This window comes from Elephas maximus, chromosome 1, assembly GCF_024166365.1.
Source record: "Elephas maximus indicus isolate mEleMax1 chromosome 1, mEleMax1 primary haplotype, whole genome shotgun sequence".
NCBI lineage: Eukaryota > Metazoa > Chordata > Mammalia > Proboscidea > Elephantidae > Elephas > Elephas maximus.
The window spans coordinates 104,169,102-104,313,280 of record NC_064819.1 but is presented as its reverse complement, the minus strand read 5'-3'; the positions used below and the strand labels follow the sequence as shown (position 1 = coordinate 104,313,280).

The 144,179-nt window shown below is 42.0% G+C and overlaps 1 pseudogene; it reads right to left on the bottom strand.

The window, feature by feature from the left end:
- Positions 1-37,653: 37,653 nt before the first annotated feature.
- Positions 37,654-133,581, bottom strand: LOC126069105 (sterile alpha motif domain-containing protein 9-like; annotated as a pseudogene).
- Between the last annotated feature and the right edge of the window lie 10,598 nt (positions 133,582-144,179).

The following is a 144,179-nucleotide window of genomic DNA, read 5'->3' as shown; positions in this document are numbered from 1 at the left end:
CTATCTTCCTTATCAAAATGAATGCTCCCTGTCAGAAGAGGATATGTCTTCCCCCTCAGACTGGGACCCCTGAGGACAAAGCTGTGTCTCCCCTGGGGGGCTCTCTGCCAAGGAGGGACTCACCCTTGTCCCTCTCTGCCACTCCCTTGAGCACTCGGACCTGGGCTCTGACTCACTAGCACTCCAACTCCATGACTGACCAACTAGTTAACCTAAACAAAGGGTTCTAAGCATGGCTCCTGCTTGGGAGCTCCTAAAGCCAGTTCCTCAGGACTTAAATTTATTTCATAAATATCTACTGAGTACCTACTATGTGTTGGGCAGGATGTTGGGTATGTGAGGGATTCTGCAGTGAGACCAGACAAACATGGCCCCTGTGGAGCGCAAAGTCTAGCTGAGAGGACAGACTTTGAACACATACTAATTACAAGCATGCTCAGGGTTATGAAAGGGGGATTACAGGTCCCACATGAGTTGGAATCAACTTGACGGCAATGAGTTAGGTTTGGATTTTGGTGGGTCTGTGACAAAGAGGCCTAAACACTTGGTTGGGATGGGGATAGTTTGGTTGCTCTCTCCCATTTTATCTCTAACAATACTGGCCAAGGTTCTCCATGGAAACTGAACTACTCTGTTGACTCATTTAAAACGGGAGCCATTGAGCTCTAGGCCTGACACTCTCCCCCAAGGACACAATTTCCTCCCAATCCCAGGTTGCTGTTCATAGGGACATGCTCATCAAACAGTATGGCTGTAACCTACTTCACAGACCAAAGGCCCAGGCCTCTCCCACTTCCCCAGAAAATGCCTGATATCCCTTTCCCATTTGCTTCCTGCACCACTACTCTGGAATTCTGGGATTTTCTTCCAAAGAAGTCCTTGAGATTGTTCTCTTTTATTTCCCCAGTACCCTCTTGTAATGGATTGAATTATGTCCCCCCCTCCAAAATACGTATATCAACTTGGTTAGGCCATGGTTGTCCTCCATTTTGTGGTTGTAATTTTATGTTGAGAGGATTAGGGTGGAATTGTAACACCACCCTTACTTAGATCACCTCCTTGATCCAAGGTAAGGGGAGTTTCCCTGGAGTGTGCCCTATACCACCTTTTATCTCTCAAGAGATAAAAGGAAAGGGAAGCAAGCAGAGAGATGGGGACCTCATACCACCAAGAAAGCAGCAGAGTGTGTCCTTTGGACACAGGGTCCCTGTGCCTGAGAAGCTCCTTGACCAGGGGAAGATTGAGGACAAGGACATTCCTCCAGAGTGGACAGAGAGAGAAAGCCTTTCCCTGGAGCCGATGCCCTGAATTTGGACTTGCAACCTACTAGACTGTGAGAAAATAAATCTCTCTTTGTTAAAGTCATCTACTTGTGGTATCTCTGTTATGGCAGCACTAGGTGACTAGGACCCCTCTCCACATTGATCATCTGCCCTTGGAAGAGCAAAAGTCCTTAGCCACAAGGAACTTGCAGGGTGCACATTCACTCTGAGGAAGTTATCAGGGAGTAGATGGGTCTTAGATTCTCTCTTTTGCTTGCTGTATTCAGGCTTTGGAGAGTCTCTATCTCACTGCCTAGTTCCAGCCCTTCTTCACTCCCCTGTCTAAGCCAGAGCCTTCTCTCCTGCTCCCCTGATTCCTGAAGAACTAAATTCACTTCAGATTCTGGTCTCTATGTCTTGTCTTCAGGTTATGTCAGACCACGCTCATTACACCTTGAATAGGGAATGCTCACCTACTGCCCACATCCAGAAAAGTCCTTAAAATAACACCTCCTTCCCAGGCACCATCTTACTCCAACTCTTTATGTAATGCTCTTGACAGCCTCCCTTTCTGGATCAAATCAATTTTCCTTATGTTTCCTAAAGTCTTTTAATAGATTTTACAGAAACTAAGCTCCCTGACCATTAGCAGATGACAAACACAAATGGGGAGATTAATGCAGGGACTATTTGCAAAAACATGGGCAGGGTTAAGGAAAACCCATAAGGAAACCTACAGTATCCTGGTGCTGGCAACATCAGGAAGCTGTTACCTGCCTTGGGCCTACTGGGATGAGAGGACAGAGTGGCTACCAGAACTCCAGATAGTAGCTGTATGGAAAGGACCACTAGACAGGAGGTGTAGCCTTTGGTAGACCTAAGCCACTAACTCGCGTGATCTGGGAAGGGATCCTAGGTAATAAATATCCTCCTGTTCTCTAGTCTCCTGCTGTAACTTCCCACCAGCCAAACCGAATTGAAGCCAGAAGCAAGGTAGCCCATTGATGCAGTCCCTATGGGTCAGCATCTCCAGGGCAGAGTGGGGTGGAGAAGGGCAGAGGGTAGACTTGGGATCACAAAGAAAAAGCTCCAGCACAGATTTCTCTCTCTCCATACTTTCTCGGCTTCTGGACCGTTGGGTTGTGGGGTGCTGCCTCTGAGCAGCTCCATAGCATGCATTCTTTTTGTGCACTGACTATGGTAGCGCTATCCCTATCTGCCAAGCTCTGTGGTAGACTTTGGTGCATAAAGATAACATACCAATCCTGCTCTCCTGGAATATACAGCTATTTTCTTCCCATCATAGGGCTCCAGCTGTAGGATTTGCTCAATGAGGGGTAGAAGGGAAAATTAACTTATGGACTAAAACCTGCTAATCACAACCCTCAAACCCAGATCGGCACTTTGTTACATGGTTTTTCATATGCTACTTCATTTACTCTTCCTGGTGAACTCACAATCACCATTCCATCATCCTGCCAAGGAGGACACGGGCTCAGAGCAGTTACACGATTTGCTCATTGCACAGCCCGTAAGCAGCAGAATCTCCAACACCAAAGAAGCCTGTCTTCTCTGAGTTGCTTCAGCCCTGCCATTTGCCATTCCCAGAGCCTGCCTCATTCTACCTTCCACTGTGTGATCTGTGTTCATGCTTTGCCTTGCAACCTCTCAGCAGACTGTATGACTGACTTCTCTTCATGTGCCTCACCAAGGCCAGAGCACAGCACAGAGCCTGTGTCAGTACATGCGTACTGAGAGAAGGTTTCAGCAGCTAGATCCCAAATACCCAACCCCTGCCAGCCCTTCTGAGACCACACAGTGAAAACCAGGGTTGAGCTTGCCATGTGTTATGGATTGAATTGTGTCCCCCAAAAATGCGTCTCAACTTGGCTAGGCCATGATTCCCAGTACTGTGTGATTTTCCTCAGTTTTGTGATCTGATGGGATTATCCTATGCATTATAAATCCAAACCTCTATGATGTAAATAAAGCAGGTTAGAGGCAGTTATGTTAATGAGGCAGGACTCAGTAGGCTGTATCTCGAGTCAATCTCTTTTAAGATATAAAAGAGAGAAGCAAGTACAGGGGAGAGGGACCTCATGTTACCAAGAAAGAAGCACCAAGAGTGGAGCGCATCCTTTGGACCTGGGGTCCCTGCACTGAGAAGCTCCTAGACCAGAGGGAGATTGATGACAAGGGCCTTTCCCCAGAATCGACAGAGAGAGAAAGACTTCCCCAGGAGGTGACACCCTGAATTTTAGACTTCTAGACTCCCAGATTGTGAGAAAATGAATTTTTCTTTGTTAAAGCCATCTACTTGTGGTATTTCTGTTATGGCAGCACTAGATAACTAAGGCAGAGCCCTGGTTGTACAGTGGTTAAGAGCTCAGGCTGCTAACCAAAAGGTCAGCAGTTTGAATCCACCAGCTCCTCCTTGGAAACCTGAGGGAACAGTTCTACTCTATCCTATAGGGTCGCTATGAGTTGGAATCGACTCAATGGCAATGGGTTCAATTTCGTTTTTGTTAGATCGCTAACACCATGGGAAGCCAAGAAACAAAGATCAGAATTCCCTGGTTCTTGTGGGCAATAAAACTTGGCAACAATCATATTACTAGCTACTGTGGTGGTGTAGTGGTTAAGTGCTACAGCTGCTAACCATAGAAGTTGGCAGTTCAAATCTACCAGAAGCTCCTTGGAAACTCTATGAGGCAGTTCTACTCTGTCCTAAAGGGTCGCTATGAGTCGGAATCAACTCGACGGCAGTGAGTTTGGTTTGGATGGGCAGGCTATGGGCTTGGTGGTTCACAAAATCTGGAGATCTTTGCATTTTCATTTTACAGATAAGGAAAGGAACTTCCAGAAGATTAAGCAAGTAGCCTGAGGCCAGGCATCTAGCAGGTGGCTGACCCAAGATTTGAACACCCAACCATCTGTTTCCCAAGCCTTGGATCTTCCCATGCTACATGACTGCCCCCTAGTGGTAGTAGGACTCTTCTATTAAGGTGAGGAAGAATTTCCAAGTGAACCACTGTAATATTCCCTTCATTTTGTTCTCCAACCACCCACCATGCCTACTCCAACTCACTTCATGGTTCCAATACCCAATGGAGCACAGTAGGCTGAGTTTTGGTGTAGGAAACACACACACACACACACACACACACACACACACACACACACGCAAAGCTTCTTGGGGGAAATACCAAGAAGGAATTTTGCAGAATCCCAGGAAATGAAGGCTTTGTCCCTTCCATCTTCTCTCTTTCCTTCTACCAGATTTGCAGGTATTCTGCATGCACACAAGCGCTCACACCTGTGCACCAGAGAGCAGACCCTGGGGCTGCACACCCTACTGACTCTTTGAAGGCACTATTGTTCTCTCCCCTTGTGGGTAAATAAACACAAAATATTCCAGCTAAAAACAAGTCCATTTCACATTTCATTTTACTTGAGAAAATGGAAATATGCTGAGGAGATGCTTTGAGGTCAAGTTCCCCTGGAATTTTTTGCACAGTCTCAGCGACCCTAACCAACCAACCAACTCTTGATGCCCCCATCAATTAGTCCTCAGTCACTCATTTTTCTTTCCACACCTGGCCCAGAGCCCATGAGCACAAGTCTACGTATGGCTACACCCATCTCTGTTACCCCCACGCCACAATCAACAGGGTACATTACACAAATGGAAGTGACTTGCTAAATCCTGGTACTTTGGCCCGGCCTCCAGGCACCCATTTCTAACCACATCCTCAAGCCTCCAGAGGGGTGCAGTGGTAAGAGAAGCGAAGCCATCCATTTATATTGTGCCGAGATTCAATTTTTCCGAGGTTTCCACACAATCATCTTTTATGAGCTATAGTAAAACCACATGTTTATATAGTTCTCTCCCTAAGCCCCAAACATTTTAGCAACATTATTTTATGTAACACCTGGGGCTTGAGAAACAGGGCCCCAACAGCCCATACATCGCTTATGTAAACAGTTTAGAATTTTCCAGATGTATCCATTTCCCTTCAAGTTAGCAAAAAGCTTATTTGGAAGATATTGTCTCTCCTCCTGCCTGCCACCCCGAATCCCTTCCCTTCCACCTGCAGGTAATATTTGCTTCTAAAAAGAATCTCTGCCTTTGCAGTAACATGGAAGCGATTTTTCCTGATTTGTTTTACAATTCCTGATGAGTATCTTTATCTACATCTCTGTTACACAGCAGCAGGGTACTGTCTAAAATTAAATCACAAAGTCACTGCTTTTCTCCGTCTTCATGCTCAGATCCAGGATCCATCTTTAACTCTTTCAACTCCTTCATCGCCTATATTTGTTCAGTTGCCAGGTCTCTATCTATATGTCATGGATGGAATTTTGTCCCCCACAAATATCTGTCAGCTTGGCTAGGTCATGATTCCCAGTATTGTATGACTGTCTACCATTTGGTCATCTGATGGGATTTTCCTATGGTTGCAAATCCTAATCTCTACCTGTGGTTAACGAGGCAAGATTGAATTATGTTAAGGAGGATTAGGGTGGGATGTAACACCCTTGCTCAGGTCACATCCCTGATCTAATATAAGGGGAGTTTCCCTGGGGTGCAGCCTGTACCACCTTTTATCTTACAAGGGATAAAACGAGAGGGAAAGGCAGGGGAACTCATATAGCCACGAAAGCAATGCCAGGAGCAGAGCACGTCCTTTGGACCCAGGGTTTCTACACAGAGAAACTCCTAGTCCAGGGGAAGATTGATGACAAGGGCCTTCCTCCAGAGCCCACAGAGAGAGAAAGCCTTCCCCTGGAGCCGATGCTCTGAATTTGGACTTCTAGCGTACTTGACTGCGAGACAATAAATTTCCATTTGTTGATGCCATCCACTTGTGGTATTTCTGTTACAGCAGCACTAGGTAACTAAGACTATATTCTTTGTATAAAGCAGTTTTGGCATCTGTTTTCATTCCCTGTCACTGCCCCCCTACTCAGACTTGCAAATTCACGGTTGGGCTGTTTCATCCGGCTCCCAACAGGTCTCCCATTTTATCCACCTGCTTCATACATCTATTTCGAATACTCTCCACTGAAACGCTCGCTCGTGGCTTCCCACTGTCTATAGTGGGGATCATCAAAACACAGACAGGGGGCCAAATACAGCCTGCAGCCCAGTTCTGTAAATAAAGTTTTATCGGAACACAGACAGGTCCATTCATTTACATATTGTCTGCGGCTGCTTTTTCAGTACAACTGCAGAGTTCAAAGTCCAAAATATTTACCCTCTGGTCCTTAAGAGACAAAGTTTGCCAACCCCTGGTCTGTGGGACAGTCTGTGCCCCTTAGCCTGGCATGAGGATGCCACATGACCTGGTCTTCACCAGCCTTCCCTTCTTATCTCCGTATACTCCTCTTTAGCCCTACCCAGCGCCCATCATAAATGCACGGCCCGCTAACCAGCCTATTTCATGCCTCTCTACCACTACTCATGCCTTTCTCTCTGCCTGGAAGTTTCTTCCTTACTCCCAAGCTCCAGCAAATACCTAATCAGTCACTCAAAATTCAGCTCAAGGAAGGGCTCTTCCATGATGCCATTTCCGCACCACAACACCCGCCCTTCTGTATTTCCTTCCGCACTGAACTTAATGCTTCTATTTTATGCCTCCACTTAACCCCTACAGATATTTCTCACAACTTCTGCATGCACGTGTATTTCTCTCTCTTCACATTATAAGCCCCTGGATGGCAAATGTTATCTTAGTCATTTTTGTATTTTCTCAGCCTGTTTAGAAAAAAAAAAAAAAAAAAATTGCTGTCGACTTGATTCTGACTTATGGAGACCCCATATGTTACAAAGCAGAACTGCTCCATAGGGTTTTCTTGGCTGTAATCTTTATGGAAGCAGTTTGCCAGGCCTTTCTTCCATGGAGCTGCCGAGTGGGTTCAAACTGCCAACCTTTAGGTTAGCAGCTGGTTGTAAACTGAATACAGTAGATACTCAACATACAATGAATGAAAAACCAACCCCTAACTTCCCTCCTTCTTCTTTCTTCTCCTCTCACACGTACTCTGTCCAGCCTCATGGGCCCTAACACACCAGAGGCCTCCCTTGCCCACCTTTATCTCTCTCATGTCTGAACTCCAGCACCCTAGGTTGGTGTGGCTCTCGGTGACCCTCACATTCTGTCCACATCTCCTGCCTGACCAGTGTGTACAGGTGCCATAACTGAGGAGGCCTACATCAGAACTGAGGCTCACCAACTCTTCAGACAAGAATTGGACTAGACTCTAAGACATAAAGTGATACTGGTGAGGAGTGAGCTTCTTGGCTCACAACACACGAGACTATGTGGGCAGCTCCTGTCTGGAGGACAGATGAGAAGGCAGAGGCGGACAGAAGCTGGCTGAGTGGACGTCGGGAATACAAGGTGGAAGAAGGAGTGTGCTGTCTCATTAGGGGGAGAGCAACTAGGACTACACAGCAAGGTGTATATAAATTTTTGTGTGAGAGACGGACTTGATTTGTAAACTTTCACTTAAAACACAATAAAAAAAAAATTGAGGCTCAGTCATTTTCTAGGTGAGTGACCCTTAGGCAAACCAGTGCCTGTACTCAGCTTTCCTCATCTGTAAAATGGAGGTGATAAAACATACTTCACTGGGCTGATATGATGATGAGATAATATATATAAACACCTAGCAGCAATCCCTATGGCCAGTGAAAACCTTGTCTGATATAGTGCTGGAAGATGAGCCCCTTAGGTTGTAAGGGACTCAAACATAGCAACCATTGTGAGGATGGCACAGGACCAGGCAGAGTCTCATTCTAGTGTACATAGGGTCGCTACGAGTTGAAACTGACTCAACGGCATCTAACAACAACAATTTAAAAAAAAAAAAAATAGATGCACGTATATTCATTCATTTCAACAAATATTTATTGATCATCTAAAATGTGTTAGGCAGTGAACATGAGAGACAAAAATAAATCCTTGCCCTCATTGGGCTTACTCTCTTGTGGAGGAGACAGGCAATAAACAAAACAAATATAGTATGTCAGAAGGTGATAGTTAAAAACCAAACCCATTGCCATGGAGTTGATTCTGACTCATAGCAACCCTGTAAAACAGAGAACTGTCCCATACGGTTTCCAAGGAGCAGCCGTGGATTTCACCTGCCAACCTTTTGATTAGCAGCCAATCTCTTAACCACTGCACCACCAAGGCTCAGATATGATAAAGCAAGGGGAAAGTGGATGGAGATTGCAATTTGAATTAGATGGTAATTTATTTAAAAAGGCTTTCACTCTGAATCTGAAAGGGCCTTTCTAATAGCCCTTAGGAGTCCTCCCTCCATTTAAGGCTTTACAATGTTAGCTAGGATGAGTAAGCATTTAATAAAAATACTAGTTGAATGAATGAAGGAAAGAGTGAGGGAAGGAAGGAAGATGCCCTTTATCATTCCTTCAATAAATACTTTCCGAGCACCTTTAATACCAGCCAGAGAGAACCACATTCAAAGTCATCCTTGAGTAGGATTAATTTGGCAGTAGTAGTCACGTGAGGAGCCCTGGTGGTGCAGAGGTTAAGCGTCCAGCTGCTAACCAAAAAGTTGGCAGTTTGAGTCCACCAGCTGCTCCCTGGAAACCCTATGGGGCAGTTCAACTCTGTCCTGTAGGATCACTGTGAATAGGAATCGACTTGACAGCAATGAGTTTTTGGTTTTAGTCTTCTGAAGTCCCTGGTAGTACAATTGGTTAATGCACATAGGTACTTAACTAAAGGTTGGCAGTTCGAATCCACCCAGAGATGCCTCTTCCCTAGTAGCACTTATCCTAGAGAAAAGCATGAGGCCACAGTATCCATGCCACATTTCTGTGCATCATACGGTTTACAGCTCAGTGAGGACTGCTCAGTATTGTAATCATTCCCATTTTACAGAGGTGGAGAGAGGTTCAGAGAGATTAAATAATTCAACTAAATTCACATGGCTAGTAAGTGGCAAAGCCAATATTGAATAGAGCCCCGTTTTTTTCAGAAGACCTGGCTAAGGGAAAAGATTTACATCCACGAACCCTCCCCTCTCCTCAAGGCCTGGGTTTATTGCTCTCGCTCTCTGCGCTTACAGAAGTCTGTGAATCGAACTTGGCTTTCCTTGAACAGACAGGTTTAAGTAAGTAATAAATTTTATATTGCAGACTATTAGTCTATTATGGTGATTTCATCAGCCTGTGAAATAACTATATAGTGTAAGTTTCATAGCTTCCTCTCCAAACCAAACCCACAAGCATCCCATGGATGCTGGGTGACCTAGGGCTCAGCACCCCCAGAATATAGAAGGGGCAGTCCCAGGGGACAACTCCGTGAGAGAATTTGTTGCTAGGTACCACAGGACATGGCTCCTGCCTTCAGAAATCCAACTGAGGCAAAGGCAAAGGCAAAGGCAAAGTGGGGAGAGTTGCCTACAATGACTGCAGTTCCCAACCCCAGGCTTTCTACTCTTTCCCACATGCCAGACTCTCAGCCCCCTCCTCCTCCAGGACTGTGACCTTCCCTCCACCTGTGGGAGCAGAGCATCTCAGACTTCTTGACAAACTCACAAGAACCTCCTAGCAGGTCTCTCTGCTTTGCTCCTTGCCTCCCTCAGTCACACCCTGCTACCATGTAAGTCAGAACATGTAGCTTTTCTGCTCAGGAAAAGCCAATGGCTTCTTGTTGCAGACTGAGTTCTCTGTACGCAGGCTATGCAAGGTATGGTGTGAAGATGTTTTTTAGGGAGTGCCTTTAGGGGCAACGTTGCTGGGGAAAGGAGGAGGCAAGATTGGGTGGAGGGAAAAGTTGAGCTGCAATGCAGACTCAACCAATGACAGCCGCAAGGACTTTGGGCAATTCCCTTCAGGGTTGTCCCAGGTTTCTGTGTCACGCCGCAACCACTCTGCTTCTACTATCACAGGAGAGGAGACAAAAGGAGCGTCCCTCTTTAGATTTCCTTCCTTCTCATTACCTCAGGGATGTGTCATATTGACAGGACAGCATGGCTGTTGCTCATTAATTCTCAGATTTCATGTCTCCATGTCAATTAAATGTTTCCATATTCCTATCCAACAGCTTGAGGAACAATATTAGTTCAAGGTATTAAGAGGGAAGTAATTAAATATTTGTCCTGGTGTAATTGTATATAAATTACATGACAGTTGAGCTGGTGATATAATTAGTACATCTTAATTGTTTTTTTTTTTTTAATTGGAGGTCCTTTTTTACAATCAATGTTTAATTTACTAGCAATTGTTTTTGCTTAACAGGCAGCCCTGGTGACACAGTGGTTAAAGCGCTCAGCTGCTAACCAAGAGAGGTTGGTGGTTTGAACCCACCAGCCACTCCACAGGAGAAAGATTTACAGTCTTGGAAACCTTATGGGGCGGTTCTACTCTGTCCTACAGGGTTCTTATGAATTGGAATTAACTTGACAACAGTAAGTTATGAGTTGGATCCTCTTCTACATGGGTAACTCATTACATGTATGTAACACACTTAGTCCCAACAACAACCCTATAATTCGGGGCTGTTTTTATTACCCCTTATTTTACAGAAGAGGAAACTGAAGCATACAGTAACTTGTCCAAGCCTCTATAGGTGGTAAGTAGAGAAAAAGGAATTTGGCTCCAGAGCCTACTCTATCAAGGTAAAGTCTACAGGCCCTCACCATAATTTCTTGGTTATTCTAGCTGAGAGGGTCTATGTATCCCACTCCTCCAGACAGTCAAACCCTCCTATTTCATAGTCATTATTTATCTCTCCCTGGCAAGGAGTCCTTTGTACAGTTGAATTCTTGTCTTGACCTTTTCTGATTAGCTGCCAACACCAGTAACGTCTTGGCCCACCAGCTCCTACACCCTCTATCAGTCAAGATGGGTTAGATTATGCTGTGGTAACAAACAGTACCCAAATCTAAACGGCTTATAACAACAGAGCTTTATTTCGCATTCTTGCTCCATGTCCAGTGTGGGCATTTGTGGGAATTGTAAACAAATGTTTTGCCCTGTTTTCTGTCCATTTGTGGCTTTGCTCCATGTTGTATTCACTCTAGGGCTCAGACTGACAGAACAGCCCTACACTATCAGTCTCGTGATAAAGGGAAAAGAGAGATGGCAAATTGAGAGCTGGTTCTTAAAACTTCTGTTGGGAAGTAACACATTAGATTCTCACTCCAATTTCACCGCTAAGCTAAAGCAAGTCACATGGTGGCCCCAGAGTTTAGTAGACCAGTTACTGTCTAGTTGACTCCAAATCATAGTGACCCCATGTGTGTAGAGTAGAACTGTGCTCCAAAGGGTTTTCAGTGGCTGATTTTTCAGAATTAGATTGCCAGGACTTTCTTCCAAGGTATCTCAGTGTAGACTTGAAACCACCAACTTTCAGTTAGCACATTAACCGTGTGCATCACTCAGGGACTCCCCAAAGTTCAGTAGAGTGGGAATATTTTTCCTTCTGCAGGAAAGGGCACCTAAAGCACATAACCAAACCTATTAACGGGAGTGAGAAGGGATCATAATTCTTCCACTGGGAGGGCAGCAAATATATGGAGCAATAATAGAACTTACCACACACCCCTTCACTGTGCATCCTTGCTTTTGGCCTTGAGCTAAGTCCTTGTCATCCTGCCACTGGACTCGCGCAGCACTTCTCCTAGGCATGAAATTCCTTCTTTCTTATTATAATGCTGTCTGGAAGGGTTTGGGGGGTAGCCCAGCATGAGCACCTTAGGTCCAGAAAACAGGGCAAAATGTTTCCTTACAATTCCCAGAGTGTGTCCCTACATGACACCTCAATGTCCTTCTCCCCTGCCCCCAAACTCCTGGCTCCATTTTGCCAGAGCCCTGTGTAATCAAGGCTGGGGAAATTCTGTCATTCCTTTCTTCATCTTGTGGGGGTCACAGTGGTCCTTCGAGCCCCCCTCCCTTGGGAGCAGGTTTAAGGCTGCCAGAGTTTTTAGAGGGGAGCACCTGTCAGATCAATAAACCTCTCTCTTGATGATAAGGATGATCTTTCACAGCATAATAAGCTCGATCCACAATAATGGATACCTCAACCTCATCCCCCTTCCTGCCAACCAGGGTAAGGATGGGAAGGAATGAAGCATAACAAGGATAAAGGGGTCAGCAACCCTGCCACATGTCTCTCAGTCACTCCCCTCAAACCTAATCCCAGTTACCAATCACCATGTTCCTCCTATACTCTTAGCTTCTCTCTTCCGTCCAATATATCTTCATTCTCATTCCCTTTGATCCTCATTTTGACCCCCTTATCCTCCGCCTTAGACCCTCAATGCTCCCCTTTCCATTCCCCACATCTACCCCTCAAAACATCTGTCCCCTTTCCTCACTGCCTGCTCCATCACTATCTTTACTGGGAATGATTCCAGGAGGCCAAATGGCAGGGGGTAGAAGGCCTCAGTTCTTGCCGCAGTTCAGTCACTAACCTGCAGCATGATGTTGAGAAAGTCCAGGGCAATTGTTGAGTCCATCTTGCCCACTGCTATATCCCAGCGCCCAGCCCAGCATACGGTAGGTACTCAGTCATTGTTTCTTGAATAAATGAATATCTGAATGAATGGATGAGTGGAGTTTCCTTTAAAATGCTCTCCAAGGACCCTTCGGCTCTGAGGTGCCATGACGCTATGTGATTTTATAAAATTCCTACTTCCAGACTGTCTTTTGGGACAGACATGGCAGAGATACCAATTCAAATAGCACTAAACGTGCAAGTGATTTTATACCTAATTGACAAACTAAATGTAGATAAATCACTAGGACCAGATGGCACTCACCCCAGAGTAGTGAAGGAACTCAAGGGTGAAATTGGGGAATTGTTGGCCAAAACGTGTAAGTGTTCATTACAAAGGGACGCAGTGCCAGAGAGCTGAGAGAAGGCGGTGGTGCCTCCACAAAGGACTCTAGAAACTACTGAACAGTGAGACTGGCTGTGAAATTGGGCAAGTTAGTTGAATACATAATAGAAAGTAACATCACTGGCAAATGCAACATGCCAGGGAGGAAGGTTACGTGGTTGCATAAGGGAAAATAATTCCTGGCTAAATCTTCTATAATTATGACTGGAGACATATATAGATAGTGGCAAAGAGAAGCCAGTAGAGGAAGGCAGTGAATCTAGGCTCTTAGAATTATATGCTAAAAACCTATTAAAAAAAAATAGAAAATGCGAAACAAACAGAATCACCTAAGATCAGCTGTTTTAGGAGAAATTCCAACTTAAGATAGAAAACTCTGTAAGGCTAATAATAATTTATAATCGCAAAACTTGTTTCAACTTTTAAAAGATACTTATTTTTTAAAAATTTGATCCTTACAACAATCTTGTTAGAAATATTTTTCTTAATTGTCATTTGAAGAAATGACACAGAGAAAGTGACTTGCCAAGTCACATGGTCATTAACCAACCAGATGCTGTCCAGTTGACCCTGACTCTTGGCAACCCCGACTCATGGTAACCCCATGTATATCAGAGCAGAACTTTGCTCCATAGGCTTTTTAATGGGTATGATCTTTTTGAAGTAGATCTTTCTTCCAAGACACCTCTGGGTGGGCTCAAATCACTAACCTTTCAGTTAGTAGCCAAGTTCTTAACTGTTTGTGCCACGGCGGAATTCCTAGTCAACAGGCTGTTGTTGCTAGGTGCCGTCGAGTCACTTCCAGCTCATAGCAACCCTACGTACAACAGAATGAAACACTGCCCAGTCCTGTGCCATCCTTATGATCTTTGTTATACTTGAGCCCATTGTTGCAGCCACTGTGTCAATCCATCTCATTGAGAGTCTTCCTCTTCTTTGCTGATCCCGTACTTTACCAAACATTGTGTCCTTCTCCAGGGATTGGTCCCTCCTAATAACATATCCAAAGTATGTAAGATGAAGTCTCACCATCCTCGCTTCTAAGGAGCATTCTGGCTGTATTTCTTCCAAAACAGATTTGTTCATTCTTTTGGCAGTCCATGGTGTATTCAACATTCTTCACCAACACCATAATTCAAAGCATCCATTCTTCTTTGGTCTTCCTTATTCATTGTCCAGCTTTCACATGCATATGAGGCAAATGAAAATACCATGGCTTGGGTTAAGCACACCTTAGATCTTAAAGTGACATCTTTGCTTTTTTAACATTTTAAAGAGATCTTTTGTAGCAGATTTGTCCATTGCAATGTGTCATTTGTCATTTGATTTCTTGACTGCTGCTTCCAGGGGTGTTGATTGTGGATCCAAGTAAAATGAAATCCTTGACAACAGCAATCTTTTCTCCATTTATCATGATGTTGCTTATTGGTCCAGTTGTGAAGATTTTTGTATTCTTTATGTTGAAGTGTAATCCCTACTGAAAGCTGTAGTCTTTGACCTTCATCAGTAAGTGCTTCAAGTCCTCTTCACTTTCAGCAAGGAAGGTTGTATCATCTGCATAACCAATAGGTAGTCAGTAGGTAAAAGGTCTTAAAAGCAGAATGCTGTTTTCCTAACTACCAATACTTGTTATCTTTTAAAGGGGACATTTAAGGGCTTGATACCCAGAGACGATGTTATTAAACACTTTTTTATCAAAGGAAGAGGATGTATCAGTTATTCACTGTCACGAAAATGCTGTGTAACCAACAGCCTTAAAAACACAGTGGCATACAACAATAAGCTTTTATTGCTTACGTAATAGGGTCAACTGGAGATTCGTTGGTTTGCTCACATGTCTGAGGGTCAGCTGGAGGTCAACTGATCTAGGCTAGACTCAACTGATTCAGCTCTTCTTTGCTCCATGTGTCTGGTATCCTCCTCCTAAAACCAGCAGGCTAGCCTGGGCATGTTCTTCAGGTGATAGCAGAGACCCAAGAACACATGCAGAAATGCACAAGGCTTCTTGAGGCCTAGACTTAGAGCTGGCACACCATCACTTCTGCCTCATCGCATTGGACAAAACATGTCACGTGGTTAACCCCAGAGTCAATGGGTAGGGCAGGTTATCCTGCCCATGGAGGGAGGTCACTGCAAAGTTACAATGGCAAAGGATGAAGAGTCAGGGCCAGTACCCCAATCAACCACAGAGAATAATCCCAGTATCATCTCTGAGTGTGTAAGTGGCTGTAAGCTATTGGTGGCAGTTAAATGCTAAGCAGATGGGTGTGTTCTACAGGCTGTGCCCCTGAGCGATGGATTGAAAAGGGACAGAAAACCTGTCTGTTAGGATTAGGTTCGGCTGAAAGTAATAGAACAACCTTAAGTGGTTAAAAAAAGGCAGAGTTTTATTGCTCTTTCACATAAGTATGGAGGTGAGCATCCTAGGGTTGGTACGGTGACTCTGGTTCATGAAGCTTTTAGGCTCCTTCCTGTCTCTGGCCCATCATCCCTAGTGTGTGGAATGCTGATACAAAAATGTCCATATTTCCACAAACTTGCTTGCTAGTTGAAATAACCAAAGTAGCAAGAAAATACCTTTGTCTCACTGTTACCCTCAAATCTTACATGAGAGCATCTAGTGTGGTTACCTAATTTGAATCCAGAATCCTAGCTTTCTAGCTTTTACCCTAAAGGAAAATACTAGAAACTAAGAATGACTACTGAGGGCAGCTAACTATATGCACTGTACTTTGTAAAGAAGGAAGGGGCATTCCAAGAGAAGGAAACAGTATTTGCAAGGAACGGAGTTATAAAAGAGTATCATAAATTTGAAGAATCATGGCCCCTTGGAAAGACTGCAATGTGCCATGGGCTCAGGTAACTGCTGCTTTTTCTGACCCTTCTCCTCTCGTCACCTCCCTCATTGGAAACCTTGCATTAGGCCTTTTCCATTGAGAAGTTGGCAAGGGGGGTGAATTTCTTGTGGTCAGCTATTACTCATGCCCTGTGGGGCCAGGGAGAGAGACGATAGGACTAGGGGAATAAAGAACAAGGTGTTGTATTTGTAGTATCTCACCATGATCTTCCTTAACCTTCCCACGTGGGGCTCTCTGTACCTCAGAGAGGAACAAATAAACAAGGCAGCACATACATTATTAAATGTAATTACATTGTTACTTACAGGTTCAATTAAATACCCTGGACATTTTTATAACGTAATTTGAGGTGTGATGCGTGCAGCAACAGCATTAAACTTTAATCATGGTTCTCTCCCTTCGAAATGCAGTAATGACCCTATTAATTAGTAATGAAATGATTAAATAGGAATAGAAGGCATCAGATCATGATTCCTTTCACCCTGCCCTCTCCCTAGGTTTAAATGTGGCCTTTTGACCCTCCTTCCCAAAGAAAACACGTCCTAGGATGTGGGTGTGTGTATAAGACAGGGATGTTGAATTTGCTGCAGCCTCTTCCCTCCCCAGGGCTTGGAGCAGAAAAGGGATACAGTGAGCATTGTGTAATCTGGGGTATACAGTGTGCAACCTTAGGATGTTTATTTCCCACTTTGGATTATTGATAATTGCCCCTTCTTGGTACAGTCGAGTGAGATGAGTTATACAGCTCTCAACATCGCTAGGGTTATTCTGAAACTGGCTCAGTCCTGACCATTCCCTTCTACTCACTTCATGGTCCAGCCTCTCAACTCCCTCCCAGAATCTGAACGGGTGTTTGGTGATTGCATTCACCACCCATTCCCTGTGGCATCTGAGTCCCACACACTGTGCTTCTATGCTATACAATCATCCATCCATTCTCCCCTGGAATTCTGTTCAGCCCAGGGGCCCCCACTGTGTATCAGGAAACATGGGAAGCACTAAGGAGATAAAGGCAAATATCACCGCCCCTGAAAAACCCTGTCAAATTCAGTCACAAATTGTTTCAGTAATGGATTGATAATTACTACAATGGAACAGGGTCTATGTGTGTTCAGAGAGGGGCACCTGGCTCAGTCTATGGTGGGATTGTTACAGAGGGCTTCCTAGAGAAGGTGATACCCAAGCTGAGGCTTTTGGGATAAGTGAAGTTGACCAAATAAAGGGGCAGAGGAAGGTAGGTCTTCCAAGCCTAGAATGTATCATGAGCAAGAGAGTAGGTGTGTGAAACAGCCCTTTGTTGTCCCTCTATATCTTTAATCCAGTATAATACCCCATATGATAGGGTACACTGATGGTTCAGTAGTAGAATTCTCACCTTCTATGTGGGAGGCCTGAGTTCAATTCCCAGCCAATGCACGTCATGGGCAGCCACCACCCATCTGTCAGTGGAGGTTTGCATGTTGCTATGACGCTGAACAGGTTTCACTGGAGCTTCCAGACTAAGACAGCCTAGGTAGAAAGGTCTGGTAATCTGCTTTTGAAAAATCAACCAATAAAAGTCCTATGGATCACAATGGTTTGATCCACAACCAATAATGGGGATGGCTCAGAACTAGGCAGTGGTTTGTTTCATTGTGTGTGGGGCCCCATGAGATAAGCACTGACCCAACAGCAGCTAACAACAACCCCATTCACTGCCATATCCCATAAAGCTCACCTGCAAAGCTCCAACCTTTATTCATGGAAACCATCCTAGATTCTACACACCTGGCCCCCACCACAGTCCCTGACTCTTGGATCCAGGCTTTATGTAGCATCCCATTCTGGCCTCTGTGGATTTGGTGCCTATATCAGGTCAGGAAATTGTGGTTCCCTTCAATGACTCCCACAGAGTTCTGTGCTCCAGCTTTCCCTGCCCTGGGCTTCCCTGAGTGGTGCACCTTCTCCAGCCCCTCTCCGCTTGGGCTCCATCTTTAGCTTAGGCCCACCAGCTAGCTTAGCCTGCTTTGTCCAATTTGCAAAAGCAATTAGGACCACACCACAGTATATCTAGAGTCCTGGGCGGTGCAAATGGTTAATACACTCAGCTACTAACCAAGGGGCTGAAGGTTCAAGTCCACCCAAAGGTGCCTGGGAAGAAATGCCTGGCAATCTACTTCTAAAAAAATCAGCGATTGAAAACCCTATGCACAGTTCTACTCTAAAACACATGAGGTTGCCTTGAATTGGAACCAAGTGGACAATGGTACAGCATTCCACATATGCATTATGTTCTATCCACCCACCCCCACCCACTACCCACTATGAACCTCTAGTTTGACACATCTCTGGCATATGCTTCCTTTTTATTCCTTCAAGAATAATCAGACTTACAAGAGTGGTTTGCTTTTAGTGAAGATACAAGTTCATTTGCTTTAACTGAGAGATGCAAAAATAATAACAGTTTAAACAATACAGAAGGATTCCCTGTGGTGTCAATGGTTAAGCCCTCAACTACTAGCCAAAATGTTGGTGGTTCAAATCCACCCCGATGTGCCTGGGAAGACAGGTCTGGCCATCTGCTTCTGAAAGGTCACAGCTTTGAAAACCCTATGGAGCACGGTAGTGCTGTGCATGCATGGGGTCGCCATGAGTTGGAATTGAGTAGAAGGAAACTAACAACAAAGAAATGTATTTTTCTCTCACAGAGAAATCTTTGTAAGGGGTCTAGTACTACAAGGTGGCTCCATAATCATTAGGGACCCAGACTCCTTTCATCTTGTTGCTCTGCCAGCTCCTACCCTCCGAGGGAATGCAGGCCCTCTTTATAAAGACATGACTTGTAATTTGCACATATCACTTCTGTTCACCTACCCATGGCCAGCATTTAGTCACATGACTAGATGCACAGGAGGCTGAGGAATATATTCTGGTGGACATATGTACCCAACTATGTACACATTTTATATAAACAGGGAAGAATGAGTTTTGGGAGACTAGTAGCCGCCTTTGCCATAATCTTCATACATCTGCAACTGTGGGGCACCCAGGGCTGATCAGGATGCCAGGAGGCCTGATAATCTGCCTGTAGCTTCTTAGCCTCCTTTCCTCACTGCAGTTATTAGTTCATTCAAAATGTATTGAGCAGCTACTAAGTGGTAAGCTCTGGGGCCTGGTAAATGACTAAGACACAGTCCTTCCCCTGAAGTTATTCATTGTTGATAAGGTAAATAAGCTTTGAACAAACTAATTGCAATACTAGTTTGAAAATGAGAAGCTTCATAAGCAGGGTGCAGGCAAAGGGCTTAGGAACTCCAAGCGTGGAGAGTCTCTTTCTGGGAGGACATGGTGTAGGAGTGAGGTTTAAGCTGGGCTGTGGAGGTCAACTATGACTTGGAAACTCATAGACTGAGTTGGGCACCACTTTTTCGCTTTTAGCAAGGCTGCAAGGAGCGGCGGTCTCACCTGCAGTTGGAAAACCAGGAACGGCAGGGACAGAAAAGGGAGGCAGCCCCAACAGGCCCTGGTACCTGGGCAAAACTGTCTTATTTTTTTGGCGGTAAAATATACATAACAAAACATTTGCCATTTTAACCGATTTTAAGTATACAATTCAGAGTGATGTGAATTACATTCATCGCGTTGTGCAACCATCACCACTATTTCCAAAAGCTTTCGTCACCTGAAGCAGAAACTCAATGACGCTTAAGCAAGAGCTCCCCATTCCGCCGTCCGCTTAGCCCCTGGTAACCAGTAATCTACTTTGTCCTCTATGCATTTGTCTGTTCTAGGTATTTCATATCCACTTCGTGGGGGTGGTACTTCCAAATCGGTGTTTAATTTTAACCTCTTGCTGCAACCTTGTTGAAGATGGATTTGTTCTCCACTGAGCCCAGCACCAGCTTATAAGGACTGTCCTTATGGGGTGAGGGGTAGCCCCTGCAGAGCTGACACTCAGGTACATTTTCCTTGGTGGCAATGGGGCTCAGACAACCCTGGGTTAAAATTTCAGTTCTGCTACTGATGAGCTTTGAGGCCTTAGGCAAGGCTAACATTTCTCACTCTCAGATTTCTCATTATAATATTAATTTAGTGAGCACCTACTATATGCCAAACAATAATCCATTCCAGGATCCTAAGGGTATTATACACCCTATATAGTTAACCCTCACTTTATTGATGAAGAAACAGGCTCAGAAAGGTTAAGGGACTTACCAAGTCACCCAGCAGATAAAGGGTAGGATTAGGAATCACACTGACAACTGTTTGATACAGGGCTTTGAACCAGTTTGAACCAGTTCAGTCACGGCCGAGGAAGCAAAATTAGAGCAGACCCAAATTTTTAAAATTTCAGTGAACCGGAGTGATAACCAGAATGGGAAAATTTTGAGCCCAAGCCCTGGAATGGGAGACTCAGAGGAGGCATAGTGAGCCCTTTTAGGAGCCTGAAGCAGAAGATTGGATTACTGGCAGGACCGTGGAGAGCAACACACAGTGAAAGCAGCATGGTCACCGAAACTAAAAATTCGGATCTGTTCCGGTTTTGCTTCCTGGCCATGACTGAACCAGGAAGAACCAGTTCCAAGCCCTGGCTTGGTGACAAAATCCATTCTCCCTACATCTCTGTTTCCAGATAGATTCAAGAGGGGGACCTGAGAATCCAACACTGTGAACCTCTCTGTGGATGGTTCTCCTGGGTGTTTCTCTGAACAGGTTTCTCTCTTCACCTGCTCCCTCTCCTTTGCTGGTGTCTCTGGCTCCCTCAGCCTCCATTCCTCTCTCTTCTGTGGTTTCTGCCTCCTCAGCTCTCCTCCTCGCAAAAATCTTCATTTCTTTGCTCCTCATCCAGCCAGTTTACTTAACTCCCTCACCACCTCCCAATTTCTCTTGTATCCTCTTCCTCCACCCTCCAGCCTCTCTCCCACCCTCTCCTGCCCTCCCCCCCTGCTGGGCCATGCTCTTCAGACATCTCATTACAGAAATTGTTGACCTGAATTCCTTATTCCAATGCATCTATAATTATGCTCCACAGGAAACCCTGGGGATTCAAAACACACTCTTAATCTATTCCACATGAATCAAAAACAACTTCCAAGAAAGCAGTCTAATAGCCACAATTAGCATTAGTGAGACACTGCTCGGTCATCCACAGGAGATGTGCCCAGACCTGCCCATCTCCCGGACATCAGTGCTCAGAGACATCAAAGGTCCCCTCCAAAGTCAGCAAGGCTTTAGGGTTCAATTTCATTTTCCTAGGTCATTAATAGAATGAGAAGGTAGCTGATCAATTTTGTGAAAAGGATTCCCCTGACCTCTTCTCTCTGGGCTGGAGAACCATGTTCAGGCCTTGAACACTCAGTCTGTCTCTCACCAGGTGCAGAGGTCATTGCTGCATATCACACTGGCCATGCATGTTTGTGTATGTTTGTATTTGCTGCATTGTGGCAACGGCAAGGTCAGAGACACCCCATGCCCATTTCTCTGCATCCACATTCTCCCTATTGGTCTCAAGAAATCCTCCTCTCGCCCCCTTGCACAGACTATAGGATGCCCACCACAGGGCTTCCCTTCATGGACACTGGGAGCCATTAGTATTGCAGGACAGCCTCACCAGCACAGTGAGTGACCCAGCTGTTGCTGGGTTCTGAGAAGGCTGGGATGTTAGCACCCTCTGCCTGCCACCTCCTGTGCAAAGGATTCTTTCCAGGTTCCACCTGGAGAAAGGTTTTGCTCAGCAACCTTTTGGGCAGGTCTCCTCAACCTGGGGTCCTATACTAGTTGAATATCATTTTTCCGAACTCCATCTGTCCTGCCAATGAGAACAGTTCAGGCGTAGTTTATAATAGTGGTTCTCAGCTTGAGCGTGCACCAGCATCACCTTTAAACCAAACCAAACCAAACCCAGTGCCATCGAGTCGACTCCGACTCATAACGACCCTATAGGACAGAGTAGAACTGCCCCATAGAGTTTCCAAGGAGCGCCTGGCAGATTCGAACTGCTGACCCTTTGGTTAGCAGCCGTAGCACTTAACCACTACACCACCAGGGTTTCTGCGTCACCTTTAGCACACGTTAAAACAAGTTTTGATTCAGTAGGTCTAAGATGGGGCCCAAGAATTTGCATTTCTAACTCGTTCCCTGGTAGTCATGGTGGTGTTGCTGCTGGACACGTCAGTCTTGCTATTTAAAGTGTGGTTTACCGATCGGCAACATGGCTATCACCTGGAAACACTTCACAAACACAGAATCTCAGGCCTCACCCCAACCTACTGGATTCAGAATCAGCATTTTAACAAGGTCCCCAGGTAATTCGGATGTACAGTAGAGCTGACAGGCACTGACTGGTTTACAGGAGGGCTCTTGAGGCTCCAGATAAGCACAGAGTTGGCAGCAGGTGGAGAGAGACCACTATCTCCATCCTACCAGGGACACAACAGAAAACCAGTATCTTCAGAACAGCTTCTTCATTGCTCTGTTCAGCTTCCACCCCTCCCTTCTCACACACACTCACTCACCACAGCCACCACCACGGGTCAGTAATAATCTGACTACGTGTCTCTGCCAAAGGTCCCACTCAAGCACAGAGGTTTCTCCAGGGAAATTCCTTATGGCAGCAGACTCTGCCCACTGATGTTAGGTTTCATTTTGGCATTTCTGTTCCCCCTTGCGTACACACCTGCCATGACTGCCCCAGTCCCATAGTTGCTTGTCAGTTCCTCCTTGGAGGATGGAGAACAGCAAGAATAAAGACAGGAAGTCAGGAAAACTGATAGCTATTTTGATTAGGAAACAAATGATGTTTACAGAATCAAAATTCAACTTGCTACAAAAAAAAGGAATTAACCACTGAATTTAATATTTTTCCTTTCTTGGAGTTTTTCCGATCCCAGGGTGGGTATTTTATATCAAGTTCACATGCTGCAGCTCACGGTGCACAGAAAGCCACCTTCTTCCTAAAAATCGTATGTGTTTCACCATCTCCTGGCTGCCTAGGCTTGCCGTCTGTGGCCCTGAAACTTTTTCATTCCACACTCATTCCTCCCATTAAAAGGGACCTGCCCCACTCCGTCACCTCACTCTGGGTCTAGAGGGGACCCTGAAGACCAGGTACAGGTTACCCGATAAGCAAGGTACGCACTGGCTTACCTGTGCATACTCACTAATCTTTAGTACACAAAGACGTGGCGAAAACCATGTGAAATTCGGCACTACGGATTAGTAAGTAAACACAATTAAGCCAGTTGTACCTTGTTTACTGGTTAATCCACCCCGGCCTGCAGCTAAACCCATAAAGCGATTCAGGTAAAGAGGTTTATAAAGGGTGCCCGTCCACATCTGTGGCTCATTCCTTGACGGGGTGAGAAAGGGCAGGGGGCGCTGTGAAAATCAGCCCTAGGAAGCCACCTTTTAAACTCTCCCTTTTTCTTTCCTTCCCAGAAACAATGCCCTATTTGTGGGTAGAGGATGGTTGTTTAGGGAGGCTGCTGGAAAAACTTGGAACCCAAAGGAGAAAATAGGGAATATTGGGATAACCATTAACCTTATCAAGTTAACAGAAGCAATTTCTTGGAAGAGAACTTGTGAAGATCCCATTTAGCACTATGCCAACTTCCCTGAAGACGCAAGTCCTGGGGATGTGTATTACAAACACACTCTCGGGCCCTCACCCCAGACCATAAGGGTCATAATTTCCAGGTAAGAGCCCTGATAACCCAGGGATTGACAAGCACTGGGGTTGGTTCATAACAACAGGGAAACTGGGCGAACAGAGATAATGATTACATACTCGGCCTGGAAAGAGGTTTCCCAAGCAAGGACATTGCGAGAATGAAAAGCCACTTCTTTTGCAGGCGCCTGTGAAGCCTGGCGTTAAACCCCACCCTCTTCCTTTTAGCTGCTATTGGTAGTGTGCAGACTGAAAAAAAAGAAAATGAGTGGAGGTGACGGGAACTATCTGGGAAGTAGGGAGTCAATTAGAAACCAGACGAGCAACTGCCCACCCAGACTGCTCTGAGGCAGGAGGTGGGGCTGAGTCTGTTCCGCCTATAAAAGCCATAGAGGCCCCTGGCATTCAGGCTTTAGAGGTAGGGGAGGCTTCGGAGGTGGGGCTCCAGAGGTGGGTGGGGCTTCGGAGGTGGGTGGGGCTTTGGAGGTGGGTGGGGCTTCGGAGGTGGGTGGGGCTTTGGAGGTGAGTGGGGCTTCGGAGGTGAGTGGGGCTTTGGAGGTGGGTGGGGCATCCCAAACACCACCCACTTTGCTCATGTGATACGCATTGAAGAAGCTGTCTTCTTGTGGGTCAAGCTGAAACTGCAGAAGGCATCAGAGCGATGACAGCCTGACACTGAAGACTGCAGTGGGAATGTTGTGAATAAGACTTAATGTGGATCTGAAAAGACAAGGACTGCTCTAGAGTTCAGACCTATCTTAGCTGTTGGGCTTGCCCAGGCTTTCTGGAGATCGGCTTTTTCTACTTCTCCCCATCAAATGCTCAGGACTCTTTGCTACATAGCTTATAGCCTAGCATGCATCTTGTAGAAACAAGGCATGCTGACAGATTGAAGGCCTGAGAAGTGTTTTATCTGTTCTTTTTTTTTTAAATAGCAAAAACATATATCCTTTATTTCAAGCAATTTGTGATTAAAAAAAAAAAAAGTGGTGCAGTTTAAATGTTTTGTTAGTGTTGCTTGTAACAAAATTTGCTATGTATCTTTTACCACTTCAGTCACTGTTTGGATTGTCCTGTGAATCTATGTTTTCTGTTGACGTCCTTGAATGCTGTAGAATCCTGGCAGGGGTCAAGAGTGAGCAATGAAGAACTTCTCCCCTCTCCTCCATATGATTCACTGCCACTCTTTCCCAGTGGATGGAGCCCTTTGGCCTTCATTTGCCGTCAGAGTGAACTTGGTGAACAGGAAGGCAGCAGTTGAGGTCCTCTTGTTCTAACCTCAGAGCTTAGCACTTCCTGGGAGCCCTGCTTGGAAGTGCAGTCTTGGGCAAGCCACCCTCTCTGCTGTGCCTCCCTTTTTTCTCTGAGGTATACCTAAGGCTCCCCTCTCTGTGGACATGTTTCATAGCTGACTATGGAGCTACTTACCTTCCTCTTTCTCCAGAGTCCTCAGAGCACACTTTCTTCCTGTGCTAGGCTGACAGACAAGATGATCTCAAGGGCATCTGGGATCAGTCTCAGAGCTTTGGTTGGAGCTGTGAATCCCAGCAGGGGAGTCTGGTTTAGGTATAAGTAAACCTGCCAGGGCAGGAACCAAAGTGCCAGTTCCTGCTAAACTCTCTACAGCTGTGGACTTTTTCCTACTTCGAAGAGTTATACAGATGGGGGCCTGAATTTGAACTTATGGACCTGAGGGAATAACTTGCTGTTTTCCACTCCCGGAAACCAAAAATGCAAGCAGGGCCTGGCAGACAGTGACTTCTCTTTACCTTCTCACCCACAGGGTGAGAGACTGAAGACATCCCTCCTCTTGTTAGTTGAAGTCCCTTGCTTCTGAGCAAACCTATGACCTGGCTTCTGTCACCAGATCTTGAAGATGGCCGCCCTCTTGCTTACTTCTCTCTTCATCCTTTAAGCTTTCTAATGCCCTCCTCTGGGAATAAGCTACTGCAGAGTTTCTCTGCAAAAATGGGAGCAGGTGTGCTATTGGAAAACCCAAGACAGAGACGTGAACCTGAATCTGGCAGTCTTCTAAAACGAGCCTGTAGACCTGCATGTCCCTCTCCTTTAGCTGAAGAGAAGAAATAACATGGGCTGAAATGGGACAGCAGATGATAGGAATGTCATCAGTCCTTGAAGATGAAGTCTTTCTCTTACGGGTTGTGCCATTCGAATTCCCATTTTGGAATCCATCCCTGAGGGAGGGCCCAGGTAGGATTTGGGATGACTGGAGTTTCTTTGAGTCATTAGTAGCTAAACCACTCCTGGAAGCTCCTTGCTGGCCTAGGTCTGAGATACTGTCACTCATCTACTTCACATGAGGGTGAGGGAATAGCCTGGAGGCCCATACTACACTGTGACGACTGCAACACCTCCAGTATTATTATACAGGAGGAGACTGGCCTGTGTTAATCATGTGTTGCATCATACTCTGTCGAGATGAGCATTTCTTGGTCAAAAGCTGTAAGTGGCTGCTCTCTCTGGCAGCTCCAAGGGAAGGGTTTCTGAGTGTAGGCCCAGTACAGTATGGTGGCAGAGAAATCCAGGTGCATTAGAGGCCAGACAGCATGGCTAGTCTGGAAGGGTACAGTACCAAGCCAAACAGAAGCAGGATGAACAAGGCTCTGGAGAAGCAAATGAAGTCCAAGTACACACAAGGGGAACTCTAGGAGTTGGCAGGCAACTGGCAGCTTACTGTGGCTAGCCTGAGAAACGGGAATCAGAGGTCTGCAGGTGGCCCAACTGCTAAACTGGGGAACTGAGTGGGGAGTGCTGACCTTAACTGAAAAGCAGGCAGGGTCAGTCAGTGTGGAGAATGTCCAGCTGAGCTAGTTCTGGGCTAATTTGATGAGAGCTTAATCCAAATTCCTAAGGCAACCCCTCTGAAGACCATTTTAAGTGCTTCTGGTGATGTTACTTGTATTCAAGTTGGAGGTGGGAGTGCAGAGTTCTGGATTCAGGACTAGCCAAGCCGATCCATCTTGCAGTAGAGCCACTGGTAACCAGGGCATTACTTCTGGTCCTTCATGTGGGAATCCTTTCATAGCAGTCAAGTGTGTAATAGTGGTTGAGGCTATGGGCTTGAGCTCCCTGGGTTCCAGTTCTAGCTCTGTCACTAACTAGCTTTGTGAATTTGAGCAAGTTACTGGTCCTGGGAACTGGCTTCACCTGAAATTTTGTAAAGATTAGCTAAGACTGGATGTAGAGTAGTGCCCATCACATAGTATATGCTCAGTAAATGTTAGCTGATGGCTGGTAGAGAACTCCCACCGGGGACCAAGTTCATGGGGCTCTGTCATGGATGTTTGTCCTACTGGGCACCTGCACTTTTTCTACAGTATGGACCTCCTGCTGTTCATTGGTCATTGTATGTCACTTAAACTTCTTATACCTCCCTGAAGCCTGGCAGGTTCTCTAAACCCAGCACGGCATCTCATGTCTGTTTCACTCTCTCACCTGCCCGTGCAGACTCTGCACCTGGATTGTATGTCTCTGTTCTGGTCCTGAGCAATTACTTTGAATGGCGTATCTTAAGGCATGGATGAAATGAATTGCTCAGGGTCCAAAGTAGGCGATAACAGATTTTGCAAGGTCTGACCTGGGCCAAGAATTTGGAAGGGTTCATGTAAAACTGTCTTGGCTGCCTTAATGGAAGGCTCAAACTGGGAGAGTGAATAGAATTTTGTGGGTCAACGAATTCTTGGCCTTGCAGTTGTGTAGCTACAGCTGTAACTTAAGGACTGTAAAGATACCCTGGAACTCATACAGACATTCAGCTTTAGCATTCAGTTTGGCAGCAAGTCCCTGCGTGTAGCTGGGGGCGGACATGTAGCAAAGACTTAGATCCAGGTCCAGCATGTGCCTGAGACCTTAGATGGCTGAGTCCAAAAGGGCCCAGGAGCTACATGGCTTGGGCTGCCACTCTGAACAAACTTTATCTGGTAACACTGGGCTCTATGCCACAGAAGTCTGAAGTTCACATAATCAGGAGTTATAACTCTGAAGGGGCCTTAGCCTGCTAAGCTGGTAGCCAGACAAGCAACTGTACTGAGTATAGAAGCAAACCTAGGTGATGAGGGCCAACTCATGGCTGTCACTTGTTGCTGACAGTGGGCTAGTAAAGCCATTTGCTTGTCTGGGCTTTTTGCATCCTGCTTTATTTGCATCAGGAGAACTTCTCCTGCCCAAGTAGGGAGGTGGATGGGTCCATAACTAGGCAGAGTCTAGATCCTAGATTCCCTACACGAAGCTCCTCATGACAAAGGTTGACTACCAGGCTTTCCTTAACTGACCCTCAATGGCCAAGAAATGTGTGAGCCATACTGCCTAAAGGCTGAGGCCACAAACTTCAGGACCAGACATAGTTTTAGCCAGGGTTCTGTCACTTATTTCTGGTATCTTGAGTTTCCTGTTAAAATGGATAGAATAAAAGCTATCTGAGTTGTGAGGCTTCAGTGGTAATGATAGGGAGCTCGGACATACTGCCAGTCCTGTAACTCATCAGCTACTAGTTGAAAGCCCTCCCCTCCCCCTGCTGAAGTTACCTGGTCTCAATTCCAGGTGTGGTATTTAAGGGAGGCTTCTATCCTCTACGTAGCCCTATCCCTTGAGCTTAAGCTACCTTCAAGCCTTACCTGGGCAACATCTGCCTCTTCCAGGTTGGTTTCTGGTGTTCACTATTCAGTACTGAGCTACATAGCCTTTGATTGGGTAATCAGGCTTATTCTGAAGCCAGTGGTTAGTGTGTGGCAGTGCGAAGGGCAATTCGTGGTAGCTGGGTCCTCTCCAATCTGAGGCCTTCTGGCAAGAAGAGTAGAAGCCACTTCTTGAGCCACTCTTATGCCCTGGGAGAGAAGACCCTCTTTAGGGCATCTGTCTGTAGGGGCTCCAGTCCCTCAGTCTGACTCTACTTCTCATAGCCTATGGGGTCCTCCAGAGACAGACTTGATTCCTGTTCTCCTTCCCTCTCCATTCTGTCAGGCTCCCTCCATGGACCTGGAGTAGGTTTTGGACTGGCACATAGCATGTCTGGCCTGATGTCCTTTTTCAAATATGGCAGCAAGTGGAATCCCAAGCTCTTGAGGTAATTGGACATAGTATAGGGATTTGCATAAGAGTCTCAGACTAATTAAGAGGTAGTCCAGAGGGGAGAAGTGGCCTCTTCTATCACCCTTTTTCTTTGGAGAAGTCCTGCAGGAAATGTGAGGACAGACCCTACTCTGATCCCTTGGACTCTTGTTTCAGAATCACTGACTATTGTCAATCTCTGGTTCCGTATACCCCTCAGGGATTTCCCAGAATGACCTTCCTTAGTGGCAGCTCTGCAGAGCAAGGCAGGGCGGAGAGGAATGATGTTTGCTCATTACAACCACTTTCAAAGAGATCTTCTTTGTCCAATATGAAAAAGAGAGTTGAAGTTTCTGATCATCACAAGTACAAGTACAGTTCTTTGTGTTGCTAGAGTAATCTCTCAGATGCCTACTCAATGGTTATCTAGCATTTTAATAGAAAGTAAGGGTATAAATCTTCAGTAATTAGAAAAGAAAACCCTTCAAAACCCTATAACACTGAATTATCCCTCTGGCTCACAATTTACAAGGGCTTTAAATCCACTGGAAATTGTGTGCTACCTGGCCTGGTCACTTACATAGGATAGACTTGAACCCTCCGGGGACACAACATAATTTCCTTAGATCAGTCCATTAGTACCTTGCCATAGGTGCACTTTTGTTCTGATTCATGCGTTTTTAGAACAAACTTTGGCTGACTCCTATTCTAAATGATCTATTTGAGCTTGCTGTTCAAACAGTTTACTGCAAAGGGGCATTTATTGGAAAGGATTCCACCTATATAGGCAAGATTCCCCAGCCTGCCCAATTCATAAAATTCCCTTGAGTGTCAATTGTTTAATGAATGGGTATGGGAGAGGAAGGGACTTGAAGAGCTCACTGTTCTACAATGTGCTTGTGTTTAACTCTTGAACAGCCACATAGGCTTTTAAGCTTCCTCTCAAACCTCCCCTCAATGAGATCTCTAGACCTCCATTTGATACCTGATGGCCCTTTCTCTTCCCTCCCCTGGCCAGGAATGCCTCATACTATTAGTTAGGCAAGGCTCACAAATCAGCCAGTTAACAGACTGACAAGGAGCCAAATGAGGAATTCTCTCCCTTTGCCTGTCTAGTGGCTTTCTCAAAGACGGACATACTGTGGTGCTACACGTTCCTCCTAACTGGAAGAATTTAAGTTGAAGTCTTCAGACTAAAGCAAAAGTTTCCAAAGATGATATGAGTGCTTTCCTTTCTTCCTAATGGAAAACTCAGCTATGCGGACATGTGAAAGACTAAACAGACCAGGTGCCAAACCCCTCCTCATTGAACTTTCATCAGTAAAGAGAGGATCTTATGATCCTATGGACGATCCTACAGAAGAGTTATCCTGTCGAGGGGTTCATATATCTCAGCTTCTATTTTAATAGTTTTTTAAACTAGGGGACAATTTTAATTGGAGCAGAAGATGATGGAGAGCTTGCTCTATGTTCCTCAGTATCAGGTACAGTTCTCCTGGACCTTAATCTTCCTTTTATAGATTCCATTGACACTCTTATACTTGCCTTCAGAGAAGAGAAATCTGTTGATATTCAGGAGTAAACCGTAGTTGTTAGTCCTTAGTTCATGGCAGACTTGATTTATGCAGGGTTTCCATTTGGTTTATTCCCTTTTTCTTCAATTTCCTCACCATAGACAAATACTTCACTAGGTTTGTCTATTCTCCTATAAAATGTAATGTTGGATGCATGTTTAATTATGTAAGTGGAATTATGCTAGAGATCGTATTTGTTTAGTTTTGCACATCTCCCTACTTATATGTTCCTTTTGTGACAGATACCTAGGTTGTTTGATTCCTGACTACCACGGGTAATGCTATCACAAACTTGAATGGAGAGACTTACTTTCTCAGACAATCCTTACAGTATCCTCATGGAGGAATCCTAATTTTTACTTTTTCTCCTAGAGTCAGCTCCATTCCAGACTTCAGCCTCTTGAGCATCACGGTCACCTGAGGGCCTCATGTGCACATACCCACAAAGGTGGGCTCCACCTACCCTTGTCTACCTACCCTTGTCCATTGCTAGGGCCCAGCATCAGGCACTAAAGTAATACAAGATTGAGCATGAGAATTTCATGATTACCTCTGAGAAAACTACCTTGGGTTGTCCCCCAAACCAGAGTTTGGAATTCCTGTTCTCTGTGCTGTATGCTTTCATTCTCAGCTGGAAAAATTAGCTTGCTCCATTCCAGCAATCTCTTCCTCTGGTTTAATTGGCTACCCACGCCTTTTACATAAACACTTAGAAATGAAGATACAGACGATCTAATTAAGAAAAGAGGCAAATGTGCATGCCACCTGGCAGAAGTACAGCAAACCCACCTGCTGGGGTAATTGCATAAGTGGGCAGATGATTGGCATTTACACATGACTGGAGCCCTGTAGGCATGCTTGGGAGCTATGCCTGCACCCCCTCATTGAAGGGCAAGATGTGAATAAAACCCACCCTGATTCGTTGAAGGGGTGGGAGACATTAGGTGCTGGAGACTCAGCTATTCGCTTTTTTGTTTATTTGTTTTAAGAAGGGGTGGTGGTGGTAAAGCTTGGAAGCACAGCGGGGAGAGAATGAAAGTCTTCATCTTGCCTGTGTAACCTTAGGCCTTGGTTGCTAAGCTCAAAAACGAAGGTCAGATTTATTGGAGTTGCCCAGGTCCAACTTCTATACAAGTAAGTAGATGCCACCTGCAGTTTGGGGTGAATGACAAGGAAAGTAGCCATACAATCACACGTGGGATTAAAGGGACAAGTATGAATTGTCCTAGTCAAGAGGAGTGACCTCTCCAAAGGAATGGTATCAGTCACTGGTAGAAGAGCAAGACAAAGAAATAAGTAGGAGAGTAGATCAGATCAGAAACAAAGGAGCTGGACAGATCAGAATGTAGTTGAAAGATTAGGATAAACTCTTCAACAGAGGCTGTGACAACCCAAAGGCATCAGAAGCACCCCACCCCAACCCCCACCATGGTACTAGCTATACAGTGGGAAAAAAAAAAAATTTTTTTTTAATGGGTTAATTGATTCTACAAAAATCAGAAGTGTAGAAAATAAACCACTGGAAAACCTCTAGATCCATGAAATTAATATTTTATTAGAAATGCTTTGATATGAGGCCAAGACCTACCATTTTCTTTTCAGAGAATCCTGGGGATCTTCTCTATGCCTACTGTCATGGATTGAATTGTGTCCCCCCAGAAATGTGTGTCAACTTGGCTAGGCCATGATTACCAGTATTGTGTGGTTGTCCACCATTTTGTGATCTGATGTGATTATCCTATATGTTATAAATCCTAACCTCTATGATATTAATGAGGCAGAATTAGAAGCAGTTGTATTAATAAGATTGGACTCAATCTAAAGGATTAGATTGTTTCTTGAGTCAGTCTTTTTTGAGCTATAAAAGGGAGAATCAAGCAGAGAGGAGAGGGACCTCATTACCACCAAGCAACGAGAGTCAAGAGCAGAGCATGTCTTTTGGACCTGGAGTCCCTGCGCTGAGAAGCTCCTAGACCAGGGGAAGATTGATGACAAGGACCTTCCCATAGAGCCAACAGAGAGAGAAAGGCTTCCCCTGAAGCTGGAACCCTGAATTCAAACTTCTAGCCTCCTAAACTGTAAGAAAATAAATTTGTGTTTGGTAAAGCCATCTGCTTGAGGTATTTCTGTTACACCAGTACTGGATAACTAAGACACTTATTCTACCAGCCCTGCAGCTGCTAAGAAGTTGGGTTGGGCAGGGAATGACCCAAGTTCCCATCCACCTCTTCACTTATGTTTGAATACTCTGCCCTTTCTGGGATAGGCTTCCTCTGTGCTTGCTGATTTGAACCCTTCCTTATGTTTTAGGCTCTGTCCAGCATTTTCCATCTTTCTATATCCTACCATTTATCTGATCACTTTCCTATTTAACCTTTGTCTTGCCTCTTCTACTAGTGACTGATACTTTTCTTTTGAAGAGAACATTCCTCTTGACTAGGACTATTCATACCACCTACCAGTTGTCAAGTTGACTTTGACTCATGGTGGCCCCATGTGTGTCACAGTAGAACTGTGATCCTTAGGGTTTTCTTTTTTCATTTTTATTGTTTTAAAAATATAAAGAACACACTTGCCAATTCAACACTTTTCATGTGTACAACTCAATAAAACCAATTACCTCAATCGTGTACAACCATCACCAATATCCATTGCTGAATTTTCTATTCCCATAAACAAAAACTCCATGCTACCTAAATAATGAATCCCCTTCTCCTGTCTCTCCTGCCCCTGATAAACACTATTAAACTCTAATCTCTATACCTTTGCCTGTTCTAGTACCTGTTCTAGGTACTTCATATCAGTGAAATCATAAGTTATCCTTTGGCGATTAACCAATTTCACTCAGCATAGTGTTCTTCAGGTTCATCTATCTTGTGGCATGTATCAGGACTTCATTTCTCTTTATGGCAAAGTAGTATTTCATTCTACATACCACATTTTGTTCAAAGGATTTTCAGTGGCTGATTTTTTGGAAGTAAATCACCAGACCTTTCTTCTGAGGCACCTCTAGGTAGATTTGAACCTCCAACCTTTCAGTTAGTAACACAGCATGCTAACAATTTGCATCACCCAAGGACAATTCATCCTTGTTGCTTTGATATGTGACTGCTACACAGATGAGATGGAAGACCTGTTAGTTCCCTAAGCACTGTGCTTCCGCTCAACTACTACCCCCCTCTAAAGAAAGTGAATAGCAGAGTCTCCACTGTCTCCTCTGTCCCCAAAGAGTTGAGTCTTTACATTTTAGCCTCTGCCCAGCATTTCCTATCTCCCTTTATCTGACCATTTCTCTTCTGTTGATTAGCTTGTCCTTTGTTCATCAGATCCACTATTCTTTCAAACTTAGTGATTCTAAGATTAAAAAGGTGACCTCAAAACTAGATAGAATTAGCAGTAACATTAATCGAAGATGGGTTATGAGACTATGGGGAATAGATAACCTTGAAACTAGCTGTAATGGGTACATTTTGTTAGGATGGCTATCCTTCCAATGAGATCCCTCAAACTGGATATACTCTGGACTTGGCCTTTGGTATATGTGTCCTTGAAGTGGCTCAAGCTGCAAAATGCCCAACCCTCTTCTGAGAACCCTTCTAGAAACTTCTTGAGTTCTAACTCCTGAGGGTATGCTCAGTGTTCTACCAAAAGAGGCACACATGCATGTCTAATGGGTTCTCACCAGCCACCAGCCTCAAGATAATTAAGTGGTAACTTAACAGATCTATATTAAGATGCTCTATGAATAAAAGTCTTAGGACTGTTGAAGCTTTAATTTTCATACGAAATTAACTTTGAGGTGAAGGGTTGAATATTGCTGTAGTGTATTCAATCAAAGGCATGAATGTTGGGTAACTGGGTTATTCATACCTACTCATGCCTACTTTTGAGGTTCTGCACAGAATTATGTACAGGGAAAGCTCTTATGTGATTAAACAGAACATTCATCAGCCGCTTGGTCATACAAGATTCCAAAATGTTTATGGTTGTCTATGAAATTCTGAAGTATAGGGTTCTAATGGAATTAGCATGTGGGCTGGTGTTCAGAGGATTGAAGAACATTCTATGTTGAAATGAAGATGCACTGAGTGTTTAGCACTTACGGGTTAGTGGCTTCATCAGAAAATGTCATAAAATGAACTTGATTGAATAATCCATTATTGTCTACATGCGTATATTAATGTCTATCTCCTAATTCTTAAGCCCTAAAGCATCTAATTAGATAGTCTTAGTCTATCTTTTCTACTTGCACACTGCCACCAACCCCATCTCTTCCTCAAGATATACCTTTTGAGATCTGGTGGGGGAAGACACTTGTCAAATGCCCATTTCCTGGGAAGAAGTTGGAATCCTTCCCTCCCATTCCACTCATGTTAAGTTTCAGAAATGTGTCCTAATGGAGATGGAGCTTTGAGGAAAGGGTCTCAGTTTTGCAAAAAGAGGAGATGGGGGTGCTATTCAGTGGTCAGTAGCCAAGTAACGAAGAACATGGGAGAAGCCAGAGAGAAATGAAGAGACCCAGAACTCCCTTTAAGTCGAGGGCGTGCTGGAATTAACTCTAACTTGTCTGTGTTCTAATCCTTGAGGTGTTACAGGTGATCGATTTACGATAATGTCCTCTTACAACGCTTTCCTTTATACTCAGACGAGGTGATCTCCCATGTGACAGGTGCCTAAGTAGGCAGATGTTGGTTGACTGAAAAGAATTCGAGGTGTATATTAAGTGATTTCTCAACCAATGACTCCATACTTCACATGGCTGTAAACACATCTAACAAAGTATAGCTTGGCTGAAAGGGGCTAGTAGCCCATCTGGTTAGGTATGAATCCTGTCTTAGCCTGGATTCCTTTGAAAATGGAGCCTTACACAAGGACTAAAATACAGGTAGTTTGTGTACGGGGATGTGGCCCTGAGAAACAGGGAGAAGGAGACAGAGAAGGAGGAAAGATTGTGCTATTAATGTCCCTGATGTGGATAATGGGTTTAATTCTTCTGAGACCTACGGAGATGCCTTAAAAATGCATCCAAGAACTCAGAAGAAGCTAGTCTACAGGACTGGCAGTCTACACGAACCATTGCCTCTTCTACCCTGAGACCAGAAGAACCAGGTGGTACCCAGCTACCACTAATGATGACTGCTCTGATTGGGGCCAAAATAGATAGATCTTGATAGAATAGGAGAAAAACACAGAACAGAACTAAAATTCTTAAGTCTAGACTTGCTGGACTGGTTGAGACCAGAGGACTCCCCAAGACTATCACCCTGAGATACTCTTTAAACATTGAACCAAAGCTATCCCCTGAGGTCACATCATTTTTCAGCTAAATAACAGACTGGCTTATAAAATAAAGAATATCATCCATTAGTACTGCGCACCTTTAAGAAAAAGCCATCTATATGAGACCAAATGGTCAACAATTACTCTAAAGCAAAAATGGAAGGGTAAAGAAACAGGAAGACTAGATTACTGGAAACAGAACTTCTAGAAGAGAATTAATGAGAATGTTGACACATTTTGAAAAATGTAACCAACGTCACTGAACAATTTGTGTAGTAGTTGTTAAATGGGACCCTAATTTGCTGTGTAAACTTTCACTAAAGACAATAAAATACAAAAAATAAAATAGCTTCCGGGAATTGTTTACCTAAAGAATGAAGAGCCAGGAACTTTTTATCTGTCAGTTTCCGCACACTTCTGTAAAGCTAAGTAAGCTCCTACCTGCAACCATGGCACTGGGGTAGCCTGGAGCAGAAAGTGAAGAATGGAGGGTCACTCCAGATAAAGCACTGTCAGCTTGAAGTGAGTTGATGCCTCATGGAACTACCTATCCCAGCCATGGCCACGGGAAGCCAGGCTGAACATATTGAATTGGGGCACCAGATGTCAGCTACAGATTCTAAGAAGGCTTGTTTGACAAGATATGTGAGATATTGAGTGGCCAGAGAACGTGGCTTAGGGATGTGCTCGTTTACGTGAAAGCAACCGAGGGTGTGTTGTATGTTTTATTTTTGAAATGGGTTAACTATAGTATTTAACTGAAATTTTTTTTAAGTAGAAGTTAGAATGAATGATGCTGTCTTCAAGCCATATTCTTTATTGCTAACAAGCATTTTTTTTTTATGTTGGCTAAAAAAAAAAAAAAAAAATTTTTTTTTTTAATATTATGTTTGTACAGCATTGACCTTCACAAAGTTTTCAAGTCTCAAACAGCACTGTGCTAAATTTAAAGCAACTTGAAGTATATTGTTTTTTGTAACTTTTGTTATCTTTAATAAATTGTAAGCAGAGAACAGGATCCCTAGAGGAATAATTTTTCTCAAATAATCCCCAACACAGTAGTTCCCCAAACGGAGACTCTGGCGCCTCCCCTAGCAGGAAAATAACATCTCCTTAATCAGGATTGATTTATCATCTAATCTACCTCTGTTATGAAATGGAGATAGCCGACTTCCCTGGTAACAGGGCTAAGAAAGGAGATTAATCTCGTTTAGGGAGCAAGGGTGTTTGAGAGCTGCCTGAGCCTGAAAGCAGAATGCTGGGACTTCCACAGGCCCACACTGACAGTGGTGTATTCTGTAACCGGGACAGTCTCTGTTTCTGCTAGCTCCGTAACTGGCAGGGGTTTAAACCCATATTTTTGGATGAATAAAACACTATAATCTGTCCTCCAAATCAAAATGACTCTGCTTTGAAATTCCAGCTAGCTGTTGGGAAGTTCAGTTAGTTTATCCTTTGTAAAGGGGTCCGCTGATTCCAGTCCAGGCTCCCTGTCCTGTGGGACCTACGTCAAAACCAGGTGCAAAGCCCTATACTCTGGAAAATTCTCAGCCATTATTGCCGTAAATATGGTTTCTTCTTGATATTCTCATTACATATATGTTATACCTCTTTTTTTTAGACTGAATTGAAACAGATTTTATTGATCTGACCCTTGGATACCAATTGGAAATTTGTAACTGTTAGTCTGAGAATGCGTATTTAAGGACATTAATTGACTCCGGAAATTCTGGTGGCACAGTGGTTAAGAACTATGGCTGCTAGCCAAAAGGTTGGCAGTTCGAATCCCCAGGTGCTCTTTGGAAACCCTATGGGGCAGTCCTACTCCATTCTATACGGTTGCTATGAGTTGGAATCAGTTCAGTGGCAGTAGGTTTGGGTTTAATTGACTCTGCTTTGTGCTATGCTCTGTGTATAGGCATGTTCTGTGCCCTAAAAAGGTTTATAATTCAGTTGAGGAGACAAAAGCAGAATCTAATAATGACATCATAATGACTAAGGTTATGTCAGCAATGTAATCAAAATGCCAGGGGAATATAGAGAATAAAATCAGATATGAATAAACATACTTGAACTAATATATCTTAAATTACTTCTGTGTCATATGCCACTGGGCCTTCAATGGAAAATCCCAGGTAGGACACTATGTTCCTACCACTCTCCGTAGACCTGAATGAACAGATGTCACTGTTATTTTTTTCCTCTCTGTTTCATCCTCTATAGAGATTACCTTGCCTTCAGTCTGAGCAATTAGATGACTCAGGAAGTCTTTCACTTTTTTTTTCTACACATCTCCACTCTGCCATAGGGAATTTGTATTTGTACTTTACTGAATTACCACTTTATCTCAGCCTTGTGAACAACTGTTGAGACCCTTGCTCTTGCCTAGACAGAAGAGTGTGCTAGCCTGCTTGGACTGGCACATGTGCCTGCACTGTCCCCCAGAGGATCTATTTAAGGATGAAACATACTTTTCCATTAGTTTGGAATCCTGATCTAGCTCTTGATTTTCTGGCCAGAACAAGAGACAGCCAAGAAATAAGGGTCTGGGTATTGATAAGTTGGTCCCAGTAATTGTAAGATTTCTCAGCTGTTTTCTCAGCAAATGGTTGAATGGACTTGAAAATGGGTTTTAGACAACTGAGAACATTTACCATAATGAAATTCTATTTCTCCTTTGTCAGTCTTTTATTTGGATTTTGCTGAAATACGAAGGTGTATTTGTTCACTATATTTTCCATTATATTTGCAGCATCTTTGTGGTTTGGATTAAGACATTCCAGGAGTCTAGAAAACCTATCTATTCTCAAAGTTTCTAGACTTTTCACACAGTTCTCCTCTTGGCAACCCTATAGGACAGAGTAGAACTGCCCCATAGTGTTTCCAAGGAGCAGCTGGTGGATTTGAACTGCTGCTAATCTTTATGGTTAGCAACCGAGTTCTTAACCACTGCGCCACCAGGGCTCCTCCTCTTGGAGTAACTCTTTGCTTAATAATCTAAATCCAAATGGCAGAAAAGTTCCATGTATTTCCTGAAACAATGGCAGACTTGTAGCTTAGCATGACTTCCACCATTTCTCCTTGGGTATTCCCTGATTTCAAAAGAACCGTATAATCAACAAAGAAGCCGAAGCGCTTTTTCAAAGCTGACTGTAAATTTTGTAGGTAGGATCTGAAATTCTTAAGAGCCAAATGATGTTCATTTCCTGGATCCACAGCAATATTCCCCATTCCTGATAAAAATTATACCTTTTTTTTTTTTTTTTTTAAGGCTAATCCATCTTCTTTGTGGAAAAAGGGAGTGAACTGAAGAATCTGAGAGTGTAAAGACTGACTTCTATTTCACCCAAGAAATCAGCTGCATTGTACATCTCATATTTTCTTTGGGACTCTGTAGTAACCAGGCTTGTTTCGTAGTCTTTATTATCAGCTTGCTGTTGAGACTTTTTGAAAGCTCTTGAGGCATTTAGAGCTTCCGTGAAATGTGTTAGATCACTAACAGTAATGTCCCTATAGGTTTTATTTTCATTTTATTTTACTTTTGTTGACTTGACCAAGTGTATATAAGGTATAGAAATTTTTAGTTGCTGTCCATTTGGCCTAATTTGCCCAATCCAGAGCTGTGTTAAAGTTCTTCTCTTTAATGTAGAAATATCTTGCAAATAAATGCATTTTGTGGGAATCAAGTATGTCCTGAATTCAACACATTTTCAATTTCTTTGTTCTGGAAAGCTTTGATTAATGGGGAAAACAAAGTGTCTGTTTCAGCACCGTACTTCCTGCACTGCCTGCTAAGCAGAAGTGTTTGCACATCATGGAGAAATTTGACTTTCCATCTCAGAAATACAGAATATATTTTCATTTAATAGCTTCAGTGCAATTTGACTTTTATCCAAGTAGTAGCTTTTTTCCAGTTCTTTTAGACAAAAAAATGGCAATCAGAGGATGAGTGATGCACACAGGTGAGTATCTCTTATATTCCACAACTTCTGTTTCTATTAGAAGTATAGAACAGCTTCCCATCTTGTGTTCTAGGCTCTCAGGCTTCCAGGGTGACCTGGTATATACTAGTTCCCAAAATTATCTCACACTGTCACACTGTAATTGTAGAATCAGTAACATAAGAGTTGAGTATTACCAGGAAATGAGTGAAATGTGCTTCTTTGCTGTCAACATCTAGGCTTTTTAGGATAATCGTGATTATATTTTTGGTATACATTTCATCAAAATTTCATGACCATGAAGGAATAAAAGTGTTCAGTTCTTGTGCTGCTTTTTTTTTTTTTAATTTTTATTAAGCTTCAAGTGAACATTTACCATTCCAATCAGTCCGTCACATGTAGGTTTACATACATCATCCCCCCTCCAGTCAAGAGTTGCCAACACACTCTCCCGTGTCCACCTGATTTAATTAGCTCACTCTTCATCAGCATCTCTCTCCCCCCGACTGACCAGTCCTTTTCACGCCTGATGATTTGTCTTCAGGGATGGTTCCTGTCCTGTGCCATCAGAAGTTCTGGGGAGCATTGTCTCTGGGAAAGTGCTCAGTTCTTGTGCTGCTTTTTAATTTTTTCAGTTTGGCCCCAAAAGCGTTGTTCCTCATGAGAAAGTTGGTATTCAGTGCAATGTTGTTGTTGTTAGGTGCCGTTGAGTCGATTTTGACTCATAGAGATTCAGCGTATAACAGAACAAAACTCCGCCCAGTCCTGTGCCATCCTCACAATCATTGCTATGTTTGAGCCCATTGTTGCAGACACTATGTTAGTCCATCTTGTTGAAGGTCTTCCTCTTTTTCACTGACCCTTTATTTTACCAAGCATGATGTCCTTCTCCAGGGACTGGTCCCTCCTGATAACATGTCCAAAGTACGTGAAATGAAGTCTCGCTATCCTTGCTTCTAAGGAGCCTTCTGGCTATACTTCTTCCAAGACAGATTCGTTAATTCTTCTGGCAGTTCACGGCATATTCAATATTCTTCACCAACACCATAATTCAAATACATCAATTAATTCTTCTTTGGTCTTCCTTATTCATTTTCCAGGTTTTGCATGCTTATGAGGCTAATGAAAATACAATGGCTTGGGTCAGGCACACCTTAGCTCTCGAGGTGACTTTTTCTGCTTTTTAACACTTTAAAGAGATCTTTTGCAGCAGATTTGCCCAATGCAATACATTGTTTGACTTCTTGACTGCTGTTTCCATAGGCATTGATTATTGATCCAAAGTGAAAAGAAATCCTTGACAACTTCAATCTTTTCTCCGTTTATCATGATGTTGCTTATTGATCCAGTTGTGAGGATTTTTGTTTTCTTTATGTTGAGGTGTAATCCATACTGAAGGCCGTGGTCTTTGACCTTCGTCAGTAAGTGCTTCAAGTCTTTGTCACTTTCAGCAAGTAATGTTGTGTCATCTGCATATCGCAGGTCGTTAATGAGTCTTCCTCCAATTCTGATGCCACATTGTTCTTCATATAGTCCAGCTTCTCAAATTATATGCACGACATACAAATTGAATAAGTATGGTGAGAGGATACAACCCTGACACACCATTTCTGATTTTAAACCATACTATATTCTTGTTCTGTTTGAATGACTGCCTCTTGGTCTATGTACAGGCTCTGCATGAGCACAATTAAGTGTTCTGGAATTCCCATCCTTCACAAAGTTATCCTTAACTTAATATGATGCACACAGCTGAGTGCTTTGCATAGTCAATGAAACACAGGTAAGCATCTTTCTGGTATTCTCTGCTGTCAGCCAAGATCCATCTGACATTAGTAATGATATCCCTCATTCTACATCCTCTTTTGAAATGGCTTGAATTTCTGGTAGTTCCCTGTCAAGGTATTGCTGCAACCATTCTTGATTTTTCTTCAGCATAATTTTTACTCGGATTTGGTATTAATCATGTTTTTCTTATTAGGTGCCATTGAGTCAGTGCCAACTCATATCGACCCTATGTACAACAGAACGAAACATTGTCTGGTCCCTCACCATCCTCAAAATCGTTGCTGTATTTGAGCCAACTATTGCAGCAACTGTGTCAATCCATGTCATTGAGGGCCTTCTTCTTTTTCACTGACCCTTTACCAAGCATGACGTTCTTCTCCAGGGACTGGTCCCTCCTGATAACATGTCCAAAGTACGTAAGACAAAGTCTCCCTATCCTAGCGTCTGAGGAGCATTCTGACTATACTTCTTCCAAGACAGATATTAATGATATTGTTCTATACTTTCCACATTTCATTGGATCACCTTTCTGTGGAATGGACATGAGTATGCTCTCTTCCAGTCAGTTGGCCAGGTAGCTGTCTTCCAAATTTTTTGGCATAGAGCACTTCCAGTGTTGCACCTGTTTGTTGAAACATCTCAGTTGGTATTGAGTCAATTCCTGGAAACTTGTTTTTTACCAATGCCTTCAGTGCAATATCGTCTGCTAGTTTTGCACTTTTAGATAATTACCAATTTTTTTTTTTTTTTTTTTTTTTTGTATCACAAACCCTTCTCTACTAAACTAAATGGATGGAATTCTGTAGAATGTTGATGTTTTCCTCTTCTTCAAAGTCATCCACAAGGAGAAATATAAGAATGAAATCCTGATGGCTGATTGCCTTATAGGTGATAAAATTGGTGACTTGTTTTCTAATTTCTGCAAAACCATTTTCTTTTCTTTTTTTTTATGTAACACATCTGAAGTTTTTCTTTAGGTCCTGGATAATGATAAAAATTGATGATTTTTGCAAACATTAGTTTAGAAGACTCTGCCTAGCACTGTACCATCTCTTTTAAGGTTTTCGTATCTGTTATTTTTGACAAATACTGAAGAATAGTATTTAGAAGGAAAATAGGAATTCCTTCAGGATACTTTGCCACCTGGATGAAAGTGTTCTTTTGATTTCCTAAGTTCTAGAAATTTAGATTCATTACGTCTGTGTCTCTACCCTTGTTTTCAAAAGATTTCCGGTGCAGTCAAGACAGCCTCTCCTTTTTCTCTAGGATAACAGCAGATCCACAGAAGGGCAAATCTTTGATGGCTGTATCACTGATTTTAGTTTAAGGATAATACTATTTGTTCTAAATTTAAAGTCGAAATGGTATGGTTTGTTAATTCATATGCCCTTGTCAACGTTGTTTGTAGTAGATCTTTGTATAGCTGAGAAACCTGAGTGTTGGCACAGGTATGCAAAATATTTATCATTCCTTTGAGATTTTTGTACAAAGTACAGAAAGTATCAATGAATGGATCTATTGGACTTTCCACTGAAGAGAGTAATAGAAACACCACCCAAAATTTCCCTCTTGTGATTTTATTTCACCTGTGAGAAATCAGTTTCATGACTTCAGAAACTCTCTCTGCCGTAAAAGTGGTTCTAGAGGTCACATGTCTCATTTTTCAGATCCGATCTGCCGTTGCAGCAGATGCATCTGGGCTACAGGTAAAGATTCAGAGTAGATATTATCCCTCTAATGGTAGTTGTCTTTTCTTCATCCTTTGAAAGAGTGAAGGTTGGCAAGTGATTTTGAAAAGTGAAGTTTTGCTACTTGACTTTCTTTGCAAGATTCAGGGTCAAATTCAACACAGCAAACCATTTAATTTCCTTTAGAAAATCTTAAATACTTTGTTTCATTTGGATGACGTTTGTTACAAGAATGTACCAGTCATAGTATGGATTATCCAGTGAGTCTCGTTTTCCCATGAGAAGTTTAACCAGCTTTAGCCCTTCATTCTCATTTGCCTTAACTCCCCATTCTTATTCTGGCTCCCTTTTAGATGCTGCCAGTGACTTTAAATTTAGTACAGATGCTTTGAAATCTATAGCCTGTTGTTTGACATTGGCTAGGATATCCTTGAAGCTATCCCTTTCTCTCACAGAGAATGATCTTTGTTTTGTCTCTGTGTTTCACTATTACAATTTTGCATCTTACTGTAGAAATACTTTTCTTTACGTACAGATTATCTTGGAATAGCACCTACTTCAACGACAAATCTGTCAGATGGTGTATTGTTCTCCAGTAGGATTTTCACAAACCTGGCTCCCAAATACACTTCTTATATGTTGCCCATGGCTTTATGAGCAAATTTATCCTAGATGGATTCAGGTGGACTTTTCCAAAAAGCATCTTCAGACCAATTCTGATCTTTTCCAAGGAGGTAAGGCATGGTAATACAGACTCCAGTGTCTTTGATGGATCTGCTGTCTGATCTATTCATTTGATTCTTCCATAACAACTCCCAGGTCTTGATCTAGTAGAACATTGAGTAGGACAATTTTTTTTTTTTCCTCAAAATGACCTATGGAAGGCCTGTTGTAGGTGGCTGACAATGCCCACCCCTTCCATGGCAGGTGAGTACTGAGTCCTCTGGATTTATGGAGTTCCTGGGGGCCTCTTGGGGTACATAAGCCAAGGAGCTACTGAGCACTGAGGTGTAGGGGGATGACTTGTGGCTAAAGGGTGGGGCTTAACCATGCTGTAGCACCTTGAAGGAATTGAGGAAGAAGACTAATATTTCGATCATCCAGTTCAGTCAAAACCAAAAAGAAGACTTTAGCCATGAGTCCAAGATCAGTTACTGGGTGTCAGAACAGAAGAAACCAGGATGCTAAGTGATGTGTAGAAGATGGACTCTGAAGAGAGACCTTACTTTGAGTTCCAGATGGCTCTGAAGCTTTGGAAGCTAGCTGACTGACTCGAAATTTTATATCTTTTATTTCTTGAATGATAGTACTTAAAAAGGGAGCCTTAGCCCACTGACACTTGTGAATTTGACCTATTGCTCTTACTAGAATAGTAAACAAGATGACAGACCATTGATACTTTGGTGTGGCTAGTCTACTCATGCACTTTTCACTTATGATTTTGTAATCTGCCTACTAATCTACTTTTATTTTAAAACATGATGTCAGAAACTATCCCCGTATGTAAATTTCATTTTACTGTAAAGGAAGTGCTGCTATCAAAGAGATAAAGGGTTAGATAGTGGCATGGCAAAGATTGGTTAGCACTCTCCAATGTAGGTTTTCAAATTTGCCTCCTATCATATCTCCTCTGAAGGTTCAAAAAAGGAAGTTCTTAAAAATTAAGATCTTAGACCAGAATACCTACCAAAACCTTGGATACATGATATTTTTTAACTTCCATATTTTTGCTTAGGAAAGAAAATTTCAAATTTGCCAATTTCTATACACTGAAACTATGGTGGCAGTGTCTGCAAAACTTCTTAGGATTAATCTAAGATCATACGTAAGGACAGATATAATACAGTGGGCATATATGCTCAAGGGTAATGACAAACCCACAAGTATCAATGGCAGTCTCACGGGGCAATGTCCAAGCTCTTTGACAAGAGCTAGTTTGGGTAGAATAAAGTTGAGGTAATCTTATGCTTAATGGAAGCCATATGAGGGTCATCTGTGCATAGCGTTCAACTGGCCCTTTTAAGCCTCATTGGTGACATAAACGACCAAATTGCTTTTCAGAGGCTGTGGTAGCCATAAACAGACAATCCTCTGATCAACTTAGAAATCTCTCCTAAATGGAGGGGGTGGGGTTGGAAAAATAGGCAAAACCATGATGAAGTATGCATACAATAATAGTAGATTGACCCTACTGAACAAACCATGGTGTTTATTAGACGCACTTGCCTAAAACACAGAATAAAACTCTCCAGTGCTGGTGGGGAGGTGTGTGTGTGTAGTGAGGAGTGAAGGAAGGATGGTGAAAGGAAACAAATGAAACAGTTGATTCCACTGGAAGTAGGATTACTGAACCAGTTTTTTTGAAAAATTTTGTGGTGTAGTTAAATTTTATAGGACAGTAAAATCAAGGAATTTAGTTTTAGGAGTTGGACTACATTTAGGCTGGCTGACAGTGCCGTCACCTAAACTGAATGACGCTAATAAATGGCCCTGAGAATACAGGGTGTAAAATGTTCCCTTCTTGCACAGGTCTGAGATTTTCTCAGGAAAACCATTGCTTGCTATGTATGTATTCCTTTGCCAGCAAAACCATCAATGAATAACTTCCAGCTGCCACTTTGATAGGTCTCACTCTGGAGGCAAGATGAATTCAACAAAGAGCTGGTCTCCTTCCAAGATTATCTGGAGTTGGTCTAGGGGATTATCTCAAAGTTCTTTGCCTAATAGAAATTCTCTCCCCCTTCTGCACTCCAGTGTTGGCATAGCCAATGTATTTCCAGCATTGCGTAGGGCGGAGAATCTGGTTTTTGGAACCTGTTTCTCCTACGGGGATTTAGCTCACAACTGCTAGGAAAACATTCAGTCAACTGTTCCTACAACTGGGGAATGTGAGGTAACGACTGTAGTTTCCTCAGTCCAGTGGAGGAAGCCCCTGTTACCTCCAAATCTGAACATCCTGTTACTAGGACGTCAGGTGATCTCAAGGTGAGCTAAAACCAAAGGCATCCAACCTCTGTTAGCGCAGTCTTTTGTGCCATGCTGGGAGTAAGGGTAGCATCACCAAAGAAAGCTAGGGAGGTGCTGGGGGCCAGCCGAAGAGGCAGCAGGTCAAAATAACTCAGTCCAAAGCAAGGCTGACCTCAAGGGGCAAAACCAGTGTTGGCTGTGAGATTCAGAATGGAAGGCTTCAGACTTGTACTGGCAGAAGCCAAAAAAAAAAAAAAAGAAAGAAAGAAAAAAACAAAACCTGCAGAAGAGAATAAAACACACTGCAATCCAGCCGAATTCCAGTGGCCACACTGTTCTGGGACAGTGGTGTTTAAATGTTCACATCAAGGGCCACAATAATTTTATGTGGAGGTAAGAATATATCTTTTCTTTGTAAAATGTAAAGTTCTATGTTTCTACTATATTGAGCTAGTAAATCATTATTTAAGTGTCCCATGTGTTGTATTTCTTCTCGGTCTTTCAAGGAAGTGTTAAGGAAACTTATTTCTAGGAATTATCACTTCATCCTAAACATACACTTGATTTATAATCCACTAAGATACATTTTTAAAAAAAAATCATTATGTACCATTCTTTGCCACAACTTAATACTTTTGTCTTGTTTTTTTTTTACCCTCTATGAGTGTTTATTTGGTATGTTTTGACTAATCCCTTTATTTTCAATCCTTCTTTGTCACTGTTAGATTTTTTTTCTAAAAGAAAAATAGGTTGAATTAAATAAAACCCTACTGAAACCTCTGTCATAGCAATTGTGTCACCATTTATTGAGGTACCTGAAAACTGATCTGCTTTGGATCTTATATTTACCATATTCTTTTTTCTTACATTGGCTGGTGTATTGATACCCCTTGTGTGCCATTTCAAGTCCTCTGTGCCTCATCTTTTCATTCCAGCCATGGCTGCTGAGATCAGCTTTATGCTGGCATAACCTTACAGTTTCTCAATTCCTGCCCATACTAGCTACCTTTCACTTTTTACCAGGATTTTTCTCAAACTTGGAGGCATGAAACGCTCTCAGAAATCTGCTGGACATTGATGCCACGCAATCTGGAAGTAGAAGATAGTTAATATCTGGGGGACAAACTTTGTCAGATGGGGGCCGAGAGCCAATAGATAAATACATCCTTTTATCCTCCCCTGTATCTTGTAAGGCTTCTCAGTTAATTCAGCTGGACAGAAAAGAAGTTACTAGTGTGATGGCCAACTTAATAATGCACCCTTGTACCAGATTGCCCGCTTTCCTTATCCTTCACTCTTCTCTAGGTTCATGTCCTCATGTAAACTACTGGCACATAAGCTTTCTCTGGCTTTCTTGAAAGCAGAATCAGAGACAAAGACATTGGCCTGATCAACTTTCTCTCCAGTCCTCTTCTTGTTAATTGGAAGCTTTCATTCTCCCTTTTGCATTTTGCTAGAGTTACATTTCCATTCCTTTTGGTCATGCCTAATCCTGTATCTATCTTAATAGCCACCAGGTAAATCTTCATGTATCAATTGCAGAACATGGTGTGAGGAAGGTGGCATGAGGGTGAAGGGGTGGAGCATATTTATGAAACAGTCCTGGGGAAGGGGTATCTCAATTACAGGACCAGGTGCTGCATTAATGGAGTTGGCATGGCCACAGTGGCTTCTTAGTCAGTTTGGAATGTTTGGCTGACTTGTGGATAGACCATTGGCTGGACAACCTGGGAAGCCAGACTTGAGAGCTTGGTCTCTGATTGTTAGTATATCTTTTAAAAGTGAGGCTCCAAGATTTATTGATTGGCCACTACTTAAGCCAGCGTCCTGTGTGGGATGGCATTTGCTTCTGGCTCAGATTCTGGGTAGGGCAGTAAACACCCAACTGAGGAGGGGTAGAGTGCAGTAGCCCATTTGGGACTTTTAGTTTTGATAAAAAAAAATACACAGCCAAACCCACTCCCATCCCAGTTTCTAATCATAATGATCAGTGACATTGGTTGTATTCTTTAGGTTGTGTCAACACTTTCATTATCTTTTCTAGTTGTTTCACCTCCATTTACTTAATCTCCCTGCCCCTTAACCTTCTCATCTATGCTTTAAAATAGCTGTTGACCCTTTGGTCTTATATGCTGCTGTTGTTAGGTGCCTTCAAGTTGGTTCTGACTCATAGTGACCCTATACATAATAGAACAAAATGCCCACCTGGTCCTGCGCTATCCTCAAAATCGCTGCCACGTTTGAGCCTGTTGTTACAGTCACTGTGTCAATCCATCTCATTGAGGGTCTTCCTGTTTTTCTCTGACTCTCTCCAGGGACTGGTCCCTCCTGATTGTATGTCCAAAGTACATGAGACAAAGCCTCGCTATCCTCGCTTCTAAGGAGCATTCTGGCTGTACTTCTTCAGAGACAGATTTGTTCATTCTTCTGGCAGTCCGTGGTATATACAATATTCTTTGCCAACATTGTAATTCAAAGCTATCAATTCTTCTTTAGTCTTCCTTACTCATTGTCCAGCTTTTGCATGCATATGAGACGGTTGAAAATACCATGGCTTGGGTCAGGTGCACCTTAGTCCTCAAGGTGACACCTTTGTTTTTTAGCATTTTAAAGTGAACTTTTGCAGCATATTTTCCCAATGCAATACGTCATTTGATTTCTTGACTGCTGCTTCCATGGGCATTGATTGTGGGTCCAAGTAAAATGAAATCCTTGACAACTTCAACCTTTTCTCCGTTTATCATGATGTTGCTTATTCGTCCAGTTGTGAAGATTTTTGTTTTATGTTGAGGTATAATCCATATTGAAGGCTGTAGTGTTTGATCTTTATCAGTAAGTGCTTCAAGTCCTCTTCGCTTTCAGCAGGTAAGGTTGTGGCATCTGTATATTGCAGGTGGTTAATGAGTCTTCCTCCAATCCTGATGCTGCGTTCTTCATATAGCCTAGCTTCTCAGATTATTTACTCAGCATACAGATTGAATAACTACGGTGAAAGTATACAACTCAGAGGCACACCTTTTCTGATTTTAAACCACGCAGCATCTCCTTGGTCTTAGACAGTTTTTTTTTTTTTTTTTTTTCCCAGAAATGTAATACGCAAAGGTGACAATCTTTACCTTTTGGGCTAAACAGTTAGTTTAAAGGCAACTTCAGGGGATAGTTTCAAAGTTTGAAGAGCAAGCAACTCAGGGCTATAGCGTCAAGGACTCCTCCAGCCTCAAAATATCCAGTAAGTCTGGATTCTTTAAGAATTTGAAATTCTGCTCCAGATTTTTCTCCCTTTTTATCAGGGTTCATCAATCGTGTTTCTGACCAGAAAATTCAGAAGTGGTAGCTGGGCACCATCTCGTTTTGGTCTCAATATGGAGGAGGCAGTGATTCATGTAGAAAATTAGTCCTGTGGTCCTGTTCCTTCTCTGATTCTTGGATTTCCTCCTTTCTCTTTTGTTCCAGACTAATAAAGACCAAAGTTGTATATCAGATGGCTGCTCCTAAGCTTTTAAGACCCCAGACACTACTCATCAGATGGAGAGGTAGCACATAAACTTTAAGAACTGTATTATACCAATTGAATGGATTGTCCCACAAGACCATGGCCCTAAACCCCCAAACCAAGAAAATTAATCCCATGAGGGGATTGGTTATGTCTGATTAGTATCAGCATCTGTAGCCCCACCCTGATTTTCTTGGTTGTTGTTACTGTTGCAAAACCCACTTGGGATCTTGACATGTCAGTTCTAGAATATAGTGGTGTCCCCAAGTACCTGGCTGGATTTCTTAAGACACATATTGAGCTCTAGATGGTCCTTTTGAGGAAACTTTAAATTGCAAAGGAACCCCACGAGCCACTTTTGTTACAAAGCACACCTTATCACCCAAATTCAAGCACTCTATTAGTGTTATTGATCAGACACAAGCTTGATTTTAGGAACCGGCTGTCTAGTAAGAGGAAGAGATCTTGCCCCTAAATGACAGTGAAAGGGCTTTCCAAATTTTCATCTGAATTCCTGGAAGACAAGCCTCATCATTATAGCAGCCATGATGGTGTCCTAACACAAAGGCCAAAAACAATAGTAGCTTAAAAGGAGGAGACATTTCTCTTTCCTCAAAACAGTCTAAGCATGAGCAATTCAGTCTGATATAGAGGCACTGAGGTCCTGATGATCCAGGATTTTTATACCTTCTTGAAATGGTCTGAGATGACCACTCTGGCTTTCACATCAGGCTTATAGTTTACTAAACTGGGAGAGGAGGAAAGGGGAAAAAGGAAAGCATGTAGACTCAAAGTTTGTATATCACTTCCAATCATCTTATTTACAGGTGCCTACTCATGTGGGACCACACTCATGTAATCATAGCTAGCTGCAAGAGAAGCTGGGAAATGTTGTCTTTAGTTCTGTGGCCATGTGCCTAATATAAACCTTCTATTACTATAGAAGGAAAGGATAACTATTGAGTGGGTAAATTGCAGTTTCTGTCACAGTTTGATCCTGACTTTGAGTGCCCCTGCCCTCTCAGAGAGGGTAAAGTATTAATCCATTCAAATTCATCTAATGGACGTTCAGTTTAGCCTGAGATGCAAGGGGTGGAAATAGGGAGTAAATTCAAGATCACTGCAGCATCCATGCAGGCTCCAGTAACTAGTCACTGACTGTGTTTGAATCCCAAAGCAAGGAGTAATTTTAACAAGTTTCTTAAAACACTGTTCAGGCTGACAAGATACCAAAAATTGTCATTTGATGGCTCTACTTGTGAATTGGAAACCCTGGTAGCATAGTGGCTAAGAGTTCCGCTGCTAACCAAAAGGTTGGCAGTTCGAATCCACCAGGAGCTCCTTGGAAATCCTATGGGGCAGTTGTACTCTGTCCTGTAGGGCCACTATGAGTCAGAATTGACTCGACAGCAATGGGTGGGTTGGTTGGTTGACTTGTGAATTGGGGTTTATGATTCATTGGCTCATTTCTCTACTGGGTTCTTCACATCTATCAGGTTTTATGACTCTTCTGCAGCAAGTGTGGGGAAGGAAGTAAAATCTTGCCAGTGACTGTGTTTCACCACTAAATTAATGGTAGGCTGATGTTGAAAACTTCATGATCAAAGGTATAAAAGGGCCAAATGTCTAGAGATGACATGCAATGACAAGAACTGAGCCTCTACATTCTTTACACCAAAAATCCCACTTCTAGGAAGCCATTTTAAGGAAAATGAATATGGGAAAGCCTTGTATAAAGAAAGTATGATTCTAATAGCAAAAAAAATTTTTTTTTAATTCAGTCATAATCCTGTTGCTAAACTATGGCAGTAGCCTCTCTACAGAGAATGTCACAGGTCTTAGCATGAGGAACTTGATTGGAAATCAGGTCACAAAGCTATGTATGCTTTGTTCCCCCCCCCATTCTTGTTTCTATATACAGTCATGCATTTCTTAACATCTATGATACATTCTGTGCAATAGGACGTTATGCGATTTGGATGATTTGTGAACACCACATTATATACTTAGCAAAGCTATGAAGGATACTGCTGATACCACTAGCAGTGTTTTTGCTGCATTTGGGAGCCATAATGCACTCAGCAGTAATATTTTCAAAAGGAAATTAAACAGAGAGATAACTCTGAAACACTCAAGAGACGCAAGTTACACGAACTTGGATGCTGTTGCCTACTAGTCAAAGTATACACTGTTATACGGTAAACTTTTGATTTGTTAAGTAGGGAAAATTTTCATTAGAATAATGTTAAAAAGTACAGTGCATTACATACATAAGCCAGTAACATAGGTGTCTTAGCCACCCAGTACTGCCATAACAGAGACACCACAAGTGGATGACTTTAACAGAGAGAAATTTATTTCCTCACAGTAAAAAAAAAAAAAAAAGTAAGCTAAAAGTCCTAATTCAAGGTGTCAGCTCCAGGGGAAGACGTTCTGTCTCTGTTGACTCTGGAAGAAGGTCCTTGTCCTCAGTCTTCCCCTGGTCGAGGAGCTTGTCAGGTGCAGGGACCCCGGGTCCAAAGGACGTGCTCTGCTCCTGGTGCTGCTTTCTTGGTGGTATGAGGTCCCTAACTCTCTGCTTGCTTCCCTTTCCTTTAATCTCTTGATAAAGAAAAGGTGGTGCAGACCACAGCCCAGGGAAACTCCCTTTACCTTGGATCAGGGAGGTGACCTGAGTGAGGGTGGCGTTACAATCCCACCCTAATCCTCTCAGCATAAAATTATAATCACAAAATGGAGGACAACCACACAATACTGGGAATAATGGCCTAACCAAGTTGATACACACATTTTGGGAGAGACATAATTCAATCTATAACAGTAGGCATTAATTATGACTATCAAGACATACGTATCATAGGTTTTATATGTACTGCACGATTATATGCCTGGAAACGCAATCATTTTCTATACAAGAAACGTGAGATATATGTTTTGCGTGCAGGAAGATGCTGCATTTGCTATGTCTGGTTATGTCCACTACGTTCCATTCTCCCATCAGGATTTCTGAACTCTATTACAACCTTATGGGACCACGGTCAGACCTTGCCTGAACAGGCATTACGTGGCACATGGCTGTATGGAATTTGTAACCAAACAGACCTACTAGGAGGCTGTGACTTTATGACTTTTTCCTTAAACTTTTTGAAAGGTAGTCACAAAAATAAATACAAGGAATTTATTTAAATTTGTTTCTGACATTATTATTAAAAAAAAAAACCTTGTGGCCAAGTCAGTACATACTCATAGTGGCCATATAGGACAGAGTAGAACTGCCCCATAGGATTTCCAGGTAGCGGCTGGTGGATTTAAACTGGTGACCTTTTAGTTAGCAGCTGAGCTCTTAACTTCTGTTCCACCATGGCCCCATGTCACCTTATTCTAAGATTTGGCTGACTGTCTTGTCACTTAGCATCCTCGAACCTACTATCTTGAGAGAAGCAAAGCTGCTAAACAAAAATTTTACAACAGAAAGGTTAGTTGGGCTATCATCCCTGTTGCTGAAGTTTGTCCTAAGGTGATAATTGATACCTTCTGCCTATACTTTTTCTGGCCCGAGTTGTTTTTCCATTGGAACAGCCCAAGACCATTGATCCAAAGGAATTGAGCCACTGTTTAACAAGTCTTTGTCATGCTATGGTTGCTGCAATTTGCTAATTCTCAGTCCAAAACGTGGAAGTGCCAGGAAGCATCCCAGTGAAAACTCCAAGTTCTAGACACATTTATCTTCCCCGTTATGTGGCAGCAATCTTATCTCCTCATGCAGCGGTCAGTTACCCCTGCCAAAATAGTATTTCCTTCCTTTCCCTGCTGAACTACCATGAGTTCAGATTTAGTAGGCATTCCTCTTCCACTTCCCCTCTCAGGGAACCAGAACCTCAAATCCAGCACAGCCTAAAGGCATAGGGAAAAGAAGCACAAGTTTCCCAAGTGGACCTGGGGGTACGAGGGGACACATCTTCTATAGCCTTGTTTTCCAGACCTATGTACTCTAGCTAAATTGGGGACAGAACACTATAAAATGGGAGTTGGTTTAAAGTATATACCTCGTTCTGAAGGATAATGCCTCAGTGCTGCAGGATTCTGTGTCCAAGTTGATGCCTTGGTGCCTTAGCTGCACTGAGTGGCCATAATGGCATTTGGAGTTTCTTGGCACTGGTTTCAGCTCAGCCAGTGAATCAGTAGCCTTTTGATAGTTTTCAGGGTATGATTTTGGTAAATGGCCACGAAATCCTTTGGGAAAGTATTGGAGGGATACTTATTGTATGTCCTTGTAGTGACATCCTTCAGTAGTATCCAGTTTCTTAACTTCAAGCAATGGACTCTGGGTCTGGGAACTGGATTAGATCTGGAAACTCGGTAAGGGATAATGATTTCACATCGCTATGGCTGGCATCAGCCTTATCACCAGCTCTTGACTTTTTAGCTTACAAGTCAAATACTCCAGTCAGCTACCTATCTTCCTCATCCCCTAGGAACATGACAGTGTCTTAGCCATGGCCACCTATCCCTTCATGTCAAGATACACTGGTGACTACACCAGGCTTCCTTCCCGTTACAATTCCATTCCAGTTGTATCATGCCCCCATCTACACTAAGGAGCCCTGCTTCATGGCAGCATCTCTGTTATGGATTGAATTGTGTCCCCCCAAAATGTGTGTCAACTTGGCCAGTCCATGATTCCAGAGGTGGTGTGATTACCCACCATTTTGTCATCCAATGTGATTTTCCTATGTGTTGTAAATCCTGCCTCTATGATGTTAATGTGATGGGAGTAGCAGCAGTTATGTTAATGAGACAGGATGCAATCTACAAGGTTAGGCTGTGTCCTAAATCAATTTCTTTTGAGATATAAAAGAGAAAAGTGAGCAGACAGGGAGACCTCCTTCTACCAAGAAAGCAGAGCCAGGATCTGTGTGTGTCCTTTGGACCCAGGGTCCCCGTGCTGAGACAGTCCTAGACGAGGGGAAGATTGATGACAGGGACCTTCCCTGAGAGCTGACAGAGAGAGTGAGCCTTCCCCTGGCGCTGGAACCTGAATTCGAACTTCTGTCCTCCTAGACTATGACAGAATAAATTCTCTTTGTTAAAGCCATCCATTTGTGGTATTTCTGTTATAGCAGCACTAGATAGCCAAGACAGTCTCCTGTTGTCAATCTTGGCCTACTGAGGACAGCCAACAGTGAATTTATAAATGATGCTTATACTCCCCTCAAATGCATTTCTCATTGCCTTAGTTGAGGGTGTGCCCCCTGAGCCCACTCAGAGGGAACTGAGCTGCTGAGTTTTCTGTAAGAATGTACCTGTCATGTAAGGCCATTTCCATCCCTCTGAGCATCTGAGCCTTAACATTATGCTGATATACCCACTGCCGTCGAGTCGATTCCGAGGAGCACCTGGGATTCGAACTGCTGACCTTTAGGTTAGCAGGTGTAGCACTTAACCGCTATGCCACTAGGGTTTCCCATTATGCTGATACAGTTCTGGAATTTCTACTTCATTTACCAAAGGCCGTTGTAATGTCTGTCTAAGCTTCAAGGAAAAAAATGTAGCAGTGTAATAAGACCAGTTTCAGGTGTCATTTCCAGGATATTAAATCCTGAATCATGGGAAAATACTATCCTGATTCCGCCATCCTGGAGGTTTCAGAGGAATCTGAGGATTTCATATTGTTAGGCCGTCTACTTAGGATAACCTTGACCCAGGTCTCAGGGTCCTGTTATTGTTGTTAGTTGCTGTTGAGGCACCTTTGACTCACAGCGACCTTATATATGCAGCATGAGATATTGCCCAGTACTGTACCATCTTCATGATCATTGATATTTGAGTCTAATGTCCTACTTCTTCCTTATTGGGTCCTTGGATTCAACATAGGAGATCTACCAGTACTTTATATTTAGTCCCTTGCAGCTCTGTCACTCTTCAGAACCAAGAACTAATAATTATAGCCCTTGAGCTATAGGAGGCATAGTCTCTTTCAAGGTTGTCACAGAGGCTTGCTAGTATCACGGCATGTCCTGAGTTGGTTGGTGGTTGGCTGCTGTGAGGCTGTGATCCTCTTTCTTTCAGCCTTTCAGAGCAGCTAGTAAATGCCAGCCAACTCCATAAAACTTTTAGTTACCATTGTCCCCTTATTGTTCAAGTGCCAGAACCATCACACAACACATATATTTCCCCTTCAGTCTGTGCCTTATTCAAGTGCACCATGGATGAGCGTTAGTAATTGTGAGACTGCAGCAAACTGAAGGTTACCATTCCCACCAGCACTGGGGTACTTATTGCTATCACACTATTAGTATTTCAGTTCCAAGTTTCTATCCTGAGAGACTCTACTTTCTAAGTAAGGCTTCTTCTGCTACTGTCTACACTCAGCTTCCTTGAAAACAGTCTAAGACAAAAACTTTGCTGCACTTGGTCTATGTGGGAATTAACACCAAAGAGCAGTGGTCTGGAAGAGTGAGGAGGAAGGGAAGCGTTATCGAGGTTTCTGCTACAGGCAATGCATGCTTGATTCTACTGAAATCTCCAAGAGCTATAATGGATGTCTTGCAGCATTGTCAGCCAGAAGCTTTGGAAAGTGGAGGAATTTATCTAATGGATTTTTATACTCCATTAGTAGGCTGCTGTCAGGTACTAGTCCGAGAGCTATTGGGTTGCTCTCACTACAGGCTGGCTATAACTTATTAAATCGTTCTAATAAATGTTTGAATTTAAGTTAAAAACTATCTCCAAGTTTTACACTTATCCTTGCGTAATATTTTCTGGGGCATCATTGAATGAGAAAATGTTCTCTTAACCATTACCAATATGTAAACCACTCACAAAACAAATCTATAAGTTTGTAATTAGAATGCAGCAAACATTACAACTGGAAATATTTAAAGCCAATGACTTCAGTTTTAGTGTCAATGGAGTCATAAAAAGAACTTCATTAAATTTTGATCTAGGAGACAGGGCAGCCTTACTAAGGTAAATGATTAATTACTATGTGCCCAATCTCTAGTTTTATACTCATTTGAAGTGTATATGTAAAGAATTTTAAATACATAGAAGCTAGACAGCTCACCTTGACCACACCAGGAGAAGGGGGGATCTACTAGACAATACAGGGAATGGAAGGACTCTGAGGGCCAGTTCCTAAGGTCGATGAGCTTCACCTTGGAGTGGGGATTGTATTGTCTATTAATAAAATTGGGGGAGCTGATTCCACAAAGATTTACCAGAGGATAGAAGAGGGCCGTAGGCCTCAGGATATCCCCAGTTCGACTCTTATGGTCACATTTAAATGTTTGTTCAGGGTTGATGTAGGAAGGGGTCTTACAATTTAGGGAGGTGAGGGGAGAATAGTCAAGGTCCTTAGGATCTCAATGTGGCCCTTCCCAGAGACCCTGCTCACTGCCTTGGGAGGTTGGTGGAGGGAAATTTTTAAAGAGGGTCCTGGTGCAGGGAACCAGGGTAGAGATGCCCTGCTTTGCTTCCCTGGCCCTCCCCAAACTGTGAGTGACGTTGACCCAAGGAGCAAGGGCAACAGGGTGAGGAGGTGCCGGGGGCTAGAGTGGAAAGGAAGATCCCTGGCTCTCACTTCCTCACAACTTCCTGCTCTGCTCACCCCATCTGAGCTTTAATCACCCACAGACAGGATGGCTAGGATCTCAGAGGAAGGGTTCCCCAGCGTAAACTATCCCTACCCAACTGACCAATGCCTATACTTCTTCGATTGGCATCTGCTACTTGGCCTGCCAAGAACCTGAGATATTTCTGGGCACTTACGGAAAGGCACTACAATTGAAGCACCATGCCCAGGCACAGGGACAAGCAGTGCAGCGAAGGGTCTTGGGAACTGACTTCCAACTGTACTCCTTCCTCTCAGTCTTCAGGGTAGGGGTTGTGGAGTGCCTTAACTAAATTCTACCCTGCTGTCTATCTGCATGCCTGCCTGTCTACTTCCATAGGGTAGATGAACACTTCTATAACGTACATGTGGTTATTATATATTAACTTCTTGCCTTATTGTAATGGGTATGAATTATAGTATGGTGCTGGATAAAAGTAATTAGAAAGGTTGTTGCCTTCTTTTAATATTAGTGGGGAAATGACTAATATTTCATCATCACAAATGGTGTTAGCTGTAGGTTTTTCGTAGATATTAGGTTGAGAAAGTTCCTTCTATCTCTAGTTTGCTAATTTATTATAATGAATGAATATTAAGTTTTGTCATGCTTTTCCAGCACCTATTGAGATAATGTTCTACTGTTATTTATAAGGTTTTCACTGGCTAATTTTTTTCAGAAGTAGACTGCCAGGGCCTTCTTCCTAGTCTGTCTTAGTCTGGAAGCTCAGCTAAAACCTGTCCACCATGGGTGACCCTGCTGGTATTTGAATACCAGTGGCATAACTTCAAGCATCACAGCAACATGCAAGCCACCACAGTATGAGAAACTGACAGATGCATAAGAGTAAAGCAAAAGGAAAAAATGATGAAGTAAAAGAGCTGAACTTAAGATTTCAAAGGAAAGCTTGAGAAGACAAAATAAAATATTATAACGAAATGTGCAAAGACCTGGAATTGGAAAAGCAAAAGGAAAGAACATGCAACACTTTTCAAGCTGAAAGAACTGAAGAAAAAATTCAAGCAAGTTGCAGTATTGAATGATTCTATGGGAAAAATACTAAACAATGCAGGAAACACCAAAAGAAGATGGAAGGAATGCACAGAGTCACTGTACTAAAAATAATTGGTCGATATTCAGCCATTTCAGGAGGTAGCATATGATCAACAACCAATAATACCGAAGGAAGAGATCCAAGTTGCACTGAAGGTATTGGTGACAAACAAGTTCCAGGAATTGACAGAATACCAATTGAGATGTTTCAACAAACGGATGCAGCACTGGAAGTGCTCACTCATCTATGTCAAGAAATTTGGAAGACAGCTACCTGGACAACGGACTGGAAGAGATGAATATTCATACCCATTCCAAACAAAGGTGGTCCAACAGAATGTGGAAATTATGGAACAATATCACTAATATCACATACAAGTAAAATTTTGCTTCAGATAATTCAAAAGTGTTTGCAGCAGTACGTTGACCAGGAACTTCCAGAAATTCAAGCCATTTCAGCAGAGAATGTGGAACAAGGGATATCATTACTGATGTCAGATCGATCTTGGCTGAAAGCAGAGATTCCAGAAAGATGTTTACCTGTATTTTATTGACTATGCAAAGGTATTGGACTGTGTGGATCATAATAAATTATAGATAACCTTTTGAAGAATGAGAATTCCAGAACACTTAATTGTGCACATGCAGAACCTGTACCAAGAGTCAGTCATTCAAACAGAACAAGGGAATACTGTGTGGTTTAAAGTCAAGAGAGGTGTGAGTCAAGGTTGTATCCTTTTACCATACTTATTCAATCTGTATGCTGAGCAAACAATCTGAGCAGGTGGTCTATATGAAGAACGCAGCATCAGGATTGGAGGAAGTCTCCTTAACAACCTGAGATATGCAGATGACACAATTTTGCTTGCTGAAAGTGAAAAGGACTTAAAACACTTACTGATGAAGATTAAAGACCAAAGCCTTCAGTGTGGATTATACCTCAACATAAAGAAAACAAAAATTCTCACAACTGGGCCAATAAGCAATATGATAAATAGAGAAAATATTGAAGTCGTGAAGTGCCTTAGTTATCTAGCGCTGCTATAACAGAAATACCACAAGTAGATACCTTTAACAAAGAGAAACTTATTTTCTCACAGTCTAGTAGGCTAGAAGTCCGAAGTCAGGGTGTCATCTCCAGGGGAAGGCTTTCTCTATCAGCTCTGGAGGAAGGTCCTTCTCATCAATCTCCCCCTGGACTAGGAGCTTCTCAGCACAGGGACCTCGGATCCAAAGGACGTGCTATTTTCCTGTCTCTTGTTTCTTAGTAGTATGAGGTCTGCATGTCTCTCTGCCTCTCTCTTTTATATCTCAAAAGAGAATGACTTAAGACAAAATCTAATCTTATAGGCTGAGTCCCACCTCATTAACATAACTGCTGCTAATCCACCTCACTAACATCATAGAGGTAGGATTCACAACACATTGGAAAATTTCATCAGATGACAAAATGGTGGACAGTCACACAACGCTAGGAATCATGGTACAGCTAAATTGATACACATTTTGGGGGGAAACAATTCAATCCATAACATCAAGGATTTCGTTTTACTTGGATCCATAATCAATGCTCATTGAAGCAGTAGTCAAGAAATCAAAAAAATGTATTGCATTGGGCAAATGAGCTGCTAAAGTTCTCTTTAAAGTGTTAAAAAGCAAAGATGTCACTTTAAGGACTAAGGTGCACCTGACCCAAGCCATGGTGTTTTTAATCACCTCATATGCATGTAAAATCTGAAAATGAATAAGGAAGACCAAAGAAGAATCAATGCCTTTGAATTATGGTGTTGGCAAAGAATATTGACTATATCATGGACTACCAGAAGAATGAACAAATCTTTCTTGAAAGAAGTACAATCAGAATAATCATTAGAAGCAAGGATGGTGAAATTTAATCTCACATATTTTGGACATGTTTATCAGGAGGGACCAATCCCTGGAGAAAGACATCATGCTTGGTAGAGTAGAGGGTTAGCGAAAAAGAAGAAGACCTTCAATGAGATGGATTGACACAGTGGCTACAACAATGGTCTCAAGCATAACAACGATTGTGAAGATGGCAAAGGACCAGGTAGTGTTTCATTCTGTTGTACATAGGGTCGCTCTGAGTTAGAACTGACTCTACGGCACCTAACAACAACAACATTGAGGTAATCCTAATGTTTTCTCTATCGTGTTTTGTTATTATGGTGAATTACTCTGATTTTGTGATATTAAACAAACCTGGCATTCAAGGAATAAATCCCACATGGAAATGATGTACTATCCTCTTTATATTTGCTGGATTTTATTTGTTAAATACTTGAGGATTTTTATAGCATTTTTGCCTATGAGGAGTATTGGTGCATAATTTGACTTTCTTGTAATATCTTTTTCATTTATCAGGATTATTCTTGCCTCAAAACAAGTTGGAGTGTTTTAATTTGAGCTTAAAGCATTCTTTCTTCCTCAAGTGTTTGATATATAATGAATTCTGTGAAGTTAGAAGATATGTCATGCTTCAAGAAGCAGATGCCAATATTGGATTAAACATCAAAGAAAGTTGTTAGGGGAAACACCTATGGAGAAAATGGGGCAGAGGATGAAAGCGATTGGGAGAGCTGTCAGACTGCAAGGCAGGTCTGATCACAAATATAGAAATGGAGAAGAAAGGAAGATTGGGTGGAAGTAAGTGCCTTAGCCTGCAGTGCAGTTCTAAGGAGATTCCTCAAGCTGAAGCCACTTGTCAGAGGAGTCCCACATTCTCAGTAACTGATCTGTCCTAGTGTACTGGCCATTTTCATTCATTGGCTGGGAGTAGCCTGTGAGAAAGGAGATGTCAGCACAAATGCAATGGTATGTTTTAGAGCAAAACAGCTGGGGACGATGGTCAACCATGCTCCCTTCAGTCAGCTCTGAGATGCATTCTCATGGTCACCACAGAAGACATACTGCCTGCCTTAGTCATCTAGTGCTGGTATAACAGAATTACCACAAGTGGATGGCTTTAATAAAGAAAAATTTATTTCCTCACAGTAAAGTAGGCTAAAAGTCCAAATTCAAGGCATCAGCTCCAGGGGAAAGCTTTCTTTCTCTGTCAGCTCTGGAGGAAGGTACTTGTCCTCAATCTTCCCATGATCTAGGAGCTTCTCAGGCTTAGGGACCCCAGGTCCAAAGGACGGTCCTGCTTTCTGGGTGGTATGAGGTCCCCCTTTCTCTCTGTTTGCTTCCTTTATATCTCAAGAGATTGCCTCAAGGCATAATTTAATCTTGTAGATTGAGTCCTGCCTCACTAACACAACTACTGCCCATTCTCCCTCATTAACATCACAGAGGCAGGATTTACAACATATAGGAAAATCACACAATACTGGGAATCATGGCCCAGCCCAACTGATAACACATTTTGCGTGGGACATAATTCAATCCATGATGCTGCCTGTGTCATACTCATCTCTGCCATGGCCTAGAAGTTGAAGGGCAATCCTGACAGGATGGTACACTACTGCTCTAGAAAATCTTTTCCACACCAATTGAGATGATCATGATATTTTCCCCCTTCATTCTATTATTGTGATGTATTACATTATTGTCTTATATTTAGAATGTGTTTTGATCGTTCTCTGCAAGACTTTAGAACGTGATTCCAGGGTTTAGTGACAAAGTAGCTATACCTCCAAGGCCACACAGCTGAACTTTTACTCTTGTAGCTGATACCAAAGGACAGGAGACCCTGCTTTTTGTCCTGGGGGAAGGCTGTCACCTCTAGGGTAGAACTTGGGATGGGGAAACCTTGTTTATCTGGTCTTGGCTGTGTTTGTTCTTGGTTGTACTGGTTTGGGTCACAGTTCTCAGCTTGGTGGCTCCTATGTGTCAAAGCTATTGGCCTCTTGGAGCACCCAACCTCTGCTCCCAGTGTTTGCATCTAGCCTTGAAAACATGAGCAGTTTTCTGCCTGCGCTTGCCAAAATGTCATGTAAAACGAGAAGTGAAGTCCTCTGCCTTTCTGTCTTAGCACCAGGTGCTACTTATTCAAAATATTTGTGTCAGCCAGTTTAGAAATTGGGAAGGTGTATTCAGTGCTGAAACCTGGTCTCACCCAAAGTATTACAAGGCAAATAAAGCTTAGAGAGTCATTCCTGAACTGGGAGACTTTGAGATGATCATCATGAGCTGCTGTTTCCTGCTTCTGAGTTGTTTTTTTGCCTTCAAGTTTTTGTGACTGATGGCAAAGCCCTGCTTGGCCCACAGCTCAAAAATGACTATCTGTCAGCAACAGTGCTTCTCTATTTTTATAAGTGATGTATTAGCAACTCTTGTAATTCAAAGGAACCATGAGAAGCAAAAGACGTCCTCATTTCCCCACTCTTATATGCCAGAACTAGTTCACCCAGGTACTGCTCTAAATGAGTGACTTGGTTCTGAGGAGCTAAGGGCAGGGCAATGCTCCTAAAGGCTATAGGTGGCCTGAGAGCTACAGGTACAGCCACAATCTATAGAAGAAAGTAAAGCTCATATGCTGCACTAAGTGCCTGGAAACCCCGTGTCAAGAGGGATTAGATGTGGAACTTGGGAGGTATCTTTAAGTCAATATTGGCCTGCCCAGCTCAAGTCTAGGGCCTAGGCCTGACAGGTAGTAAGTAGTCTGGCTGGCTAAGAGGCCAATGACAGGGTAGATACTTTGATCCTACAGCTAGGCTTTCTCTGGGTTCTGATTATGACAAAAACTGGGCATCTTTGAGTTAGGAAGCAGATTTTTAGGACTACTTTTCTGGCCAACACTACCTTAAGGTTCCAGGGATTAAAAATGGTTTTGAGGTTACCAAGAATCTGTTACTTTTTCTTCTATGTGCTTTGCTTCCTTATTTTAGGGTCTGATCCATCAAAGCAAAATGACGTTGTTTTCAATAATACCCATGTAAGTTCAACTTATTTTCCAATTTCTGAAAATATCTAGCACAAATACGCAACCTCTACTCCCAGTGTTTGCATCTAGCTTGAAAACGTGAGCAGTTTTCCGCCTGCCCTTGCCAAAATCTCATGTAAAATGAGAGCTGAAGTCCTCTGCCTTTCTATCTTAGCACCAAGTGCTACTTATTCAAAATATTTGAATACCTGCCATGTGCCAGCACTGTCCAAGGTACTGGTGTCTTAGTCATCTACCTGTGAAAAACCTGTTGCCTTCGAGTCATCCAGTGCTGTTATAACAGAAATACCACAAGTGGATGGCTTTAACAAAAAGAAATTTATTTCCTCACAGTAAAGTATGGAGGACATCCACACAATACTGGGAATCATGGCCTACCCAAGTTGATACACACATTTTCGGGGGAATATAATTCAATCCATGACAACTGGGCATACACCAAATGCGTTGGTTGAATCCTCTGGAATTGGAAGCAGGATTTGGAAGTACAAGAGAGGGTTAAGATCTATAAAAGTTAAAGGGACGAGGGATCCAGAAATACGCAGCAAAAGCCTTTAGAATATAAATGCAAGTCTGAAACCTATTGAAGGAGAATTGGTAGAAACAGGCTCAGACCACAGTTCAGAGAGTCAGAGTTACAGCCAGTCCACAAGGGAGGGTCAGCTCAAAGATTTTCCAATGAGGAGCCCTCTCCCCACCCAACTGAACAGAGATGGCTAGGCCCTAAGACCCCTACCATTCTGCTGGGATTGCTTGAGAAGAGAGTGGCCTCAGCTTAAATGCTGCAATGGATTCCAAAGATGTTGTACCTGGAGGCTGTCAGCTAATTTCACTCCTTTCTTAAAGGAAGATCTGGATGGTGCTCCTCTATGGCTTCCACAGTTCACCCTTGTACCATCTGGATATAGCTCTCCGTACATGTACTGGTTCCTCCAGTTATCTCTAATGGAAGGGGAACAGAAAACTTAGTGGGATGAACTATACTGCAGCGGTGGATCACATTTCTCATTTCTCCTTGATATATTCTAAATCTCCTTGTCTTCAGCTATCACCTCTGTTGGTCTCCATGGCTTACCAGGTGGTGGGGCTCAAGTCCTCATTCCTGGTATTCATGAACTTCTCAGGCTAAGGTGGCTGCACTTTTTCATTCATAGTCACAATTGGCCAAGGCAGCACCAAGAGGCACCCAAATAGATCACATGACTTCCATATATATTCCTCCTTATTCTCACTGTGTAATTAGGGCCCTACCTCCTCTTGCTAAGATGAGTGACTTCTCGCCTGCTGACCCCTGAACACAAGGAGTCCAAAGCACCCTGGAAGCAGCTATCACATGTAGTTCATTGGAACCCTTGCTGTGTCTCCTGGCAAAAGTGAACACTCTTTGGTAACAAAAACTCTAACACTGCAGAGCCTAGACTTATGGCAATGTAAATTCCCCCAGTGGGTCATTGGAAGTGAAGGTAACTGGGGCACTTCTGCTTGGCATCCTTTGTTCCCGGAGCCATGAAGTCTTCCTATTAGGGACACAGAGCTACTGAAATCCCTGATTTATGCATATAAATCATATAAATGCATCTTGGGAGGTGGCATCCCAGACTTTCAGAGTGATGCCACTGATCTGGCTCATCAGCTCTGCCTTCAGCAGGCGATTTAACACTCTATCAGGCAGGCAACTTCTGTATGGTGTGGTATGTAATACAATGAGTGGATTGTCAAAGGCTCTCTCCCACACCTCTTTCCCTGTGTAATAGGTCCTCTGGCTTGGTGCTATGTTGTGTAGAATTCCATGGCTGTGGATAACACATTCTGTAATTTTCTAGAGAAAGAGTACAGACTGAGGTTCTGAGAGCAGGATGGGCAAACTCAGAATAGGGTGAGAATTAATTGCTATAATTTCTGGGATGGAAGGGGCCTAAAGTAGTTTACTTGCTACCAAGTGGCTCCTTGGTCATCCTGAGGAAAAGTGCTATATCAGGGGCTCAATGTTGGTCAGTATTGCTGCAGGTTAGATATTCACACATGGTGGTATCTAGATTGATCTTGGTGAGTAGGAGCTCATGTTTTCTTGGGCCCTTGCATAGCCACTGTCTCTGTGCTGTGCCCAATCCATGTATTTGGCCATCATGGTAGTAGCTGAATGACCAATTATGAAGGCTAGCTAACATCAACTACTCAAATCATTTTTTCTACTTGGTCAAGTACCTCTTCCAAGGAGAATACATTCTGATAGGCATTAACATGTGAAATAAACATCTTCGCATTTTGTGTTTTCTCCCATATGTTCTTTCACAGTCATTTCTTTCCAAGTTGTTGACTGGCTGGCCAGGCAGGCTATTTGGCACTGCCCCGAAGTCTGTATATATTCTCACTTCAAGTTACTTTTCCTTCCATGGTGTGCTGCTCAAAGCTTCAATCATTGGGAAGATTTTCCCTTGCCACTGAATATCAACGCCACCCTGAATGTGTCTGTGATGGAGCTGTCACCTACTTCAGCTTGCACACACAGCAGGCCAACCCATCCATACACCAAGCTTGCAATTTTTTCTTCTCTTTCTGCTGGTCATACTAAAACCCCATATGTCCACAGCTGTATGCCGAAGGACAGATCCTGATGCAACTGGTGTAACAAGGGGGTCTGAGCCATTTGCTTATTTTCACGTACCTCTGATATTACTCAGGTTCAGTCCTAGTGGTACCATTTCCATCTTTTGATGAACTGCTGCTGGGTCTGCCCAACTCTGTGATCTGATAAGTCCAACTGACCTTGGCATGTAATGGGAAGTTCCAGATGTGTGGCCATTTAATACTCCTTTGCAAGGTTAAATGTTCCTCCTTAACCAGGGCCAGCAGCACACAAACCATTTCTTGAAAGGCATGTAATTGTCTCCTGAACATGGCTTGGCTTTGCTCCTGAATAGCAAGGGACTGCATTACAGTGCTCTCAATGGGACTTTCTGTAAACTCTATAATGACTATTCCAATACCATGGAGTCTACTGATTTGTATGGCCCAGGTTCAGGGGTGCTTGTACTATAGCTTAGATCTACTGCAGAGGCCTTTCTACTCTGGGCTTAACTCAGAGCTGACAGCCTGGTGTATTGGCCAAAGCAGTATTTCTAGGTTTGGAATGTGTTGCTACCAGAACTCAAAGAGGCCTACCAGGCATTGTGCTTCCTCCTTTGCTGCATCTTACGTCCTCTAACACAACTTTTCTTACTTTGGAGGGTGTCACAGTATTTCTCTTAACCCTGGTCCTAGAAAATATTTCCTGAAGTGGCAGGTGTCGTAAGGCCAATTGGTAGCCTACATAGTTTGCTGCCTGGGCATCCATTAATTGCTCCTCATTGCCTTTTCACCCAGTTTCTAACATGGCTGTTCCTATTTTATCACACAACCTGTCAATAGCTGTGGTGTTTAACTGGCCTTTGTAGCCATGCCCTATACAGTTTCCTGTGATAGAAACCTACTACTATCTCTCAACATCTATAGTTACTCATTGCCCCTCCCCAGCCAAGCCCTATGTGGTGCCCATGATTAAAACTTCTTCCTTTTCCTATGTTAATGCATTAAAAAAGAATGTTTAAACAGACCAAAAAGATTCCAGTATGTGCTAACCCCTATCTATGCTTGCCATACATAAGCCCTCTCCTACAGTTCCAGCTTGCTGTGGACTTCCCCTGGGTGCAACCTCCCCTGTTGGGCAGACGCAGCAGCGGTTCTTCAAAAAATGAAAATGGTGCACTAGGACTGAACCTGAGTAATATCAGAGGTAGGTGTGAATAAGCAAATGGTCCTGCATTGAGATGTGTAATAGTTTCCCCTCTGGGACCCCTGAGTACTAAACTCTATTTGTTTTCTGACTTTCCTGTGTCAGCCTCACTTTCTTGTGCCACTTCTGACAGACCTTCCAACACACCCACAGACCCTTTTGGGTCAAATTTGGACAGCAGGTCCCTGGATCTTCATAGGGTTTAACTTGCATCCTCTAAAATATATGTATCTTACCAAGTCCTCCAGTGTATTAGATGTCTCTTGCTCATCCTGCACAATTACCATGACCCCTCTATAATGGATGAGTGTGTTCTGTGGGATGTGGAAGCAGTGATAAGGTGATCAGGAATTTTTCTGAGGAGATGGCATTTACATTGGTTCCATTTTTTTTATCTTTTAGGCTTTGACACATAAGGGACCTAACACAGATCATTTGAGGTGCAGGGAATGACAAAAGCCTTGAGGCAAAACCACCTTGCATGTTGGAGGGACTGAAAGGAAGCAGTGTGGCAGAAGGTATATCATGCACAGCCTTGAAGTCTATGGCAAGGAAGGGTGGGTTTTATTCTATAGCTAATGGGAAGATACTAGGAAAGTTTTAAGCAATAAAACAAGACTTTTTTTTTTTTTTTTAATCATTCTGAACAGATTGTATGGACAATAGTGAGGCAAAGAGTAGTCAGTGCTGGGACTAAAATTGAGAAGTAGAAATGGAAAAGTGGATAGGTCCAGGATATATTTTAGAAATAGAAGGAACAGGTCTTGGTGATGGATTAAGCATGGGAAATGAGGGAAAAGAAGGAATCTAGAATGATCCCTGGTTTTCTGGTCAGATGTATACTTTGGGTGCCATCAATAGGATGGGAAAAACTAGTTTCTGGTAAATCTAAGTTGTTTTACGCGTGCTAAAGTTGAGATTTCTATTAGACATCCACGTGGAAATGTCATATAGACCCTTGGATGTGTGTCAGAAGCTCAGGGAAGTATTCAAAGCAAGAGATAAACTTGGGAGTCATGTTTAATGTTCTCCGTGGTTATGTGAAAGAGCTATTTTAAATCTGCAGATTGAATTGTTAGATATTGAATAGCCACTGGGTCCAGTGGTACTACTTGAGAAAAATAAGTCATTATAAATCAAAATTTTTATTTTGGGGGAACAAAACTCTTAGGGCCAGTTACCAGCCAAAGATCTAGAATTGTTATATGAGCTTTGAGACAAGACATTAAAAACCTCATAGAGCGGCAAGACGGAATGCTCAAGACTGAAGGGGCATCCAAAACCCCAGTGTCAAGATGTGCATATCAGGGAGAGTGTTCTTGTTTTCAGTGGACCCTGTAGACTTGGTGTTTGACTTGTGACAAAACCAAGAGCTGGTGATTACAGCAAAGTAAAAATGAGTTGGACCAACAACCATATTTTCTTTATGATGGTTTCAGAACTAGACTTCAAGACTTGGACAAACCCATTATGAAGTTCTTATTGGTTTAAATGGACAGAGTGGGCACAAGACACCAAAACAGGGATAGCTTAGGAATAGTCTTTCAAGGAAAAACTGTCCCAAGAGTGACAGGCACAAAAGCAGGGCTTGGGTCAGGAACAGGTCCACAGGGTCAGACTGGGAGAAGGCACCATAATTTGTGAGGGAGAACAAGTCAGGTTTTTTTTTTTTTTTTTGTACTTCTGCTTCTTCTCTATAAAAACAGCTATGTTGATCACCCCCCTCAGTGATACCCTTTCTACCTGTTTATCAGGTAGTATGGTTATGTGGAACTTGAAGGTTGTGATAAAGACCATGGAAAAGGCTACATGCTACATCCTTTATGGTAGGCATCAGAATCCCAAACACTTTCATTCCTGATCTATAACAGAGACAACAACCAGAGGATCCCAGAACCCTGCATGGCCAGAAGTCTTGATTTCTCTGTCCACTATTCTGTACCTGGGTTTAGGGTAGAGTTGAGTTGGCCAGAAAGCAGTGAGGTTGATGAAATGAAAGGCTTTGGGGTAAGGATTAGGGTTCATGGCATTGATAATCAGTGATAAATGACAATATATACCTTCATCTGGTTTCTTGGAGGGGCAGTTGGAATAGAGATGGTGGCTACACAGCTGTGTTTTATCCCTCTGGAGCAGGGCTTCCCTGCAGGTTGGCTAGCTGCTTGTACTAAAGCCTAGACTCCTTGGAGCGTCTAGGATCAACTTAGAGTATTCCAAGCTTGACAGTTAAAAACCGTTTGTCCCCAAACTGGGCATCTTAGTTATCTAGTGCTGTTATAACAAATACTACAAGTGGATGGCTTTAACAAACAAACGTTTATCCTCTTACAGTCTAGGAGGCTACAAGTCCAAATTCAGGATGCCAGCTCCAGGGGAAGGCTTTCTTTCTCTGTTGGCTCTAGAGGGAGGTCCTTGTCATCAATCTTCCCATGGTCTAGGAGTTTCTCTGCACAAGAACCTTGGGTCCAAAGACACGCTTTTCTTCTGATGCTGCTTTCTTGGTGGTACAAGGCCTCCATGTCTCTCTGCTTGCTTCTCTCTTTTATATCTCAAAACAGTTTGGCTTAAGACAAAATCTAATCTTACAGATCTCATCAACATAACTGCTGCTAATCCATCTCATTAACATCATAGTGATAGGATTTGCAACAGATAGGAAAATCACATCAGATGAAAAAATGGTGGACAACCACACAATACTGGAATCATGGCCTAGCCAAATTGATACACATATTTTGGGGGGATACAATTCAATCCATGACACTAGGCATTTAACTGGTACTCAGCATTTTTGAAAGGCTGCTAAAGAAAGTTACCAATAACTGCTTTAAAAATAAGGACTCTGTGCTTCTGCAAGCAGATTTTGACCCATTTGCTGCTTTCGTGTTAGGTGATATGATCTTGTTGCTTGGTACATCTAATTGATACTTACAGATCAATTTGCTTGTAGTTTACTTCTAGATATGTTACATGCTGTTTACGATTAATGGTTTGTGTATTTTTTTAAAAAATGTGGTATTTAGGTGCCTCTAAATATCCTGTGCCCTAAACATTAGCCCATGCTAACTGGAACAGCTGGCAATTTAATGGCTTATTCTTGAAATAAATTGGCAGCTGTAACAGTCAGTGTCTGCACAAGGAAACTAAAGCCCAAGCTAAGTAGTCCAACAGAGGAATTTAATGTGAGCAACAAGCCACAAAGGTGTTTCAAGAGCTGAAAGCCAAACCAGAAATAGTGAAGAAATCCAGACTAACAGAAGGAAGTCATTTCTACCCTATGGCTGAAAGGACAAAGGGAAGAGGTGGTGTTATCACAGGCCAATATTAGAGATTGCCCAGAGGAGGCTAGAGCAGTGGCAGGGAATACCTGTAGAAAACTGGAGAAGAAAGAGGAGAGACCGACTCTTAAAACACTGGAAGAGAAATAGCCAGTGCTGGAGATACTGCTGAAGTGGAGAGAGAAAAATACCCTGGCTTCTCCTTTATACCTGTCCTCTAATTTCCCATCAGTCCTTCCCACTGGCCAGGCCTAACTGAAAGCCAGATAGCATGATAAGCCTCGGAAACGTAGTCTGCTCTCAGTTCCACCACGCTTTCTTCTTTTACTATGCAGGGTTCATCTGTAATGTGCTATAGAGCAAAGACAAATGATTATCACAGCATCATAGCTACTTACGTAAAGATCTCCTCATCTAGGATGTCCACATCCAACGTTGATCAAATTATCATACTCAACACTTTGGTGCTCCTAATTCTCTCATTAATGAATAACACATTTGACATGTGTTTCATATCAATTTTTCTAAGTTTTTATCATGAGATAATGTGTACAGTGGTTAAAGTTGGTGTTGAAAATACCAGCTCAAGGGGAAGGAGCTGATTCTAAAATAAACAGAGTAATATAACTAGGATTCCTGGATTCTTAACATTTGATTTATATTAGCAAAACCAATAGCACAATACTGTGATCCTATTGGCTTTAGCTGTCTAGCTGTGACAAGGAGGGGAGGCTAAGTAGTTCAGTTTTCAGAGGTAAAATTGGGAGCCCCTGGATCCATAACTCTAGAAATAAACACTTTTATGTGATCCAGTAACCTGTGGCATCTGGGACAATATGCTCAAAACTATTGATAGTTCTAGCAATAACTGAAGGAGTAAAAGATTAAATATAGCAAATCAAACATCTTGAAAAGTTTGCACAGCGACTAGCTGAATAGACTGAGAGAGTGTGTGTGTATGTATTGTTTTCAACATCCACAGTCCATGTTTCTGGGATTTCTTGCCAAGATCAGAACTGACTGCCTCCTCCCCTCTATGCCCGCCACCCTGGAGAAGCTATAGAAGGAAACATGGAATCCAGGAATAAAGAACATGAGAGGCTCCTGGGCAGGGTGAGGACTAACTTGATCTGCTGTACTGGGGTGGGGGAGGGGGGAACTAATAGATATAATGACTGGATCAGTTCAGGTCCCAGGAAGTAAGAGAGAAGATTGGGCAGGAAGGTACCCAGAGTGCAGTGCAACACTGAGATAGTCTCAGCCATTCTAAGGAGGACCTCTGGTACGAAGACTGCCCCAGTATACCCTTTTCTTCTCAGCCATTGGCTGGGAACTGCCTGAGAGAAGGGTGTTGTCCTTGGTTTTAACACTGTCGCAGATCCCAAAGATACTGGTGGCTAACTGCACTCCTCAAAGCGGATTCTCCCTCAGAGGGAGATTTGAGTGGCATATCTCCATGGTTGCCACAATGACCATATAGCTTTTTGTCCAAACTAGAACATTTTTGAGAGTAAAAAGAATAATGAGCATAAACTGGTACTGTCTGGGCAAGTCGATATATATATTGTCCCCCTGGATATAGGTGGCTGTGACCTGGGACAGAGAGCAGCTGGCAGAGCTGTGAGGGCGTTAGAGGAACACGACTTCATTTATGCTCCTGCCTCTTCTATACCATTGCTTTGAAATATCATTGTGTGTTGTCTTTCAGAAATCAACGGCAACAATTTTGCATGCTGGTATAGATAGATGTTCATTGCATAAAGTAGGGGTTAAGCAAAAATTGAAGGCTTGGTGAAAGTAGGTGTCCCATCTTGGGCTGATGGACTCCAGGCCAGAGAGCCTGCATCCTCCCAGTACTGCTTCTCCCTGGGACTCTGAAGGTGAAATCTGACCTAAAGAGTTTCTTGGTGGAAACTACAAAACATCCCTAGGGTTCCTCTCCTACCTTTTCCTTGAACTCCCCAGGGTTGAAATAAACTATAACCTGGCCTTTGGTCTTTCCCCAGTAAGGTACTGCTAAATAAGTCATATCCCTCTCAAGATACTGGATGTTCTCACAGGCTAAAATAAGACTCCAGAGGAGTACAACTATTTCCAAAGGAAAACAAACAGAACAATATATACCACTGGAAGCATAAAATATTAGAACACCCAGAATGACTACATAAAATAAGTAGAATAAATATACGTAAGATAAAAAAAAAAAAAAAAAAATTAGTGTTAAGAAATAAGGACCAAAAAAAAAAAAAAAATCAAAGAGCCAGGTGTTAGGAATGAAAAAGATACAATTTGACAGAACACAACAGAAGGATTGAATAGGAGGATAGATACAGCTGAAGAACAAATTAGTGCCTTGGAAGATCGGATTGAGAACCTCTCATAGAAGGAAGTCAGGAAAGACAAAGAAATAGAAAATGCAAGAATATTTAGATGATAGAAAATATCTAAATGTCTAGATGATAGTCTCAAAAGAAAAAAAATGGTTGAAATAATGGAGTTAAATTCCCAGAAAAAAAGATAAATGACTTCACTTTGAAAGGGTCCATAGAGTGTATAAAGAGAAAAACCTAAAATTAGATACAATATAGTAAAAATTTCTTAAAAATCAATTATAAATCTTCCAGAAAGATCATCTACGGAAGAACAAGAATCAGAACCTCGTAAGATTCAAGAAAAATATTGAAAAATGAAGACAATGAAACATTTTTAAGAGTTGAAGAAAATTTGACATCATTATGGGAATTTTTTAATATACATAAGTAGAACCAAAAACCAAACCAAACCCAGTGCCTGGGAGTCAATTCCGACTCATAGCGACCCTATAGGACAGAGTAGAACTGCCCGAAAGAGTTTCAAAGGAGTGCCTGGTGGATTCGAACTGCTGACCACTTGATTAGCAGCCATAGCACTTAACTACTACACCACCAGAGTTTCCATACATAAGTAGAGAATGGTGTAATGAACCGTGTACCCATTACTCAGATTTAACACACATTTTTCCAGTCTTATTTATCTCCATAGGTTTCCCACCTTGTTTTATTCGTTGGAATTATTTAAAGCAAATACCAGGTATTGTATTCTTTTACCCACAAATGCTGATAGTTTGTTATTTTCTTAAACCACTCTGTCATACATCCAACAAATCCAACAGCCCCTTAATATCTAATACTCAATCTAGTCAAACTTCACTGCTTGTCCTACAGCTGGTTTATTAAAATTGGGCTCCAAACAAGTCTACTCATTGCATTTGGTTGTTGTCTTAACTCAGGTTCTCTAGAAAAGAGAACTGACTGAGGCAAGACTCAATTGCTAATGTTTGCTTGAGAGGTATAATTCCAGAGCAACAACAAGGAGGGAAGAGAATTTAGACAGGGAAGAATGAGAAATAAATACAAGCTTATGCATTATTAAGCAGGCCACTCTTTCACAAAGATAACAGATTATTGCTTGACCTTATAAGTCATCTACGGACAGATAGTATAGAGGGGGAAGAAGGAGGAATTTATTTGCAGGCTCTCTTCCATCTTTTAACCCTCAACAATCAGTTTACTTCTCAGGGAGTAAACTCTCTCACTCTTCCAGATGGTTACCTACCTCGCTTGGCAGCAGGTGGTTATCTAGCCCATTTGGCTGCTTATGGAAATACAAATCCCATCCATGCAATGTGACACTACTTTTGAGTCCAGAAGCACTGGGAGGAGCCAGAAGCTCCAGGCGTGCAGCCAAGCAACGTAAGGTATAGGTAGACGTGGTGTTGGCAAGATATACCAGCATTTGAGGCTGAGAATATAGGAGATCGGTGATGCCAAGAAAATCTGAGGGAATGTGTAATATGTGTTTGCCAGTATTTAGGCCTTCTAAGTTTCTTCCATAACACTAATGTCATTGATACATTGGAGAAACTGGGTCATTTTTTTTCTGTAGAATACCCTGCATTCTAGATTTTCCTGATTGTGTCTTAGTGTTTAACTTGTTCCTCTATCCCTGGTTTTTACTACAAGCTGGTGATTAGATCTAGAGGCTTTGTTAGATCTTCTTTATTGACAAGAAGACTTCATAGATGATCTGTACTTTCTATTGCATTATATGAGGGACCAAAATGTCTGTTTCATTTATAGTGGTGCTAAGTTTGTTAGTGAATCAAACTCACTCTGCCTGAACCCATTAATAGTTCTTCAACAACTTTCACCTAAGGATTTTAGTTTATGTGGTCAATTGACTGTAAAAAGAGCCCTGATTTTGCACTTCTTTGTCTATCTACACCCTTTACAATGTGACTTTTCTTCTCTTCCAATCAAGAGTTTGTTTCCCCACCTATTGAATTTGGGCTGGCCTGTGACTTGCTCTGGCCAATGGAATATGGCAGAAATGAAACTGTGCCAGGTCAAATCTAGGCCTCAGTAGGTTTTGTGTTCTCTTTTCCCTTCTCCACCAATGTTGTGAGAATGAACCTGGGCTGGTCTGATTGAGACAAGACCATGTGGATGAAAATCCTGTTGACTCAGCTGAGGCCATTATAAACCAACTCCAAATGTGTGAGAATCCAGCCATCATCAATACAGCTGCCTCCCAGTCCACAACTGGCCACATTCTTTTTGACTTATGGCAAAGGGTACATGTAGCTGCTCAGGGGGCCAGAGGTACTATCATCTGACTTAATGGACTCAATCACCATGCCTCAAGATACCCAATAATTTCCTGTCTCTGCCCCCTCTTAACAAGATAAGATAGGGATTAAGGGTGTGTCAAGGATTAAGGGTGTGTCAGGTGGTAGCTACCTCTATAAAATGTATCTGAGTCCAGAAGTATTACAAATATGTAAGGTTCCCAGGGCTCTTCAGAATCTTTCCCAGTGCTCAAAATATTTTCCCTGGCCATGTTCCTTAGGCCTTTGGATAGTCAGGGATGCCTAAGTGCCAATACAGAATCATAAAGTTAGAATCTATGCCCATATACTGCAAAAGATATGACGGTGGTTGTTACAGGACACATTTCCTCAGCCTCCAGCTCAATAATGCCTCCTGGATTTTTGCCAATATTATCAATTAGAGGATTCCTAATGGAAAGTTGACTTGAGCTATGTGCATATAATTGTTACCCGAAAGGAACACTACATAGGAGCCCCATATGAAAATGGGATCTTGTCACTTTGTCATACCTTCTACACCAATCACAGCATTCTGGGAAACACTTTGGAGAGGAAATCCATGATTTCAAACCATAATACTCAAGGTCTTCCACCAGAATTTCCAGAGCATGAGAAGATGCTGCAGCTGGTCATCTGCCAATGCCATCAACCTCCATGATGTCTGCTGTGATCCTTTTGCACGAGAATTAGGATATCGTCTAAAGGTCCCCAAAGCATAATGGGCTTAGACAATCTGAGCTATTTATTCTGATCCACATTATGGGCAAAGATCAGGCATATTTGCTTATTTAGGGTCTTAGTAGGATAATTCCACTGCAGATACTACCATTTCTTTGCAGGGCCCCTAACTTTCAGCCACACTTGTCCCAAGGTAGCTTCCTTTTTGTGTTGACATATGGATGATATTTTAGAATTATTCCTTTTCCTGTTCATTGGGCTCATAAGGAAGTCCTGTTCCCACCCAAATGCTGAGTCAGTTTCCTCTGACTAATGGTGTTAAATAGACAAGTAATCCTAGAATTCTTGGTGATATATCCCTGTCTTCTCCCAATTTCTTGGAGATTTTGAAGTAGTAAGTTGGGTTAGGATGGAGGCAAGTGGTAGCTCAGAAACACAGGCCTGGGTTCCTGGAACACTATTCTGTTACAAAGAGGCATGATCTCTCTGTAGAATGGTGAAGAGACATGGGGGGCCTTGTTACACTATTTTTGGGAGATAAGCATAACAATCCGGAATCCTATGATATTTTGGCAGATGCTATAAACCTCCTTGGGTCAGGGAGAAAGGTCATTGGGCCATCTCAGCCAGTCATTTCCTCTCTATGTCTCCTTTCTCTGACGTGAAGATGTTAGACAGCCAAGTAGCGTGTTTTATTAGAAAAAGTGAACTTTCTGAAATCAAGGCCAGGTTTAAAGTCCCATCTCACCTACTTGCTGTGTAACTTTTACATTTCTTAATCTCTGCACCTGTTATCTCCCACAACTTTGTAGATGCTGCTTTTCATCCTGAGTTGAACCTTATTTTTTTTTCAAATGGCATTAAAATAATGAATATCTAAAATCTCAGGAAGACTAATGGAGAGTACAAAAATCACATTGGAATTCAATGGACCAACTAATCTAAAAATGAAGGTAATCAACAATTTTGAAAATGGGTTGAAAGGACAAACCCTACACTGTTTTTTATAGTAGTTCAAGCCCCACCAATCACAAGACTAGATCAGTAGGTCAGAGTAGGCCAGAAACCACCCCTGTGATCTAAATGAATTCATGACATAAAAGGCATCACACATCAACAGGCAATGCAAGGATTATTCAAGAAATGGCACAGTCACAATTAGTAAGTAGTTTGGAAAATGGGCTTAGCAGCTGTTCTTATTCCGTGTTCTAAAATGGGAGTAGAATGTGTAAACATAAAAAACTAAAGAAAAACTAGAAAAAATTAGGCAGGAATGCTTATCATACTTCTAGAAGTAGAAGCACTTCCTCTGTTCCATGTTTTCTGAACTTTGAAAAAGACAACTTACAGTATAGAAGACTGACGTTCATTTTTGTATACCAAAGACAGTAGGATATATGTGCAACAAATACACCTTGTTGTGGTAGGCCAGGCCATGATTTCGTACAAATATCCCCAAAATCTCAGTGGCTTAACACAAAGGTTTTACTCATTGGTGTTGTCTGATGAGGGTTGGATAGCTCTCCACCAAGCAATGACTTAGAGCAACTAGAGATGGAAGGAACATGAATTCCTGCCTCAAATGTGTGGATTCCAAGTCTCCATGGGTATGGAAGAATGAGTAGTCACTAGGGGTTTATGGCCACTGGAAATGGTACATATCATAGTGTTGTACTACAAGCTGTTCTAGGGCCAGAACCCTGTTCACAGCAAGAAAACCCAGAAAACGTAATTGTGACAGAGATAGTGCTGTGCATTCCCAGATTGTACTTTGTTTTCTCATGTATGGGCACAAGAAAGACAAAAAAGGTTAATTTTTTTTTTTTTTAAATGACAATTGGTTATCTAAGGACCAATAGATAGAGAAGGTGATGTTAAAATAGAGTAAGGATCTTCAAAACTTCTCTCTACCATAAAAGCAACAGGACACTGGGAAAAAATGGTCAGAATCAACTTTTTCAGACCTCTAGAAACTAAACAAAGGCTTGCAGCAATCTAGGGAACATTTATTCAAGAAAAACAACTTGACTTTGGTAAGAACAGCTTGCTTTATGTTGTTTTACTATGTCCTATTCCCGCCCATCAAAACCAGTACCCCACAATCATAGTGAAAACCAGCAACCTGGCAGTGACCAGAGGGGTCAGAATGGGGTTAGAGCTCCTTCATAGTCCCATCCTTAGACAATTATTTTATTTGTTCTGTGGTTCCTTGGAAAACCCCACTTGCAAGGTTGTCTTTATTTGATCTGACTCAGAGCTCACCCAGTACGAAAAGCATATTCCCTGAGGGTGTTTGTCAAAACAATTAGAGGCAATTGCTCAATATCAGCTACCTATGGTGGTAGATAGCAGTTGGGGCAAAAAGTTTGTTCTTTGGAAACATCAAGAAAACTGTCAAATCTTTAGTCCAAATGGTGAGACAGAGAGGGAAGGAGGGAGAGATTCAAATTACTGAAACATTACTGACAATCTTACAGATAAAAAGGGGTATAAAGGAATACTCTGAACAACTGTATGCCTACAAATTAGATAACCTAGATGAAATAGACAGATTCCTGTAAAGATACAAACTACTGAAACTAACTTAGGAAGAAATACAAAATACAAATATACCTATAACAAATATAGAGATTAAATTAGTATATATATGTGTATATGTGTGTGTGTGTGTATGCATATATATATATCAAGAAAAGCCTAGGACCAAATGGCTTTACTGGTGAATTCTAGCAAAGATTGTAGAAGAATTAACACCAACCACTAACAAACTTCTAAAATACAGAATAGGAGGGAACTCTTTTAACTCTTTCTCTGATACCAGTATTACCTGATATCAAAACCAAAGACCACAAGAAAAATAAATAAAAAAAAAATACAGACTAATAACCCTTAAGAATGTAAATATAAAAAATTCTCAACTAAATACTAGCAACCTGAATCCAGCAACATATAAAAAGGATTATAAATCATGATTAAGTGGGATTTATCCCAGGAATACAAGGTTGGGTCAAAATTTGAAAATCAGCCGATGTACGGCTACAGTTGTTTTTTAATTATCTGCAGAAGATTTTTCTAGCATGTGATATTAATGACATTGTTCAATAATTTCTGCATTCTGTTTGATCACCATTCTTTGGAATGGCATGGATATGAATCTTTTCAAGTTGGCCAGGTAGCTGTCTTCCAAATTTCTTGAAATGGACAAGTGAGAACTTCCAGCGTTGCATCTGGAACATCTTAATGGGTATTCCAACAAATCCTAGAGCCTTGTTTTTTTCCACTGGCTCAGTGCAGCTTGAACTGAAAACCACAATGAGATACTACTTCACACTCACTATAATGACTATGATAAAAAAGACAAACAATAACAAATGTTAAGTATGTGGAGAAATTTAAGCCATTATACATTGCTGGAGGAGATGTAAAATAGTGAGGCCACTTTGGAAAAGTCCATCAGTTCCGCAAAGTTAAACATCAAGCTACCATACCCCCAGTGCCGTCGAGTAACTGAGAAATTCCACTCCTAGGTATATAACCAGGATGGTGAGACTTTGTCTCAGATAATTTAGACATGTTATTTTATCAGGAGGGACATCATGATAAGGACATCATGCTTCATAAAGTAGAGGGTCAGTGAAAAAGAGAAAGACCCTTGACGAGATGCATTGACACAGTAGCTATAACAGCGGACTCAAATATAGTGATGATTGTGAAGATGGCAGAGGACAGGGCAGTGCATCATTTTGTTGCACATAGGACAGCTATGAGTCAAAACCAACTTGATGGCACCTAACAATAACAACAAGGTAACTGTAGAAAAACGCTTGATTGAAACTCATACTGGAGACTATATATGCAAGTATAAATGAATGTGTACAATTAGAATAGGATACAGATGCTGATGTATAATGAAAAGATGGTGGTGCAAAACTTCAAATTTTTCATGAAAGTTCTTCAGCTTTATAATGAAGAAAATAAAACCAGGAATTTCACTTAATCTGTTCTGTTTTCATTGCTGTTGAGTCAATTCTGACTTGTAATGACCCTAAAGGACAGAGTAGAACTGCCCCATAGGGTTTCCAAGGAGCAGTTGGTGGATTTGAAACTGCCAACTTTTTAGTTAGCAGCTGGGCTCTTAACCACTGTACCACCAGGGCTCTAGTCATGGCATATTACTAACATCACAACTTATTTTGCTATATCAGGCTGACTGCCCTGTTGTCTCTAAATTGTTAGGTATGAAATATTTATTAAAAGGTCCTGGAGGACTCTGACTTATAGGTTTGTTCTTTTCTTCCACCAATCTGAGATTTTCTCGGGGGAACCCTCTTTGTTCTAGAATGATCAGGTAGTGAGCTTAAAATACCAGGATACCTTGGATAGTTTTTCATTGTTAAATGGACTCCCAAAAGCAGGCTTCACAGAGGGCAAAATGGTTCCCATTTGTGATGGTATAGCATCATCAAAATATACTATATGAATGGACTAACAGTTTAAAGGCATCTGGAGTCCAGCATCTTCAGCTTATCCTATAGGTGAGAGAGATCTGACTTAGAAGCCACAGCAAGATGAGTACCATTAAGGCTTTATTAACAAGTTGGCCAAGGTCTTGGGTTGGAATCTCTGAAGCAGATTTCCTATAGAGGTGATGTGCTTGGACTTTTAGAGCAATGCATTTGCTCAACCCTGAGTCCTATGTGTAAGCGCAAGTGAGAGGTGAATACAGCCCATCATATTTGCCTTTAAATCAGGCTGCCCTGTGTTAAAGTATTTTCTGCATTTTATACTTTGGAAATCTAGGCTCTGGTATCAATATCTTCAAAGATGGCTAATAAGGAGAAAGTTGGAAACAAAGAAGAAGGATTGGTAGTTGGAAAGTATGGCCTTAGTGATAGAAATGATGCCAGAGATCTCACAATAGAATTTTGCAAGACCGACGACCTATTCATTGCAAATACTATTTCAACAACGTAAATGGCAGCTATACATGTGGACCTGGCTGAATGGAATACAGAGGAATAGACTGAATCTGTGGAAAGAGATGATGGGAAAGCTCAATATCATTAGGCAGAACAAGGTCAGGGGCTGACTGCAGAACAGACCATTTGCTCACATACAAGTTCAAGTTGAAGCTGAAGTAAATAACAAGTCCACATGATCCAAAATACAACCTCGAGTATATTCCACCTCAATTTAGAGACTATCTCAAGAACAGATTTGATGCACTGAACACTAATGACCAAAGACGAGATGAATTGTGTAATGACATCAAAGGCATCAAACATGAAATCAAAAGGTCATTAAAAAGGCAGGAAAGAAAGAAAAGATCAAAAAGAATGTCAGAAGAGACTTTGAAACTTGCTTTTGAACATAGAGTAGCTAAAGCGAATGGAAGAAACAATGACGCAAAAGAGCTGAAGATATTATAATGAAATGTGCAAAGACCTGGAGTTAGAAGACCAAAAGGGAAGAACACGCTCAGCATTTCTCAAGCTGAAAGAACTGAAGAAAAAGTTCAAGCCTCAAGTTGCAATGTTGAAGGATTCTATGGGCAAAATGTTGAACCATGCCTGAGGTATCAAAAGAAGATGGAAGAAATACAGACTCATGGTACCAAAAAGAATTGGTTGATATTCAGCCATTTCAGGAAGTAGCATATGATCAAGAACCAATGGTAGTGAAGGAAGAAGTCCAAGCTGCACTAAAGGCATTGGCAAGAAACAAAGCTCCAGGAATTAACAGAATACCAATTGAGATGGTTCAGCAAACAGATGCAGCACTGGAGGTGCTCACTCATCTATGTCAAGAAATTTGGAAGACAGCTACCTGGCCAAACAACTGGAATAGATCTGTATTTGTGCCCATTCCAAAGAAAGGTAATCCAACAGAATGCGTAAATTATCAAACAATACCACTAAATTACACAGTGGTAAAATTTTGTTGAAGATCATTCAAAAGGTGTTGAAACAGTACATTGACAGAGGACTGCCAGAAGTTCAAGCTGGCTTCAGAAGAGAGCATGGAACGACAACTATCATTGCTGATGTCAGAAGGATCTTGGCTGAAAGCAGATAATATCAGAAAGATATGTACCTGTGTTTTACTGACTATGCAAAGGCATTCAACTGCGTGGATCATAACGAATTATGGATAACATTGTGACAAATGGGAATTTCCGAACAATTGTGCTCATGAGGAACGTGTACATAGACCAAGAGGCAGTCATTCAAACAGAACAATGGTATACTGCGTGATTTAAAGTCAGGAAAGGTATGTGTCAGGGTTATATCCTTTCACCATACTTAATCTGTATGCTGAGCACATAATCCAAGAAGCTACACTATATGAAGAAGAACACAGAGGAAGACTCATTAACAACCTGTGATAGGTAGATGACACAACCTTGTCACCTGAAAGTGAAGAGGACTTGAAATACTAATGATATCAAGGACTACAGCCTTCAGTAAGTATTGCACCTCAACATAAAGAAAACAAAAATCCTCACAACTGGACCCATAAGCAACATCATGATAAGCAGAGAAAAGATTGAAGTTACCAAGGATTTCATTTTACTTGGATCCACAATCAACAGCCATGGAAACAGCAGTCAAGAAATCAAAACACACATTGCTTTGGGAAAATCTGCTGCAAAGGACCTCTTTAAAGTGTTTAAAAGCAAAGATGTCATCTTGAAGACTAAGGTGTGCCTGACCCAAGCCACGGTATTTTCCATCACATCATATGCATGTGAGGGCTGTACAATGAATGGGGAAGACCCATTGTTGCAGCCACTGTGTCAATCCACCTCATTAGGGGTCTTACTCTTCTTCATTGACCCTCTACTTTATCAGGCATGATGTCCTTCTTCGGGGACTGGTAACTCCTGATAACATGTCCAAAGTAAGCAAGATAAAGTCTCACTGTCCTCACTTCTAAGGAGCATCCTGGCTATGCTTCTTCCAAGGCAGATTTGTTTGTTCTTGTGTCAGTCCATGGTATATTCAATATTCTTCACCAACACCATAATTTGAAGGCATCAATTCTTCTTTGGTCTTCCTTATTCACTGTCCAAGTTTAGCATGCTTATGAGGTGACTGAAAATACCATGGCTTGGGTCAGGAACACCTTAGACATCTTTGCTTTTTAACACTTTAAAGAGGTCTTTTGCAGCAGATCTGCCCAATACAATACGTTGTTTGATTTCTTGACTGCTGCTTCCATGGGCATTGATTGTGGATCCAAGTAAAGTGAAATTCTTGACAACTTCAATCTTTTCTCTATTTATCATGATGTTGCTTATTGGTCCAGTTGTGAGGATTTTTGTTTTCTTCATATTAAGGTATAAACCATACTGAAGTCTGTAATCTTTGATCTTCATCAATAAGTATTTCAAGTCTTCTTCACTTTCAGAAAGCAATGTTGTGACAGGAAGAGATTAATGCCCTAGAAATCTGGCAATGAAAAGTAAAGCCAGAGACCAGACAACAAACTGACCACGTTATTTTTCACAGGCCTTCACATATTCTAGAGCTCTTGGATGAGTGTTGCCACTTTGTCTCTTTCAGTACACCAGGTGGATGAAGGGAGCCTAACAGCCTTGCCTGTTCAGATGCTCTTCAAATAAGGTCTATCTCTGTTTTTTTTTTTTTTTTTTTCCCACCAGTCAGGAAACCAATGGTTTGGCCTCCAGCTCCTAGGTGAGTGAAATAGGAGAAACATTCTCTCCAGACAACACATAGGTCAGTCCTAAAGATCATTTGAGTGAAGCCCATAGGGCTTAAAGTAATTTCCATTGGCACACTGAGGCTCAAAAATCACTGGAAGAAAGAGAATGTAATGTATAAAACAGGCTGGGCAAGGATCAGTGTGAGGATTCATAACAGAGCCTGGTTATAGTAGCCAAAGCAGATTTAGTGTAGCAACCTGCTTAGGACCAGGGAGTTACATTAACCAAGGCCCAGGAGTTTGAGTCTAGAGACCAAGATGGAAAGAGTAGATCTTCCAACAAAGCAACCCAGAACATAAATGAAAGTACAGGAGCTGAGGAATGACCTGGATAGTACCAGAGAAGACCCTGAGACAAAGCACAAAGCTCACTTGAAGCCAACCACTGTCAGCATGAATTCGAGCTTATGTAGAACTGTCCTAAGCATCTGCAACTGAAAGTAGAGATGCGTCAGGGAATGTAACTGAAAACAGAAGTGCCTGTTACAATCAGAGAAAGACAGAGACGTAACAATACAACCAACTGCTCAATATTGTCAGATCCTCCTCTAAGACTCTATATAACCTGTGTGTGTCTGTGACATTTCAGGGTGGGAAGGGAAAAATTGACTTGCCAGTTCCCATCTCCCATGAGTCAGAGGCTAACTCTACGTAACATAAACTCTCCCACATGTCCAATTTACACATGCATGGACACTGAGGAAGGATCTGGAGTCCAGTGCCTCCATGTGCATAGGGAAACCCAAGGGTAGAGGGGAGGTGCCAGCAGGAATATGATGTAACAAGCTGTCAGATGAAGTCAATGTGAAATCAAATGGACCTGTGCAGAGCTTGTTACTGCAGCAGCCATCTGAGCAAGGGATAAATGAGACTGAAGGGATCTGAAGTGGTATGTAACATGTACCTGATACATGCTGGGTACAAGAGGTACTTAACGTTACAGAGATTCAAAGTAATTGAATTTAAAAAGCAAGTATGAACCTAAGTAAAGATGTCTTGGAAGAAGTACAAGGGTGCTCCTTAGAAGCAAGGATGGCGAGACTATGTCTCACATACTTTGGACATGTTATCAGGAGGATCAGTCCCTGGAAAAGGACATCATGTTTGGTAAAGTAGAGGGTCAGCGAAAAAGAGGAAGACCATCAATTAGACGGATTGACACAGTGGCTACGACAATGGGCACGAACATAGCTATGATTGTGAGGATGGTGCAGAACCAGGCAGTGTCTCATTCTTTTGTACACAGGGTTATTATGAATCAGAACCAGCTTGATGGCACCTAACAACAACAACATAGATGATGTAGCTATATTAACAGACAAAACTAACATATGCAAAGAGCATTACTAGACAGAAAGAGGGTTATAACAAATGCAGCTCACTAGGAAGGCATAAGTCTGTATGTCTGCACTTACTAACATAGCTTAAAAACCTAAACAAAGTGTATCAGAAGTGAATACTGATTCAACCCATGACTGAATGCCTACTGCATGTGGGTATTGTTCCAGGTAGTAGAGACACAGCACTTAAAAGAAAAACAGACAAGGTCTTTGCCCTCATGATGCTAACTAACAACCTAGCAAGGACAGTGTGTTGTTCACTTCCTCTTCGTCCTGTTGGTGAGGGAGGGAATTCTCCCTAGGATTTTGGGGATGACCAAACATGTGACACCCAACACTGGGAAGATAAGATTGTCAGCAGTTTGTTAGTCATATATACTCACACTCCAAGGGAGGAGATCACTGCACACCACCCAGGGCCACATAGGTGTTATACTTGGAAGCAGAATAAACCACTGGGGGCTTTTTTTTTTTTTTTGCTTTAGGAGGCAGGTTTTGTAGTAATAAGAGGATGAGATGCCCCAGATCCCATGGGAGTATGGGACTGGCCTGTTTGGATAATTCCACACAGATTGGGAAATGAAACCCATAAAGATGAGGATCTGGTTGAGTACAGCTATCTGATAGAGGAACTAACTAGACAGGTGGGGAGTCTTTCCCACTGGATATGTGGTATATCTGGTGAGAGAGGGGAACTCACAGTTAGGCCTCTGAGGTCCTGTGAGGCTCGAAGATAGCAAGGCAGCACATGATATTTTAGGCCTTACAATACACATAGACACAGGCAAATATTTAAAGATGCAACAAAAATATACTTTGGGCAAATACCAATTGGCTGAGTGTTAAAATAATTATTTGACTGAGGCTGAAGCCAAATACCACCATCTGAAGATAAACTTTTGAGATGAAATAATTATAAAATGTTTTTAAAAGATTAATTTTGTTTAATGCCACCTTTGGAAAAAAAATTCGTTTTAGTACAAGAACAACTTCATGCTGTAAATTGCTAGATTGTTCTTGTAGGCATGATCTGCCACACTTGCAATACTGAATACAAACTCACTTTTAGTTGAGATTGGAGGAGAAAGATGTTTTTGGGATCTTCGGTTTTGAACACATCACAGACATTTAAAAAACTTACGAAATATGAAGCACAAAGATGGCTTACCCTGAATATTACACATGATTTTGGAAAATTTTGAGGTGGCAAAGTTAATATTCTGCTTCTAGTTCATCTTCCATGATGTGAAGAATTCCCAAGCAGGCTATGAGTCTTAAATTCCATTTAAGAGTTTTCCTTTAACTAAAAATTAGTTATTAAAATTTATAATGAATGTCAATATACCAAATAATCCAATCCTTAAATCTACCTTGTATTTACATTGCTATAAGTTTCTTAACTCAAAATTTATATATCCAGGTAAAGCTCTTAGCTGACACATTCTTAGATCGGGATTTAAAGAATATTATTTCCCTATTTAATATTTGAGGTTTTATTTTTTATGTAGAATTAACCACATTCACACATTGATTTTTTTTTAAATGGCTTTATTGAGAGGTAATTCACATACCATGCAATAACCCATCTAAAGTGTGCAATTCAATGATGTTTATATATTCAGAGTTGTGCACCCATCAACACTATCTAGTTCCAGAATATTTTCCGCACTCCAAAAAGAAACTCCATACTCATTCCTGGTCACTCTCCACTTACCCTCACCCCCTAGTCCTAGTAAGACAGAGGTCCCCAGGCTGTATAAAATTTTACTGCCAAGCAGCTTGCTTGACACGCACCATAGATTTTCCCCTTTCCTTAGTTGGTGCCCAAAACTAGAGGAAATTGGCAGAAACCTGTTTAGGCACCATGTTGACATTTGGAATAACCTTTGAGCTCATTAAGTACCTCATACATAGTAACTTCCCCTCCTCTGGGTGGAGTTTAACTGCCATTTTCTGAACATGTGATGCATGAAGCTATATATATAAACCCCATTGCGGATGTGTAGTATGCTGATGTAAGTTGTGTGAAATTCCTGCTTGAGAAACCCATAAAAGTAACTTTCCCTCTTGCCCTTGCTGAGCAGCCTTTTCCTTTTCTTGTGCAACAAAATAAAGGTACCTTTCTATTCTCCCACCTTGGTCTCTCGTTTATTGGCCGAGATAAGTTGTGCTGAACAGAACCTGGAATTTCCACCTGGCAACACTAGGCAACAACTTATTTACCTTCTGACTCTATGGATTTGCCTAATATGGACATTGACATAAATAGAATCATACACTATGGTGCTTTTTTGCATCTGACTTATTTCACTCTGCGTAATGTTTTCAAGGATAATCCATTTTGTAGCACATGTCAATACTTCATTCCTTTGTATTGCCAAATAATTCATTGTATGGACATGCTACATTTTATTAATTCTTCAGTATGTAGGCATTTGAGTTGTTTCCTGTTTTTGGCTATTATGGATAATGTTGCTATCAACATTCATGCACGAGGGTTTGTATGGATGGTTTCATTTCTCTTGAGTATATACCTAGAAGTGGAATAGTTGTGTCATATAGTAATTCTATATGACATTTTGAGGGACTGCTAGATATGTGATTTGCAAATATTTTATCGCATTCTGTAAGTTGTCTTTTTACTCCTGATGGTGTCTTTGAAGCACAATTCTATTCGGCCTTTGTCTTTGACTTCTAAAAAATAGCCCCTGGAGTTCCTGAGCAATCGAAGTGCCTTTATTATATAAAACTTCTGGACAGCACCTGAGAATGTGTGCAAATGACTGGGGGCCACAAAGATCACACATGGCAACTAGTGTCAAGCTCTTAACCACTGAGCCACCAGGGCTCTAATCTCAGGAAGTGAAGGGGGCCTGACTTCAATCATGCAAATTCAATGATTTTATCAATCATGACTATACAATGAAGCCAATAAAAGGCTTTGGTCATGGAAGTTTGAGGGCTTCCTTGATTGGCGAGAGCATCCACTCTCAAGATGGTGGCACTTCCCTGGGGACAATGGAAATCTCATGCTGGGGGCCCTCCCAGACCTCTCCTGATGCGTCTCTTCAGTTATATGCTTCCTAGTTATAATAAAGGGGCAACTGTAAGTACAGTCTCTATAAAATTTGCAAGTCATCCTAGAGAATTAACTAGCCCTTGGGGGAAAATAAGACCCAGCATGGGAGGGCATCTGCTTACTTAGCAATTGGAAGAACTGAGTTCTTCTAACTTGTAAACTCTGACTTAGCTTGGAATGGCTAATTCAGAGAAGGGTTGCAAGGGCAATTGATCTGAAGGATGGTGTCCCTTTAACTTGTAAGGTCTAGCCTAACTCTGAGTGATTAGAGTCAGAGAGCAGTTGCCACATGGGTGGCAGGCAAAGAGGATAATGGAGACAGTGGTACAGAGACGTGGAGGCGGGGCAGGGAGGAAACATATCCCGAGGAGCAAGCCCAAGGGGGAACCGGATGAGGTATGGAATGACATTCCAGGGCACCCCAAATATGAAAGGTGCCTTAACGAGGCAGCTGGACAAGAGGAAGGAAGGTTTTTCTTATAACACATTGCCACTATTATCTATTCATCTTGAAATTGGGGTGGGGACACAACTTAGCGATTGCCCCTGGGTGCTTGTTACTCTTGCTATGTCCCTTCACGAGAAGGTGAAGACTGGATCCATTTCCAGGTGGGAACTGGAATCCTCCTGATCCTTATCACATAGTCAGAAATGAAGGTGGGATTTGCCTACCTCGCCCCTTTTTTAGTACAGGAGATAACAAATGCTTGAGCTTCTGTTTTTCCATCATTCAGTCTCCTTCCTATTTGTGCACACCATATACTAAACCTAGCCAGAAGCTTATTGGCAGAGGTATTAGCTATCTATTGCTGCATAGCAATATTATCACAAATTAACAGCTTAAAACAATACACTTATTATTTCAGTTTCTTTGGGTCAAAGTCCAGGCTCTCCCAAGGCTGCAATCAAGATGTTAGCTGGGCTACATTCTCATATGGAAGTTCAACTGAAGAAGACTTCACTTCCAAGCTCATGTGGTTGTTAGTAGAATTTGGTTCCTTATGGTCATAGCACTGAGGGTCTCAGTTTCCTGTTGGCTGGGGGCTACCCTCAGTTCCTAGAGGGTTCCCTAATTTCCTTGCAACATGGGTCCTCCCTAACATGGCCACTTGCTTCATTAAAGCCAACAACGGAAGGAGTCTCCTTGCAAGACAGAGGAAACAATTTTATGGAACATAACCACAAAAGTAGCATCTGGTCACCTTTGAGTGACCACTCAACTGGAGCGGATTATGTCATCATGTGAACACCAGGATGCAGGGATTATGATTATGAGAGCCATCTTAGAGACAGGGAAAGGATCTGAGAACAAAACAGCTGATTCGACTTCTAGGTACTAAATGCCAAATGGTATAAACCAGAACTATTTTAGCCCTCTATAGTTCCTTTTCTCTCATTTCCATTTCCATCCCCACCTCCTCCACAGCCAATCACTCTAATGTATTTTAAAAATGTCTGAAAATATGACTGTATCCTTGGGTAATATAAAATGTTGCATGTATTTTTACTTAAGTGATACCGTGCCACAGATATCTTTTTTTTCTTTTTCATTTAACACTCCAAGATTAGTGGCGGTTGTTATACTACATGTAGTTCCTGGGTTCTAACTGCTGTAATTTTATTTTTCATTTCCTCTAATGAACATGTATGTTCTTCCCCAGCTTTCCTTAACTACAAACAAAAATTAATATTTTTGGAATAGTCCCCTTGTGAATCTATGTGAGAATTGCTCTGGGAATACACCCAGGAATATAACTCTGGGTCAAATGGTTCTTCTTCTTTTGCTCTTCTCCTACCTGATTTTCTTAGAATAGAAAAAAAATCTGGAGCTATATGGCGAATTGATAATTATGCATTGAACTTTGTACCCTGTTAATAGTACACCTATTTTCTAGCATCCATGGGAAGACTAATAAAAATCGATTCTATACCATGCCAGAGAAACTTAAATTTTAAAAAGCAGAAATTACATTGTCACAAGAGAATAGAACCTATGCAATTTCAAATAAAACAAAAACCCATACTCCTCCAATCTAAAATGCTCTGCCTCATAACTACTGGGTCAAAGAAATAAATCAGATACCCAGAAGTAAATTCATAACTTTAAGTACTTGCCTTTTTAAAGGCATGTGTTTTTTAAAAATGTTACAAAACCCACCAAACTCACAACTGTCAAGTGGATTCTGACTCATAGCAACCCTACAGGGCAGAGTAGAACTGTCCCATGGGGTTTCCAAGTCTGTAATCTTCTCCCACAGAGTGGCTGGTGGGTTCAAGCCACTGACCTCTCGGTTAGCAGCCAAGCGCTTAACTATGGTGCCACCAGGGCTTCTACATTACAAAACATTCAAGAGTAATTATACCTTTAGACAATTTCTTTGGACTATTTTTTTCTGTTTAAATAAGGTCACAAAACAATAAGAATTTTTTTTTTTTGGTCATGCAGTAGATACGTGTTGGCTAATACGTAAGATTTAGGTCTAGAGACATAGCCACTAACTGGTAATTTACCTTTGGACAAACTACTCTCTTTTTAAGCTTGTTTAGCTACCATTGAGTCTACTCCAACTCATGGTGCCCTTATATACAACAGAACAAAACGTAGCCTGGTCTTGCATCATTCTTTCCATCACCAGCATGTCTGACTCCATCACAATGGCTACTGTGCCAATCCATCTTTCCAAGGGTCTCCCATGCCCTTGTTAGCCTTCTACTTCACCAAGCATGATATCCTCCTCTAGCGATTGATCTCTTATGGTTACATATTCAAAACAAGCAAGCCAAACAATGTTCTGTTGTGATCCATAACATTTTCATTGGCTAATTTTCAAAGTAGATTGCCAGGCCTTTCTTCCTATTCCATCTTAGTCTGGAAACTCTGCTGAAACTTGTCCACCATGAGTTAACCTGCTGGTATTTGAAACCCTGATGGCATAGCTTACAGCATCACAGCAACTTGCAAGCCTCTACAGCGCAAAAACTGACAGACAGGTGGTGGAACTTAGGTTTATCTCTAAAATGAGATTGAAAAACAGAGGAGGAGAGAGTTTCACTACATAAAGTTTAAGTAAATCTTAATACCAATTCTGACTTCCTAACTAATGAAGAAGGAGCCCTGGTGGTGCAGTGGTTAAGTGCTCGGCTGCTAACCAAAAGGTCAGTGGTTTGAACCCACCAGCTACTCAATGACAGAAAGATGTGGCAGTCTGGTTCCATAAAGTTACCACCTTGGAAACTCTATGGGGCAGTTCTACTCTGTCCTGTAGGGTCGCCTTGACTTGATGGCAGTGGGTTTTTTTTTTTTTCTTTTTTTAAACTAATGAACCAGTGCAGTGTATCTGAATTCATGAATGTCCAGGGGCCTATACAACTGAGTGTATCTTGGGCGGTACCATCTCTCTTCCCCACTCTCTGTCTTTGAGCATGGACTACAGAAAGTTTTCTTTGTACTCTTTCCTAGGGGGGTGGAGGTAGGAGATAACCACGGGCACCATTGTCTGAAGCAGAGGAGCCTATCATGGTACCCATTACCACCAGAGTTTATGCCCCAAAAGTCCTACTCAGAGCACTCTTAAGTCTAGCACCTCTTCTGACTTCCCTGTTTTAAGCACGGCTACATTATAGTTCATAAACTTTTTTTTTTCCTGTTTCTGAAACATTGGTATATAAGGTGAGATACACTGGCAAGGTTTTCAGCATGTGTTCAGCCCCACTTTGAACTTGAAATCTGATCACAGCTACAAATATTTTTTCTCCCTTTCAAATATTAGCATTATTTTTCTTAATTGGCTAGGACAACATTACAATGGTGAAAGGTAGCAGCAATAATGTTTTTGTCATTTTTCTAACTAAACAGGATATTTCTAATGACTCGCCACTAAACGGGATGTTTGCACTAAGCCTTTGGGGGATTCCCTGTAACAAATTATAAAAGTTTCCTTTTATTCCTAGCTTGACAAAATTCATCCATTCATGAAGAAAAACTAAATAGTTTGCAAATGTTTTTTGAGATCTGAGATAATGTGATTTTAGTTCTTTAACACTTTCACGCGGTTAGTTATTGATTTTCCCCTGGTATCGATCTCTCCTCGCATTTCTGAGACAAATCCTACTTTGTCCCATTATATTATCCTTTTAATACACTGCTATATTTGATTTTCCAGTATTTTTAGACTCCTGGTATTTTAATGATGTTGGCCTATAGCTCGCCTTTCTCATTCTCTGCCTGGTTGAGGTATCAAAATTATACTAGCTTCATAAAATGAATTAAAACCAAATTAGGTAAGCTTAATTTTTATTTTCTTTATTTATGCAATGGATCTTCTAACTTAGATCAGTTAGGGTCTAAACCAGGAAAATAGAAACTGATTCAAGTGCTTAGTACAAAGGGGATTTAATCCAGGTAATCAGCTATTCTAAGGATGGAGGTGCTGAGAGCCAAACAGGGGATGGAGATGGTGAGGAAACAAAGAGATTAGAAACACAGGAAACTATTAAGGTCCTTGGGCTGGAAAGACAAAAGGGTGAAGACAGTGTTACTAAGACCCAGAGTGGGGCACCTGGAAGAAGCCCATCTTGTTGGGCTTAGTCACAGAGGAGCTCACTCAGAAAGAGGAAGGGTAACACCCTGGCTTCTCCCTATCACCCACCCTAGTACCCCTTGCTAGGGGCTGTCATTGACCAAACCCAGTTGGGAGCCCCTGACTGAGAAGCCTGAGAAATGCAGCCTGTAAGTACCAGGGTCAGCCCTCTGTGGTACCCCAAGTGGAAACGAAAGGCAGTGACTGAAATTGAGAGCAAATGTCAATGGACATTTGGATCAGTTCAAGATTTTTGATCTGAATGATGCTTCTATGAGCATTCTTGAATGTGTCTCTTGGTGCATATGTTTAAGGGATTGTGGCATATATTCAGAAATTGTTGGGTATGTGGATCTTATATTTTACTACAAACTGCCAAACTTTTTTTCTAAAATAGTTGTAAATTTACATTCTCACCAACTGTAGATCAAAGTTCTCGTTTCTCATCTCTACTAATGCCAGAGTGCCAGGCATCTTCTGTTTGCTCCTCTAGATTCACTCTCCTCCTTCCTCTACCTTGTCTGTGTTCTCAGAGGCTGACCTGAATGGATTTCATTGTCCAGGCCTCTAGGCCCCAAGACTTTCTGGTCTCTGGTTTGGTCTCACCTGTGGGGAGCCACAAGCAGGAAATCTGCAAGGAGGAGGAGAGTAAGGTCAGGGTATATATTCCCCTGGCTTTTTCCCTCCAGGTTGTGTCCCTTAATCAAAGGCCATTGTGCCCTCAAAGAAGCTTCCTCTGTAGACTCTGTCCTTCTGGTTAACTCCTCCTGCCCCTCAGCCCTTTGTGGTAGATAACAGCCTCTTCCCTGGGCTACTGCCCCATTCCATGTGCTTCCCACTGACACTGCCAGCACCGTTGTGAAGGACCGCTCTACAAATAAACCCTCCCCATGCTCACTCACCTGATCCAACTGAGCCATTTGTGTTCTGTTGGAACTCAGATTGATATATGGCAAGGTATCTTACACCTTTTTAATTTTTGGCAATCTGGTACTTCTGTAATCTTATTTTTTAATTTCTATTTTCCTGATTATTAGTGTTGATGACCACCTTTATGTTACTGGTTATTTCTGTTTATTATTATGAAATGTCTGTTCATGTCTTGCCTATTACTATACAGTTGTTTTTCTTTCTTACTGGTTTAATAGGGCTTCACTGTGTAATCTAAATACTAGTGTCTGGTTTATGTGGAGCCCTGATGGCATAGTGGTTAAGAGCTCAGCTGCAAACCAGAAGGCCAGCAGTTTGAATCCCTATCTACTCCTTGGAAGCCCTGTGGGGCTGTTCTACTCTGTCCTACAGGGTCACTATGAGTCAGAATTGACTTGATGGCAACAGGTTTGGTTTAACGGGGTTTTGGTTTATATGGTGCATATATTTTCCCCAATATGTAATTTTTCTTTTCTCCCTGTGATTCTTTTGATTAAAAAAAAAAAAAAACCTGCTGCCGTCGAGTCAGTTCTGACTCATAGTGGCCCTTTAGGATAGAGTAGAACTGCCCGATAGGGTTTCCAAGGAACACCTGGTGGATTCCAACTGCCGACCTTTTGGTTAGCAGCCATAGCTCTTAACTACTACACCACCAGGGTTTCCATTTGATAAATAGAAATTCTTAATTTTAATAGAGCAAATATTAACCAGTACTGTCTTTTTATGATGTGTGCTTTTTACGTACTAAAGGATTTCTTCTACCTTTCCTCAAGTTCATAAAATCACTTCAGAAGAAATATAGGTGAATAAGTTGCCCTTTACATCTAAATTTTTAATGTATCTAGAATTGATATATTTTTGCACATGGTGAGAGGTATGGTTCATATTTTTTCCCGTATGAACAATTACCTGTCCTAACCCCATTTATTGAAACATTCATTCCTCCCTGCTCTGCATGACAGCTATCTCATTTCAGATTCCCACATATTTATGATTCCATTATGAGTTCTTTATTCTGTTTCATTGGTCTCCATTACTGTATAATTCTTTGTTTTTTTCTTCAGCTGTGTTTTAGCTATTCTTGTCTCTTTTTGCTTTTCCATATATATTTTAGAAGTGACTTGTCAATTATTATGAAAAACAAAATTGTTGGGAATTTGGTTGAGAATATACTGAATCTTTATAGTATTATTTATGTATGTATGTATTCAGCTTGGGTTTACTGTGCTCCCAGGACTTGTGATTTGCCTGTTTTTTGAAAGTTCTCAGCCCTTATATTTCCAGATTTTTCTTCTGCCCTCTTTACTATCTTTGCTTTCTGGGACTCCAATTACATGTATGTTAGTCCATGAAATATTGGCCTATAGCTCTTGGATTCTCTGTTCTGGTTTCCCCTTTTTTTTTCTCTCTCTCTTTCTCCCACTTTTTCTCCCCCCTCTTTGTTTTTTAATCTTAATGATTTTTATTGCACTATCTTCATGTTTACTGACTTTGCTCCTCAGCTATGTCCAGTTTTCTGGTGAGACATTAGAAGTTATTCTTTTTTCTAATATTGTTTTCCTAGCTTTTCTATTTGTCTAACTTTTATAGTTTCCATTTCTCTCCTGAAATTCCCCATTTATCCATATATTTGTTTACTCTTTCCAGCAGATCTGTTATCATTTAATCAGTTATCGTACATTCTCTGGATGATATTCCAGAAGCTAAGGCATTCAGAGTTGGTTCTGTTGATTACTTTATCTCTTTGAAATTTCTTGTTTTTGTTTTCATTCTCAAAATTTTATTGAATGCTGGATATTGTGAACAATATGGATTGAAATAAATAATATTTATATCTGGAAATGGGTTGTTAGGCTTTTGGGATGTGTGTATGTGTGTATAGGGGTGGGGTGGTGAATCAATCTAATTGGATGTCAAGTTGAGTTTTGAGGTTTTTTTTTTTTTTTTTTCGTGCTATCGTTACCTATGACTATTATTCAAATTCACGCACCAACTACTAAGGCCAAAGATGAAGAAATTGAAGATCTTTACCAACTTCTGCAGTCTGAAATTGATCAGACATGCAATCGAAACCCATTGATAACTATTGGCTATTGGAATGCAAAAGTCAGAAACAAAGAAGAAGGATTGGTAGTTGAAAGATAAGGTCTTGGTGATAGAAACAATGCCAGAGATTGCATGATAGAATTTTGCAAGACCAATGGCTCTTTCATTGGAAGTACCTTTTTTCAGCAACATAAATGGCAACTATACACATGGACCTCGCCAGATGGAATACACAGTAATCAAATAGACTACATCTGTGAAAAGAGACAATGGAAAAGCTCAATATCATCAGTCAGAACAAGACCAGGGGCTGACTGTGGAACAGACCATCAATTGCTCACATGCAAGTTCAAGCTGAAGTTGAAGAAAATTAGAGCAAATCCACAAGAGCCAAAGTACAACCTTGAGTATATCCCATCTGAATTTAAGGACCATCCCAAGAACAGATTTGATGCATTGAACATTAATGACTAAAGACCAGACAACTTGCAAGAGGTCATTAAAAAGACAAGAAAAAAAAATCCAAAATGGATGTCAGAAGAGACTCTGAAACTTGCTCTTGAACATAGAGTAGCTAAAGTGAAAGGAAGAAATGATGAAGTAAAAGAGTTGAATTTAAGATTTTAAAGGGGAGCTCGAGAAGGCAAAGTATTATAATGAAATGTGCAAAGACCTAGAGTTAGAAAACCAAAAGAGAACACACTCATCATTTCTCAAGCTGAAAGAACTAAAGAAAAAATTCAAGCCTCAAGTTGCAATATTGATGGATTCAACAGGGAAAATATTACACAACACAGGAAACATCAAAAGAAGATAGAAGGAATAACTAGTCACTTTACTAAAAAGAATTGTTCGATGTTCAAACATTTCAGGAGGTAGCATATGATCAATAACTGATGGTACTCAAGGAAGAGGTCCAAGCTGCACTGGAGACATTGGTGAAAAAAGGCTCCAGGAATTGACAGAATACCAATTGAGATGTTTCAATGAATGGATGCAGCGCTGGACGTGCTCATTTGTCTATGCCAGGAAATTTGGAAGACAGCTACCTGGCCAACTGACTGGAAGAGATCCATATTTGTGCCCATTCCAAGGAAAGGTGATCCAAGAGAATGAAGAAATTATTGAACAATATCATTAATACCACACACAAGTAAAACTTTGCTGAAGAGCATTCAAAAGTGATTGAAGCAGTACATCGACAGGCAACTGCCACAAATTCAAGCCAGATTCAGAAGAGTACATAGAACCAGGGATATCATTGCTGATGTCAGATGGATCTTGGCTGAAAGCAGTGACTACCAGAAAGATGTTTACCTGTGTTTTATTGACTATGCAAAGGCATTTGAGAGTGTGGATCTTAACAAATTATGAGAATTCCAGAACACTTAATTGTGCTCATGAGGAACCTGTACCTAGACCAAGAAGCAGTCATTCAAACAGAACAAGGGGATAGTGAGTGGTTTAAAGTCAAGAAAGGTGTGCATCAGAGTTCTATCCTTTCACCATACTTATTCAATCTGTATGTTGAGCAAATAATCCAAGAAGCTGGGGCATCAGGATTGGAGGATGACTCATTAACAATCTGCTATATATGTGACACAACTTTGCTCGCTCGAAGTGAAGAGGACTTGAAGCACTGTGATCAAAGACCACAGCCTTCAGTATGGGTTATAGCTCAACATAAAGAAAACAAAAATCCTCACAACCAGACCAATAAACAACATCATGATAAATGAAGAAAAGATTGAAGTTGGCAAGGATTTCGTTTTACTTGGATCCACAGTCAATTCCCATGGAAGAAGCAGTCAAGAAATCAAATGACACATTGCATTCGGCAAATCTGCTGTAAAAGAGCTCATTAAAGTGTTAAAAAGCAAAGATGTCACTTTAAGGATTAAGGTGCGCCTGACCCAACCCATGATGTTTTCAATCGCCTCATATGCGTGTGAAAGCTGGACAATGAATAAGGAAAATGGAAGAAGAATTGATGCCTTTGAATTATAGTGTTGGTGAAGAATATTAAATATACCACGAACTGCCCAGAACTATCAAATCTTTTTGGAAGAAAAGTACAGCCAGAATGCTCATTAGAAGCAAGGATGTTGAGACTACATCTCACATACTTTGGACACATTATCAAGAGGGACCAATCCCTGGAGAAGGACATCATGCTTGGTAAAATAGAGGGTCAGTGGAGAAGAGGAAGACCCTCAATGGGATGGGTTGGCACAATTGCTGTAAAAATGTGCTCAAGGATAACAATGATTGTGATAATGGCGCGGGACTAGGCAGTGTTTCTTTCTTTTGTACACAGGGTCACTATGAGTCAGAACCAACTCAATGGCACCAAACAACAACACTGTTACCTTCATTTTTCCAACAACTTCAGTGGTGTCTGTTTTTACCTTATATTTAGAATGAAGCCTATGGTGCTGGAGGGTTTTTCTCAGCGTTCCTTAGGATTCAGCAGTCTCTCCATGGCTGTGCCACAGAGAAGGCCTGTTTCTATGCTCTTGCCCCTTCCCCAGCAGTATACTGCTGTTGTTTGTTACTCAGTGCTAGACTCATAGTAGAGCCCTGGTGGTGTGGTGGTTAAGAGCTATGGTTGCTAACCAAAAGGTTGACAGTTCAAATCCACCAGCTGCTCTTTGGAAACCCTATGGTGCAGTTCTACTCTGTCCTGTGGGTCACTATGAGTCAGAATCCACTCAATGGCAATAGATTTGGTTTGGTTTTGGTTTAGACTTACAGTAGGGGCAGAGAAGTCCCTTGTTTTTCTTGCCCAGCCTTAGTCTTCGGCTGACCCTGTGTGCCTGGGCCTCTGGGTGGTGTTTTCTCAGTGACTTGGTCCTGGTCTCAGCAGGAAAGTATTTCCTGACCCTCTTCAGCAGTAGCAGACATCTGTTTGTATTGGCGTAGGATGGGAGAGGGTCCTATGGGTTTCCTGCTCCTTCTCTCTCCCAGACGCACTGGATCCTCTTCCCTTTTGTCCTGGCCTGGGAGGAAGGGATTACTTTCCCTCCTGAAGAGGCAGTAAGTATCTCTTTTCCTTAGCCTCCTTCAGAAACCTTGGATCTCTGCAAGTCCCAAAGTCCAGTTCCAGCTTCTCCTCCAGTGTTTTATTTTGTTTTGTTTTTAGTGAGAGAAGGACCCAGGGAATGAAGTGGTGTTTTCTGCCTGACTTCCAGCAGCAGTAGTCCTCTCCTGTATTTTGCACAACCAAGCAGGGCTTTCTCTAGTCTCTGCCTTCAATTTTTTTAATGGAAATAGACAGTAGAGGCCCTGGGCAAAAAGCTTGTGAGTGATGCAAATTCTTCTTGTGTCTTTGGGCCCCTAGCTCTTCCAGACCAACACTCTAGTCTACACTCAGTCTTTCAAAGTTCCATAGAATTTTTTGTGGATTTCTTCTTACCAACCACTACAGCTGCCATTCCTTTCTCCCGCGTTCTGCCAAAGGTGAAGCAGCGTGTACGTTCTTTCCATGGAGGGACTTACCATTCTTTAGAATTTTATTCACTTGGTTGCCTTGCAACTTCTGCTCTCTGATGGGCTCAAGAAAAGTTACAATTGTGTCGATTATCCAGCTTTTTCTTATTAAAGTGGGAATGAAGTTCTCTTGAGGTTTTCTACATTCTAAGCAGAAGCAGTAACTCATTCCAATGTTTTGACACAATATTTTTATTTCCCTTCACTTAAAATATTTTTTAATTTCCACTATAATTTATTCTTTGGCCTATGCATTATTTACAAGTGAGACTCTTAATTCCAAAATATAAGATGATTTTGAAATCATTTTTGTTATGGATTTCTAATCTATTTGCATTTTGACCAGAGATTAGGCTATATAATTCATCTTTTGAAGTTTGTTGATTTGCTGTCTTCCTCTATTTGATTTTTTTTTTTTTTTTTTTGCAAAAGTTTTGCATGTGCTTGAAAAGAATGTGTCTGCAGGATGCAGTATTCTGTATACATATCTATTAGTTCAAGTTTATTAATCACATTCAAATCTTCAATATCCTTACTGATTTGCCTACTTTTCTATCAGTTGGTGAGGGAGATACATTAATCTCACAATATGCTTATGGATTTGTCTTTTTCCTCTTGAGAAAGCTACACGTTTTGGTTTCTATATTTTGAGATCAAGTTATTATGTGTACACAAACTGAACAATTTATCGTTTTGAAGTGATTCTCTCTAATAATGCTTTGTTTGCCTTAAAGTCTGTTTTCTATGACATGTTTGTATAGCAACGCTGGCTTTCTTCTGGCTTTGTTTAATTGATAACTTTTTTTATCTCTTACCATCAACTTTTCTGTGTCCTTATGTCTTGAGTCCCTTGCATATACAGTTAAGTTTTCTATGTGCTCTGATAATATGTTAACTGAAGCATTTAGCCATTTACATTTCATGTTATTATCAATATTTGGATTTAGGATTTAGTTTCTTCTATTTGTTCCACATAGTCTGATTCTTCTCTGCCTCTTTTGAACTGATGAAATTTTTGTTCTGTTGTTTCCTCCTATTAGTTACTGATGTTATATATTCTTTCTGTTCTTTTGGTGGTGGCACTAAAAGTTGTAATGTGTATTAACTAACCAAAGTCTAGTGGTAATTAGTACCTTAACTCTGTACCTAAACAATTTTAACAGTTTTAAGATGTTTCAGTGTATTGAGGTTATGATCTTCATGATGTCTGGGTTATTTTATCTTTGGATAGTGGGAACCTCTACAAATGGATGGCATTCTGAAGTTGGATCATTCATTCACCTGCTGGATGGCAAAAAGACCACATTGTAGGGGGGTGAGTGAAGTGGTAATAGCTCCTAGTGCACTATATCAATGATTCTTGCATTTTAATAAGTATCAGAATCACTTTGAGAACTTGGTAAAATCACAAAGTCCCAAGGCCTTACCTACTTCAGTGACCCTGGGCCTCTGCTCATTACTAACATTCCAGATGATTCCAATACTCAAAGTCTGAGAATCGAAGGCTTCTCACCTGTAATGAAGGGGGGTAGTAGAAGTTCAAGAGGATGTACTGGCATGAGCGGTTTTCCCGGCACTTGGGGTGGGGGGGCAATAATAATTACCAGGATTGAGAAATTGATTGCTAACTACTAGAGTAGCACTGAAAAAAGAAAATGAAAGTCAGGCCAACTAACTACCAGCTATGGCCATTTAAAGAAATTCTCATCTCCTAGAGCCAAAATGGAAACCCCGGTGGCATACTGGTTAAGAACTATGGCTACTAACTAAAAGGCTAGCAGTTTGAATCCAGCAGGGGCTCCTTGGAAACCCTGTGAGGCAGTTCTGCTCTGTCCTATAGGGTCGCTATGACTAGGAATTGACTTGACGGCAAGGTGTTTGGCTTTTTTTTTTTTTTTTTTAAGAGCCAATGAGCAGACATTGCTGAAAATCAGGCCCAGGGTATGATTACAAGAATAGCAGAGTTACAACGAATGTTAAATTCACAGCCCTGGCCCATCTCCTGTGCTGAAATTGAGCCCTGATAGGGAACAAATAGGATACTGGAATAGGAACATCTACACAGATGCACTTGAGGTCCTTGAACTCCAGAACTCCCCAGAATCCTTTGGGCCTCTCTCCTTGCTAAAGGATAGCAATTTTCCTTGCTTTAAGGATAATTCAGAGGCCTCACCTGATGCAGAGGCCTCACAAGGTGATATTTATTCCTTTTAAGATCTGCCCTCATGGCTTGTAGACCAATTATTGGTCTCAGGCCTTAGCATGACTCAACTGGGGAAGCCTGTCCCTGCTACATAAGGGAAAGGGATTATTCAGCAAAGGATCTATAGGATCTGGCTACTCTGTGGCAAATAGGAACTACAAGAACAATCCTAGAAATGGATCTTAAAGGTGCTAGACCAGAGAGGACAGAGTATAACGCTGGACAAGGGAGAATTTCTTAATGTGGGGTCACTCTCAGGAGACTAAGCAAGGACATTTGGAGCAAGTCCTAATATGCTATTGGTATAACATTGTGAAGCTTGGGGAGGAAGAGGGTAGAGAAGGGATAGTAATGACCTATAGTAGCAATTCTCAAACGTTGCTGAACATTCAAACCATGTGGGAGGTTTATTAAAATAAATCCTTATCCCCAAACTTTCTCCCTACCCTTTGCCAAATCAGAATTTCTGGAGGTGAGGCCCAAGTATCAGCATTTTTTAGAATGCCCCAGGTAATTCCAGTGTGAGGACCACTGACCTATAGTAAATGAGGTAGAGGTACCATAGCTGCCTCAGTAGAGTTTTTAGAAAGTGGTTAGACGGCTCAGAGGTGGGCCTGCTATAAGAGATTTATTACAGATGACCAGAGAAAAACCAGTTTACTATGTTCTTCCAGGATATCCCACAGGTCACTCCTTTCCCTAAAACATAAAGGAAAGCCCTATTGAGGAAGGTACCAGCCTCACTAAGACGCTCAGTGCTGTCTGCCCTATGTAGGCCTACATTGATGGTTGAGGAGATTGTTATGGAACTGGGCTTTCTGGTGTCCATGGGGATGTTAAAATTCTTAAGTTGCAGAGGCCAGGCAGTAGCACTTAACCATCAGAGACAAGGTGGATGCAGTTTCCATGTTGTTGTTGTTAGGTGCCATTGAGTTGGTTCCAACTCACAGCCATCCCATGTGCAACAGAACAAAACACTTCCCGGTACTATGCCATACTCAAAATCATTGTCATGCTTAAGCGCATTGTTGGAGCCACTGCAGTTACCATAAAGAGCTACAAAGCCAGAATGGCAACCAGGAGACATGACTCACAGGGCTACTAGACCATAATATATCTAGTAGTGAGAGAAATGGGCATCCAACAAAGGTATTGCTTGATGTATCTAACCAAAAAAGATCAACAGTCGGTAAGCAGAAGACTAACATCAGCTGCTCCAATCAAAAGTCACTATCCCTTTCCTAATTCTTACATCTGAGCCAGTACTAGCTAAGTCCACATACGGAAGGACCTCACAATACCATAGCAGGCACGTACAGTAAAAATTCCCCAAGTCTTCTCCAAAGGGATCATTATCATTTGTCTAAGAAACCACTACTCTGGGGAAAGGAAAATACTCAGATCTTTCAGGAGCTGTTGGATGTCTTGAGATGGCACTGACACCAAGGAGCTCAAAATACCCTCATGACTTTCCTATTAGAGTAAGGATGTGTGGGGTCAGTCAATAAAGTCCTCATCCAAGTTGGCCTTACAATTAGTCCATTGAATCTCTGGATCTGCCCTGCAGTGACTTCCCTAGTACCTGAATATCTGACTGGTAAAAAAAAAAAAAAAAAATTTTTTTTTTTTTAAGGATATACTTGGTGGTTGACAAAGCTCTCACTTTGATTTTCTGATCTGTAGAGTATGGGTTATAGTGGTAAGAAAGCCCAAGGAGGGAAGCCCATCAAATTCCCTCTTGACCAAGATAGTAAATCAGAATTAATACCATATTTTGGGTAGAATGGCAGAAATTTATGTCCTCTTGAAATCTTAAAGGATGCAGGAAACTACTATACAGTCACTGTAGTCAAAATAGAGTGATATTGGTACAACAATAGACACACACATCAGTGGAACAGAATTGAGAACCCAGAAATAAATCCATGCACCTATGGACAGTTAATCTTTGTCAAAATGTCAAAATCTATTAAATGGAGAAGAGATAGTCTCTAATAAATGATGCTGGCAATACTGGGTATCCATTTGCAGAAAAAATGAAACAGGATCCATACTTCATACCATACACAAAACTAACTCAAGATGGATCGAAGGCCTAAATGTAAAACGTAAAACCATAAAGATCATAGAAGAAAAAATAAGGGCAAACCTAGAAGCCCTAATTTATGACATAAACAGACTCTCAAACAACTAAAAAAGCACAAACAGCAGAAGATAAACTAGATAATTAACCTCCTGAAAATCAAATAATTACATTCATCAAAAGACTTTTACAAAAGAGTAAAAAGAGAACCCACAGACTGGGGGAAAAAAATTGGCTATAACATATCTGCCAATGGTCTAATCTCTGAAATTTATAGAAAACTCCCAACAGCTCAACAACAAAAAGACAAACAGCCCAATTAAAAATAGGCAAAAGACATGAACAGACACTTCACCAAAGACATCCAGGCAGCCAACAAATACATGAAGAGATGGTCACAATCATTAGCCATTAAAAAAAACAAAAACCAAATCCATTACCGTCCAGTCGATTCCGACTTACAGTGACCCTATATTAGACAGATGCAAATCAAAGCTACAATGAGATACCATATCACACAGGTAATAATGGCACTTACCAAAAACATAGAAAACAACAAATGTTGGAGAGGCTTTGGGAGATTGAAACTCTCATATACTGCTGGTGGGAATGTAAAATGGTATAACTACTCTGGAAAACGATATAATGCTTCCTCAAAAAGCTAAAAATAGAAATACCGTATGATCCAGTAATCTCATTCCTCGGTATATATACTAGAGAAATAAGAGCTGTGACAAGAAGAGACATATGCACACCCAAGTTCATTGCAGCATTGTTTATAATAACAAAAAGATGGAAACAGCCTAAGTGACCATCAATGGATGAATGGATAAGCAAACTGTGGTACATATGTATCTGATAGAACCTGGGTATAGCCTCTAGTGAAAGCTGGTGCATCAGCAATGACTTTTATACCTTACTGTACTTTGAGCCAACAGATATCACCTGATGCTACTGATAGGTAGACTATGCGGACCTATAACCAATAGAACACTATATAATGTTAAAGAATAACAATGAGTCCACGGAACGTCTCACACCATGGATAAAGCTGGAGGGCATTATGCTAAGTGAATAAGTCAATCATAAAAGGACATATATTGTATGAGACCACTATTATAAAAAGTAAAAAAAAGGTTTTCATACAGACAGAAACATTCTTTGATGTTTACCAGAGATGGCGGGAACCACTAACAAGATAGTAGTCATGCACTTTGGTGAAGGGAGAGATAATACACAATAAGGGGGAAGTCAACACAATATAGTCAAAGTAAACACTGAAAGGTACACAAGGGTAAAAGGCAACAACGGTAAATACTAATACAAAAAAAAAGTCCTACAATTGTAAATAATAGTAATGTACAAGTGGATACATAGGTAGATATGTAAACCAAACAGGAGTGGGCGAGCATATGGCAGTACACCCACGTATATATATATATGCATACATGCTGCAAATATACCCATGTATGCAGTAGTGTGCACGGGGGACACGGTCATGAAAACATCTTAGCCATAACCATATACCTCCCGGGACCGAGATACTGAGCTTGAGGACTAGGGACCACAGTCTCAGGGAACATCTAGATCGATTGGCATATCGTAATCCGTATAGACAATATTCTACATCTTACCTTGGTGAGTAGCGACTGTGGTCTGAAAAGCTTGTGAGCGGCCATCTAAGATACAATTGGTCTCTTCTCATCCAGAGCAAAGAATAGTGAAGAAAACCAAAGACCCAATGAAACAATTAGTCCAAAGAACTAACGGACCACATGAACCGCGGCCTCCATTAGCCGGAAACCAAAAGAACTAGATGGTGCTCATCTACCACTACCAACTGCTCTGACCGGGACCGCAATAGTAGGTCATGGGCAAAGTGAGAGAGAAATGTAGAACAAAGTTGAAACATATAAATAAAACCAGACTTACTGGTCTGCTAAAAAAAAAAAAAAATCCATTGCCATCAAGTCAATTCTGACTCATAGCTACCCCAGGACAGCATAGAACTGCCCCATAGGGTTTCCAAGGAGCAGCTGGTGGATTCGAACTGCTGACCTTTTGGTTAGCAGCCAACCTTTTAACCACTGCACCTATGGGTCTGATGGAGACTGGTGAAACCCCCAAGACTATGGCCCTTAGACACTCTTCAGACTTGGAATTGAAATCACTCCCAGACATCACATTATAGCCATATAGTCAACAGGCTTATAAAATGAACAATAACACCAGTGAGGTATGAATATCTCAGAACAATCAAATATACGACACTTAAAGGGCAGCATTTGCCCAAAAGCAAGGATCTGAAGGAAGGTAGGGGCAGAAAAGCTGGGCAAATGGACACAGGAAACCCAGGGAGGATGGGTGGAGAGTGCTGTCACATTCAGGGTTTTGCAACCAATGTCACAAAACAAGTTGTGTATATATTGTTGAATGGGAAACTAATTTGCTCTGTAAACTTTCACCTAAAAAAAATAAAATGTTCAAAAAACAAAAAGGATGCAGCAATAGTTGTTCATATCCCCACTCAGTTCACCTGTACGGCCTCTACAAAAATCACATGGACTCACAGTGGGTGATGTTGGAGTGTAACAATGGGGACAGGACCACAGGCCTGCTGACTCTGTCATATACTGCATTGCTGAGATGTCACCAGCCTGATAGAACCTGGGTATAACCTCTTCTGAAAGCTGGCACATCAGCAATGACTTTTATACCCTATTTTTTTTTTATATATATACTTTGAGCCAACAGCTATTACCTAATGTGACTGATAGGTAGACTATATGGACCTATAACCAAGGTGTGGAAATAGGAATGCCCATTCTCACCATCCGTTCTAGAGACCCACTTGGGGAACTTGTACTTCCCCTTGCCGCAGCTTTAAGCTCTGTTGGACAAGAGGTTCTGCTTCCTGACAGGACACATAACAAGAGTTCCACCAAATTTAAAGTTGTGAATACTGCCAGGTCATTTTCTACCAGCAGGCAAAGAAGGAAATACTGTATAATTGACTCTGGTTATTGTGAGGAGCAAAGCTTCATGCTACATAATGACAGCAGGGAGCAGTGGGCATTTCTTGGTGCTTCCATACCTAATGACAACCAAGAAAGGGAGATTTCAGGAACTGTGGCCTGACAAGTTCATAGTAATCGGGGTCTCAGACCTCTCAGGGATGAAAGTCTAGGTTACCCTTCAGGCAAGCAACATAGACCATAGGAATGTGGGCCAAGGGCAAGGAAAATCTAGAATGGATGGTAGGGAGGGACATAATGAACATCAGCAGTGACCTGTTGGCAGGTTAGGTCCTCTAGAAGCATATTTAAGGTATAGTTAATTTTACTGGGGATCAATGCCTGTGAAAGGAATGGGTCAGAAGTAGATCGAGTAGATAGGGAAGTCAAATTGTGATGCGGGCCAGATGAAGCCTCAACCAACCTGATGGGGAGCTCTGCTGTGAGTATTGCCCGTCAGTGTGCCACGTCAGGACAAACCGGCCACGTCCTTATTTCCCTGCTTCACTGTCATCAGGTAGGAGATGTCACAGGAAAAACATTGCCTTGAGCAAGGAGACTCTATGACTAATGCAAATCTTAAACCAACCAAATCCATTGCCATCAAGTCGGTTCCAACTTATAGCAACCCTATAGGACAGAGTAAAACTGCCCTATAGGGTTTTCAAGCAGTGGCTGGTGGATTCAAACTGCCGACCTTTATGTTAGCAGCTGAGCTCTTAACCACTGCACCACCAGGGCTCTGCAGATCCTAAAATAGCTGGAGAATTTATAGATTCTAGTTCCAGGTTTTTTTTTTTTAGTTCCAGGTTAGGTGACAAGTAGAAACAGCCAAGTTGGCTGCGCTGAATGTGTCAGAGTGGCTGGGCAGAGGGGAGCTGAGGGGGATGCAAGCCACAGCAGCCTTGGAGAATGTTCCTACACATCCCCACTGTCTGCTGTCCTGCTTGCCCAGTGGAGCCAGCTCTCCCGTGGGTCTGCCAAGGCTGTCCAGCTGCTGCTGCTCTTTTCTTTTCCCTTGGCTTAGCTCTCTCAAACTAGATCTTTGTAGGAATTGTGCCCTGTTGAGTATGAGGCTCCTGGAAGTCATTTCTCCAGTTCAGTTCTTTAATCTGTTTGTAATCTCTGATATACTGTCTCCTCACCTGGCAGTACTGGTCCTATTTCTACCCCAGTTTGAGTTCACTGCAGGGCCCAGTGTTAACAGCATTCTCGGGCCCTACCTACTTTGGGGACATCTTGAGCATAAAGGGTAGGGAGGGCTGGTAGGTGACCTGATGGCTTGAATAAGTAGGGACTAAAGAGCCTTTTTTTTGTTAGAGAGCCTAGCCCCTATGAAAGTTGAAGGCAAGCCATCAACTCGGGCACCCTGATGCCTGGGGAGTTTGAGATAAGCAGTGGAAATGATCTGCAAGTATAGCCAACAACATGGATGATCAATCAGTAACTTGTTGCACCGCAAATGAAATGATGGTTTTAGGAAATAGTCATCAAAGTCTTCTGACCTCATAAAAACAGGTACAACCAGACACTGCCTTCTGGTGGAAGTTCACAGCACAGCAGTTCCAGATTCAGCATGTGCACCATCCCACTCATGCGCCCTGAGTTCTGCCTGGAGTGGCTTTTACAATGGTTTGTACTGTTTCTGAAATCTGGGGAGAAAGGTTACTGCTACCTCTATCGCTGACCAAGAGAATTGCAGGGGCTGCCTCTTCGTGAGTTTTCATGTTGCTCGTGGGCTTGCCTAACCCATCGCCCTGAGGGATGAGACCTCTCAAGACCCTTTGAATCCACACATGCACACCAGATGTGTGGAGAGTTCACCGTTCCTGGAGCAAACTTTGATAGAAGAAAAGAACTGGTGGATAAACTAGTCTCTCTTTCTCTCTGAGAGATTATTGGGGCGATAACTTTCTTTGGCCCTCTATAAAGACTTGTGGGCAGACGGCACGATCACCTTGTCAGCAAGCTATGGCCAGCTTAGCAATGCACTTCCTCATATTTGTTATCCCTCCTGCCCTAAATTTTTCTCCTTTGGGGATTGTACTTTATTACATTAAAGTGGCAACAAATTTTTTTTTTGACTCAGGCTTTATGTCCTAGAAACCTGGCCTAAAACAGTCTTCTATTAATTGTTCTTGCCAAAATATAGAATTTGATCAAGTCTCTAGACCTAACTTTCAATTTATGGGAAATGTAAGGGACAGGCAAACATGTTAAATGACACCACAGGGATAAAATCTGCAAAGTCTAGGCTCTGGAAACATTTATAGAGCAGATGACCCAGTTTGAGGAAACTGTAAGTTAAAAGAAACTCCATTTCCTGAGATGAGTTGTTTATACACACAGGTATTTTTTTAAAATTATTCTTCAAAATTACATATGCTATAAATATTGCATTTCACAAAACAAAATATAAATGCAATTAAAGAGGGCCAAAGAAGATTAAGGTGAACAAAATCAGAGATGGGGCAGCAGTTAGGATTTTACAATATAGTAGTTACAAGGAGGATTTGAACTAAGACTATAGTGGTGAGGCGGGTATACAGAATTGGCAAATTATTAAGAGGTGTCAAGAATCACTCCAAGGATCCTAGAGAAGTGCTCAACTCAGATCATGGTACCTCTTACTGAAATAAGGGGCTAGGCGAGGGAGAAGAAGATGTTTCATTTTGTTGGAGCTTGACATGCCTATGGGTCATTCAGGTAGAAATGGACACTGGAAAGTGGAGAGGCTGGACAGAAGCTGAGGTGGAGTAGGTGGCCTTACATGTAAAAAGCTTCCAGCTGAAAGGCAATTAGTGATTGAGTTTACTGTATGTCTTTGTCCCAGGCCCTGCTTTTGGGGAAACTCAGGCTTACGCTGATGTGTAGTTAGCCTGTTTGGGAACGTGAGCAGGAGTGAGGGGTAGCAAGAAACAGAAGGGAAAAATAAAAAGATGCATTATTGAGTTGGCCATGACTACAGGGTGAACTGATTGCTTCATCTCATGGGAACTTCAGAAAGGTCTCAGAACTACCCACCTGGGGAATATAAAGAGAAAGTGTTTATCCAGAAGCTTTATAACCCCCATTAATCAAGTGTAACTCTCTCAGCCTTCTGGATTACACATGTATGAGCACCAAGCAGATCCCACAGACATCCATGCAACAATGTCAGAAGTTCCAGGACAGGATGCCAGGTGGGTGAGATGTTATTGGGATGGTTGCTCCTGGGCGAAACTGCCCTTGTAGCAATGATTCAAAGAAGAGGTGAGGCCAAGGGATTGAAGCAGCGCACAAAGGTTTCCAATACACTAAGGGAGAGTATAGAGACAAGTTAATACAGTTGGGTCCCTAAGGAACACAAACTTTTTTTTTTTTTTTATTGTGCTTTAAGTGAAAGGTTACAAATCAAGTCAGTCTCTCACACAAAAACTTATATACACCTTGCTACATACTCCCAATTGCTCTCCCCTTAAAGTGACAGCCCACTCCTTCCCTCCAATTCTCTCTTTTTGTGTCCATTTCTCCAGCTTCTAACCCCCTCTACTCTCTCATCTCCCCTCCAGACAGGAGATGCCAACATTGTCTCAAGTGTCCACCTGATCCAAGAAGCTCACTCCTCACCAGCATCCCTCTTCATCCCACTCTCCAGTCCAATCACTGTCTGAAGAGTTGGCTTTGGGAATGGTTCCCATCCTGGGCCAACAGAAGGTCTGGGGGCTATGACCACTGGGGTCCTTCTAGTCTCGGTCAGACCATTAAATCTGGTCTTTTTATGAGAATTTGTGGTCTGCATCCCACTTCTCTCCTGCTCCCTCAGGAATTCTTTGTTGTGTTCCTGTCAGGGCAGGAACACAAACTTTTAAGGAAGAGATAGAGTAAATTACCCAAAGGAATAGTTTAAGGATTAAGAGTAAAGAAAAGAAGGTAAAAGTTGTCACAAAACCCAAGGGAATGGAGTTTTTAGGAAGGAGTGATTAGAAAATAGTACGAAAGTGTCTTGGTTATGTAGTGCTGCTATAACAGAAATACCACAAGTGGATGGCTTTAATAAACAGAGATTTATTCTCTTGCAGTCTAGGAGACTAGAAGTCCACATTCAGGGTGTCAGCTCCAGGGGAAGGCTTTCTCTCTCTGTCGGCTCGTTCTTTTTTTTTTTTTTTAACTGTGCTTTAAGTGAAAGTTTACAAATCAAGTCAGTCTCTCATACAAAAATTTGTATACACCTTGCTATATACTCCTGATTGCTCTCCCCCTAATAAGACAGCCTGCTCCTTCCCTCTACTCTCTCTTCTCCTGTCCATTCCGCCAGCTTCTAACCCCCTCTACCCTCTCATCTCCCCTCCAGGCAGGAGATGCCAACATTGTCTCAAGTGTCCACCTGATCCAAGAAGCTCACCCCTCACCAGCATCCCTCTTCATCCCATTATCCAGTCCAATCCCTGTCTGAAGAGTGGGCTTCGGGAATGGTTCCTGTCCTGGGCCAACAGAAGGTCTGAAGGCCATGACCACCGGGGTCCTTCTAGTCTCAGTCAGACCATTAAGTCTGGTATTTTTACATGAATTTGGGGTCTGCATCTCACTGTTCTCCTGCTCTGGAAGAAAGTTCTTGTCATCAATCTTCCCCTGGCATAGGGACCCGGGGTCCAAAGGACGTGCTCCGCTCCTGGTGCTGCTTTCTTGGTGGTATGAGGTCCCTCATGTCTCTCTGCTCACTTCTCTCTTTATATCTCAAAAGAGATTGCTTAAGACACAATCTAATCTTATCAATTGGGTCCTACCTCGTTAATATAACTGCCACTAATCCCATCTCGTTAACATCATGGAGATAGGATTTACAACACATGGGAAAATCACATCAGATGACAAAATGGTGGACAACGATACAATACTGGGAATCATGGTCTAGCCAAACTAGTACACATTTTTGAAGGACACAATTCAATCCATAACACAAAGAAGAAAAAATTAAATAGGGCGAATTGTGGCCATTGAATTTGACAGGAAGTCGTTAGCTAAAGGCTGGTTCCTGGGGTGAAAAAATAAAAGCTAAGCTGCAACATACTAAGCAGTAAATGGATTGTGGTTGGTGTAGACATAGACCAGTGACATTTGCATATTTGTAATACTTTTTCTCATCTGTATGTACTATTAATGCAGTATGTACTTTTAAACACTCTTTAGACAAATGAAAGGAGTGTCATCAAATAGCTTTTTTAAATAGTATAATACCTTTTTCTCCACTAAAAATGAAAATATTTACTCAGTGATGTGAATAAAAGTGCCCTATTTTCTAAAGTTTGTTTTTAACACTCGATGATACAGCATTTTAAAGATCTACTTCTAAGTTTAGTTTGTTTCGATTCTGGGTTTTAAGGGTTGTCATAGCTGAGAAAGATGTTTTGCAAAGATTGGTGGCTCCAAATTAAAGAACCCGTTCCCTCCTCCTATTAGATTGTGAAACTCACTGTTTAGCTCCATCCACCAATTATGTAAAATTCTTTGTTGTCGAGATTCTTCTGGAAAATTCCCATCTTCTCTGATGTCAATCAGTTGTTGCAAACTAATTGGAAGGTGTTATATTTTCTACATTTTTAACCAATTAGTCCACAAACTCCTGAAATTGTTTGAAAACAATATTTTCTAACCTGCTTTAAAAATCTGCCATATTAAAGCATGTCGGTCGACACAAGAGATTTTAGACCTATTTTCCAGAACAAAATCTCAGCATTGACAAGATGTCCCCCAATCTATTTTCACAGTACTCTCTCCGTAGCACGAGTTTGTCCTGCAAAAGCAGTTTGTCTCTTTATGGTTGTTACAACTTCACTTTTACCTCAGAGGGACACATTTCTCCAAGACGGCAAACTACTGTCACTCAGCAAGTGTGGAACTTTTGACATTTTGAAAAGACAAATGCCTAACTTTAAGTTTAACTCTCTTCCTTATTAATGAGATAGGGAGCGATGATGAACTTTTTCACAGCACTGAGACATCTGCTAGTTCTTACTGCAAAGTATGTAGAGAGTCTACTATGGTTTAAAGTCATGTTTTCCTGAAATTAGCGCCATCTGTAACATCTTTTAGCGCTGCTCACGCTCTGCTTTCAACTTCCTTCTGGCAACCTCCTGTGAACGATGTGATGGGTGCATTGCACATGTAGTGGGATATCTGTAAACTTACCCTGGTATCAACAGTGGTTACACCACCAAGGGGTCATTTAATGTTGAATAGGGCTCACAAAAGTAATTTTAGGTCTATATCATTTTTGAAATAGAATCTGGCAGATGTCACAATTTGAAACATGTTCAAAACATTTGTGCTTTCATCCAACTGTATAGCAACCTCCCACACTATGTAATTTGTTCTAAACCTTATTTGCCTCAAATCTTTAGCAGTATTTTCTGTGCGTCTGCCAATGGTATTTGATGTGTTCTATTGTTTCCAGTGTATTCTAGCAATTTCTATCATGGTAGAAAGAACTGTTTCTCCAATGATAAATGGGTTTTTAGCTTTAACTCCTAAACACGTATCTTTAAGTTTATTGAAAACTTGTAGAGTATTAGAGTAAACATCACATAACTCTAAAGAGCACTGACAGAGTTGGAATGGTTTCTCTGTGTTCTGCATTCTTAACATGAATTTATGAGGATTGGCAGGACTTTAAAAATATTAACATATCAAGCCAGTGTATATACTTAGAAAAGGATTTATCTATTATTAATAACAAACCTTACCCTAACAGTCTTGGTCATTACGATTTAAAAGTATTTTGGCATGTATTTGGGAGAACTCCTTATAATTTGTTTTACCTCATAATGTGGCTATCGAAGAGCCATACTAGGAGAATTACCAGCTTTTCAATTCTCTTGTTCTCAAGTGCTTATATATTGTTGTTGTTGTTGGATACAGTCAAGTTGGTTCCAACTCATAGCAAGCCTATAGGACAGAGTAGAACTGCTCTGCATGGTTTCCAAGGAGTGGCTGGTGGATTTGAACTGCTGACCTTTTATTAGCAGCCAAGCTCTTAACCACTACACCACCAGGGCTCTGGCCTGTATATTAAAAAAAAAAATTTTTTTTTTATTAGCCGTGTAAAAATGGCATGACGGGCGTCTGACTCCTCTAACTTCACAAGGGGGAAGGAGAATCAAGATCAACAAACAGAGGCTGATTCCTATGAGGTGGAGGTCAGACATAAACATCCTCTCTCCAAACTTTTTACCAACTCCGACACCAGCCATCCCTTCCATAGCACTCTGTACTTCTCTGCTGGGTTCAGTAATTTGTTGCAATGGCTACGCAGAACTCACAGACTATACTCACAGTTTTGGGGTTTATTAGGGAAGTAATAGGTTACAATTCAGTATCAGGAACAACTCAGGATACGGTTCTTCAGTCAAGACAGCTTCTCGGCCATGCCTAAAGGCAGGACTTTCCCTGGCCATCAGCTCCTCAGGCCTCTAAGGCCAGCCCAGCCTCTGTCCTGCTTGGCCAAGTGTTACAAAGTTCGTTAGCCCCACTGATAAGTGCCCAGAGGCACCCCACTTCGCCAGTAAGCCTCCTGCTCAAAGGCACTCAGCTCACTTGTTCTGTGGGCCAGGAAGCCCACTGCACCATCTCCTGCCGGTTTCTCCTGGCTCTGCTGCCACGGTTTCTCTGCTGCCACCATTTCTTTGCTGCTGCTTCTTGCTCTCTTGCACCATCTTGGTGTTAAGCTCTCTTTCTCTTTCTCTCTGTCTCCTGCGTCTAGGAGGTTCTCAGGGCAGGGACCCCGGGTCCAAAGGGCATGCTTTACTCCCATCTCTTCTTCTTGGTGGTAGTGAGGTCCCCACTTTCCCCCTCTAGGATGGCTAATTTTAAGCCTAGCAGGATGGCAAAACTGAACAATCCCCTCATTAGAGTTCCATATACCTTATTTGCATCTTCCCTTCCAATTTTTTTGTGGGAGTTATAAGACCATGGCTAGAAAGTCCATATAAAAGCAATCTATTGCACTGCTCTCATCAGTCTGTAATTTCACTGTAGCATTCTTTAAATCACACACCCACATAATGAGGATTAGTTTAATTAAAACTAAATAATATCTGTCTACTTAGGGCAATACAAGCTGTGCTTGAGGGAGCCTCATCAGCACCTCCAGGTTTGAGAACTCCCTCTCTTACATGTCTCAGGTGTTCTCCTTGACTATCTGTTGCATAGATAAGCAAGGGTCAGCCCACGTGATGGTATCTTTATCAGAGCACTTATCAACATTAATGTAAGTCTCTGTACACCCATATAGATTTGAATGGGGTTGATTGGATCCCACTAGTGTAATGAACAAACACTTCAAGGAGTTGGTTTTAGAGGAAACTGGTGATAAGTAAGAGACAAGAAGTTGAGGAAAGTTTTTCTTCTCTTTTTTAATTAGATGGGAAGAAGTGAGAATTCTAACAGGCTGAGGGAGAGGCTACTGGAAGAAAAGTTGGAGGTGCAAGAAGAGGGATAATAGAGTATGGTTATGAATAAAGAAAGGGAACCCTGGGATTTAGAAAACACAAGGAAAGATAGTACTTTACGTTATAAAAGCCCACATCTAAACAAGTAAAGAAGTTGACTTTGGGTGGCAGATCCTAAGTAACTTTGGAGAAGATGGTGGAGAGCTAACAGAGTCCATGATTGAGCCTGTTTTCTCAGAAGCAGGAGGCAGGGGCATGTGCTGAAAGAAAAGGGCAAAGTGGAAGGTTTTTGGAGAGAAACAAGAATTTGCAACAGCTGGAGGGCTAACAAAGGTACGTATTAGTTTCCTCTAATTAGAGATTATTCACCTTTTTCCTCCTCTAAGAACTAACTGGATTGTGAAAACAAAAGCTGATATTAGGATACCCTGCAACCCAAAGAGACTGGCAGAGTAAGGGTAACATGCTTGTCTCTGTACAGACAAGCATGTACCCTAAGAGCCTGTCTTAGCGATCCAGTGCTTCTGTAACAGAAATACCAAAAGTAGATGGCTTTAACAAACAAAAATTTATTTTGCCACATTTAGGAGGCTAAACCAAAAAAACCAAACCCATCGCCATCGAGTTGATTCCAACTCATAGTGACCCCATAGGACAGGGTAGAACTGTCCCATAGGGTTTCCAAGGAGTGTCTGGTGGATTTGAACTGCTGATGTTTTGGTGAGCAGCTGAGGTCTTAACCACTGTGCCACCAGGGCTCCTTTAGGAGGCTAGAAGTCCAAATTTGTAGTGTTGGCTCGAGGGGAAGGCTTTCTCTCTGTATAGGCTATGGAGGAAAGTCCTTTCTCTTCAGTTTCTGTTTCCTTCTTCCTTGGAGATCTTCATATCTACCTTACCCCATCTTTCTCTCTGTTCGCTTGTATACTCTCTTTTATATCTCAAAAGAGATTAACTCAAGATACACCTTACACTAATCCTGGTTCACTGACATAACAAAGACAATTTATTCCCAAATAGGATTATAACCATAGGCATAGAGGTTAGGATTTACAACACATATTTTGGGGGGACATAATTCAGTCCGTAACAGTGCCCAAATAGAAGTTGATAACAAATGCAAGGCACTTCCATTTTCCAGCAACAAGATGCAATACCTTGATTACACAAACTTTTAGGGATGAAGAAAAATGGCCAAATGTGTAATTGGTTTGGTTATGTCTACGTTTAAAGTAATCACATGAAGACTTTTTAGTAATTGCTTTTTTTGCTTGCATCTTATGAAATGGTTTCATTCATTCTTCATATAGAGCTCTACCATTAAATTTGTCATCACTAGTGACATGCTGAGTCATCTTTATTCGGAGCTCATGTGCTCTTAGTTGTATGGCAGACACTATTAACTTGAATCAGATACAATAGCTGGAAACTTAATCCCAAGCCACAAGGATCCAGTCACATGATGTAATATCAGTTTTGTCCCCCATTCCTCCAATGATAGTATATTACCCTACTGCGAAACTTACTCTGCTTCTTTCTAAAATGATCTTTAAAAAGCTTGTTTATAGTGACATCCAAAATTGGATTGTGAGGACATAAGGCATACTCTCAGGAGTAATGATTGAATTGATGTTACTGTGTGTGGGTGCACACATGCGACCATGCACTTCCTTTACCAATTTCGACATCGATTGAAGCCTTTTTCTGGTTAACGTGCCTTCCCCAAGCAGCATTTTGTATTCAAGATAAAGCAATTGAGAGACTGCCCCAGAATGTAAGTCTTGTGAGGACTCTTACATAACTTCACTCCATCTTTTCTGAAGGATGAGTTTTTAAGGGGAAATTCTGATATCTGGGCATATGCCATATGTTCGTCATAACCTGCAGCCCTGGAAGCATATTGCATAACACGTGGTTAATTTCTAGCAGATAGTTGCTAGTAGGACCAAATAATGAATGCATGCATGTTCTGTACCTCCACCTGTCCCTCCCTCAGTCTCTGCCACCCCCCAAGCTCTTGGGCCTTATTCAGATTGTTGTTGTTGCTATTGTTAGGTGGCATTGAGTCAGTTCCAACTCATAGCGACCCTTTGTACAACAGAACGAAACACTACCCAGTCCTGTGCCACCCTCACAATAATTATGCTTGAGACCGTTGTTGCAGCCACTGTATCAGTTCATCTCATTGAGGCTTTTACTCTTTTTTGCTGACCCTCTACTTTACCAAGCACCATGTCCTTCTCCAGGGACTGATCGCTCCTGGTAACATGTCCAAAGTATGTGAAACATAGTCTCGCCATTCTTGCTTCTAAGGAGCCTTCTGGTTGTACTTTTCTTCCAATACAAAAATGTTTGTTCTTTTGGCAGTCCGTGGTATATTCAATATTCTTCACCAATGCCACAATTCAAAGGTGTCAGTTCTTCTTCGGTCTTCCTTATTCATTGTTCAGCTTTCGCATGCATATGAGGCAATTGGAACACCATGGCTTGGGTCAGGCACACCTTAGTCTTCAGGTGAATTCTTTGCTTTTCAGCACTTTAAAGAGGTCCTTTGCAGCAGATTTTCCCAATGCAATGCATCTTTTGATTTCTCGAGTGCTATTTTCATGGGTGTTGATTATTGATCCAAGTAAAATGAAATCCCAGACAAATTCGATATTTTCTCCATTTATTATGATGTTGCTTATTGATCCAGTTGTGAAGATTTTTGTTTTCTTTATGTTGAGGTATAATCCATACCGAAGGCTGTGGTCTTTTATCATTAAGTGCTTCAAGTCCTCTTCACTTTCAGCAAGCAAGGTTGTGTCATCTGCATAACACAGGTTGTTAATGAGTCTTCCTCCAATCCTGATGCCCTGTTCTTCATGTACTCCAGCTTCGTGGATTTTTTTGCTTAGGATACAGATTGAATAGGTATGGTGAAAGGATACAACCCTGACGCACACCTTTCCTGACTTTAAACCACACAGTATCCCCTTGTTCTGTTCCAACAACTGCCTTTTGGTCTATGTACAAGTAACCTCATGAGCACAATCAAGTGTTCCGGAATTCCCATTCTTCGCAATGTTTGCATAGTCAATAAAACATAGGTAAACACCTTTCTGGTATTCTCTGCTTTCAGCCAGGATCCATCTGACATCAGCAATGATATCCCTGGGTCCATACCCTCTTCTGAAACCGGCCTGAATTTCTGGCAGTTTCCTGTTGATATACTGCTGCAACCACTCTTTCTAATGATTGTCAGCAAAATTTTACCTGTGTGTGATATTAATGATATTGTCTTAGCCATGTAGTGCTGCCATAACAGAAATACCACAGGTGGATAGCTCTAACAAAGAGAAATTTATTTCCTCACAGTAAAGTAGGCTAAAAGTCCAAATTCAAGGCATCAGCAGCTCCAGGGGAAGGCTTTCTCTCCCTGTCCCTCTGGAAGAAGGTCCTTATCCTCAATCTTCCCATGGTCGAGGAGCTTTTCAGGTGCAGGTACCCCAGGTCCAAAGGACACACTCTGCTCCTGGTGCTGCTTTCTCAGTGGCATGAGGTCCCCAACTCTCTGCTTGCTTCCCTTTCCTTTTAACCGTGGAGAGATAAAAGGTGGTGCAGGCCACACCCCAGGGAAACTCCCTTTACATTGGATCAGGGATGAGACCTGGGTAAGGGTGGTTACAAGCCCAACCTAATCCTCTTTAACATAAAATTACAATCACAAAATGGAGGACGACCACAAAATACTGGGAATCATGGCCTAACCAAGTGGATATACACATTTTTGGGGGGACATAATTCAATCTGTGACAGATACTGTTTGATAAATTCCACATTCAGTTGGATCACCGTTCTTGGGAATAGGCATAAATATGGATCTCTTCCAGTAGGTTGCCCAGGTAGCGGTCTTCAAGTTTCTTGGCATAGAGGAGTGAGCACTTCCAGCACTGCATCCATTTGTTGAAACATCTCAGTTGGTATTCTGTCAGTTCCTGAAGCCTTGTTTTTCACCAATGCCTTCAGCGCAGCTTGGACCTCTTCCTTCAGCACCATCGGTCCCTGATCATATGCTACCTCCTGAAATGGCTGAACATCAACCAAATCTTTTTGGTATAATGACTCTGTGTATTCTTTCCATCTTCTTTTGATGCTTCCTGCATCATTTAATACTTTCCCTGTGGGACCCTTCACTATTGCAACTCAAGTCTTGAATTTTTTTTTCTTCAGTTCTTTCAGCTTGAGAAATGCTGAACGTGTTCTTCCCTTTTGGTTTTCTATCCCCAGATCTTTGTACATGTCCAGCCACCCTTTGAAATCATCTGTTCAGCTCTTTTACTTCATCAAGCAAGTTTCAGTTTCTTCTGACATCCATTTTGGTGTTTCTTTTCTTGCCTGTCTTTTTTTTTTTTAATTAACTTTTATTAAGCTTCAAGTGAACGTTTACAAATCCAATCAGTCTGTCACATATAAGTTTACATACACCTTACTCCGTACTCCAACCTGCTCTTCCCCTATTGAGTCAGCCCTTTCAGTCTCTCCTTTCGTGACAATTTTGCCGGCTTCCCTCTCTCTCTATCCTCCCATCCCCCCTCCAGACAAGACCTGCCAACACACTCTCAAGTGCTCACTCTTCATCAGCATCTCTCTCCCAACCGCTGACCAGTCCCTTTCATGTCTAATGAGTTGTCTTCGCTGGGTGGCTCCCGTCCTGTGCCGACAGAAGGTCTGGGGAGCATGGCCACCGGGATTCCTCTAGTCTCAGTCAGACCATTAAGTATGGTCTTTTTATGAGAATTTGGGGTCTGCATCCCACTGATCTCCTGCTCCCTCAGGGGTTCTCTGTTGTGCTCCCTGTCAGGACAGTCGTCGATTGTGGCCGGGCACCAACTAGTTCTTCTGGTCTCAGGACGATGTAGGTCTCTGCTTCATGTGGTCCTTTCTGTCTCTTGGGCTCCTAGTTGTCGTGTGACCTTGGTGTTCTTCATTTTCCTTTGCTCCAGATGGGTTGAGACCAATTGATGCATCTTAGATGGCCGCTTGTTAGCATTTAAGACCCCAGACGCCACATTTCAAAGTGGGATGCAGAATGTTTTCATAATAGAATTATTTTGCCAATTGACTTAGAAGTCCCCTCAAACCATGTTCCCCAGACCCCCGTCCCTGCTCCGCTGACCTTTGAAGCATTCATTTTATCCCGGAAACTTCTTTGCTTTTGGTCCAGTCCAATTGAGCTGACCTTCCATGTATTGAGTGTTGTCTTTCCCTTCACCCAAAGCGGTTCTTATCTACTGATTAATCAATAAAAAACCCTCTCCCTCCCTCCCTCCCTCCCCCCTTCGTAACCACAAAAGTATGTGTTCTTCTCAGTTTTTACTATTTCTCAAGATCTTATAATAGTGGTCTTATACAATATTTGTCCTTTTGCCTCTGACTCATTTTGCTCAGCATAATGCCTTCCAGATTCCTCCATGTTATGAAATGTTTCACAGATTCGTCACTGTTCTTTATCGATGCATAGTATTCCATTGTGTGAATATACCACAATTTATTTACCCATTCATCCGTTGATGGACACCTTGGTTGCTTCCAGCTTTTTGCTATTGTAAACAGAGCTGCAATAAACATGGGTGTGCATATATCTGTTTGTATGAAGGCTCTTGTATCTCTAGGGTATATTCCGAGGAGTGGGATTTCTGGGTTGTATGGTAGTTCTAACTGTTTAAGATAACGCCAGATAGATTTCCAAAGTGGTTGTACGATTTTACATTCCCACCAGCAGTGTATGAGAGTTCCAATCTCTCCGCAGCCTCTCCAACATTTATTCTTTTGTGTTTTTTGGATTAATGCCAGCCTTGCTGGTGTGAGATGGAATCTCATCGTAGTTTTAATTTGCATTTCTCTAATGGCTAATGATCGAGAGCATTTTCTCATGTATCTGTTAGCTGCCTGAATATCTTCTTTAGTGAAATGTGTGTTCATATCCTTTGCCCACCTTTTGATTGGGTTGTTTGTCTTTTTGTGGTTGAGTTTTGACAGAATCATGTAGATTTTAGAGATCAGGCGCTGGTCGGAGATGTCGTAGCTGAAAATTCTTTCCCAGTCTGTAGGTGGTCTTTTTACTCTTTTGGTGAAGTCTTTGGATGAGCATAGGTGTTTGATTTTTAGGAGCTCCCAGTTATCTGGTTTCTCTTCATCATTTTTGGTAATGTTTTATATTCTGTTTATGCCTTGTGTTAGGGCTCCTAGGGTTGTCCCTATTTTTTCTTCCATGATCTTTATCGTTTTAGTCTTTATGTTTAGGTCTTTGATCCATTTGGAGTTAGTTTTTGTGCATGGTGTGAGGTATGGGTCCTGTTTCATTCTTTTGCAAATGGATATCCAGTTATGCCAGCACCATTTGTTAAAAAGACTATCTTTTCCCCAATTAACTGACACTGGTCCTTTGTCAAATATCAGCTGCTCATACGTGGATGGATTTATATCTGGATTCTCAATTCTGTTCCATTGGTCTATGTGCCTGTTGTTGTACCAGTACCAGGGTGTTTTGACTACTGTGGCTGTATAATAGGTTCTGAAATCAGGTAGAGTGAGACCTCCCACTTTCTTCTTCTTTTTCAGTAATGCTTTGCTTATCCGGGGCTTTTTTCCCTTCCATATGAAATTGGTGATTTGTTTCTCTATCCCCTTAAAATATGACATTGGAATTTGGATTGGAAGTGCATTATATGTATAGATGGCTTTTGGTAGAATAGACATTTTTACTATGTTAAGTCTTCCTATCCATGAGCAAGGTATGTTTTTCCACTTAAGTATGTCCTTTTGAATTTCTTGTAGTAGAGCTTTGTAGTTTTCTTTGTATAGGTCTTTTACATCCTTGGTAAGATTTATTCCTAAGTATTTTATCTTCTTGGGGGCTACTGTGAATGGTATTGATTTGGTTATTTCCTCTTCGGTGTTCTTTTTGTTGATGTAGAGGAATCCAAGTGATTTTTGTATGTTTATTTTATAACCTGAGACTCTGCCAAACTCTTCTATTAGTTTCAGTAGTTTTCTGGAGGATTCCTTAGGGTTTTCTGTGTATAAGATCATGTCATCTGCAAATAGTGATACCTTTACTTCCTCCTTGCCAATCCGGATACCCTTTATTTCTTTGTCTAGCCTAATTGCCCTGGCTAGGACTTCAAGTACGATGTTGAATAAGAGCGGTGATAAAGGGCATCCTTGTCTGGTTCCCGTTCTCAAGGGAAATGCTTTCAGATTCTCTCCATTTAGAGTGATATTGGCTGTTGGCTTTGCATAGATGCCCTTTATTATGTTGAGGAATTTTCCTTCAATTCCTATTTTGGTAAGAGTTTTTATCATAAATGGTGTTGGACTTTGTCAAATGCCTTTTCTGCATCAATTGATAAGATCGTGTGGTTTTTATCTTTTGTTTTATTTATGTGATGGATTACATTAATGGTTTTTCTGATATTAAACAAGCCTTGCATACCTGGTATAAATCCCACTTGATCGTGGTGAATTATTTTTTTGATGTGTTGTTGGATTCTATTGGCTAGAATTTTGTTGAGGATTTTTGCATCAATGTTCATGAGGGATATAGGTCTATAATTTTCTTTTTTTGTAATGTCTTTACCTGGTTTTGGTATCAGGGAGATGGTAGCTTCATAGAAGGAGTTGGGTAGTATTCCATCTTTTTCTATGCTTTGAAATACCTTCAGTAGTAGTGGTGTTAAGTCTTCTCTGAAAGTTTGGTAGAACTCTGCAGTGAAGCCGTCCGGGCCAGGACTTTTTTTGTTGGAAGTTTTTTGATTACCGTTTCAATCTCTTTTTTTGTTATGGGTCTATTTAGTTGTTCTACTTCTGAATGTGTTAGTTTAGGTAGGTAGTGTTTTTCCAAGAATTCATCCGTTTCTTCTAGGTTTTCAAATTTGTTAGAGTACAATTTTTTGTAGTAACATGAAATGATTCTTTTAATTTCATTTGGTTCTGTTGTGACGTGGTCCTTCTCGTTTCTTATTCGGGTTATTTGTTTCCTTTCCTGTATTTCTTTAGTCAGTCTAGCCAATGGTGTATCAATTTTGTTAATTTTTTCAGAGAACCAGCTTTTGGCTTTGTTAATTCTTTCAATTGTTTTTCTGTTCTCTAATTCATTTAGTTTGGCTCTAATTTTTATTATTTGTTTTCTTCTGGTGCCTGATGGGTTCTTTTGTTGCTCACTTTCTATTTGTTCAAGTTGTCGGGACAGTTCTCTGCTTCTGGCTCTTTCTTCTTTTTGTATGTGTGCATTTATTGATATAAATTGGCCTCTGAGCACTGCTTTTGCTGTGTCCCAGAGGTTTTGATAGGAAGTATTTTCATTCTTGTTGCTTTCTATGAATTTCCTTATTCCCTCCTTGATGTCTTCTATAACCCAGTCTTTTTTCAGGAGGGTATTGTTCATTTTCCAAGTATTTTATTTCTTTTCCCTAGTTTTTCTGTTATTGATCTCTAGTTTTATTGCCTTGTGGTCTGAGAAGATGCTTTGTAATATTTCGATGTTTTGGACTCTGCAAAGGTTTGTTTTATGACCTAATATGTGGTCTATTCTAGAGAATGTTCCATGTGAGCTAGAAAAAAAAGTATACTTTGCAGCAGTTGGGTGGAGAGTTCTGTATAAGTCAATGAGGTCAAGTTGGTTGATTGTTGTAATTAGGTCTTCTGTGTTTCTATTGAGCTTCTTACTGGATGTCCTGTCCTTCTCTGAAAGTGGTGTGTTGAAGTCTCCTACTATAAATGTGGAGGTGTCTATTTCACTTTTCAATTCTGTTAAAATTTGATTTATGTATCTTGCAGCCCTGTCATTGGGTGCGTAAATATTTAATATGGTTATGTCTTCCTGATCAATTGTCCCTTTTATCATTATACAGTGTCCTTCTTTATCCTTTGTGGTGGATTTAAGTCTAAAGTCTATTTTGTCAGAAATTAATATTGCTACTCCTCTTCTTTTTTGCTTATTGTTTGCTTGATCTATTTTTTTCCATCCTTTGAGTTTTAGTTTGTTTGTGTCTCTAAGTCTAAGGTGTGTCTCTTGTAGGCAGCATATAGATGGATCGTGTTTCTTTATCCAGTCCGTGACTCTCTGTCTCTTTATTGGTGCATTTAGTCCATTTACATTCAGCGTAATTATACATAAATAAGTTTTTAGTGCTGTCATTTTGATGCCTTTTTATGTGTGTTGTTGACAATTTCATTTTTCCACATACTTTTTTGTGCTGAGACGTTTTTCTTAGTAAATTGTGAGATCCTCATTTTCATAGCGTTTGACTTTATGTTAGTTGAGTCGTTACATTTTTCTTGGCTTTTATCCTGAGTTATGGAGTTGTTATACCTTTTTGTGGTTACCTTATTATTTACCCCTATTTTTCTAATTAAAAACCTAACTTGTATCGTTCTATATCGCCTTGTATCACTCTCCATCTGGCAGTTCAATGCCTCCTGTATTTAGTCCCTCTTTTTGATTATTGTGATCTTTTACCTATTGACTTCCATGATTCCCTGTTATGTGTATTATTATTATTTTAATTAATCTTAATTTGTTTGTTTTTGTCATTTCCCTATTTGAGTTGATATCAGGACGTTCTGTTTTGTGACCTTGTGTTGTGCTGATATCTGATATTATTGGTTCTCTAACCAAACAATATCCTTTAGTATTTCTTGTAGCTTTGGTTTGGTTTTTGCAAATTCTCTAAACTTTTGTTTATCTGTAAATATCTTAATTTCGCCTTCATATTTCAGAGAGAGTTTTGCTGGATATATGATCCTTGGCTTGCAGTTTTTCTCCTTCAGTGCTCTGTATATGTCGTCCCATTCCCTTCTTGCCTGCGTGGTTTCTGCTGAGTACTCTGAACTTATTGATTCTCCCTTGAAGGAAACCTTTCTTTTCTCCCTGGCTGCTTTTAAATTTTTCTCTTTATCTTTGGTTTTGGCGAGCTTGATGATAATATGTCTTGGTGTTTTTCTTTTTGGATCAATGTTAAATGGGGTTCGATGAGCATCTTGGATAGATATCCTTTCGTCTTTCATGATGTCAGAGAAGTTTTGTGTCAGGAGTTCTTCAACTATTTTCTCTGTGTTTTCTGTCCCCCCTCCCTGTTCTGGGACTCCAATCACCCGCAAGTTATCCTTCTTGATAGAGTCCCACATAATTCTTAGGGTTTCTGCATTTTTTTTAATTCTTTTATCTGATTTTTTTTCAGCTATGTTGGTGTTGATTCCCTGGTCCTCCAGATGTCCCAGTCTGCATTCTAATTGCTCGAGTCTGCTCCTCTGACTTCCTATTGCGTTGTCTAATTCTGTGATTTTATTGTTAATCTTTTGTATTTCTACATGCTGTCTCTCTATGGATTCTTGCAACTTATTAATTTTTCCACTATGTTCTTGAATAATCTTTTTGAGTTCTTCAACAGTTTTATCAGTGTGTTCCTTGGCTTTTTCTGCAGTTTGCCTTATTTTGTTTGTGATGTCTTGAAGCATTCTGTAAATTAGTTTTTTATATTCTGTATCTGATAATTCCAGGATTGTATCTTCATTTGGGAAAGATTTTGATTCTTTTGTTTGGGGGGTTGGAGAAGCTGTCATGGTCTGCTTCTTTATGTGGTTTGATATGGACTGCTGTCTCCGAGCCATCACTGGGAAACTAGTTTTTCCAGAAAATCCACTAAAAAAAAAATGCAGTCAGATCCCTATCAGAGTTCTCCCTCTGGCTCAGGCTATTCGGATGTTAATGAAGCCGCCTGGGGAGGGTGGGGGAGGGATCAGAGAGATAGGAGAGTAGCACCTCAGAATATAGCCGGAGTTGCTTGTCTTGCTTGGAATGACTCTTATATCTGAGATTTCCGAGGGGCACGTTGCCTATGTATGCTGGCTGTGTGGAGATTGCCCCCGGGGGGTCTGGCCCACTGGAGTCACGGTCAGATCCTCCACTGCCAGCCTGGGACGGTGCACTCCCGACTCCAAAATCAGTCGCTGCCTCCCGGGAACTCCCCGTCCCGCCTGCCGCGTCACCGTGCAGCCTCCGAGAACTGGCTGGGCTCCCCCCGGGGTCAGCTCAGGCGAGCGGAGCTGCTCCCCGCGCCTGCGCCCGCGACCGTGCGTCCCAGCTGGGACGCCACTCTCCCTGCTCCACGACCCGTCACTGTCTCCCAGGGACTTCTCCCACCGGCTGCGTTGCCACACCGCCTGCGCGAACTGGCTGGCCCCCCTCCAGGGGTTAGTTCAGGGGGGTGGAGCAGCTCCCCACGCCTGCGCCCCGCCAAAATCCCGGTGGGACGGCTCCCTGGCTGGGACGCTGCTCTCCCCACTCCAAGACCAGTCACTGCCTCCTGGGGACTTCTCCCACCGGCTGCGTTGCCACGCTGCCCACGCAAACCGGCTGGGCCCCCTCCCGGGGTTAGTTCAGGGGGGTGGAGCAGCTCCCCACGCCTGCGCCCCGCCAAAATCCCGGTGGGACGGCTCCCTGGCTGGGACGCTGCTCTCCCCACTCCAAGACCAGTCACTGCCTCCTGGGGTCTTCTCCCACCAGCTGCGTCGCCACTCCGCCCGCTCAAACTGGCTCGGCCCCCTCCCGGAATGAGTTCGGGGGCTAGGGCTGGGCCCCTTGTTTGTGCCATCTGCCCCCCTGGGCTTTGCCCCAAATCAGGCGCCGAAGGTCACCTGACTGGTACGCTGGCTCCAGGCTCTGAAAACAATCGCTGCCTCCCCATATTTGTTCGTTCTCTGTCTCTAAATCTGTGTTTGTTGTTCAGGGTTCGTAGATTGTTACGTACGTGATCGATTCACTTGTTTTTCCGAGTCTTTGTTGCAAGAGGGATCTGCGGTAGCGTCCACCTAGTCTCCCATCTTGGCCCCACTTCCTCTTGCCTGTCTTTTTAATGACCTCTTGCTTTCTTCATGTATGATATCCTTGATGTCATTCCACAACTCGTCTGGTCTTCAGTCATTAATGCTCAATGTTTCAAACCTATTCTTGAGATGGTCTCTAAATTCAGGTGGGATATACTCAAGGTTATACTTTGACCCTTTTGGGCTTGTTCTAATTTTCTTCAGTTTCAACTTGAACTTGCATATGAGCAATTGATGGTGTGTTCTGCAGTCCTCCCCTAGCTTTATTCTGACTGATGATATTGAGCTTTTCCATTGTCTCTTTCCACAGATGTAGTCGATTTGTTCCTGTGTATTCCCTCTGGCAAGGTCCATATGTTCAAGGTCCATATGTATAGCCGATGCTTGTTATTGAAAAAAGGTATTTGTGGTGAAGAAGTTGTTGATCGTGTGATCTCCAGCATCATTTCTATCACCAAGACCATATTTTCCAACTACTGATCCTTCTTCTTTGTTTCCAACTTTCACATTCCAATCAGCAATAATTATCAGTGCATCCTGATTGCATGTTTGATCAATTTCAGACTGCAGAAGTTGGTAAAAATCCTCAATTTCTTCATCTTTGGCCATAGTGGTTGGCGCATAAATTTGAATAATAGTTGTATTAACTGTTCTTCCTTATACGTTCATGGATATTATCCTATCACTGACAGCGTTGTACTTCAGGATAGATCTTGAAGTGTTCTTTTTGATGATGAATGCAACACCATTCCTCTTCAAGTTGTTATTCCGGGCATAGTAGATCATATGAATGTCCAATTCAAAGTGGTCAATACCAGTCCATTTCAGGTCACTAATGCCTAGAATATCAGTGTTTATGCATTACATTTCATTTTTGATGATTTCATTTTCCTAGATTCATAATTCGTACATTCCACATCCCAATTATTAATGGATGTTTGCAGAAGGTCATGTTGCAAGCAGATCTTAGGGCGACAGCTGACTATTTGTCCTAAATTCTTAATGGCAAAAGGCTTTCACAGGACCTTTTGTAGGAAAAAGATCTCTGCAAAGCATAGTGGACATTCAGTGTTCCATCTAGATCTTTTTACCGTGCCCATGCATCTCTCCCCAGCTTTGATGTGCTTTTTACCTCTAGCTGCCTACACTTCTACTGCTTCTTTAGAGAACTGCTCTGGGGCTTCTGGGACTACGTTATCCACAGACAGAGAGAACCAGAAGTGCCCAGGAGTTTATCTCCCTGGGACAGCCCTTAGCCAAAGACTGCCCCTACCAGAGGCACAGAAGCTAGGTTTTCCTGTCTCTGTACCCAACAAACTTAGAAGCTTAACTTAACTCCAGAGTTTTCCTGTAGGGTGAGGCCAAAGCTATCTTCTGCAGCACTTTACCTGAAGTCATGCCCCTGCTTGGCTTTCTTCTCCTTCCCTGTCCTGCTTCCCCGACTCCCTTACTAATTTTTCCTGGCAGCCCTTCCTTAATAAATCACATGTATAGAGCCTCATCTCAGGGTCTGTTTCTAGGAAATGTAACTTAAGATCCAAAGTATATCTTGTATTCTTCCCTATACAAACAGTAGTTTGTAGCTCTCAGGGTTAAAAAAAAGGAGAAAAAAAATACTGTACCATTATTATACATGAAAATTCTCATACTGTACTTAAAAAAAAAAAAATTAAAAGATTTTTCCCTAGCCTTTTGCCTGGTTTACAGAGGATTTTGAAGAAAGCCCCTTAATTACTGTTCCAAGCAAGTTCTGGCAGAAAACAACTGTTATACTTAATGGATTTAGCTAAAGAGTATTTAATAAAGGGACTATTTAAGGAGGTAGAGGCAGGATTAAGGGAACTAAGCACTAAGAATGGTGCAGCACTAAAAGACTAGTAACAGAGGAGAGCTGTTACTGCCACCAGGACCTGCAGAGATGAAGAGAGGAGGTTATTACTGGAACCCAGCATGAGCTGTAATCATGGCAGAGGGGTCACCCAGCAGGGGTCATGGTTTTTGAAGAGAAATCCAGCAACTGCCAAATAGGGCCTGTCTGGAAGGGAGCATGGGGAGTAAACACCCCAACCTCTCATTTCTCCCACCCTCTGGCTTTTAGTTGGGCTCATCCAATAGGACGTACCCACAGGAGATTAGAGGGCAAATGTAGAAGACAATGGCTCATCAGATACCCTTTGAAGGAGAGGCTTGCTGCCTGGCTGCAGAGAGCCATTCACCCAAGGCCATGACCAATCTGAAGCAACCTGCATCCAGTGTCTGAGTGAGGTGGGGATATAAAGGTCCAGTGGTGTCGATTCAATATGAGGCATTGGTGGTTCAGTGGTAGGTTTCTTACTTTCTGTGCAGGGTTCTACGGCACTAGGTTTTTTTGTTTTGTTTTGGATGCAGGAGGCCCAGGTTCGATTCCTGGCCAGTGCACCTCCTATACAGCCACCACCCATCTGTTAGTGGTGGATTGCATGTTGCTATGATGTTGAAACCAGGCTTTCAGACTAAGATGGACTAGGAAGAAAGGCCTGGTGATCTACTTCTGAAAATCAGCCAATGAAAATCCTGTGGATCGTAATGGTCCCATGCACAACTGATCATGAGTATGGCACAGGACCTGCAGCAACATTTCGTTCAGTTGTGCGTGGGGTTGCCATGAGTTGGGGGATAACTAGACAGCAGCTAACAATAACACGTCAACACAACACAGGTCACTGAAATGGACTATGGTCGCTTCAGAGCTCCCCGCCAGGCTTCCAGGGCTTTGTTGAGCCCACACTGTAGTTTGATTTATTCCTCATTTTTCTTTCACAGGTGTTGATACCTAAGAAACATCTTGCATCTCATGCTCCATCTCAGTGTCTCCTTCCAGAGAAACCACCCTGCAACAGCAAAGGAGCTTAGGTGATGCAGTCAACACAGGTCAGCCACCTGTATGCAGAGCAAGACAAAGCATTGGGCTAAACACAGAAACACCAGTAAGTCTGCACTTCTCGTTCCTGTGCTCTAGGCTGCTCCATTCCTTAAAGTGTAGAGTACTAGTGAACCTGGTATCCTTTGACCTGAGGGGCCTGAGATAAACTATAGGAAATCTGTAGGAATATGGACAGCTGGAAAGATATGGTGTGCATACTCACCCCATACTCCCCAAGCAGTGCGCCGAGTATCTGTCTATGTGTGATTGTCACTGTGTCTCTGGTGGCATACGTGCGTCAGCCCCCTGTGCTGCACCCCCCTGTGTGCTGTCAAGAAAAACTCCATGGTGATGCTAAATGATGCAGCTCTAAGTGAAGTGATTAAACAGTTCAGTGACAAGAGCAGCCTCCTGGGGAGTGAGGCAACGGGAGGTTGGTGAGGACATGCCTGAGTGAGTCAGAACAGGGCTCTAGTGAAGGGAGGCTATAAACAGCCTTGTCCAGGGAGCAGGGAAGCCTGGCCCACTCTGGGGAACAGTCTCCTCAGCACTGAAGGGGCATGGTGAGCTCAGACTAGAGGCGTGCTGGGGAGCCCCTGTGTACCTGAGGCTGAAGATGGGGAGCTCTTAGATGGATGCAGGCTTAAGGCACAGTCACCCTTTCCACTGCCACAGCATTTGTTCTGAGTCCCCTCTGGGCCTTTTGCAGTAATTTTTCATTCTATCCAGATTTTCTTGCATTTAAACAGTTTTTTTGTTTGTTTTAAAATCAATTCCACTTTGAATCCCATCACCATTAGACAGGGAGCTCCTGTCAAGGGGTACACAGGGACAGAGTTTGGGGTTCAAGGTGTTTATTAGCAATCAAGACCGGGAAAAAGAAGGAGGCAGGGTGGGGAGAAGGAGTAAGGGCAAAGAAAGAAGGTGAACCGTGATGCAGAACTGACAAAGCTTTGGCCAGCCTGGCAGGGAACTCGGAAGCCCCTGTAGTCCATCTGAGTGTTCTATGATGGACCAAAATGACCAGGACTTTATATTCCCACCCTGTTCTCTCACCCAATACAACTTGCCCAGAAGGCATGGCCTCAAGTCCTTCTGTGAAGGGGGATCTGGGTGGTGCATCTCCTTGTCTAAAACACTGTCTCATGCCCCACTGCCAGATATGCCTCTGGTGGCCTTTAGGATGGGGCTGCCCTTGGTCACATGTATGCTGACTCCAAATGATGAAGGGGAAGGGCGACCACCCCTGAATCCCTGAGGAGGGGGCATTGGGATGTCCCATTGTTCCCAGATGAGACAATGGGGTCCAACCATGGATCACTTGGTTAGTTCCTACTGGACCTAAGTTCTGGGTGGTCTGTGTCAGGGTACAGTTTGAACTGGTCTTGAGAAGATTGGCCGAAACCAAACTTGCAGCCACTGTGAGTCCACTGCCTCCTCGTCTCTCCTCCCTAAAATAGCCACACTCAGAGACTGCAATAACAAGACAGAGGCCCGTGGGACTCTTCCTTGGGCACAGAGCTGGAGATTACAAAGCAGTAAGCACATGAAGGAACTAGATAATTACATAAACATCGGTAATAACTGAGGGTTAGCGAAACAGCAGGTTTTCCTGGAGGGGAGAATGCTTTCCCTTTCCTGGTTACTTTTTACCTTTTAGGGTTATCTAGAACCGGCTCTGCAGGTCTGAGGTGGAGAAGCTGGAGCACACAGGCTGTCTCCTTCCTTCAAAAGCACTTCTGATGGGATGCCACTCTCACCTGGTCACCCAGCTCCCTGTGGGTTCCTGCTTCTGTTTAATGGGTGTCAAGATCAGGAGAATAGGCCCCACCCTGAAGTCTGGGCTAGCAGCAGGGGAGTGGCCACACCAAGCCCAGGAGCAGCTGCCGTCACGTTAAGACTCATATAGGCATACCCTGACTCTCTCCATCAGTGGGCACTTGATTTGAGACTGTGCAGTGAGGCAGGAGTAGACTCCAGGGCCCATTTACTTCTGTCCTCAACTCCTGCCCCCATTGCAGCTACTTAGTCAGCATGCCACTTTCACCCTTGAGATGCAGTCCTGACAGGTGAGGCTCGTGTTGCCTATGTCTTTGGCCCAGCTCTAGTTGGCAAGGCAATTGGAGGTGTGCCTGGTTGACTGAACCAAAAACTAAGCCCACTTCCATTGAGTTGATTTTGACTCATGGCAACCCCATGTGTTACAGAGTAGAACTGCTCCATGGGATTTTCTTGACTGTAATCTTTACGGAAGCAGATAACCAGGTCTTCTGTGGCACCTCTGGGTGTGTTCCAGCCTCCAACCCTTAGGTTAGAATTCCAACCATTTACACCACCCAGGGGGATCTTTTCCTGGTTGACTAGATATCCTCAAATGCCCCTCTGCACTGAATTACACCCATCCTCACAGGCACTGGGGCCTTTCCCAGGACCTGCCATCTGCTGTGCCACATATCACCTCTCAGGGTGTGTCCTACTTGCGGAGGCTCCTTGTGGGCACATCGATGCCAGAGACTTATCAGATAGATCTGAACCAGGTGATGAAACAAATGCTGGCGGACGCTAAGGCTGTCCCTACTCCACTCCCAGGAGCGCCGGTCAGCAATGGTGTGCCAACTCCCAAATCCCCCTGCCTCTGTCAGCTTAGGGAGCTACGTGCCAGGTGACATTGCTGATGCCGAGGCCAGCAGATCTCAGCAGTATCTCACTTTTCTAAATCTGTATCAATGAGGTCCCAGTAGGAAACAGGTGACACACTCAAATTTGGATCATTCAAACAGGGCTTATTTCCAAAGGCGCCAATTTCAAAGCTATGGGTGCATTATATTGACCATTATAAGGAATGGTCAATAACAAGCGGTAAGGCTATGCCCACTCCTGGGCCCAAAGGATTGAGGGGAGGGAGAAATGACCCCTAGGGAGCAAATCCTGAAGAGCAGGCAGCCTTGAGAGGAGCAGTGACCTTTGGTCACAGGGTGCTGCCAGCTTCTGGTGACCTTCGGGAAGGCAACCAGTGGAGTAAATCCTCTTACCTCCCTTCCTTATCCTGATCCCCTAATCTGCTCTTCTGCTGGGTCTCCCCGTGGATGAACTCAAGCAGAAACCAGACAGCAGGGGAGCTCTGTTGATGCAGTCCCAGGCCTCTCAGGGCAGAGAGTAGAAAGGTGGAGTGTACCTTGAGGAGCAAGTGAAAGACATCTGTTGCAGCGTTCTCCTAATTTCCTTTCATTTAGTCAGTATGTGTCCCTATCAAAGCTTACTCCCAAGGGTAGGCTGAAAGGCTGGTTCATTATTATCTTTGTATCAGTTAATTAAAGGGGCCCTGGTGGTTTAGTGTTTGGCTGCTAACTGAAAGGTTGGTGGCTTGAGCCCATCGGCGACCCCATGAGAGAAAGATGTGGCAATCTGCTTCCGTAAAGATTACAGCCTTAGAAACCCTATGGGGCAGTTCTACTCTGCCCTATGGGGTTGCTATGAGTCGGATCAACTCAGGAGTTCTATCTCAGGGTATCTCATGAAGTTGTAGTCATCTGAGGGCTTGACTGGAGCTGGAGGATATGTTTCAGATGTGGCTTGCTCACATACTCCTGGCTGCCCAGGACTTATCCTGGTTTGCAAGACTGTTTACAAATTGTCTATGGTTGCTGTTGCATGCTACAACAGAATTTGTTTGTTTGTTTGTTTGGTTTGCTTTTAAGCAGAAAACATACTTTATTGAGAAGTAGATGTATAAAAAACAGCAAAAAACACAAACCAGATGCCATTGAGTCAATTTTTACTCATGGTGACTGGTGTACAGAGTAGAACTGCTCCATAGGGTTTTCATGGTCATGACCTTTCAGAAGCAGATCGCCAGGCCTCTCTTCTGAGGTGTCTCTAGGTGAGTTTTTAAGCCTCCAGTTTTTCAGTTAGAAGCCATAACGCTTACCTTTTGCATCACCCAGGGACTGCATAACAGGTCTTTACTCCTTAAGAAAACCCCTAGTGAAGTTGCTTTTGGATAAATTTAACAGTGACTCTGAAACTGGAGGAAAGCTGCCATTAAACATGCTTAAAATTACACCACCCAACCCCATAAAAAAAAAAAAAAACCCATAGTGAACATAAATAGTGTACAGCGTGACAAGAGAAAACCACAAATGACCTGAGCTGGGATTGTGGTGTGAGGGCACCATAAGAAGACACCAGTGTTTTAGGAGACCAGGTTGGGAAGGGTTACACATCCTACATTAAAGGCTGCCCCAAAGATAGCAAGTTATTATGGGCTGTAGAGAAATTGAAGGGAGTGTCTCTTCCTTCACTTGAACAGAGACCCTATGGCCCCCAGAGCCTAAAATATTTGTTATCTGGTTATTTACAGAAAAAGTTTACTGACCTCTGACACAGGCCCAACTAGAGCTAGACCAAAGAAGTAGGTAACACGAGCCTTACCTGCCCATGCTCCATCTCAAGAAGGCAAGTGGCATTGACAATGTGATGGTGTTGGTGGCCTGCCCACATTTCCTCATCTTTACCACTTCGGTGCACTCCAACCCAACTTCCAACTACAGCACCTACAGTTCTTCACCTGAGGGATTTCTCTGGCTGGTGAAACCTTATTTACCTACCAACATGGCAGGCCAGAAGGCCCAGGGATTTAAGCCCCCCAGAAGCAGCCCTCAATCAACTACCGCTGGAAGTTAGTGTATACATACACCAGCTCCCTCACCGTCAGGAGGGAGTAACTGGAGAACTTAATCTTGCGATACCAAACTACTCCATAATACGTGCTAATTTCATTCTGAGAACTACTGATCCAAAATTGTTTTGTGACTTAGGCTCTTACAGGCAGAACAACATAATGTTATTTTGGCACTAAAATTAACATCCCATCCCAGGGGCTAGGGTAAGAGGTATAAGGAGATGGGGGTTGGAGGTTAATGGTCTCAAATGGTAGGGAATGTCAGAGCTAATTAGGGAGAGAGGATAGTACTTTCGAAGGTGAATAGAGGAGGTAACAGTCCAGATGAAGAAAGTTCTACACTGGCTGTAGTCCAAGAAGAATCTCTGGAGGTAAGGAATATTGAACAGAACTGAGATAGAAGAGAGGGATGGGACTGAAGGGGAAAGGCAGATGGACGTAGAAGTATACCAGAAGAGCTTAGGAGGAAGAGTTTAAGAACCTCAGGAATCCTTGAGAGAAGGCTGTATGGTCATATAAGGCAGGGGGTGTTTGAAATCAGCCTTGCTTGAATCTGGCCCAACCACTTACAAGCTAAGAGAGCTTGGACAATTTTTATGATTTCCTCTCTAAATGTTAGTTTTTTGGTATATAAAATGGGGATTTGAAGCTACTTCCAAAGGGTGATATGAAGATTACAGCAGCCAACTTGTATAGAATGTCCAGCAGGTAGTTTGGCACACAGTAAAAGGCCAACAAATGGATTGACATTATTATTAGGTTTAGAAGGAATTCCCTGGCACTTAAAAAAAACTAATCAGTTGCCTTTGAGTTGACTCCAACTCATGCTGACCCCATGTGTGTCAGAGCAGAACTGTGCTCCAGAGGGTTCTCAAAGGCTGATTTTTCAGAAGTAGATCGCCAGGCCTTTCTTAGGTGCCTCTGGTGGACTGGAACCTCCAACTTTGTAGTTAGCAGCCAAGCACATTAACTGTTTGCACCACCCTGGCACCTAAAAACCAAAAACCAAACCCACTGTCATTGAGTCAATTCCAACTCACAGCGACCCTACAGGACAGAGTAGAACTGCCCCATAGAGTTTCCAGGGAGTGCCTGGTGGATTCAAACCGCCGACCTTTTGGTTAGCAGCTGTAGGACTTAACCACTATACTACCAGGGTTTCTCCCTGGTACTTAGGACTGTCTAAATAATAGAGTGCTTCTCCTGGGAATCAAGAGACCCTCCCTGTTAGAAGTATTTGAGCAGTGCTGCACAAGCTCACCCCTTAGGTGAGCTGCTCTTTAAAGTTTTGAGACAGCCTTTGGTGGCCAGAGTATGAGGTTCTGAGGCCACTTCAAACCCTGTGAGTTATGTGTGCTGATTTTGTTTTTCAGACTCACTAGACTATGAGTAGGAGGACTGGTGATGCATTGGTTAAAGTGCTTGACAGCTAACCAAAATGTTGGCAGCCTGAACCCACCCAGCAGCTCCATGAGAGAAAAGACCTGGCAATCTGCTCCTGTAAAGATTGCAGCCTGGGAAACCTCATGGGGTAGTTCTACTCTGTCCTATAGGGTCGCTATGAGTCAGAATCGACTGACTGCACACAGCAGCAGCAGACTGTGAGTGGACTCTGTTCTGACCAAAAGCTCTGAAAACAATTTTGTCTCTAAACCCTTCCTGTTAAGCCTTGTTGTATCTCATTGCCTGACCAGGGATTTTCATTAGAAGAAATGAGATAGATAATAGGTATGAAAAATGTTTTGACCTCTTTTTTTAAATCTATGGAGAAAACAAATTACATTCCAGCAACTGTATTACCAATTGGGATTCTGTGCCCAGTCTTGCACACCCTAGACATGTTCTTGAACTAGTGCAAATTGAATCATTTAAAATGTAGTAGGGAAGAGCATGCCATTTAACTAACATTGGAGTATGATTGCCATATGAAAGGATTCATAATAAGATGGTTGGATTTGTATATATTAGATTTACTTAAAATGACTAGTAAATATCACTTTTCCAGTTGCTTATTATGAGAAATGTGTTCTTTGAGGGGGGATTTCTAGATCATTGACAAAGAGTGGGGGAAGGAGTTAGGAAAAACATACACAAGGAGGAACCAGCTTTTCAGCCCCCTAGATCCCTGGCTTCGCCATAGAAGGTCTTACCCTTGCTTTCACCTGCCCTACCTTTGGGGTCTTCTGGTTATATATACCTGACTTGTTACCATCTGAGGCAGAATCTGCTAGTGTACCTCCCATTTCCCTGGGACCTTTCAAGTACTCAAGGCTAAGTTCCAAATGTCAGTATCTGCAGCTTTTTCTAAAAGTGCAGGAAAACTAACAGCAGGCCCCAAGCACTAAGCAATTAACATTCCCCAGAGCTGGCCTCGGCGGTGTAGTGTTTAAGAGCTGCAGCTGCTAACCAAAATGTCGACAGTTCAAATCCACCAGGTGCTCATTGCAAACCCTATGGGCCAGTTCTACTCTGTCCTATAGGGTAGCTATGAGTCAGCATTGACTCGATGGCAATGGGCTTGGTTTTTGGTTTTAAGAGCTGCCCTCGGGAGCCCTGGTGGCACAGTTAAGTGCTGAGCTGCTAATCGAAAGTTCAGTGGGTTTGAACCCACCCAACAGCTCCATGGGAGACAAGACCTGGCAATCTACTGCCATAAAGATTACAACCTAGGAAACGATTTGGGGCAGTTCTACTCTGTGATATAGGTCACTATAAGTCAGAATTAACTCGATGGCAAACGGCAAGAGCTGCCCTCAACCAGTAACAGAAGTTGGTGTACTAACACCCCTAGCATGCACACACACACACACGTACCCACATATACACATACACATCCCCCACATGGGTGAGATAATTCTAAGGCATTTGTTTGGTATCATTACCCAGGATCTCTCAGCAGAATTAAATTTGAGTTACCCTTTATGGCTTTATTGACTTTCTTCCCTTCTCTGCAGAGTCCCTGTGTGGTACAAACAGTTAACACACTTGGTGGCTAACTGAAATGTTGGTGACTCGAGTCTACCCAGAGGTGCCTCGGAAGAAAAGCCTGGTGATCTACTTCTAAAATATCAGTCATTTAAAACCCTATGGGGGGCAGAAATAAAACTCTACGGAGCACAGTGCTATTCTGACACATCTGAGTTGGAATTAACTCGATGGCAATCAAAAAAACCATTTGCATCAAATCCTTGTTTCAGGGAATGTTTCTAGGGGAACAAAAGCTAAGACCTCAACTTTATAAATTCCTTACTAGGCAAATATTGGAATACTAAGTATCAGGCCTTCTTGTGTGTGTGCATATGGGTGCGTGTGCATGCCTGTGCTCTTTCTGTCTCCAAGTACATGAGGATGAGCAGTCGAGGAGAGTTCTCATCTCACCCCAGCCCTCAAACTATGCCATGGTGGAGTTATAGGAGTTGGAACAGGCCTGAAGGTCTGGGGAGCTGCTCTCGTGGAAGCAGCTAAAGGTCTATTTGATAACTGCTTGAAAACTTACCTTTCAGAACTAGGTCATAGGTTCTGGTAGGGGCAAGGTGTAAGTCCAGGTAAAAGAGCCTTGGATGTTTCATTCCTGCTGAGGCTGGATCTGGGCCTGGCTGAGGTCGTCCCTCGTTGCAACGGATTCTTTCAACTTCTTTTGCCTCTCATACTCTCACCCATGAACATACTATAGATCACCTGGGGTATTTAAATTTTCCTTTTTTTTTGAGGAGAAAGCAATGGTCCCCTAGATGATGTAATAGGCCTGTTTTATGGGGCTCCTTCTCTGCCTCTATGTGTAACTTCTGGTGTAGGGTGCACAGTGGCTTAGCAATACTGAGCTAGTGAGAAGGAATGGAGGAGAATCAAGAAGATATCTTCACAAGGGAATCTCTGAATTGTTAATTTGAAGACGATATCTAGTCCTTTACAGGCAAATATGACTTATAAATAACTTGCCACTGGTGTATCAAATTGTATTTGATTGTACCATTGTATCAATTAACTCTACCACTGTTTTTCTGCCTTCATTGGTACTAGGAAGTGCTTTTTCACCTTCCTTGTTCTGGGTCTGAGGAGACTTCCAGTAGGAGGTGACACTTCAGGTGGCATTGTGGAGAGGAGAGGAGCAAGGCACACGGCAAAGTGGCGATACTCGGCATAGAGGAGATACTGACAGTGCAATAGGGATTCCATAAACTTAGAGTCCTGAGGATAATCACCCTGACTTCCCGACCCAGATAACCAGGCTCCTGTGACTTCTGTATTTTTAATTCCTTCCCAGTTAAAACAACTTCAGAACAAGAGTCATTGTGGAAGAGAGAGTAAATTGTGCAGGAGGAGGGCAATTCCTGGGTCACTGGGTAAGTCATTAGCATCAATGCCCTCATGTGGTCCACTTAAGAGGGGCTATGGGGGAGCTCAGTGGAACTTAGCCGTAAATGACCAAATATTGATAGAAGAGAGAAGCAGAAAGGTGGTCCAGGTTGCAAATTTCCATGTAAGAGTGTAAGTTGCCTCAAGGAAGGCAGCACTGCCTTGTTTATCTTTATTCCCTGGTAACAAGCTAGGTGTTTTGGTAAATGTGATAAACATGTGCTCGGAATATGCATGTTTGAACAAGAAAAGGAGCTCCTGGGGGTTGCTGGGCTGTTTGAGGCGAGCTTGTAGAACTGAGCTCTGTAAATATCAGGGTCTTTGGAGGGGAGAAATAATTAGAATTCTGACATTTGGAATATGAGGCAGAGCTCAGGAAACTATCTGTCCCAGTGAACTACTTTGAGAGGTACCGAGTAGAGTGCACAGCCAGGTTTTATTGGGTAAAGGGGGTCTCTCTCCGTTTTATTTTCCTGTTTATGCCCCTTTCCCTCCCAGCCTTCATGGCCATAGGTGTCCACACTACTATAGTTTTCATCAGTCCAGACCTGCCTCATTTGTGAAATGATCTTTCAGCTCAGGATGCCTTTGTGATCCTCAGGGTGTACCCCAAGTTAGAATTGAGCACAAGGGACAGGGACCTGCTAATAACGCAGTCTAAGTCAGTGCTTCCCATCTGTCTTAGTCAGCCAGTCCTCTGACTATTCAGGCCTCCCGGACTATCCCAAGGGCTGAGTGAATCTCTATCTTAGTCTTCCAGTAACCCCTTCCAGGCCTCCATTGGAAAGCTCCCCTCTGAGTAGCTAGCCTTCATCTCCGGTAGTTTTTATAATGTCCCTGTTTCCATGGGGAAATTGGAGAATGGTGACTACTTTCCCAGGCCAGACCCGAATACAATAACTTTAAAGCTAAATCTTTCAACAAATGTATTGGGCACCCCTAATGAGTGAGGCACTGGGATTAAGCAATGAAGCAGATAAATATACTCCTGGCCTTCACAAAACTTAGCCTAGTGAAAAGTAGATAGGCAGTCCAATATAGCATGAAAGGAGAATGCAGAGGGGCTAGAAACCATCTTGGAGGAATTGAGAGAGGGTTAAAAGAGCTTCGGGAGAAAGTCATGTGTATACAGAAGAAGAAAAGCCTACCCTGAGTTTGCTCTAAACCAGGGGTCTACAAAATTTTTTTTAAAGGGCCAGATAGTTGGTTTTTTCACAATTATTCAACCCTGCCATTATAGCTCAGATGCAGCCATTGGTAATACATAAAAAATGAGTGTGGCTGCACTCCAATAAAACTTTATTTATAAAAACAGGTGGCAGACGGCATTTGGCTCAAGTGTGTCAACTCCCCCTCTAAACAAAGAAAGAATAAATGCTCTGCCAATCCTCTTATATTTAGAAACCAATAGGAGAGAAGGCTCAACTGAAGAAATTTATCTAACCCCAATTGGAAAAATGAATTTTAAAGCTTCTGTAGGTGGAACATTCTCCAGAATAAGCCACATATTAGGCCATAAAGCAAGCCTTAACAGAATCCAAAACATCAAAATATGACAAAGCATCTTTTCTGACCATAAAAGTAGAAATCAGTAACAGAAAAAGCAAGGGAAAAAAAAAAATCAAACACATGGAAACTGAACACCACCTTGCTCAAAAACTACTGAGTTATAGAAGAAATTAAGGTTGGAATAAAGAAATTCACAGAATCAAATGAGAATGAAAACATATCCTACCAGAACCTTTGGGACACAGCAAAAGCAGTGCTCAGAGGTCAATTTATATCAATAAATGCACACATCCAAAAAGAAGAAAGGGCCAAAATCAAAGAATTAACCCTACAACTTGAACAAATAGAGGGCAGCAAAAGAAACCCTTGGGCACCAGAAGAAAGCAAATAATAAAATTAGAGCAGAGTTCAATGAAATAGAGAATAGAAAAACAATTGGAAGTGTTAACAAGATCAAAAGCTGGTTCTTTGAAAAGATCAACAAAATTGATAAATCATTGGCCAAACTTACAACAGAAAAACAGAGGAGGAAGCAAATAACCTGAATAAGAAATGAGACAGGTGATAACAAAACAGACCCAACTGAAATTAAAAGAATCAAAACAGAATACTACGAAAAATTGTACTTTAACAAATTTGAAAACCTAGAGGAAATGGACAGATTTCTAGAAACACACTACTTACCTAAGCTAACACAAACAGAGGTAGAACAACTAAATAAATCTATAACAAAGAAGAAATTGAAAAGGTAATTTAAAAACTCCCAACAATAACAACAACAACAACAACAAAAGTCCTGGGCTTGGCGGCTTCACTGGAGAATTCTACCAAGCTTTCAGAGAAGAATTAAAACCACCACTTCTAAAGGTATTTCAGAGCATAGAAAAGAATGGGACACTCCCAAACTCATTCCATGAAGCCAGCATAACCCTGATACCAAAACCAGGTAAAGTCACCACAAAAAAAAGAAAATTATAGACCAATATCCCTTATGAACTTAGATGCAAAAATCCTCAAAAAAAATTCTAGCCAATAAAATTCAACAACATATTAAAAAAATTCTTCACCATAACCAAGTGGGATTCATACCAGGTATGTAGGGATGGTTCAACACTAGACAAACAATCAATATAATCCATCACATAAATAAAACAAAAGACATGAACCACATGACCTTATCAATTGATGCAGAAAAGGCATTTGACAATGTCCACTCATGATAAAAACTCAGCAAAATAGGAATAGAAGGAAAATCCCTCAGCATAGTAAAGGGCATTTATACAAAGCCAACAGCCAACATCATCCTAAATGCAGGGAGTCTGAAAGCATTCCCCTTGAGAACAGGAAACAGACAAGGATGCCCTTTATCACCGCTCTTATTCAACATTGTGCTGGAGGTCCTAGCCAGAGCAGTTAGACTAGAAAAAGAAATAATGGGCATCCAAATTGGTGAGGAAGAAGTGAAAGTATCTCTATTTGCAGATGATATGATCTTATACACAGAAAACCCCAAAGAATCCACAAGAAAATGACTGGAATTAATAGAATAGTTCACCAAAGCATCAGGATACAAGACAAACATAAAAAATCATTTGGATTCCTCTACACCAACAAAAAGAATATCGAAGAGGATGTCACTAAATCAATACCATTTAAAATAACCCCCAAGAAGATAAAATACTTAGGAATAAATCTAACCAGAGATGTAAAAGACCTATACAAAACAAACCACAAGACACTACTGCAAGAAACCAAAATAGACCTACGTAAGTAGAAAACATACCTTGCTCATGGATAGGAAAACTCAACAATGTGAACGTGTCTATTCTACCCAAAGCTATCTATAGATACAACGTGATTCCAATCCAAATTCCAATGGCATTTTTTAATGAGATGGAGAAACAAATCACCAACTTCACAGGAAAGGGAAAGTGGCCCCGGGTAAGTAAAGCATTACTGAAAAAGAAGAACAAAGTGGGAAGCCTCACACTACCTGATTTTAGAAACTATTATACCACCACTGTAGTCAAAACAGCCTGGTACCGGTACAACAACAGATACATGGACCAATGGAACAGAATTGAGAATTCAGACATAAATTCATCCACTTATGAGCAGCTGTTATTTGACAAAGGCCCAAAGTCTGTTAACTGGGGAAAAGACAGCCTCTTTAACAAATGGTGATGGCATAACTGAATATCCATCTGCAAAAAAATGAAACAAGACCCATACCTCACACCATGCACAAAAACTAACTCAAAATGGATCAAAGACCTGAATATAAAATCTAAAACGATAAAGTTCATGGAAGAAAAAATGGGGACAATGCTAGGAACCCTAATACATGGCATAAAAAGTATACAAAACATTACTAACAGTGCACAAACACCCGAAGAAAAACTAGATAACTGGGAGCTCTTAAAAATCAAACACTTAAGCTCACCCAAAGACTTCACCAAAAGAATAAAAAGGCAACCTACAGACTGGAAAAAAACTTTTGGCTATGACAAATCTGATCGATGTCTAATCTCTAAAATCTACAAGATACTGCAAAACCTCAACAACAAAAAACACATACTCCAATTAAAAAATGAGCAAAGGATATGAACAGGTGCTTCACCAAAGAAGACATTCAGGCAGCTAACAGATACATGAGGAAATGCTCACAGTCATTAGCCCCTAGAGAAATGCAAATCAAAACTACAATGAGTTACCATCTAAACCCAACAAGGAAAGCATTAATCCAAAAAACACAAAATAACAAATGTTGGAGAGGTTGTGGAGAGACTGGAACAATTCTACACTGCTAATGGGGTTGTAAAATGGCACAACCACTTTGGAAATTGATTTGGCGCTTCCTTAAAAAGCTAGAAATAGAAGTACCATAGAGTCCAGCAATCCCCCTCCTTGGAATATATCCTAGAAAAATAAGAGCCCTCACACAAATAGATATATGCACACCCATGTTCATTACAGCACTGTTTATAATAGCAAAAAGATTGAAACAAACTAGGTGCCCATGAACGGATGAATGGATAAACAAATTATGGTATATTCACACAATGGAATACTAAGCAACAATAGAGAACAGCGATGAGTCCATGAAACATCTTATAACATGGATGGATCTGGAAGACATGAGGTTGAGTGATATTAGTCACAAAAGGACAAATATTATATGAGACCACTATTATAAGAACTCAAGAAATGGTTTAAACACATAAGAAAACATTCTTTGATGATTTCAAGGGTGGAGAGGGGAGGGAGAAGGGAGTTCACTAACTAGATAGTAGACAAAAATTATTTTAGGTGAAGGGAAGGACAACACACAATACAGGGGAAGTCAGCACAACTGGACTAAACCAAAAGCTAAGAAGTTTCCTGAATACAACTAAACACTTCTAGGGACAGAGTAGCAGGGGCAGGGGTCTGGGGGCCATCATTTCAGGGGACATCTAGGTCAACTGGCATAGCTAAGTTTATTAAGAAAACGTTCTGCGTCCCATTTTGGTGAGTGACGTCTGGGGACTTGTAAGCTACCGAGCAGCCATCTAAGACGCATCAATCCATCCCAGCCTACCTGGAGCAAAGGAGAATGAAGAACACCAAAGGCACAAGGAAAATATAAGCCCAAGAGACAGAAAGGGCTGCATAAACCAGAGACTCCATCAGGCTAAGACCAGAAAAACTAGACAGTGCCTGGTGGTAGCCCTGCTGGAGCAGGAGAAAATTGGGGTGCAGAACTCAAATTCTAGCAAAAAAGACCAGACTTAATGATCTGATTGAGACAGGAGAGACCCCAGAGGACATAGACCCTGGACTCTCTGTTAACTCAAAGCTAAAACCATTCCCAAAGCCACTCTTCAGACATAGACTGGGCTATAAGATATAAAATAATACTGGTGAGGAGTGTGCTTCTTAGCTCAAGTAAACACATGAGACTAAGTGGGCAGCTCCTGTCCGGAGGCAAGATGAGAAGGCAGAGGCAGACAGGAGCTGGTTGAATGGACACAGGAAATAGAGGGTGGAGAGGAAGAGTGTGCTGCCACCTCGTAGGGAGAGCAACTAGGGCCACATAACAAAGTGCGTGTAAGTTTTTATGTGAGAAACTGACTTGAATTGTAAACTTTCAATTAAAGCATTAAAAAAAAGTTTCTGTAGGTCATTTAACTAATTAAAAGTGGAGATTGTGGCAGATTGTTCTGTTCAGGTAAGAGCATCAGTGGGCTTCTTTTTGGAAAGGCCAAATATGTTTCCCAGAGCTTAGCTGGAGGTGGAGGGTGAACATTAATTGATATTCATATAGAAGAGAAAAGAGAGGAAGAGACTTGCAAAAGATAGCAGCAGAGGGCCTCCAAGGAGAAAGATGCCCAGTAAAGAACTTCTTCAGATGGAGATAACTGAGGAATTCAGAACAGATCTAACATTTTATTTCAAACTCTGCAGGAGTGTAATCCCTCAACCTGTATCACCAAACTTCTGTAAAAGACAGTAGTTGAATCAGAGACAGTTGGTTCTCATCAGGTATACCATGTGCTGCCTAACATTCCCAGCCTTCCT